General features: G+C 46.0%; 1 protein-coding gene across 1 annotated transcript; it reads left to right on the top strand.

The window, feature by feature from the left end:
* Positions 1–22982: 22982 nt before the first annotated feature.
* On the top strand, positions 22983–89378 carry LOC140723693 (nuclear factor 7, brain-like). Its single transcript, XM_073038252.1, has 5 exons — positions 22983–23041; positions 28777–28993; positions 29673–29768; positions 30185–30418; positions 89268–89378. The coding sequence occupies exons 1-5, from the start codon at positions 22983–22985 to the stop codon at positions 89376–89378; spliced, it is 717 nt and encodes a 238-aa protein (XP_072894353.1).
* Positions 89379–144179: the final 54801 nt, after the last annotated feature.

A 144179-nucleotide genomic window follows, 5' to 3' on the forward strand; every position in this document is an offset into this window, starting at 1 on the left:
TTCAGAGCGTCAGGAGGCATGGGATGCAGGGAGACGAGGCTGTGTGGATGCAGAATTGGCTTGTCTCCCAGAATTGGAGGGTGGATGTAGATAGAGGGTATCCTGCATAGAGGTCAGTGACATGTGGTGTTCTGCAGGGATCTGCACTGGACCATTGTTCTTTGCGATTTTTATAACAGTCAAATGCACACAAAATGCTGAAGGAACTCATCAGATCAGGCACCATCTATGGAGATGAATAATTAGTTAATGGTTCAAGGTCGAGACCCTTCTTGCAGACTGAAAAGGAAGGGGTCAGATGTGAAAATAAGAATGGCGTGGGTATGGAAGGTGCACAAGTGGGCAGGGATTAGGTGAGTTGAAATGTGAGTGGTTGGGTGAAGGGAAATGAAGTAAGAAGTTGGGAGGTGATAGGGAGAAGAGGTAAACAGATGAAGAAGGAATCTGTTCGGGAGAGAAGCGTGGAATAGATGAATGAGAAGGTGGGGGTGGGGGGGTGTACCAGAGGAAGGTGATGGAGATGTGAGGAGAAGACAGGAAGAGACAGGGGAGCCGCAATGGAGAATAGGAGAAGGCGGAGACGGGGAAAATTTCTCAGAAGTTGGGGAAGACAATGTTCATGCTGGAAGGTTGGAGTTTTGGCAGCCGGAGTGTGATGTTACTCTTCCAACTGGGGAGACCATGAACAGGCATGTTTTAATGACAATGGGGAATTACAGCAGATCAGGCAGCATCTATGGAGATGAATGATAAGTCTACGGTTCAGGTCGAGACCCTTCTTGCGGACTGGAAAGGAAGGAGGCAGAAGGGAGATTGAGAATGGTTTGGGAGGGGAGGGAATACAAGCAGACAGGTAATAGATAAGTGGGTGAAGGAAGAGAAATGAACTAAGAAGATGGGAGGTGATAGGGAGAAGAGATTAACATCTGAAGAAGGAATCTGAGAGGAGAGGAGTGCAGACAATTGCAGAAACGTAAGGAGGAGAGGTATCTGAGGAAGGTGCTGGAGATGTGAGGAGAAGACAGGAGGCAAAAGGAAAGCCAAACTGGAGGAGGGGAGAATTTTCTGTAAGTTGGGGAAATCAATATTCATGCTGTAATGTAGGCAGCCGGAGTATGATGTTGCTCCTCCAACCGGGGAGTAGGGTCATCGTGGCAGAAGGGTAGTCCATGGACAGGCATGTTGGAATGGGAATGGGATGTGGAATTACAATGGGTAGCCAACAGGAGATGCTGTCCATCAGACCGCATGACATAGGAGCAGCGTTAGGCCATTCAGTCCATCGAGGCTGCTCCGCCAGTCCTTCATGGCTGATCCCCAATCCCAATCAAATAAAATATGCCTGCTGGCTTGTCATATCCTTCGAGGTCCTGACTAGTCTGGAAATATCAATTTCCACTTGAAATGTACCCATGGACTTGATCTCCACCACATTCCACAGATTCGTTACTTTGACTAAAAGGAAACAAATCTTCCTTCCCTCTGTTCTAAACGGTCTCCTCTCAATTTTGAAGCTCAGCCCTTTAGTTCGGGATACCCCCACCACAGGAAACATCTCTTCGCATCCACCACGTTTCAACATTCGGTACATTTCAGTGAGGTACCCTGAATTCTTCTAAATTCCAGTGGGCACAAGCCCAAAGCTGCCAAACGCTCCTCATATGTATATCCCTTAATCATCCCCGTGAACCCGGAATCATATGCCATGGTGAACATAGCAAAGTTACTGAACAAACTTTTCCCCAGTAGTTATCAGGTCTGGTCACTGCAGAGGAGACTGGAAAGAGTCCCTGTCCCCATCAATCTCACAGGTGAAGGGTCACCTCTCCTGGGGGATACTGTTTCTGACCTTGAATATTGGTGTGTGAGTAGGTGAATAGGCATTTGTAGCACTTGTTGAGATCTGACGTTGATTATAAGCAGAGTTTGGCCAAACATGTTGTTTTCTCTGGAGCTGCGGAGGCTGAAGGGAGATTTAACAAATCTTTGTACGGTCACAGAGTTATAGAATAGACAACTGGCGTAGTTGTCCCAGGACTGAAATATCACAGACTAACAGGCATGCATTTACACTGAGGGGAGTTAATTTGAATGGAAATATGCCGGGCAAGTTTTTGTTCACATATTTTGGTGGGTACATGAAATGCCCTTCCAGGGCTGATACTCGAGGCAAGTATGACAGAGGCGATAAAGTCCCTTTTAAACAGGTGTTTGAATGAGCAGGGAATGGACAAGTGAGGGTATTATATCAGCCGATGGCATAGTTTAGTGGGGCATTAAATGATACTTTAATGATATGTTTCTGGACTGCATTGTTCAGTGTTCGATGTTGATTGGAATGTTGTTCCACCCTGGGACTGGATACAGCAAATCCGGCTGATTATATCAGTTCTTGTGAAATCTTCATCACCATCCACACCCTCATAACAGTAAATCAAACCTACATACTTTCTTGACAGTTCCACGCAAATTCATTATCAAAACCCGCATCCATTACCACATACCTCATGGGCAGATTCCATTTCTTGTAGCTGCTTAGAAGAAAAATAAACACAACAGGATTTAATAAACACAACGCAGGGAGAGTCAAAGATGGAGAAACAACCAACGTACAGGGAAAATAAATTTGCAAATAAAAAAAATATGACGATGAAATTGAGTTGTAAACTCCTTGAATGTGAGTCTGTAGGATGTGGAACGAGTTGAGATTTGTTGGTGATTTAAGTTAGCCACAGTGGTTCAGGAGCCTGATGGTTGTAGGGGAACAACTGGTCCTGAACCTGGTGGCGGCGGACCATAAGGGTCCAGTATCCCTCTCCCAGATGTAGTGACGAGAAGAGGGCATGTCCTGAATAGTGGACTTTTGTCAGTGTTCCATGGGAATGTATAGAATGGTGTGGACGGGTTTGTCTGTGATGGACTGGGCTGTATCCACCCCTTTCTCTACACTTTCTCTTCACTAGATTGCTTTAGTAAACATGACAGGATGCCGTCCAGGAATACAATACCTCACATCTGCGATAGTTTGTCATAAATATTCATTCTGACCTGTCGGGGTATTAAAAGCTGCCTTCCACTCATCCCCTTTATGAATGCGAATTCAGTCAGAAGGGTTCCTCAGGTTCAGTTTTATGACGATCATTGGAATAGTCCTGGGAAATTTCCCGGGATCATCATAGGTCAAAAACTTGGGAATGTCAGAGGCAGACTCGGAAACAGGGATTACAGTCTGGGGAACTCGGTGAGCTTCTGGGAGTCAGCCCAGGATGCTGCCATTGGACCATAACGGGACCATGCTATGAAAACCACGGATACCGTCAGGTGAGATTGCCCTCAGGGGAAGAGATAAGGAGAGGTCTATCGGTAACCTCAGGGTCCATCAAACATGACACACGTTTCCTGGCTCAAGATGTTGCTTGTCAGGAGCAGAGGCTCTCAAAGGGTAGCCGAACTTAAAGGTTGGTACTCCTACTGGTCGGGTCACCCGCAGATCTAAAAAAATACCTGTGGAAACAAAGTCTATAAACGGCCGGAAGGGCCAGTTCCTTGGTTCCCAAGGCCAGGTACCCCAAAGACTGAGGGATGAGGAGGTATCTTCGAAACTGTCACGGAACTCCCTTTACCAACCAGTACACCTTTGGACTGTGGGAGGAGATCGGAGCAACCGGAGGAACCCACAGGGACACAGGGAGAATGTACAAACCCATTCAAGGCAGCGTCCTATCTGAAACCCTGTACTGTATGGACCCGGTACTGTAAAGCATTGTCAACACTACGCTACCGTGCTGTCTCGTAAACTGAAGTACGGCCGAATGACAATTATACTTCAAAATGAACTTGAGGATCATCGACTGCAGCGCTATCACTTGGAAGGGGGTGTGCTTCCACTGTGTGATGCACCCTCAATAACTCTCCGAGATGTGAGGCGACATATTGGTTTTATTGACTGGAAGAAAGAAGAAGCAGTAAATAACCACCATACTACATCCAGGAGACTGAGGGCCGGGATCAGGCCTCAATCGCCTTTATACCGGGGTCTGTGGGAGGAGCCACAGGAGCAGTCAGCAGGGGGGCGTGTCCAGACAGGTATATGTAGTTCACCACACTGTGTCTATTCTGCCCCTGAATCTCTCCGTCTACTCACACTCACGTACCAGTGGGATTTTGCTCGGAAAACATTCTTCTAAACGACCAACGAACCTGGAGCAGATTGTTTTACTTTTTTTTGTTTGTAAAGAATGAATCTCTGTTGGAGCGTGTTTAATGCACTGTTCACTTTCTGACACAGGGGGTCCTGAAACAAAATCAATATTAAGATTCCGCCTCACCAACACCCGATCCAATGGTATTTCTAAACCCGAACCCCTTACCTCGAGCGAAATAAACCAACACACAGGCCGGTATCCCAGCAACAGTAAGGACTTGCAGCCGAAGCAGACAAACAGGTTTGGTAAAACAATGCCGAGGACTGTTGGGGGTTGGGCAGAACACTCCGGGGGGGGGGGCGGTTGGGGGGGACAGAAGCTCATGTTTACACGGAGCCCACCTGAGGGCGAAAAGCAGATTTCCCTGACAGTGTGTAACTGTGGGGGCTCTCCTAGTCCACGAGTAATAACCCCATACTGAGCATACACGTAACTTTAAACGTTAAAATGGGTTTACCGAGTTGGAAGATCCCAATAAAGACATGTGCGGTGCCTGGATAATGAGGACGTGAGCCAATTCAAAGTGGCAGGGTGAAGGGTTACGGTTTATCCACTAGGAGGTCACAAACAAGGGGGATATTTCTCCGCTTCCTTACCATGAAGCTGGTGGTGTGTTTCAGAATGCGTATGGTGTGTTGGCCATCAGTCGTGGCATTTATCTCAAGAACCATGTTGCAGCTCTCCAAAAGTCTTGTTAGACAACACAGAGAATTTTGTGTCGGGTCTCGTCTCCTCCTGATAGGAAAGACGTGGATGTCTTTCGAGAGGCATAGGAATTTTACCAGGGCATGTTTAGTTTTCTCTGTGTGCTGGTGTACGGCTGAATCACGACAAGCTGGAACTTGAACCTGAAGCGGTCGGGGAAAGGCTGCTGGAATGTAAACATCCCTCACTGCAGACCAACCAGCTCTACATTAACCCTCCTCTTCCCGCGGCAGATTCCTACACTTCTGAATGTGAAGACATTTGAGGATTTTGTACAAAACCGGGCCCCAATGGTTACGCTGTGGATAAAATCTTCTGGAATGATGAGCTGGATTGTTGTTACCTGTGAGACTGGCCACACTGAGGGTGGAAGGCTGATCATCCGCAGACATCCTACCATCGTGATGTAGGAGCCACTCAACATGTTTAAAAGATAAAAACACAAAGTAAAAAACAAATAAAAAATAAATCTGAATCGCTGCTGCATGTCGGTTACTGGTTCATATCCGCTTTACCTGGGGAAAATCACCGTGAGAGGGCAGAAATGCGGGATCCACTGTCAGAGAGCCGCTGCTGACCGTGGTGAACATAGAATCATAGAACTGAAACAGACCATTCGGCCCATCTAACTGGTGCCGAACTACCATGCTGCCTAGACCCATCGACCCGGTACCCCTCTTATACATGTACCTATCCAGATTAATCTTAAACGTTGAAATCAAATCCGTTTCCACCACTTGCGCTGGTCACAAACCGAGTGGCCAAGTCCTGCTCCTATATATTATGGTCTATGGTCAGAGATCCCTCAAAGTAGCTGGTGAAGTTGTTAGACAAAAGACCATGTTACAAAGCATTAGGCCGTTTGGCCCATCGAATCTGTCCTGCCGTTCCGTCATGATTGATTTCTTCTCCTGTTGGATCTCTCTTCAATTTCTCATCCCACTGTTCTATAGGGAGTCAGACATAATGTGTGACCTTAATTCAAAGATATTAGCTTGTCTTAGACGACGAGCTCAGAAATACTAAGGAAACCATATACAGAGCTGAGAAACAATGCTATTTCTAAGACCTGTAAGGCAAAGACATAAAAGATGGTGCTTCTTAAGTCTATTATTTTGATAATAAGATAAAAAGACTATTTAAAATATACTAATGAATTAATTAATAAATAGGCTAATGAACTCTTCCCGGGCTGCCAGCCAAGTACAGATATCGATTTTAACCGGTATTCGATGAGAACTCTGCCGGCTTCATCGGGGATGATGCAGGGGCAAATCTGGTCCAATGGACATGCCCAGGCATCATCATCTGGAGTCATTTCAGCTCGCTTGCAGTGGCTGGCGTCTATCCACATACTTTTAACTTCTACCTGAACTGCTGAATGGCTAATCAACCGTACTTGGTAAGGACCTTCCCACCGAGCTTCCAGGGATTCCTTATGCGGTTTCCTGACCAGGACCCAGTCGCCATGAATCAAGGTATGTCCTCCCGCTAATAGACCACTTCAAGCAGCAGAAACCGGCTGAGAATCAGACTGAACAGATCTGTCAGTTTTGCAAAATTGTCTACTAAACTATCTGACATCACATGTCTGTCAGCCTCTCTGAGATCGAGAGCTTCCTGTACTGACAGAGGTCGTCCCGTCACCACTTCTAATTGCCTACATTTCGTTCTCATTGTTGGGGCTGCACTGATGCTCCACTTCCTCAAACGGGGGCCATGGTACGTCTTCCTTGTGAGAGTTGGTCAGCCGTTGTTTGATGATGCCCATTTATTCCATCAACTTGTCTTGATCACTCTGGTGGATGTGGACAGTGAAAAGCCATTCAATATTCATCATTCAACATGATTATTGACAAACATTTCCAGTGAGATGTGTCTCTGGTTTAAAGTGAATGGACCACGGCCATCCCATCGAGGAATATAGTCCTGAATGGGGGTTCTGGCTGTGTGTGTGACTGTAGGTTTTCTTGCTGGGATGGCTTCTACCCATCCTGTAAATGTGTCCACTGCTAATAGATATGAATATCCTTGGCTCGTTGGTGAAGTGACGTCATCCACTTGCAGATGTAAAAATGCATCAGGTGGGCAGCAGAGCTTGGTTGAGGTAGCTTCCCCGGTGATCCAGGCCTGTTTTTTGTTTCATACATCTCTCAACTGTCAGTCGGGCTTGCATCATGAACTATGGATTCCACCTCCATTGGAAAAATCCGTCAATTACCTTCTGCACTCGAGTGTGTCCTCAGGAGTGGATTAGCCGAGCGAGATAAGGAAGCAGTTCAGCTGGCGCTACCAGACTATAAGTATTACCCCAAACCCAAACCCCATCGTCATTTAATAACCCACCATTTCCCATCCAGTACCGCTGTTTTTGAATATCTCACACCTTCCGTCACTTACCGGGTTTTCTTCCATTTCTTCGATTTTCTTTAATCCTTCTCTTGCAGCCCTTTTTGCAGTTTTGTCTGCAAATGCATTTCCACAGCTTTCCTCAGTGGTTATTTTAGAGTGACCTTTACTTTTTAACACTCAGACTTCTGACGATAGTTGTATGACTGATAAGTTATCGTGTTCGTTCACCATTCTTGATTGGAATTCCTACGGCTGGAAGAAATCCTCTTTATCTCCATAAATTACCAAAGTCATGAATCACTCGGGAAGCATATCGAGAATCCGTGTAAATATTTGCTTATTTCCTTCTGCTAGCTTACAGGCTTCAACTAAAGCTTTCAACTCTGCCTGTTGTGCCAAGGTACCAGGAGCCATCTGTCCTGATGGCATTACTTTTCTGTGACAACAGGCCGACCAGCCATTCAAATTCCTACCTAACAAAGCAGCTGCCCAATGGGTGTCAGGCCTGGTCACTGCATAGGAGACTGGAAACAGTCAGTGACCCTGAAACACGCACAGGTGAAGTGTCACTTCTCCTGGGGATGACTGTTCGGGACCTTGAATACTGCTGTGTGAGTACATGAATAACCAGGTGTAGCACCTGTTGAGATCAGACGTAGATTGAAATCAGAGATTGGACAAACCTGTGCTGTTTTCCTTCCAGCTGCGGCACCTGAAGGGAGATCTAACCAATGTTTGCAGGATTACAGAGTCATAGATAGACTAGACACAGGACTGAACAATCACAGACTAGGTGGCATGCAATTACACTGAGTGAGGTTAAGTTGTAAGTAGATATGTGGGGCAAGTTTTTGTTGGCACATTGTGGTGGGTGCATGAAATGCCCTTCCAGGGGTGATACACGAGGTAAATATGACAGAGGGAATCAAATGTCCCTTAAATAAATACATGAATATGCAGGGAATGGACATGTGGGGACATTAGTTTGGCTGATTGTGTTAGTATAGTGGGGCATTAAACGATAAATTAATGGCATGTTTCTGGACTGTGTTCATAAAGTGTTCGATGGTGATAGGAATATTGTTCCACCCTTTGACTAGATACAGTAAATCTGGCTGATCACATCAGTTCTTCTGCAATCTCCATCACTATTCTCACCCTTACAGCAATAAATCAAACCTACAATCCTTGCCTGACAGTTCAATGTAAATTTATTGTCAATATCCACATGTTACCACACACATCAAGTAGATTAAATTTCTTGTTGCTGCTTAGATGAAAACAAGCTCTACAGATTTTATTAAAAACTACACAAGAAGACACAAAGACGGAGAAACAGCCAATGTGTAGGAAAAAGAAAATTTGAAAGAAAAAAATAGACGAAATCATTGAGTTGTAAACTCCTTGAAAGTAAGCCTGTAGGTTGTGGAATCAGCTGAGATTTTTTGGTGATTTAGGTTATCCACAATGATTCAGGAGCATTATGGTGTAGGGAAACAGCCTCTACCAACAGGATTCCTAAATGGTCATTGAATCTTTGGAAACTACCTCACATATTTTAACCCAGGCAATCCATTCATATTCTATATCTTCACAGTATAACCATATAACTATATAACAATTACAACAGCCCATTGGTAACAGACCATCTCGGCACTTCTAGTCCGTGCCGAACGCTTACTCTCACCTAGTCCCACCTATCTGCACTCAGCCCATAACCCTCCATTCCTTTCCTGTCCATATACCTACCCCATCTTCTTTAATGACAAAATCTAACCTGCCTCAACCACTTCTACTGGAAGCTCATTCCACACAGCTACCACTCTCTGAGTAAAGAAGTTCCCCCTCGTGTTACCCCTAAACTTTTGCCCCCTGACTCTCAACCCATGTACTCTTGTTTGAATCTCCCCTACTCTCAATGGAAAAAGCCTATCCACGTCAACACTATATATCCTCCTCATAATTTTAAATACCTCTATCAAGTCCCCCCTCAAACTTCTACGTTCCAAAGAATAAAGATCTAACTTGTTCAACCTTTCTCTGTAACTTAGGTGCTGAAACCCAGGTAACATTCTAGTAAATCTCCTCTGTACTCTCTCTATTTTGTTGACATCTTTCCTATAATTCGGTGACCAGAACTGTACAGAATACTCGAAATTTGGCCTTACCAATGCCTTGTACAATTTTAACATTACATCCCAACAATGCTCTGATTTATAAAGGCCAGCATAACAAAAGCTTACTTCACCAACCCATATACATGAGATTCCACCTTCAGGGAACTATGCACCATTATTCCTAGATCACTCTGTTCTCCTGCATTCCTCAATGCCCTACCTTTTACCATGTATGTCCCATTTTGATTAGTCCTGACAGAATGTAGCACCTGACACTTATCAGCATTAAACTCCATCTGCCATCTTTCAGCCCACTCTTCTAACTGGCCTAAATCTCTCTGTAAGCTTTGAAAACCTACTTCATTATCCACATCGCCACCTACCTTAGTATCATCCTCATACCTGCTAATACAATTTACCACCCTATAATCCAGATCATTAATGTATATGACAAACAACATTGGACCCAGTACAGATACCTGAGACACACCACTAGTCACTGACCTCCAACCTGAAAAACAGTTATCCACCACTTCTCTCTGGCATCTCCCATCCAGCCACTGTTGAATTCATTTTACTACTTCAATATTAATAGCAAACGATTGAACATTCCTAACTAATCTTCCATGTGGAACCTTGTCAAAGGCATTACTGAAGTCCATATAGACAAGATCCACTGCTTTACCCTCGTCAACCTTCCTAGTAACCTTTTCAAAAAATTCAGTAAGCTTTGTCAAACCTGACCTTCCACGCACAAATCCATGTCGACTGTTCCTTATCAGACCCTGTCTATCCAGCTAGTTATATATACCATCTCTAAGAATACTTCCCATTAATTTACCCACCACTGACGATAAACTTACAACTTACTGATAATTGCTAGGTTTACTTTTAGAACCCTTTTTAAACAATGGAACCACAAGAGCAATACACCAATCCTCTGGCACCATCCCTGTTTGATACATTTGAAGTATTTCTGTCAGAGCCCCTGCTATTTCTACACCAACTTCCCTCAAGGTCCTAGGGAATATCCTGTCAGGCACCGTAGACTTATCCACTTTTATATTCTCTAAAAGCGTCAGTACTTCCTCTTCTTTAATCATCACAGTTTCCATAACTACCCTACTTGTTTCCCTTAACTTACACAATTCAATATCCTTCTCCTTAGTGAATGCCAAAGAAAAGACATTGTTCAAAATCTCCCCCATCTCTTTCAGCTCCACACATAACTGTCCACTCTGATTCTCTAAGGGAACAATTTTATCCCTCATTATCCTTTTGCTATTAATATAACTGTATAAACAATTTTGACCCGGCCGAATAATCCCCTCATAACAAGTGTCAATATCAAATTTTGAACCAAAAATCTATTGAGAATGTATGAACAGCCTATCTGACATTAATAAACGGGTGATTAATCCTTAATTAATGTCTCAGAGATCTAAAATCCATTTCAATAGATACGGATCAAATTTGACCCGGTACAGCCTCAATGTACAAAAAAATTGTAGCATGTGTACAAAAGTATAAAATTTAAAGTAGTTTCATTTTGGCTCATTTTCGGTCACTTTAGGAAAAGTCATAAAATTTTGGCTAAAAATGGCATTTAGGGTGTTTTTATCCTGCTGTCAAATGTCAAAACGGGTCAAATTTGATCCGAACAGTATGTAAGGGTTAATATACAGTGTTTCTATTTTTTTAATCTACCCAGTATAAGTATAACATAATTGACTTACTTATCTATTTATTACAATTTTTAAATGTTATTTATAATTATTATTATCTCTGCTAGATTATGTAAAAGAAATGGTTGTTGACTTCAGGAGGGCACGGAGCGACCACTCCCTGCTGAACATCGACGGCTCCACGGTAGAGGTCATTAAGAGCACCAAATTTGTTGGTGTTCACCTGGTGGAGAATCTCACCTCAACACCAGCTCCATAGCAAAGAAAGCCCAGCAGCATCTCAACTTCCTGCGAAGGCTGAGGGAAGTCCACCTCCCACTCTCCCCATCCTCATCACATTCTACAGCGGTTGTATTGAGAGCATCCTGAGCAGCTGCACCACTGCCTGGTTCAAAAATTACACCATTTCAGATCGCAAGACCCTGCAGCGGATAGTGAGATCAGCTGAGAAGTTCACCAGGGTCTCTCTTCCCGCCATCACAGACATTTACACGACACGCTGCATCCGCAAAGCAAACAGCATTATGAATGACCCCATGCACCCCTCATACAATTTCTTCTCCCGCCTGCCATCTGGGAAAAGGCACGAAGCATTCGGGCTCACATGACCAGACTATGTAACGGTTTCTTCCCCCAAGCTATCAGACTCCTCAATACCCAGAGCCTGGACTGACACCTGACTGCCCTATTGTCTTGTTTATTATTTATTGTAATGCCTGCACTGTTTTGTGCACTTTATGCAGTCCTGGGTAGGTCTGTAGTCAAGTGTAGTTTCCTCTGTGTTGTTTTTTACGTCGTTCAGTGTAGTTTTTGTACTGTTTCATGTAGCAGCATGGTCCTGAAAAACGTTGTCTCATTTTTGCTGTGTACTGCACCAGCAGTTATGGTCGAAATGACAATAAAAAGTGACTTGAGTTTTGTTTCAGAAATAAAAGGGTTGACTAAAAGGGAAATTGACAGAAGAAGAGAGCAGTAGTGATAGGGGATTCGACAGTGAGGGAACAGACAGGAGATTCTGTGGACATGGACGGGACACCTGGATGGTATGTTGCCTCCCAGGTGCCAGGGTCAGGGATGTCTCAAATCGCATCCACAACATTTTGGAGAGGGAGGGGTAGTAGCCAGTTGTCTTGGTATATATTGGTACCAATGACATAGGAAGGAAAAGCAATGAGTTCCTGAAAAGAGAATTTCAAGAGCTCGGTAGAAAGTTGAGAAGCAGGAACTCCCAGGTAGTAATTTCTGGATTGCTACCTGTGCCACGCGTCAGTGAGGGCAGAAACAGGATGATTTGGCAGATAAATACATGGCTGAGAAGCTGGTGCAGAAGGCAGGGCTTCAGGTTCTTCGATAACTGGGATCTCTTCTGAGGGGATGACCTGTTCAAAAGTGACGGGTTTCACCTGCAACCGAGGGGGACCAATATTATCACAGGCAGGTTTGTTAGAGCCGTTGGGGAGGGTGTAAACTAACTTGGCAGGGCGGGGTGGGAATCGGAATGAAGGGACTCAGAATAGGATGGATGTAAAAAAGTAAAGATAGCATGCAGTCAGATTGTCAGGAAGGGCAGGCAGGTGATGGGACTTAGTATCAAATCATCAGGGATGCAAAATCAGAAAGGACAGCAAATACAGAGCTCAAGGTGTTGTATCTAAATGTGCGTAATATAAGAAATAAGGTGGATAATCTTGTTGCAATATTACAGATTACCACGTATGATGTTGTGGCCATCACTGAATCGTGGCTGAAGGATCGTTGTAGTTGGGAGTGGAATGTCCAAGTTTACACGTTATATTGGAAGGTAGGCAGAGGGTGTGATGTGGCCCTACCGGTAAAGAATGGCATCAAATCAGTGGAAAGATGTGACATAGAGTCAGAAGGTGTTAAATCACTGTGGGTTGAGTTTAGAAACTGCAAAGGTAACAGAATGTTGATGGCAGTTATACACAGGACTCCTAGCCAGTGAGGCTAGAAATAGGAAGATAACGCAGCTAAATACGTGGCTAAGGAGTTGGTGCAGGAGGGAGGGCTTCATGTGTCTGGACAATTGGGCCTTGTTCCAGGGAATGTGGGACCTTTTCCGACGGGACGGTTTGCACCTGAACTGGAGGGGGACTAACATCCTTGCCGGAAGGTTTGCTAGTGCTGCTCCGGGGGGTGGGGGGGGGGGGGTTTAAACTAGATTTGTGGGGGGAGGGGAACCAGAGTGTTAGAGCAGATAGTGAGGTGGAGGAGGATAAAGGTCATGCGAGAGCTGCAAGTATAGTGCATGGAATAAAGCCAGATCTAACATATAAAGAGGCTTTGAGAAAAGAGAAACAGAATAAAGGGTGTAAAGGTAGTAAGGTTGAAGGGCTAAAGTGTGTGTACTTCAATGCAAGAAGCATCATGAACAAAGGTGATGAGCTGAGAGCTTGGATGCATACATGGAATTATAATATAGTGGCCATTACAGAGACTTGACTGGCACCAGGGCAGGAATGGATTCTCAATATTCCTGGATGTCAGTGCTTTAAAAGGGCTGGGGGGTGGGGAAGAGGAGAAGGGGTGGTGTTACTGGTCAGGGATACTATTACAGCTACAGAAAGGGTAGGTCATGTATCAGGATCCTCTTTTGAGTCAGTATGGGTCGAAGTCAGGAGCAGGAAGAGAGCAGTTACTCTACTGGGGGTATTCTATAGGCCCCCTGGTAGCAGCAGAGATACCGAGGAGCAGATTGGGAAGCAGATTTTGGAAAGGTGCAAAAATAACAGGGTTGCTTTAACTTCCCTAATATTGATTGGCATCTGATTCGTTCCAATGGTTTAGACAGGGCAGAGTTTGTTATGTGTGCCCAGGACGGGTTCCTGTCACAGTATGTTGACAGGCCAACTAGATCTAGTATTAGGTAACGAACCGGGTCAGATAACAGATCTCTCAGTGGGTGAGCATCTGGGGGACAGCGACCATCGCTCCCTGACCTTTAACATTATCATAGAAAAGGATAGAATCAGAGAGGACAGGAAAATTTTTAATTGGGGAAGGGCAAATTATGAGGCTATAAGGCTAAAACATGCGGGTGTGAATTGGGATGATGTTTTTGCAGGGAAATGTACTATGGACATGTGGTCGATGTTTAAGGATCTCTTGCAGGATGTTAGGGTTAAATTTGTCCCGGTGAGGAAGATAAGGATTGGTAGGGTGAAGGAACTTTGGGTGACAAGTGAGGTGGAGAATCTTTCTTTTTCAATCTTTTTATTAGTATTAATAATATTATGAACAAAATACAATTGATATATTAATAAAGGGATTACAAACATACAAATTCCCATTACTCATGAAAGAATACATAAGCAATGAATACAGTATAAATAAGTTTTCCCGAAACATGAACCATATAGTATATATATGAACAAGGTAAATCTAGATATTTCATAATATATAATATAAAAAAAGAGAAAAAAATATATATATGCAAAATTGACTAACCTACTAATGTAATATCTAAGGGGAAAAAAAGGAAGCAAAAAAAGAAAAAAAAAGAAAAACTAAAAAAGAGAAAAAAAGGGCTGTTTATAATATCTCACAAGAATACATAAACATCAATGTCGTCAACTCCGATCCTCTCAGCATAAATACGATTAAAGCTGAAAAAACCAATAAGCTTGGAACAGGGTCGTATTACATCATATGAAAATATTGAATAAATGGTCTCCATATCTTTTCAAATTTAATAGAAGTATCGAATACACCACTTCTAATTTTTTCTAAATTTAGACATAACATAGTTTGAGAAAGCCAATGAAATACCGTGGGAGGATTAATTTCCTTCCAATTCAACAAAATAGATCTTCTAGCCATCAAAGTGAGAAAAGCAATCATTCGACAGGCGGAAGGAGATAAGTGAAGTGAGCCCATCATCGGTAAACCAAAAATTGCGGTAATAGGATGGGTTTGTAAATCGATGTTCAGTACCGCAGAAATAATATCAAAAATATCTTTCCAATATTTTTTCAAAAGCGGACATGACCAAAACATATGAGTTAAAGACGCGATTTCCGATTGACATCTGTCACAAATAGGGTTTATATAAGAATAAAAATGAGCTAATTTATCCTTGGACATATGGGCCCTATGTACAACCTTAAATTGTATTAATGAATGTTTGGCACATATAGATGATGTATTAACTAATTGAAGAATTCTATCCCAATTCTCAATAGGAATAATAAGATTAAGCTCTCTTTCCCAATCATTTTTGGTCTTATCAAGGGGCACTGAACGTATCTTCATAATTATATTATAAAGTTTTGATATAAGCCCTTTTTGAAAAGGGTTTAATTCAAACAAACTCTCCAAAATATCTGAAGACACAAAATTTGGAAACGTAGGAAGTACCGTACTTAAAAAACTCCTAACCTGTAAGTATCTAAAAAAATGAAATCTAGGCAAATTATATTTATTAGATAATTGCTCAAAAGACATAAAACAATTGTCCGAAAATAAATCAGAAAATCTTAATAAACCCTTAGTTGTCCAAGCCAAAGAAGCTTGATCTATAATTGAGGGGTGGAAAAAACAATTAGATACAATAGGAATATTTAAAGCGAATTGAGTCAACCCGAAAAATTTCCGAAATTGAAACCATATACGTAAGGTATATTTAACTATCGGGTTGTCAATTCGTTTCGGCAATTTAGAAAGAGCAAAAGGGAGAGAAGTCCCTAAAATAGAACCCAGAGCATAACCTGGTACCGATTTAATTTCCAAACTCACCCAATGAGGGCCAAAAGGACCACCCAATTCTTTCAACCAACATAACAAATATCTAATATTAACTGCCCAATAATAAAATCTGAAATTGGGTAATGCCAACCCACCTTCCTTCTTTGTCTTCTGTAAGTATGTTTTACCTAACCTGGGATTTTTATTCTGCCATATATATGAAGAAATTTTTGAATCAACATTAGTAAAAAAGGATTTCGGAATAAAAATTGGTACCGCTTGAAAAATATATAAAAACTTAGGTAAAATAACCATCTTAATAGCATTAATCCTACCTATCAGAGATAAAGATAATAGTGACCACTTAGTAAACAAGCCTTTAATCTGATCAATTAAGGGTAGAAAATTAAACCTAAATAATTCTTTATGGTTTTTTGTGATTTTAATCCCTAAGTAAATAAAAGAGTCATTAACTAATTTAAAAGGTAAATTACCTGTCTATTGAAAGGAAACAATTCACTCTTATTAAGATTTAACTTATACCCAGAAAACTCACTAAATTGAGCCAACAATGATAAAACTGCTGGAATAGATTTCTCAGGGTTAGAAATGAATAATAATAAATCATCTGCGTACAAAGATACCTTATGAATATCTGTTCCACGATTAATTCCCAAAATATCCTGTGATTCTCTGATGGCAATTGCCAAAGGTTCTAAAGCAATGTTAAATAGTAATGGGCTAAGATGACAACCTTGTCTAGTGCCCCGAAATAAACGAAAGAAGGGAGATCTTTGATTATTAGTAAACACCGAGGCTACTGGAGTGTGATAAATCAGTTTAATCCAAGAAATAAAGCTCGGACTAAAATTAAACTTCTCCAGCACATAAAATAAGTAAGGCCATTCAACTCTATCAAATGCTTTCTCCGCATCTAATGAAATAACACATTCTGAAGTGCTATGTGAAGGAATATAAACAATATTCAGTAATCTCCTAACATTGAAAAAAGAATAGCGATTTTTAATAAAACCGGTTTGATCTTCCGAAATAATTTGGGGTAATACCTTCTGCAGCCTGGAAGCCAGTAACTTGGAAAAGATCTTGGAGTCCACATTCAATAAAGATATTGGTCTATAAGATGTACAGTCAGTAGGGTCTTTATCTTTCTTCAGTATTAAGGAAATGGAAGCTCTATGAAAAGATTGTGGCAAATTCCCCAATCTAACTGCTTCTTCAAAAACCTTGCATAACCAAGGAGAAAGAGTAGCAGAAAAGCATTTTAAAAATTCTACTGTATACTCATCTGGACCTGGTGCTTTCCCAGAATTCATTGAGGAAATAACCCCTTTAATTTCCGCATCCGTGATCGGAGTATCTAATACTGAAAGATCATCGGATGATAATTTTGGAAAATTCAATTTCCCAAGAAAATCACACATGGTATTATGATCCTGAGGGAATTCAGATTGATACAGGGAGGTATAAAAGTCTTGAAAAGACTTATTTATCTCATCATGGTTAACTGTCAAATCCCCATTCTGCTGACGAATCTTAGTGATTTGACGTTTAACCCAAACATTCTTCAGCTGACTAGCTAACAGTTTTCCCGATTTATCACTATGTATATAAAAATCAGATCTGTTTTTCATTAATTGATTTTTAATCGGAGATGTAAGTAATAAACTATGCTCCATTTGAAGTTCAACCCTTTGTTTGTAAAGCTCCCTACTAGGAGTGGTCGAATATTTCTTGTCAATCTCTTTAATTTTATCAATCAATAAAAGAGTTTCCTTGTTAATGCGTTTTCTCAGACCAACAGAGTAAGAGATAATCTGTCCACGTATATACGCTTTAAAAGTGTCCCAAAGTGTTCCGCAAGAGATATCTTCCGTGGAATTAGTTGAAAAGAAAAAATCGATCTGCTCCTTCATAAATTTAATAAAGTCCGGATCTTGCAATAAGGTAGAGTCAAATCGCCATTGTCTAGCACTTGAAGCTGTATCCGTAAAATTAATAGAAAGTTTTAATGGAGCATGGTCAGAAATAGCTATAATATCATAATTACAACCAATGACCGATGGAATAAAACAAGAGTCAATAAAAAAATAATCAATTCTCGAATAGGAATGATAAACATGTGAGAAAAAAGAAAACTCTTTGTCATTAGGATGGCGAAATCTCCAAATATCAAAAACTCCATTATCAGTCAAAAAGGAGTTAGTACAAGTGGACGACTTATTGGGTAAAGTCTGAATAGATATAGATTTGTCCATCAAAGGATTTAATAACAATTAAAGTCACCACCCATTATTAACTTATATTCATTTAAATTGGGTAAAGAAGTAAATAAGGACTTAAAAATTCAGGACAATCCACATTTGGAGCATAAACATTAACCATAGCAACCTTTTTATTACAGAGTAAACCCGTAATTAACAAAAATCTACCATTCGGATCCGAAAGGATATCATGTTGAACAAATGCAATAGAGGAGTCAATAAAAATTGAAACTCCCTTAACTTTGGCATTCGAATTCGAATGATACTGTTGACCCCGCCAAGACCTAAAAAAGCGATATTTGTCCTCCTTCCTCACATGAGTTTCTTGTACAAAAATGATATGAGCATTAAGTCTTTGGAATACTTTGGAAATCTTCTTTCGTTTAATCGGATGGTTTAAACCATTAGTGTTCCAAGACACAAAGTTAATGGTTTGAGCCATGCTTCTAAAGTCAACCCTTTGGTATAGAAAGGGTTAACCAAATTATAAACTCATGCACCCGGAAGAGGAACAAAAATAAAGAGCGGACCCGGAAGTGACGACATCGTAGACATATTTGTAGTTCAAAAACAGCCCGAATGAAAAAACTGAAACAAACTGGTAAAATAAAAATAAAAAAGGAAAACAGACCAACCCCCACCCCCACAAGAAAAAGAAAAAAAGCCAAAATATGGCTAGAAAAAGGAAAAAATGAGACTAATTCTACCCCCATATCAGCGGCAGACCACTCCGTATTTAAAGGATATATTAAAAATAACCACCCCAACTTTAAAAATTATGATCACAATACTAAAATCTATGCTTCTTAATATGCTTGGTTGTAAAAAAAAAGAATATAATCACTAAAAGTTTATAAATCGGGTTATAACCCAAACAAATCAAGAAGTATTTAAACTATGATAAGCGATGCATTATAGGAAGAAAACGAAAAAAGAAACAATAACGCCATCTTAAACAAAACCAAGAATATTTTTGCAAAAAACCACCATCTTGGTAATAAAAAAAAATTCCCTTCGAAAGGTTAAAAATATACCTTCAAGGGAACAAAAATAATAGTCAAAAATATAGTATAGTGGTTAAAGTGTATAAAACAGAACGATTAATATAACGAAAACACACTTTAACTTAAATATGAAGTATAGGATAAACCTACACCAATAACCAGAGACTAACTCTGGTTTGAGGAATCGAAAACCATCTTACACGACCAGAATCACTCATTTATTAGGGATTAGTGTCTATAGCAGTAGGGAAGTTCTCCTCCAGATACTTTCTCGCTTCAGATGTAGAAAGGAAAACCTGGCGTGGGGCATTCGACGGAGAGATTCGAAGCTTCGCAGGGTATAAGAGCGCAGGTTTTAGATTTTTCTCATAACATTCAGACATCAGAGGTTTAAAAAGAAGCCTTTTTTCATAACTTCAGGACTAAAATCTTCAACCAAATGGAAGTAGTAATTTTGAAATTTAATCATCCCAGCCCTCCGAGCCTCACGAATAAGTTGTTCTTTGTCGTGTACATAGTGAAACCGGACAATTACCACCGGGGGTTTTGCTGAAGCACTCGATGAACGACTCCAAATTCTATGTGCTCGATCAAGTAACGGGGGGTTCTCTGGAAAAACCGACGGAAACGCATCTTTTAAAAGTTGAGCAAAATATTTCGAAGGATCGCCTTTTTCTATGCCGTCTGGGAGACCAAGTATACGTAAGTTCTGTCTTCTGGACCGATTCTCCAAGTCGACACTCTTGGCTTTAAGTGTTTCCACCAATTTAATGGTCGAAATTAAATCCTGTTGCAATTTTTCAATTGTCAAATCTCGTTTCCGAGCTTCTTCTTGCAGAGACGCGATAAGAGCTTGCTGTTGATTAATTACTGAATCCGTCTTAACCATATAATCTTGAAAAGCCTTTATATCTTGTTTAACAACTTGTTGTAGTTCATCGAATTTTTTATCCAAAACCTCCATAAACAGTTCATAAGTTAACTCAGTGCGTTGCGGTTGAGCTGGCTTCTTTCCATTACCGTTCGGGTTCCGCCCCGGTTCTCGTCCTTTAGATCTAAGAGCCATTTCTGTTTGCATATCTTCAAAAGTTCACAATAAACTCTTAACGATAAGCCCGAGAAAATAGCAAGAATCTTTTGGTGTAGGTAAAAATAAGTTGAATAAGGGTGATCAAAGGTTAAAAAAAGTAAAGATTATGGAGCGGATCTAAAACAGTTCTCACTCCATGAGCGTCTCCCGCTGACCTGAGGTGGAGAATCTAGTCAGATGGAAGAAGGCAGCATACGTGAGGTTTAGGAAGCAAGGATCAGATGGGTCTATTGAGGAATATAGGGTAGCAAGAAAGGAGCTTAAGAAGGGGCTGAGTAGAGCAAGAAGGGGGCATGAGAAGGCCTTGGTGAGTAGGATAAAGGAAAACCCCAAGGCATTCTTCAATTATGTGAAGAACAAAAGGCTGACAGGACTGAAGGTAGGACTGATTAGAGATAAAGGTGGGAAGATGTGCCTGGAGGCTGTGGAAGTGAGCGAGGTCCTCAATGAATACTTCTCTTCGGTATTCATCAATGACAGGAAACTTGAAGATGGTGAGGACAATATCAGTGAGGTTGATGTTCTGGAGCATGTTGATATTAAGGGTGAAGAGGTGTTGGAGTTGTTAAAATGCATTAGGACGGATAAGTCACCGGGGCCTGATGGAATATTCCCCAGGCTGCTGGGGAATAGGGTAGTTACAAAACCTTATGGGGTTTTAGCTTTCATAAGTTGAGGGAAAGAATTTAAGAGTCGCGATGTAATGATGCAGCTCTATAAAACTCTGGTTGGGCCACACTTGGAGTACTGTGTCCAGTTCTGGTCGCCTCACTATAAGAAGGATGTGGAAGCATTGGAAAGGTACAGAGGAGATTTACCAGAATGCTGCCTGGTTTAGAGAGTATGGATTATGATCAGAGATTAAGGGAGCTAGGGCTTTACCCTTTGGAGAGAAGGAGGATGAGAGGAGACATGATAGAGGTGTACAAGATATTAAGAGGAATAGGTAAACTGGATAGCCAGCGCCTCTCCCCCAGTGCACCACTGCTCAGTACAAGAGGACATGGCTTTAAGGGAAGGGGAGGGAAGTTCAAGGGGGATATTAGAGGAAGGTTTTTAACTCAGAGAGTGGTTGGTGCGTGGAATGCACTGCCCGAGTCAGTAGTGGAGGCAGATACACTGGTGAAGTTTAAGAGACTACTAGACAAGTATATGGAGGAATTTAAATTGGGGGGTTATATGTAAGGCAGGGTTTGAGGGTCGGTGCAAAGTTGTGGGCCGAAGGGCCTGTAATGTGCTGTACTATTATATGTTCTATGTTCTGCTCCACGAGGTGAGGTAAGAGATTGCTGAACCTCTGGATAGGGTCTTTATGTCTTCATTGTCCACGGGAATGGTACCAGAGGATTGGAGGGAGGAGAATGTTGTCTCCTTGTTCAAAAAAGGTAGTAGGGATAGTCCGGGTAATTATAGACCAGTGAGCCTTACGTCAGTGGTGGGAAAGCTGTTGGAAAAGACTTTTAGAGATAGAATCTATGGGTATTTAGAAATCATGGTCTGATCAGGGACAGACAGCATGGCTTTGTGAAGGGCAGATTGTGTCTAACAAGCCTGATAGAGTTCTCTGAGGAGGTGACCAGGCATATAGTTCAGGGTAGTTCAGTGTATTGATCTACGTGAATATTGGTAAGGCATTTGATAAGGTTCCACACGGGAGGCTTATTCAGAAAGTCAGAAGGCATGGGATCCAGGGACATTTGGCCAGGTGGATTCAGAATTGGCTTGCCTGCAGAAAGCAAAGGATCGTGGTGGAGGGAGTACATTCGGAAAGAAGGGTTGTGTCCCACTAAGATCGGTTCTGGGACCTTTAACTTTCGTGATTTTTATTAACGACCTGGATGTGGGGGTAGAAGGGTGGGTTGGCAGTTTGCAGACGACACAAAGTTGGTGGTGTTGTGGATAGTGCAGAGGATTGCCGAAGATTGCAGAGAGACATTGATAGGATGCAGAAGTGGGCTGAGAAGTGGCAGATGGAGTTCAACCCAGGGAAATGTGAGGTGGTACACTTTGGAAAGGACAATCTCCAAGGCAGAGTACAAAGTAAATGGCAGGATACTTGGGAGTGTGGAGGAGCAGAGGGATCTGGGAGTACATGAACACAGATCCCTGAAAGTTGTTTCACAGGTAGATAGGGTAGTTAAGAAAGCTTATGGACTGTTACCTTTCATAAGTCGAGGGATAGAGTTTAAGAGTCGTGGGGTAATGATGCAGCTCTATAAAACTCTGGTTAGGCCACACTTGGAGTACTCTGTCCAGTTCTGGTCACCTCACTATAGCACGGATGTGGAAGCATTGGAAAGGGTACAGAGGAGATTTACCAGGATGCTGCCTGGTTTAGAGAGTATGGATTATGATCAGAGATTGAGGGAGCGAGGGCTTTACTCTCTGGAGAGAAGGAGGATGAGAGGAGACACGATAGAGATTTACAAGATATTAAGAGGAATAGAAGAGTGGACAGCCAGCGCCTCTTCCCCAGGGCACCACTGCTCAATACAAGAGGACATGGCTTTAAGGTAAGGGGTGGAATGTTCAAGGGGGATATTAGAGGAAGGTGTTTTGACTCAGAGAGTGGTTGGTGCGTGGAATGCACTGCCCGAGTCAGTGGTGGAGGCAGATACACTAGTGAAATTTAAGAGACTACCAGACAGGTATATGGAGAAATTTAAGTTGCGGGTTTTCTGACAGGCAGGGTTTAAGGGTCGGCACAACATTGTGGGCTGAAGGGCCTGTACTGTGCTGTATTGTTCTATGTTCTATGTTCAAAGCAAAGATTAGTGGGAAGATGGACGATTGGAACATTTTTAACAACCTAGAGAGAGCAACTAAAAAAGGCAAAAGATGAAATCTGAAACCAAACTAGAAAATGATATCGACGTGGATAGTAACAGTTTTCTCAAGTATGTTAAAAATGAGAGAGAAATGACAGTGGATATAGGACCGCGAGAAAATGAGGCAGGAAAAATAATAACAGGGGACATGGAGATGGCTGATGAACTAAATGAGTACTTTGTGTCAGTTTTCACTGTGGAAGACACTAGCAGTATGCCTGATGGTGTAATGTGTGAAGGAAGATAAGTGGGTGCAGTTACTGTTTCAAAAGAAAAGGTGCTCAAAAAGATGAAAGACCTGAAGGTACACAAGTCACCCGGACCAGAGGAACTGCACCCTAGGGTTCTGAAAGAGGAGGCATCAGAGATTGTTGTAGAATTAGAAATGATGTTTCAAAAATCAATGGACTATGCCAGATGACTGGAAAATTGCAAATGACAATCCACTCTTTAAGAAAGGAGGAAAGCAGCAGAAAGGAAATTATAGACCAGTTAGCCTGACCTCAGGGGTTGGGAAGATGTTAGAGTCAATTGTTAAGGATGAGGTGATGGAGTACTTGGTGACATAGGACAAGATAGTACAAAGTCAGAATTGTTTCCTTTAGGTAAATCTTACCTGACGAATCTGTTGGAATTCTTTGAGGAGATTACAAGCAGGATAGATAAAAGGGATTCTGTGGATGTTGTGTACTTGGACTTTCAGAAGGCTTTTGATAAGGTGCCACACATGAGGCTGCTTACCAAGTTAAGAGCATATGGTATTACAGGAAAATTACTAACCTGGTTGCAACATTGGCTGATTGGTAAGAGGCAGTCAGTGGGAATAAAAGGATTGTTTTCTGGTTGGCTGCCAGTGACTAGTGGTGTTCCACGGGGGTCGGGATTGGGACCGGTTCTTTTTATGGTCTATATTAATGATTTAGATGATGGAATAGATGGCTTTGTTTCCAAGTTTGCAGATGATACGAAATTGGTGGAGGGGATGGTACTGTTGAGGAATCAGGTAGGATGCAGAAGGATTTAGACAGATTAGGAGAATGGGCAAGAGAGTGGCAAATTAAATACAATATTGGAAAATACCTGGTCAGTCACTTTGGTGGTAGAAATAAATGTGTGGAATATTTTCGAAACGGGGAGAAAATCCAGGGATCTGAGATGGAGAGGGACTTGGGGGTCCTTGTGCAGAACACCCTGAAGGTTAACTTGCAGGTTGAGTCAGTTTGTTGGTGAGGAAGGTAAATGCATGTTAGCATTCATTTCAAGAGGTCTAGAACACAACAGCAAGTAGGTGATGCTGAGCATTGATAAGGCATTGGTGAGGCCTCACCTTGAGTATTGTGAGCAGTATTGGCCCCCTCATCTGAGAAAAGATGTGCTGGCATTGGAAAGGGTCCAGAGGAGGTTCACAAGGATGGCTCCAGGAATGAAAGGGTTATCATACGAGGAACATTTGATGGCTCTGTGTCTGTACTCGCTGGAATTCCGAAGGATGAGGGAGGATCCCATTGAAACCTTGTGAATGTTGAAAGGCCGAACAGTGTAGATCCAGAAAGGATGTTTCCCATGGTAGGAGAGTCTAGGACAAGAGGGCACAGCCTCAGAATAGAGGGGCGTCCTTTCAAAACAGAGATGCAAGGAAATTTCTTCAGCAAAAGGGTGGTGAATTTGTGGAATTTGTTGCCCCATGAAGCTGTGGAGGCCAGGTCGTTGGGTGTATTTAATGCAGAGATTGACAGCTTCTTGTTTGAACATGACATCAAAGGTTACGGGGACAAGGCCGGGATCTGGGGTTGAGGAGGAGATTTAAAACAAAGGATCAGCCATGATTGATGGTGGAGCAGACTCGATGGGACAGATGGCCTCATTCTGCTCTTATGTCTTACAGTTATTATGGTCTTATGGACTATTTTCTAAATGGAGAGAAATTTCAAAAATTGACATGCAGAGGGATTTGGGAGTGCTTGAGCAGGATTCCCTGAAGGTTAATTTGCAGGAGTCTGTGGTGAGGAAGGCATATGCGATGTCACCATTCATTTGAAGAGGGCAAGACTATAAATGCAAAGATGTAATGTTGAGTCTTTATAAAGCACTGGTGAGGCCTCACTTGGAGTATTGAGAGCAGTTTTGTGCCCCTTATCTTGGAAAGGGTGTGCTGAAACTGGAAAGGATTCAAATATGGTTCATGAAAATGATTCCAGGATTAAATGGCTTGTTATATGAAAATCATTCGATGGCTCAGGGTCTGAATTCACTGGAATTCAGAAGAATGAGGGGTGACCTAATTGAAACCTATAGAATACTGAGAGAGCTTGATGGAGTGAACGTGGAGAAGGTGTTTCCTCTGGTGGGCATGTCTAAGGACACAGCCTCAAAATAGAAGGGTGTCCTTTTGGAACGGAGATGAGAAGAATTTCTGTAGCACAGAGAACTGAATCTGTGGAAATCTTTGCCTCAGGCAGCTTGGGAGGCCAATTCATTATGTATTTTTAAGTAGAGGTTTATTGATTCTTGATTGGTCAGGGCATGACGGGGACGGGGGAGGTTGGGAAGACAGGCGATTGCTGCAGAGAGGAAAAATGGATCGGCCATGATGAAATGGCTGAGCAGACGATAGGGAAAATGGTCTTATGGCCTAATACAAGAATAAAAAGCTCCTCTGAAGGTATATGGGGTCCTGTGGAGAGCCTGCATGCAACACTGTGCACAGGTCTGGTCCCCGTCCCAGAGGCAGTCTATCGGATAAAGGGAATGAAGAAGTTTCCCAGATTGATTTTGGGTTGTGGTAGTGTCCTCAGAGAGATTACAATGATTGGGCCTGTCCTAAAACTACCGAAATACGAGGTCACCTCAGCAGGGCTGAGATCGGGAGAAATTTCCTCACTCAGATTGTGGTGAATATTTGGAAGTTTTCTAAATTTAAAGTCAAATTTTGGGGCTCAGCGATGATGGGAACGTTGCAGGAAAGTGGCGCTGATGTCGAAGATCAGGACTATTGTGAGGAAAGGGTAGAATAGGTGCAACGGGCTTCCTATATTCTAAAGCACGAGTTTACCTTTGCGCCTTGTTCTCCCTTGGTTTTCAGCCGTTCGGATTGCACAGGGGACCGGTGAGAGCTCCGGAGATCCATCGGCAGCCGCTGCGGGGCAGCTCCTGTCTCCCAGCAGGAAGGGACGGGTCTGGGAAACAACTCCAGACAACAGGCCCCGATCCTCGGCGGAGAAAGGCCGAGCGCCCTCCGTGTAGCTGAAACATCTCACGGAATCTCCGCCAGTCTCTTCAGCTCTGCCTTCGAAAGGATTCACGACCCGCTGGTGGTGCAGCCGAAACCCGAGGCGCAGCTCCCGGTCTCCGGCCTCACTCGGTCCCGGGTCCAAACCCCGGCCCGGCCGGGCGCTCAGCGTCCCGCCCACTGACACCCCTCAGCCAATGCGAGCAACCTTCTCCCAGCATTGGTCGCTAATTGGCTGTGACTGTCTGAGGACGGGCTGCAGCTGGGAGCTGGAGATGTCAGTCACAGTTTGTTCTCAGGATCAAAGGAAGTTCCCCGAAACTCATATTTCAAAATAAATTTTATTACCAGAGTACAGTTAAGTCACCACATACAACCCCGAGAAGCATTTTCCTGTGGACATACTGAGAAAAAGTATAGAATATTAACCATAACAGAAGTAGGAAGTGAAAGATCAGCCAGAGCGCTGAAGGTAACAAACTGTGCAAATGCAAATACGGAGAAACAGGATAAATAACAAGAGCATGAAATAACCGCAGCGGCTGCTGATGGATCTCCGGAGCTCTCACCGCTCCCCTGTGCAATCCGACAGGCTGAAGGCCAAGGGAGAACAAGGCGCAAAGGTAACCTCGTGATTTAGGAAATAAGAAACAGGTGCAGGCGTTGTCATTCGGCCCGTTGCGCTGTTCTGTCCCTCACTCAGAACATGGCTGATCTTTGACCTCAGCGCCACTTTCCTGCAACGTTCCCAACATCGCCAAGACCCTAAATATGACAGTTTAATTTAGGAAACTTGTGGAGAAAACTCCAAATATTCACCGCAATGTGTTGGGGAAATTTACCCTCATCTCAGTCCTGCTGAGGTGATCTCGGATTTTGAGTCTGTGATCACTGGTTCCACTGCCCAGCCAGGAGAAACATCATTCCTGCCCCTACCCTGTAAATACCCTGTGAGACTGTGTCTGTCTCAATCAGGAAGCTTCTCCATGTGAACCTTGTGTTCATGAAATTGGTGACAGTTCTTTCAGACCAGCAGCTTTGACCACAAGAACACCAGACAGTGGTCAGCACGGAATGTCCTGCAGTTACTGCAATGTGAAGGACTGGATGGACACAGTGGAGTGGTTCCCTGAGCAGACAGTCCAGACCATCTGGCAGAATGCCTCATCACCAGATCTCACCGACAGGCACCAAGACCTCACCTGTCTTTCGGCGAGAGGGCCCCTCCCAGTCTGATCCTTGCTGCATGCCCGGAGATCACTCCCACAGCGCGCTGCCCCGAGATTACTGCAGTGGAGGCGAGAGGGCCCCTCCCAGTCTGATCCTTGCTGCATGCCCGGAGATCACTCCCACAGCGCGCTGCCCCGAGATTACTGCAGTGGAGACGAGAGGGCCCCTCCCAGTCTGATCCTTGCTGCTTGCCCGGAGATCACTCCCACAGCGCGCTGCCCCGAGATTACTGCAGTGGAGACGAGAGGGCCCCTCCCAGTCTGATCCTTGCTGCATGCCCGGAGATCACTCCCACAGCGCGCTGTCCCGAGATTACTGCAGTGGAGACGAGACGGTCACTCGCCTCTTTGCAGACAGTGGGTTGGCGAAGATCTGTGTAGAAAGATGCAAGGGCCTGTGCCACAGCAGCTGCGTGACAGAAGGCTCACTGATCCTCGGGCTGTTCCCAGGACGCGCAGGAAAACGGACAGCGAGTGCTGCTGGAAGATCAGCAACTCGGGGAAAGACGCCCGAAACTTGTTGGCCTGCCATCACATCGAGATGTCCGGAGAGCAGGGATTCCCAACCTGGGGTCCACGGTTAGTGGTATTGGTCTTTGGCATTAAAAAAAATGTTTGGGAACCCCTGCTGTACAGGAATGCTGCCGACTGGCACATTCCAGACTACAGGGACACCATTGGTACTACAGGGATCCTCTACACCGGACAGGGGGAGGCCGGGTTGGCTGAGGAAGCCTTACAGTTATTGTAGGAGTGAACCACCCCAGGGGGGGACATGGCTTCTCCTTTCAGCGCAGGACTTCAATCGTCTTCCAGGGGAAGGTCCTTCCGACCGCAGGGATGAGGCCTTTGGAGATTCAGCTGACGTTTTTGTCGCACTGGGTTTTTAAGAGATGGGGTTGCTGGCCATATGGCCAACCCTCCTCCGCTCGTAGCCGGGCTTAGACAGTCCATGGCCGCGTTTTCTTATCTGTTGCCCGTTTAATGTGTTTTTGATCCCACACTGACCAAAATTTCAACTGAACACATTCAGCAGCAGAATGTTCATTCCCCGAGTCTGCAGCGCGCGTAGTGGACAATCGCGGTACTGCAGAGGATCAGCAGCTCCCCGAAAGTGAAAGCATTCTGAATCAGGAAGTGCAGGGAGTTAACATGGCTTCGAAAGGACCGGTCGAGAGTTTGAGCGAGGAGGCAATTTGTCCCGTCTGCCTGGATTTCTTCACCGATCCGGTATCACTGGAGTGCGGACACAACTTCTGTCGCTCTTGTATCACACGGTATTGGGAAAGGGAGGAGAGAAACTCCTGCCCGGAATGTAGAGAGGTGTTTGCTGACCGCACCCTCAGGGTGAATCGGGCCTTAGCAAATCTGGCTGACAAATTTCGAAATCTAAACCTGAATCCGAAAGGGAAGGAAAGTAAACGTCACTGCGAGGAACATGAGGAAGAACTGAAGCTGTTTTGTGAAACGGACAAGACACTGATCTGTCTGGTCTGTAGAGACGCGCAGGAACACAGAGAGCACCGCTTCATGCCGATTAAAGAAGCTGTTAAAATCTACAAGGTAAAAACTAACGTTAATTTAATACTTAACACATTTCCTTTGTCCTGCGAGCCTCCATAACCAACACTTCATTCTTTGCAACTTGCGCCATCTTCAACGGGATTCTAGCATCTATCCGTCCCACAGCCCATCCCCGCACCCCGCAACTCTCCACTCTCTATACGCATCGCGCCCCACGTCCTGTATTACCCTGATCCACTCGCTCCTCCCCACTGATCTCCCTCCTGGCACTGACACCTGCAAGCGGGACAAGTGCTAAACCTGACTCCTAACTCCTCCCTCGTCACCATTCAGGACCGCAAACAGCCCAGTTCCTCCCGTTTCTTCCATGGTCGATTGTCCTCTCGTATTAGATTCCTTCTTCTCCAACTCTTTACCTCTTCCACCTGTCCCCTCTCAGCTTCTCACTTCATCACCCTCCCTCACGTTCCCCCTCACATTGTCTCACCCGTCACCTGTCAGCTGGTTCTCATTCCCAACCTTTTTATTCTGGCTTCTGTCCCGTTCTTTCTCAGTCCTAATGAAGGGTCTCATCCCGAAACACCGACTGTTTATTTCCCCTGAATAGATGCTGCCTGACTCACTGAGTTCCTCCGGCATTTTGTGTGATAATCGGGTTTGATCACCTGTTTCTTTTGATGCATCTTTATTTCTATTTCCTTCACTCTCTGACTTCCAGGATCAGCTAAAATCTTCCTTAGACTCTCTCACAAAAAAGAAATCAGACTTCCAGGAAAAGGAGCAGCAGCAGAAAGAGAAGATTTCCGGAGTTCGGGTGAGGCTTCCTGAGCGTAATTTCTGATATTACTGTCGAGTTCTGCTCCATTTAATGCAGAATAGCCGAGTATCGCAGCTCCAGTGACCTGGGTCCGATCCTGACCTCTGCTGCTGTCTGTGTGGAGTTTGCATGCTCTCCCTGTGGCCATGACAGTTTCAGACACATTCCAAGGACATACTGGATGAATGGTTAATTACAATTAACCCTGTGAAGGTGGAGGAGAGTGATGTGAATCTGCTGGGAGTTAATGGGTCACTGAGGGAGAATAAGTTTCAGGAAAATGTGAGGGAAAGGGGTTGACGGGAAAATCTCAGAAGTAGTATGGACCCCACTGGACTGAATGGTCACTTTTATGTCATAAGGAAATACAACACAGCAATGCAGGAAACTAATCTTCTCCTTTCATTCGACAGAAACAGTCACACAGCGTTCAGTCCCACGTCACATCCCAGTTTGCTGAACTGCGCCAGATTATCACCGAGAAAGAGCAGAGCTTACTCAGGGATCTCAGGGAAGAAGAGGAGAGGATTCTCAACCCAATGGAGAAAAATCTTCTTAAGATTCAAGAGAATATAAGGATTATTCAGGAGGAAATCACTAAGTTAAAGGAACAGATGGATCAAAAAGACAGTGTGATGTTTCTCAAGGTGAGGGATTACATTTCAATTTATTTCTGTCAAATTGAACTAAATGAACAGTGGTATATTTGAAATAAAGACAGCACAGCGGCCAATTCAACCAAAGCAATTACCGCTGCTGGTGTCCTCACACAGATTGTTCTCCTTGCATGACAAACCTCCAATCACTCCACTAATGACATTCTAAATATCGGAGATTGATATTCGATCCTTTATCGGCAACATACAATATTTAAGCGATGAAATTTCAGCATAATTAATTGTAAATTAAACTGCAATTAATCGGTCAACAAAAGATATGGCATCTGCCTGTTCCAGGATCAAAACAGCCCAGAACAAAATACGAATACGTAACTTATTCCCTTCACTTTTACCACGTCCCCACTCACGTGACTGGTTATCGTAATGAACACATAACACAGAATACAATGCAGACAAAAAACAGACGTGTTGCTCCTCCACACAGCATTTACAAATGGCAGTAAACTGGTTTTCACCAGACAATTGATGCAACTATCCAGGATTGTTGTTGTCCCAAAACTGGACATCCACAACTTCTGTACATCCCAGGACAGAATGTAATCTTTTCTGAAATGATTTACTCTGATCATAACAAAGAGCTGCTGATTGTGTCCTTAACTACCGCATTAAATATCCTCTAAAACTCCCATTAACACCCAGTTCCAGTCACAGGCTGTGAGTGTGTGGTGCGGTGGGTGTGAGGGTCTCTCTGTCAATCAGTGAGAACAAAGAATGTGACCCACACATCAGACTTATCTTCCATGTCCGGTTTCCATCAGATTACAGAAACTTTCACTGACTCTACTTTTTCGAATTAGTTTTACATGGGATTGTGTCCCATTCTCCGTCACGAGCAGGTCATTTGGTCCATGTTCTATGAATTTCCCCTCGGCCACAAGCCTCCTGCCACCTACTCACCGCACTCAGCAACAATGTCCCAACTCCCTGGTCCCTCACGTGTTTATCCAGCCTCCCCATTACATTCAATCTCTGATGTTCCATTTCAACCACTCCTGTGGCACGGAGTTCCACATCCTCTTCACTAAATTTCTTGTGGGATTTATTAAAACCTCCTGGCATATTATCTTTGACTGAAGGTCTCCCCATAAATAGAAACATAGAAACAAAGAAAACCTACAGCACAATACAGTCTCTTTGGCCCACAATGCTGTGCCAAACAATTCTGTACTTACTTTGGAAATTACCTCGAGTTCGCCATAGGTCTCTATTTTTCTAAGCTCCATGTACCTGTGTGGGAATCTCTTGAAAGAGCCTATCGGATCCGCCTCCACCTTCGTTGCTGGCAGCTCATTCCACCCATTCCAAAACACTTACCCGACATCTCCTCCGTACTACTTCCAAGCACCTGTGTCCTCTCGTGTTCGCCATAATGAGGTACTTTTTCCACCTTCGCGCAAGCAAATCCATCACTAATCTTAAATTGTTCCATTTTATCATTCTGACGTCATATCCAGATGAAAATGCACAGACTATCCTGTCTTTCCTGTCAGTTTCATCCTCTCAGTAATGGTCTAAATTTCAGCAACTTTCCCTGTAATTTACCCTGTGGTTCTGTATTGCTGGTGTGTGTGTGTGTGTGTGACTGTGGGACTGGGAATTTTCAACACCTTGTAATGATTTGGATGAAATTCAGGATGTGGACATTAAGTCCAAGTCTAATCAGATTTGTGCTTTTATTTATTTCAGGAGGAAGCTCATCGGAACAGGAGGTAGGACATGCTCTTTACTGAAACCCTGTATGGATTTGTAAAATACTTCAAAATTCCAGTTTATCACCAGCAGTTTAACATTTACAGAATCAGTGATGATGTCCAGGAATTGTCAGTGACAGATGAGGCCCTACCGGTTGAAAAATTCGATCACCTCTATTTGTTGAACACAGTGCTGAGAGAAACACTTGATGCCATTAACCGAGGTAAAACTTACAAAGATTCATTTTTCCTTGTTCATGAAACACAATTAATTTATAAGCTGAAGCAAGGATTGGCTGTGATAATGGACTGAAGGGGAACTGAAGTTTATTCCACATCAGCCCCACTAACTGGGAGACATCACTGTCACATGGTCAGCTGGAGATGTCAGACCCCTGGACACACCAGCACAGGGTCACAATACAACCAATACACGGGACTGGCAGATGAACCACTGTGTCCTGATCCCAGGCACACTGCACTAACACACCAGGACATGAGTTTGAATCTACCACAGGAGCTGGGAAGTTAATACTGTTTTGATGATATTGTAGGGAATAAAAGCGGGTATCAGTGTGGTGACCGAGATTGTCAGGAAAATACACAAGTCCTCTGTGCCCTGTGAGTGCAGACTCTGACTGACACAGGTCTTCCCCCTTCTGGAACCACAACTCTCACTGTTGTTAGAGGGAGAAGAGGGGAGCAGTAGTGACAGGGGACTCAATTGTCAGGAGACAGACAGACAGGAGATGGTATGGACGTGAATGGGACACCCGAATGGTATGTTGCCTCCTAGGTGCCAGGGTCAGGGATGTCTCTGATCGTGTCTGCAGCATTTAGAGAGGGAGGGAAAACAGCCAGATAACTTGTTGCATTTTGGGACCAATTACATAGGAAGTAAAAACAAAGATGTCCTGAAAAGAATCTGACTAGCTTGGTAGAAAGCTCAGAAGCAGTACCCCCAGGGTTGTAATTTCTGGATTGCTGCCTGTGCCACGTGCTGGTGAGGGTAGAAACAGGATAATTTGACAGATAAACATGGCTGAGAAGATGGTGCTGGGGACAAGGATTCAGGTTCTTGGATCATCGGGATCTCTTCTGGTGGAGGAATGACCTGCTCAGAAGGGATGGGTTGAGAACAATATTCTCGGTGAGAGAGGTTTCATAGAGCTGTTGGGTAGGATTTAAACTAATTTGGTGGTGGTGGGGGGCGGGCGGTTGGAACTGGAGTGAAGGGAGAGGACTGATAGTAAAAATGCAAAGATTGCGTGCAGTCAGACTGTCAGATAGGGCGGACAGATGTGAGGAGAAAATTGCAGCCAGCAGGGTGAGTATCAGTGCATTAGGGATGCAGAATTAAAAAGGGTAGCAGATACTCAATGCATGGAGTATGAGAAATAAGGTGGATGATCTTGTTGCACGATTACCGATTGTCAGGTATGATGTTGAGGCCATCACGGAATCGTGGCTGAAGGATGGTTGTAGTTGGGAGCTGAATGTTCAAGGTTACACAATGTATCGGAGGAAGGAAGGAAGGCTGATGGGGTGGTGTGGCTCTGCTGGTAAATCAGCAGCAAGATGTGATATAGGATTGGAAGATGTTGAATCCTTGTGGGTTGAGGTAAGGAACTGCAAAAGTAAAAATGACACTGACAGCAGTCATACACAGGCCTCCCAACAGTCAATGGGTTGAGGCCCACAAATTACAACTGGAAATAGAAAAGGCTGATGAAAAGGACAATGTTATGATAATCATGGGAGATTTCAATATGCAGGGCAATTGGGAAAATCAGATTGGTAAAGGATCTCAAGAGAGTGAGTTTGTTGAATGCAATGTGATGGCTTTCTAGAGCAGTTTGTCGTTGAGCCTACTCGGGGAACAGCTCTACTGGATTGGGTGTTATGTATTGAACCAGAGGTGAGTAGTTAAAAGAAACCTTAGGAGGCAGTGCTCACAACATGACTGAGTTCAACTTGAAATTTGATGAGGAGAAAGTAAAGTCTTACATTGTAGTATTTCAGAGAAGTAAAATAAATTACAGTGGTCTGAGAGAGAAGTTGGCCAAAGCAAATTGGAAGGAGATGCTGGTAGGGATGAGAGCAGAGCAGAAATGGTGTCAGTTTCTAGGAAAATGAGGAAGGTGAAGGATAGATGTATTCCAAAAATAAATACTCAAATGGCAAAATAGTAAAACCGTGGCTGACAAGGGAAGACAAGTTAATGTAAAGTCAAAAGAGAGGGCATACAACTAAACAAAAATTAGCAGGAAGACGGAGGATTGGGAAGCTTTTAAATATCTACAGAGAGGAACTGAAAGAATGATTAGGATGTATAAAATAAACAAGAAATTGATTTGAATTCAATTGACTTTATTACTTACATCCTTCATATACATGAGGATTAAAAATCTTTATGGTACATCTCCGCCTAAATGTGCAATGTGCAATTTATAGTAATTTATGATGAATAATATGTACAACAGGCTGGTCAATATAACATAGAAATTCAGTTGTGTCAACACGAGTTAATCAGTCTGATGGCCTGGTTGAAGAAGCTGTCCCGGAGTCTGTTGCTCCTGGCTGTTAATCTGTGGTTCAGAATAGCATTCAATTCAAGAGCAGGGATGTGATGCTGAGGCTTTATAAGGCACTGGTGAAGCCTCACCTTGAGTATTGTGCACAATTTTTCTAAGAAAAGATGTGCTGGCATTGCAGAAGGTTCATTTCATAAGGATGTTTCCAGGAATGAAAGGGTTATCATACGAGGAACGTTTGATAGTTCTGTGTCTGTACTAGCTGCAATTTAGAAAGATGAGGGGGGATCTCATTGAAACCTTTCGAATGTTGAAAGGCCTAGACAGAGTAGATGTGGAAACGATGTTTCCCATGGCGGTGGAGTTTAGGACAAGAGGGCACAGCCTCAAGATAGAGGGGGGTCGATTTAAAACAGATGCGGAGAAATTTGAGCCAGCGGCTGGTGAATTTGTGGAACTTGTTGTGTGTATTTAAGGCAGAGCTTGCTAGGTTCTAGATTGGACACAGCATCAAAGGTTACGGGGAGAAGACCAGGTAGTGGGGCTGAGGAGGGAAAAAAAGGATCAGCCATGATTGAATGGCGGAGCAGACTCGATGGGCAAATGGCCTAATTCTGCTCCTATGTCTTATGGTTATCAGACCACTACATTGAAGCATTGTGAGAATGAGCTCGGACACACCAACAAGCATTGACATGGGTCAAGATTTCATCTCGGGAGAAGCACACACAGCATAACCGGCCTGGCAAAGCTCCCTCAGACACATACACAGGAAGGATTGGCAGATTGTAGTCAGAGCCTCAGCAATGTACGTTGTTATTTCCCTCAGTAACCTGGAAACCAATCTCTTCAGAGACAGTCATTTATTCATTTAAACAACTCAGCACACCAGACATGTGATGACCCACTGTAACATACAAATTCTTCAATGTGCACACTCTGCTTCAATATGCACACCCACCACACGGATATTTACCGCAATCAACACACACACACACACACACACACACACACACACACACACACACACACACACACACACACACACACACACACACACACACACACACACACACACACACACACACACACACAGACAATATACTATCAGAGAGTGACACACGGCCACAGAAATAGGCACAAATTCCCATTTAGGATTGAAATCTGCCGTCCTTACCCAGTCTGTCTGTTCTGTGGCACTGAGCTGCCCTCTGACGTGACGTCACATCAACACTTCACAGACAGACTCCGGGGTGAGATTCCTCAGGAGGGTGATCTGGGAGGGTTTGACGGATGTTGAAACCACGGCCCACTTCATCAATCTGCAAGACTAAGATGTCTTCTTGAGCATGGCCCATTTGTGTGTGTTTGCCCTCCCCCCATCCCTCTAACCATTTCCCATCTGTGTACCTGCCCAAATTTATTTTAAAATATTTTATTTTTACTTGTTTCTACAGCGTCTGAGGGCAAATTCCATTTACCAACCTCCCTCTCTATGAGAATGTTACCCGATAGACCACTCAGAAAAATTTCCCGTCTCACTTTCAATCTGAGGCCTCTGGTTCTGTACTCCCATTTCTTGGAAAAAAAACCTTTATTTAAGCTCCTTATCAATTATTTACCTCAATAAGGGGTCATACCTGAACATCCTACACTACAACTGAATAGCCGAAGCTTATCCACTCTCTGCTTTTAACCCAAGCCCCCAGTCCTGGTAACATCCTCCTGAAGCCTCCTGTCCAGTGTAATGACATCCTCCCCATATTCGGGAACCGGAAATGCAGACAATGCTCCAAGTGTGGTCTATCATCGACATCAAAGGCCTTGCTGAATTTCATGTGGACAGTCTGGAATAGGCTGATGAATACAGGACTGAAGGTGTTTTGTTAGATTGGGACAAGAAGGGCGGCGTGGGAGCTAAATTCTGAAGGAAGGCAGTTTTTAAAAAAAACTTCGGGTACAAGAACGGCGAGACTGCGCAGGACAGCGCGGAGAGTTTAAAAAGATGACCACCCTATACAGCGGGCAGCGGAGTGGGTGGCAGCAGAGTGTAGGGCTTTGGCTCAACGGGCTTAGGCGGTAACGGGAAGAGGCGAGAGCGAGGCACCGACTCTTTTTCTCCCCTTGGCAAATCGGCCCGGACGGACGGGGGAACAGCAGGGCACATTAGCTAACGGTTTAAAAAGTTCGTGTGTTTGGCGAAGTAAGTGGGTGAGTAGACCTATCTTTCTTTGTTTCATTCCTGTAGAATTAGGTAGCATGTCTGCAGGGTTAGTGCTTTGTTCAGGGTGTCAGATGTGGGAATCCTGGGAGACCTCCAGCCTCCCTGATAGCCACATCTGCACCAGGTGAACCGAGATTCAGCTCCTCGGAGACCGTGTTAGGGATCTGGAGCTGCAGCTTGATGACCTACTGCTTATTAGAGAAAATGAAGAGGTGATAGACTGGAGCTACCGGGAGGTAGTCATCCCTAGGCTACAGGGGTCAGAAAACTGGGTGACTGTCAGGAGAGGGAAGGGAAATGTCCGGATAGTGAAGAGCACCCCTGTGGCTGCCCCCCTCAGCAACAAGTATATCGTTTCGGATGCTGTTGAGGGGGATGACCTGACAGGGGACGGGTATGGTGACCGGGTCTCTGGCACTGAGCCTGGCGCTGTTGTGCAGGAGGGAAGGAGGGAGAAGAGGAATGCGGTAGTCATAGGGGATTCCATAGTCAGGGGAACAAAGAGGAGATTCTGTGAGCCTGGTAGAGATACCCGCATGGTGTGTTGCCTTCCATGTGCCAGAGTACGGGTTACACCTGAACCCGAAGGGGATCAATATCATAGCGGGAATGTTTAATAGAGCTGTTCGGGAGGGTTTAAACTAATTTGGCAGGGGGATCGGAAACTGGAATGATAGAGCGGAGGAGGGGGAAACAGAAATAAATCTCAGATAGTGAGCAGTCAAGATGTCAGGAAGGACAGGCAGGTGATGGAGCAAATTTGTAGCCAATGGGATGAGTTGCAGTGCAATCAAAACAAAAAGTATCAAATACTGGACTTAAGGTGTTATACTTAAATACACACTGCATAGGGAATAAGGTGGATGATCTTGTCGTACAGCTACATATTGGCAGGTATAATATTGTGGCCATCACTGAGACGTGGCTAAAGGATGCATGTCTCTGAGAGCTGAACGTCCAAGGATACACCGTGTATCGGAAGGATAGGCAGGTAGGCAGAGGGGGTGGCGTGGCTTTATTGGTAAGAAATTATATTAAATCATTAGAAAGAGGTGACATAGGATCAGAAGGTGCAGAATCTTTATGGGTTGAGCTAAGAAATCACAGGGGTAAAAGGACCCTGATGGCAGTTATATACAGGCCTCCTAACAGCTGCAGTGAGGTGGACTACAAATTACAACAGGAAATAGAAAAGGCTTGCCAAAAGGGCAGTGTTATGATAATTGTGGGGAATTTTAACATGCGAGTGGATTGGGAAAATCAGGTCGACACTGGATCTCAAGAGAGAGAATTTGTAGAATGTCTACGAGATGGCTTTTCAGAACAGCTTGTTGTTGAGCCCACTAGGGGATCAGAGGTACTGGATTGGATATTGTGTAATGACCCAGAGGTGATTAGAGAGATAGAGGTCAAGGAACCGCTAGGAGGCAGTGATCGTAACATGATTGAGTTCACTGTGAAATTTGAGAAAGAGAAGCTGAAATCCGATGTGTCAGTATTTCAGTGGAGTAAAGGAAATTACAGTGGCACGAGAGAGGAACTGGCCAAATTTGACTGGAAAGGGACACTAGCGGGAGGACGGCAGAGCAGCAGTGGCTGGAGTTTATGCGAGAAGTGAGGAAGGTGCAAGACAGATATATTCCAAAAAAGAAGAAATTTTCGAATGGAAAAAGGATGCGACCGTGGCTGACAAGAGAAGTGAAAGCCAAAGTAAAAGCAAAGGAGAGGGCATTCAAGGAAACAAAAATTAGTGGGAAGACAGAGGATTGGGAAGTTTTTAAAAGGTTACAAAAGGAAACTAAGAAGGCCATTAAGAGGGAAAAGATGAACTATGAAAGAAAGCTAGCAAATAATATCAAAGAAGATACTAAAAGCTTTTTCAAGTATATAAAGAGTAAAAAACAGGTGAGAGTGGAGAAAGGACCAATAGAAAATGATGCTGGAGAAATTGTAATGGGAGATAAGGAGATGGCTGAGGAACTGAACGAGTACTTGCATCAGTCCTCACTGAGGAAGATATCAGCAGTATACTGGACACTCAAGGGTGTCAGGGAAGAGAAGTGTACGCAGTCACAATTACGACAGAGAAAGTACTGAGGAAGCTGAATAGTCTAAGGGTAGATAAATCTCCAGGACCAGATGGAATGCACCCTTGTGTTTTGAAGGAAGTAGCTGTGGAGATCGCGGAGGCATTAGCAATGATCTTTCAAAAGTCAATAGATTCTGGCATGGTTCCGGAGGAGTGGAAGATTGTAAATGCCACTCTGGTATTTAAGAAAGGGGCAAGGAAGCAAAATGTAAATTATAGACCTGTTAGCTTGAGAAATGGTTGGGAGGTTTCTGGAGTCAATTGTCAAGGATGAGGTTATGGAGTCATATGACAAGATAGGCCAAACTCAGCATGGTTTCCTTAAAGGAAAATCCTGCCTGACAAACAAGATAAGAGCCCATGGAATTACGGGAAATTTACATATGTGGATAGATCGTTGGCGGATTGGCAGGAAACAGAGAGTGGGAATAAAGGATCCCATTCTGGTTGTCTGCCGGTTACCAGTGGTGTTCCACAGGGGTCCTTGTTGGGGCCGTTTCTTTTTACGTTGTATATCAACGATTTGGATTATGGAATAGATGGCTTTGTGGCTAAGTTTGCTGATGATACAAAGATAGGTGGAGGGGACGGTAGTGCTGAGGAAACAGAGAGTCTGCAGAGAGACTTGGATAGATTAGGAGAATGGTCAAAGAAGTGGCAAATGAAATACAATGTTGAAAAGTGTATGGTCATGCACGTTGGTAGAAGAAATAAACGGGCTGACTATTATTAAATGGAGAGAGAATCCAAAATTCTGAGATGTGTTACGAACCCCGTAACTGGGTCACTTACCAGCAAAGATAGAGAGGTCGGTTGAAGTCTGATGGTACTATTTTTAACAGTATTTATTGGTAAAAATACACAAAAATAATATCAATGCAAACATACAGATAATATACGTCGTCAATACTAAATCTAAAAGTGCGGGTATAATAATAATCAATAAGAAATAACTATCGTTGTCTAGGGCATAATGTATTGTCCGATGGAAATATAAAAGTCACTCAGTTCATGCAGGCTTCAGCATTTGGTTGGAGTCAAGAGAGAGTTTTTAGAAACTTGCCAGCTTTTCCTTTTTATGATGCCGATTCTTCGAAATTTCGTTGGTGGCCTCTTCTTTAGCGAAGCCGTTCTTCCGTGGTAAGGCCCCAATCCCAGGCAACGGGAAAGGACGCACGCGAGCCCTCCACCGGCTGTCGCTATTAAACGCTGTCACGGGATTTCTAACATTTCTCCTGGAGCGTCTCAAGGGGTTGTTTCCCAGATCCGCTTTTATCCTTACTCAGATGTCAGTCAGGTTGGGATGATGCAATCCCTCAATCAGCCCACTCCGGTCATTCCCTGAGGTCTTCAATGAATAGTACAGTACTCAATACACAATTCCGTCTCCAAGAGACAATGGCCGTTATTCATGGCTTTGTCTTGCTGAGGGGCCAGGACACATTGCAAAAACCTGAGGATTCTCTCTCATTTCCTGGGTCTCAGACCCGAATTAAAAGCCATCTTGCGATTCTCAAGAAGGAGGGGACGAATTTGTACCCTTCGGCCCGTGAGAGTTGTTGCACATTCGGAACAGATGCAATGGGACTTGGGACTGCTCATGCAGGATACCCTTAAGGTTAACCTCCAGGTTGAGTCGGTGGTGAAGAAGGCGAATGCAATGTTGGCATTCATTTCTAGAGGAATAGAGTACAGGAGCAGGATGTGATGTTGAGGCTCTATAAGGCACTCGTAAGACCTCACTTGGAATACTGTGTGCAGTTTTGGGCTCCTTATTTAAGAAAGGATGTTCTGACATTGGAGAGGGTTCAGAGAAGATTTACTAGAATGATTCCGGGAATGAGAGGGTTAACATATGAAAAACATTTGACCGCTCTTGGACTGTACTCCTTGGAGTTTAGAAGAATGAGGGGGAACCTCACAAAACATTTTGAATGTTAAAATGCATGGACAGAGTGGTTGTGGCAAAGTTGTTTCCCATGGTGGGGGAGTCTAGTACGAGAGGACATGAATTAAGGATTGAAGGGCGCCCATTCAGAACGGAGATGTGAAGAATTTTTTTTAGCCTGAGGGTGGTGAATCTGTGAATTTCTTGCGGCAGTGGAGGCCAGGTCATTGGGTGTATTTAAGGCAGAGATTGATAGGTATGTGAGTAGCCAGGGCATCAAAGGTCATGGTGAGACAGTGGGGGAGTGGGACTGAATGGGAGAATGGATCAGCTGATGATAAAATGTCGGAGCGGATTTGAAGGGCCGAATAGCCGGCTTCTGCTGCTTTGTCTTATGGTCTTATTTGAATGCACCAGTATACAGAATGAGGATCTTGTAGCACAGGTAGAGTTTGGCAGGTACAAACTTAGGCAGGTACGACTTTGGTCGAAGGAATAAAAGCAGAGACAATTCTGTAAACAGGGCGAAATTCAGAAATCAGAGGTGCAAAGGGACATGGGTGTCCTTGTGCAGGATTCCCTGAAGGTTAACTTGCAGTTTGTGTCAGTGGTAAGATTGGCAAACTCAATGTTTGCTTTCACTTCGAGAGGATTAGAATACAAGAACAAAGATGTAAATCTGAGGTTTTATAAGGCATTGGTCAGACCACACTTGGAGTATCGTGAGCAGTTTTGGGTCCCTTCTATTGGAAAACGTACTGGCATTGGAGAGGGTCCAGAAGATTCACAAGAATGATTCCGGGAATGAAAGAATTAACATATGAGGACTGTCTGATGGTTCTGGGCCTGTACTCATGGGAGTTTAGAGGAATGTCTGATTTATTATCTCCATCAACCCTATTCTCCCACCTCCTCCCCATAACATTGGAGACACTGACCAATCAAGAAGTTTACTTATTAACTTCTGCTTTAAAAATCAAACATGAGAAACTCTGCAGATGCTGGTAATCCAAGCTAAACAGGTCCTGATGAATGGTCTCGCCAGATCTCTCTGACACCTGTCGGGAGAGAGTTGATGTTGGGAGGATGTGGGTGGGTCGAGAACGGTAAGGACAGCCTCCGACTATAGGGATGTCCATTTAGGACAGAGATGAGGAGGAATTCCTTTATCCACAGGATAGTGAATCTGCCACAGGCAGCTGTGGAGGCCAAATAATTGAGTATATTTAAAGCAGAGTAACACACACAAATTGTTGGGGGAACAGCAGGCCGGGAAGTTTCTATGGAAAAGAGTAAACAGTCCACGGTTCAGACTGAAACACTTCATCAGGACCTGTGTTGCTTAAGGGTTCCTGCAAATTCATCCCCTGTCCTAATGAGGGGCTGCGGGGGATGGGGTTGTGGGAAAGGGGACAAAGTCATCCTCATCTGCCATCTTTGCCCCCTCTAGCTTCTCATTACGTCTACACACACAGTTCACCCACGGGGTTTCCACCCCTCCCCCTCCTGGTTCAATCTGCCATTCATTTCTCCCCTACTGGTTCCCATTATCACCTCCTTTACTGTCTCAAACCATCACACTGCCCCACTTCACACTCACAAATGAATGTGAACATTGAATGAAGGGCCTGTTCCTGTGCTGTACTGCTCTATGTTCTCTGTTCCCAGTTTCGAAGAATGAGAGGAGATCTCATGGAAACACAAAATTCTTTCAGGGGTCAACAGGCAGGAGTGAGGGAGGATGTTTCCCCTGTCTGAGGAGACAAGGGCCAGGGGTCTCTCTGCTCTCCGTCCAGCGGAAATCCTCCCCGATCCCCGGGGCCGCGCTGTCCGAGTCTCCCCCCCGATCCCCGGGGCCCCGCTGTCCGAGTCTCCCCCCGATCCCCGGGGCCGCGCCGCCCGAGTCTCCCCCCGATCCCCGGGGCCGCGCCGCCCGAGTCTCCCCCCGATCCCTGCGGCCGCGCTGCCCGAGTCTCCACCCGATCCCCGGGGCCGCGCTGCCCGAGTCTCCCCCCGATCCCCGGGGCCGCGCTGTCCGAGTCTCCCCCCGATCCCCGGGGCCGCGCTGCCCGAGTCTCCCCCCGATCCCCGGGGCCGCGCTGTCCGAGTCTCCCCCCGATCCCCGGGGCCGCGCTGCCCGAGTCTCCCCCCGATCCCCGGGGCCGCGCTGCCCGAGTCTCCCCCCGATCCCCGGGGCCGCGCTGTCCGAGTCTCCCCCCGATCCCCGGGGCCGCGCTGTCCGAGTCTCCCCCCGATCCCCGGGGCCGCGCTGCCCGAGTCTCCCCCCGATCCCCGGGGACTCTCTAATTCTCTGCTTCTCCCCCCAGTCTCTGTCACCCTGGATGTGGAAACGGCGAATCCGCGGCTCGAGGTGACTGAGGATCGGAAGAGTGTGAGATGTACCGGGAGCCGGAGGAATCTCCCTGACACCGGGAAGAGATTCACACACTGTGCTTGTGTGCTGGGATCGGAGGGATTCACATCGGGGAGACATTACTGGGAGGTGGAGGTGACGGGGAATCGGTTCTGGTTTCTGGGAGTCGCCGCAGAGTCTGTGGAGAGGAAGGGACGGGTCAGTCTGAGTCCGGAGACCGGATTCTGGATCATCGGGCGGGATGGTGACGTGTTACATCGGGATTATGACGTGTCCCGTGGTCCCACCTCCCCCGAGTCCCGTCTCGCTGCCGGTCCCATCCCCGGGAGGGTGGGAGTTTATCTCAATTACGAGTCCGGGACAGTTTCATTTTACAACGCGGAGACCAAGTCCCATCTCCACACCTTCACTGGGAATAAATTCACCGGGAAACTTTATCCTTTCTTCGCGACCTGGGTTGTGAACCAGTGGCTGAGAATCTGCTCCGGTTCCGCTCCGGGTCTGTAAACGGGTCGGGTCCCGGGACCGGCGTCAGGAGTAAAGTCCCTGGAAATATAAATGTGCGGAGAGAGCAGCTAAATACGTGGCTAAGGAGATGGTGCAGGAGGGAGGGCTTCATGTTTCTGGACAATTGGGCTTTGTTCCCGGGAAGGTGGGGCCTGTTCCGACGGGACGGTTTGCCCCTGAACTGGAGGGGGACTAACATTCTTGCGGGTAGATTTGCAGTGCTGCTGGGGGGCGGGTGGAGGGGGTTAAACTAGATTTGCAGAGGGAGGGGAACCAGAGTGTTAGAGCAGATAGTGAGTTGGAGGAGGATAAAGGTCATGCGAGGACTGCATGTATAGACAGAAATCAAAGGTTTGTACATTAGGTTGTAAATTAATTTTCAGAGCTTTAGAAATTGTAGAAAATAAAGATTTCCAAAAAGATTTTGATGAAGAACATGACCAGAACATATGTGAAAAATTGGCTACTTCAGTTTTACACCTATCGCAATAATTGTCTATGTTAGGAAATATTTTGGATAGTCTCTCCTTTGTTAAATAGTAACAGTGAACAATTTTAAATTGAATTAAACACTGATTGGTTCATATTAAAGAAGAATTGACCATCTTCATTAACAAAGGTCATATAAAGTTCTCTTTCCCAAACTTGTTTAATCTTTAGTGAATCTGTTTTTTTTGCAGATTTATTTATTTTTATTTTCATTTATTTTGTGATGGTCCATTGATGACATTTGAAGAGTTAATTAGTAAATATTCTCTCTCTCATACACACTTACTGCAATATCTTCAGGTTAGACATTTTTACAAAAATAATTATCTCAGTTTCCATATATGCAAGAATCTGATTTGTTGGATAATATTTTGAATATGAATCCTTCAGTAAGAGAATTTGTAATTCTCATTGGTAGAATTTATAATTTATTTTTAATACATTATTACAAAAAGATAACCTCCCACCTAAGGTTTATACATGATAGAAATATTCGTTGTTTCAGACGTGATAGAGGGGGAGGGATGAAAGGGGGAGGAGTGGCATTACTAGTCAGGGAAAACATCACAGCTGTGCATAGACAGGACAGACCGGAGGGCTTGTCTACAGAGGTCATATGGGTGGAGCTGAGGAACGGGAAAGGTGTGACCACACTAATAGGGGTGTATTATAGACCGCCCAATAGTCAGTGAGAATTGGAGGAGCAAATCTGTATAAAGACAGTAGACCTACTTTCATACCCTTCCTCTTAACTAAGGTTTTTTTTTCGGTCCCTTGCTTTCAGCTCTTTTTTTTTGGTAGTCGGCATTATTATTTTCTGTTTTTAAGTGTATTTACAGTTTTGGGGGTTTGAATGTCCTGATTTATGGACTGGAGTTGTGGTTGGACTGCAGTTTTTTTTGTTACGGGGCTTGGGGAGGAAGTAATTTTACATGTCTTCAATTTGGCTGCTTTCTCAATTATCTTTTTTGTATTATATTATTATTGTATGTTTATTTTTGCACTGTATTTATTTTCTTCATTTTGATTTGGGTTTTTTTTTTCTATCTGTAGCGATGTAGAAAATGCATAAAAAACTAATTTAAAAAAAAATAGTAGACCGATGTAAGAAACAGGAAGTTGTAATAGTAGGGGATTTTAACTTTCCTCATATTGACTGGGACTCCAAAACTGTAATAGGGCTCGATGGCTTGGAGTTTGTGAAATGTTTTCAGGAAAGTTTTCTAAATCAATATATAGAGGTACCTACGAGAGAGGATGCAATACTTGATCTCCTATTAGGAAACCAGACAGGTCAGGTGACAGAAGTATGTGTAGGCGAACATTTTGGGTCCAGTGACCACAATGTCATTAGTTTCAAGTTAATTACGGATAAGGATGGGTCTGGTCCTCGAGTTGAGGTTCCAAATAGCAGAAGAGCTAATTGTGTGGAAATGAAAAAAGACCTCGGAAGAGTGGATTGGGATAAGTTTTTTTTTCCTGACAAGGATGTGTTCAGGAAGTGGAATGCCTCCAAATGTGAAATTTTGAGGGTGCAGAGTTTGCATTTTCCTGCCAGGATTAAAGACAAAGTTAGCAGGCATAAGGAACCTTGGTTTTCAAGGGACATTGGCGATCTGGTTAAGAAAAAGAGAAGTGTATAGCAGGTAGAGGCAACAAAGAGCAAATGAGTTACTTAAAGAGTATCAAAAACATAAGAAAATACTAAAGAAGGAAATCAGGAAGGCAAAAAGACATGAGGTGGCTTTGGCAGATAATGTGAAGGAAAACCTGAAGGGTTTCTACAAGTATATTAAGAGTAAAAGGATAGTAAGGGACAAAATTGGTCTCCTAGAAGATCAGAGTGGTCGTCCATGTGTGGAGCCTCACGAGATGGGGGAGATCTGAAACAGTTTTTTTGCATCAGTATTTACTCAGGAAACTGGCATAGAGTATAGGGAAGGAAGGGAAACAAGCAGTAGTGTCATGGAACATTCGTAGATTAAAGAAGAGGAGGTGCTTGCTGCCTTACAGCGCATAAAGGTAGATAAATTCCCCGGGCCTGACTTGATATTTCCTCGGACCTTGAGAGAGACTAGAGTAGAAATTGCAGGGGCCCTGACAGAAATATTTAAAATGTCTTCAGCCACGGGTGCAGTGCCAGAGGATTGGAGGGTAGCTCATGTTATTCCGTTGTTTAAAAAAGGCTCCAATAGTAAACCAGGTAACTACAGGCCAGTGAGCCTGACATCAGTAGTAGGTAAGTTATTGGAGGATGTTCTGAGAGATCGGATTTACAAGTATTTGGACAGCCAAGGGCTGATTAAGGATAGTCAGTACGGCTTTGTGCATGGTAGATCGTGTTTAATGAATCTCGAAGAGTTTCTCGAGGTGGTTACCAACTAAGTAGGTGAAGGAAAGGCTGTGGATGTTGTCCACATGAACTTTAGTAAGGCCTTTGACAAGGTCCCACATGGGAGGTTAGTTCAGAAAGTTCAGACGTGAGGTATCCATGGAGAGGTTGGAGAGATTGAAAGAGTGCAGAGATTTACTAGGATGTTGCCAGGTCTTCAGGAGTTGAGGTACAGGGAAAGATTGAACAGGTTAGGACTTTATTCCTTGAAGCGTAGAAGAATGAGGGGAGATTTGATAGAGGTTTACAAAATTATGTGGGGTAAAGACAGTAAATGCGAGTAGGTTCTTTCCATTTAGATTAGGAAAGATAAATATGAGAGGACATGGTTTTAGGGTGAAAGGGGAAAGGTTTAGGGGGAACATTAGGAGGATCTTCTTCACTCAGAGAGTGGTGGGAGTGTGGAATGAGCTGCCATCTGACGTGGTAAATGCAGGCTCACTCTTAAGTTTTAAGAATAAATTGGATAGATACATGGATGGGAGAGGTCTGGAGGGTTATGGACTGGGTGCAGGTCAATGGGACGAGCGGAATAAAGTTTCCGCACAGACTAGAAGCACCAAATGGCCTGTTATCTGTGCTGTAGTGTTCTATGGTTCTATGGAGTAAAATAAACACGACATGAGAATTGTCGATCGATTAATTTTAACTTGTTCACCGCATCCGTCAACCGAACAGAAACACCGGGGATTCAGCAGCAGTTGCGGGCGGCGGGTCCTGAGCTCCCCCGGGTCCTAAAGTCCACCCGTAATGAGACAGGTTAAATGGAACAATTGGGGGCGGTGCTGACCGGAAAAGACAGTGAAGATTGTTCATTAAGTTCATCTGCCATTTCTTTGTCCCCCATTACTACTTCACCAGCATCATTTTCCAGTGGTCCAGTATCAACTCTCATCTCCCTTTCACTCTTCATGTAACTGAAAACTAAACTTTTAGTATCCTGATTTATATTATTGGCCAGTTTGCCCTCATATTTCGTCTTGACCATTCTTATGGCTTTTTTCATTGCCTTTTGTTGGATTTTAAGAGCATCCCAATAATCCAACATCCCACTCACCTTTGCTACCCTATATGTCATTTCCTTAGGTTTAACACAATTATTACATGCCTTTTCCAGCTCAAACTGTGAATTCATTTAAAGTCAGTCCCATAATTTAATAGTTTTTATTTGAAAACTATCTACCCTCGCAAAGATTGTACTGAAGACTGCATTTGATTTTTCTTCAGCCTTATACGCTTCACATTGAAATAGTATGTGTTTCGACAGTTTCATAATGACAAAATGTACACAACACAGAATGAAGTTTTCCAATTAGTTACAAGGCATAATTAAGCATAGTGTGGACATTTCTATGTCATGTCAATATCATTCCTTCCCTTGTTTTAAGCCCTTCTTCTATAAACCCAACAGGATTATGTATTCTGTAAAGGTGTCTGTCCTTATGTCCATTATCCTACGTCTTGCCATAAGCCCCTAATTCTTAACACTACCAACCCTTTAGCTTCTGATTTGCTAAGTGGAAGGTCTATATCAACAGCTTAACATTTAACATCTTTTGTGCTAAACAATCAACTCCATCATTTCCCTCAACAGTGTGATGTGCAGGGCCCATAATGTGCAGACATATAAATCAAACTTTATATATGAAATACCATCTGAGGAGTTTCCAACAGTCAATCTGACCTACTGCCAGAATGACCTGTTTAAGACTTATCAAAACTGAAATGTATTCTGAGCAAATTATAAGGACCAATTTCCTCCACCCACTGTAAGCCTAAACTGTTGGCAAAGAATTCTGCTTCCTATGCTGATAAATGACTATAAGTCATTTCTTTATCACCTGCAATTCAGGCACACAAAAACAGCCACACCAACATCCCCAGTTAACTTATCTTTGGATTCATCTGTAAAAATGGTTACTGTATGATAATAACTTTCATTAATATACTGATGAACCAACAGACTCTCAGGCAGAACCGAATCCGATCGTGTAACCTAAAATCAACTGAATTCATTGGAAAAAACAAGTTGTGGTTACAGAGAAAGCTACAGTGGTACATATTGTATCATCAAATACACCCGTATTCCCAGCGTGGTAAGAACCCAGCCACTCAGAACAAAAAACACTCTTCTTGTGATGTCCCCAACCGTCCTCCAGCACACCTTTAACAGGATGATCATTTCCTTGCCCCCGCAAATTAATCCAGTATGTTGACATCAACTTGAACCTCTGTTACTTTGAGGGCAATTGTCTCATTGCAATCAGTAAAGCCAAAGCAGGAGCCAACATTACTGCACTAGAAAACAATCTTAAAGTCTGTAATTGTATCACATACAAACATTTTTAATTTGAAGATGAAGCTGATCCATAAGCCACACAGACATAATCAAGATCAGATCAAATTAAACAAATATAATTGGTCAACAAAGATTTTCATGTTGCACCCAAGAATACCCACATAGATGTCTGAGGAGATTTAAAGCTCCTTTACATTCATCAATTATTTTACTGATAGGTGCTTCCATGTCAGCTTATTATCCATCCACATACTGAGAAATCTTACCACTGACACTTCCTCAAGACATTAATCATATTATTTAAAATCAAGTGCAAGTCTATTAATGCTGTTTGTAAACCACATAATGTATTTTAATGACTGAAAGCTGAAAATCCTCATCAATCTGCCCACTGTTTGACCTATTAATTGTAAATTGCAATTAATACCTCTAATCTATAAAGCTACGTCATCTGTATATTGTGATTTACTCAGGGTATCCCATTTTCCCATCTGCGAAAATATCAATAATCATAATATTAAATAATGAAGGGCTACAAATACTGCCTTGTGGGATCCAATTCTCCATCTCATAGAAACACCAACATAACATGCCGACCGATACTTGGACAGTCCATCCAAAAAACAACTCAGAAAAATTATACAATGTCCCCCTCACTCCTAATTTAATCAAAAGTCCTTTCTTCCATATCATTTCCTTTTTCAGTATCAAGAAATACTGCTATTACAACATCTTTAATTGTGTTTTCCGAATATCATCTTCCAAATCTAAAACTGAATCTCATGTCATTTCACCCTTCCAAAATCCACTCTAATAAAACACTTTATCATCACTCTTTCCAAAATATAACTCAAGCGCTTGATTACCATACATTCCATAAGTTTACATAAATGAGACATTCACGATATAGGCCCTTTACTAGAAGGATCAAATGGGGATCTGCCAGGTTTTAGAATAGGCACTACAATTTCAATTTTCCATGAGGAAAGCGGATGCACAATTCAAACATTTAATATTTTCACAAAAGCGAATTAGAAACAATTACAATTTCAAATATCACTCTTTCCTGGGAACACCTGACCTGCATTATTAATAGACTTCTTAAATTCATACAAAGAAATCTCTCCATCAGTGATACTATCATTGCTACAGCTGACTTCCAGCACATCATTCCAGCACTGAAAAACATATCCCTACATTGTTTAACTTCTTCACTTAAATTATCCTGATTATGAATCTCAACAAATGACCCAGCCAGTAACACAACCTTCCCTGTTTCAGTAACAATCATTTTGCCCTCATTAATCAACACTGGAATATTATGATCCCCACAAATCCCCCCATTTTCTAAATCATATCCTAAACAATTCCAAGTTTGATATCCCTTCCAATATTATCTCCATATAACCTCCAGTAAATCACCTACTTCCTCACCACGGCCTTTGCCCTTTTATTGTTAATAATGTAATTCGGAGACTGATGCACCATCACATAAAAACTCACATTTCTCCCAATTTGTTTCCTGTCCCGTTATAAATCCAAATCCAAACTCATAAAGACAGGAAGGCTGACTGACGTTCACATAAACTAATCACCCTCTGAGTTCCCATTTGAGCGACAGGCACTACACCCAATAACAGCAGGGGTCAGTGTTACGTCTGAGATACGATAGGCTGGAGGAAATCGGCCCATGGTCAGCCCCTCCTCTTCCGTTGCATCGTCATGGCGGAGATCAGCGATTCGCTTCTGTCGGTATCGCCGGCCTCGGCGCCCACAAGGACGGGTGTGATTCCCCTTCGCGCCTCGGTGGGTCTGTTTCGGTGACGTCTGTGGTGGCTGACGAAACATGCTTCGACAGGGAGCGAGAGAGGACCAATGACTACAACTCCCAGAAGGCCCCACTGATGACGTTGTGGTGGTATTGACGGGTAAGGTATAAAAGCAAAATGGAGGAAAATGTAATGCATTACGTTTTCTGTACTGTGTCGTGCCTTGAATGAAAAATTAAATTAAAAGAGAGATTCCAGCGAGAAATAGATAGAACATAGAACAATACAGCACAGTACAGGCCCTTCGGCCCACAATGTTGTGCCGACCCTTAAACTCTGCCTCCCTAAGCTTAAATTCCTCCATATACCTGTCTGGTAGACTCTTAAACTTCACTAGTGTATCTGCCTCCACCATTGACTCGGGCAGTGAATTCCACGCACCAACCACTCTCTGAGTATAAAATCTTCCTCTCATATCCCCCTTGAACTTCCCTCCCCTTACCTTAAAGCCATGTCCTCTTGTATTGAGCAGTGGTGCCCTGGGGAAGAGGCGCTGGCCGTCCACTCTATCCATTCCCCTTAATATCAACTATACCTCTATCATTTCTCCTCTCATCCTCCTTCTCTCCAGAGAGTAAAGCCCTGGCTCCCTTAATCTCTGATCATAATCCATACTCTCTAAACCAGGCAGCATTCTGGTAAATCTCCTCTGTACCCTTTCCAATGCTTCCACATCCTTCTTTTTGTGAGGTGACCAGAACTGGACAGAGTACTCCAAGTGTGGCCCAACCAGAGTTTTATAAAGCTGCATCATTACATCGCGACTCTTAAACTCTGTCCCTCGACTTATGGAGGATAACACCCCATAAGCTTTCTTAACTACTCTGTCTACCTGTGAGGCAACTTTCAGGGATCTGTGGACATGAGCCCCAGATCCCTCTTCTCCTCCACACTTCCAAGCATCCTGCCATTTACTTTGTACTCTGCCTTGGAGTTTGTCCTTCCAAAGTGTACCACCTCACCCTTCTCCAGGTTGAACTCTATCTGCCTCTTCTCAGCCCACTCCTGCATCCTATCAATGTCTCTCTGCAATCTTTGACAATCCTCTGCAATATCCACAACACCACCAACCTTTGTGTCTTCTACAAACTTGCCAACCCATCCTTCTACCCCCACATCCAGGTCATTAATAAAAATCACGATAGGTAGGGGTCTCGGAACTGATCCTTGTGGGACACCACTAGTCACAACCTTCCAATCCGAATGTACTCCCTCCACCACAACCCTCTGCTTTCTGCAGGCAAGCGAATTCTGAATCCACCTGGTCAAACATCCCTGGATCCCATGCCTTCTGACATTCTGAATAAGCCTACCATGTGGAACCTTATCAAATGCATCACTAAAATCCATGTAGATCACATCCACTGCATTACCCTCATCTATATGCCTGCTCACCTCTTAAAAGAGGCTTGTTAGACACGATTTGCCCTTCAGAAAGCCATGCTGACTGTCACTGATCAGACCATGATTCTCTAAATGCCAATAAATCCTATCTTTGTGAATCTTTTCCAACAGCTTTCCCACCACAGATGTAAGGATCAATGGTCTATAATTATCCAGACTATCCCTACGACCCTTTTTGAACAAGGGGACAACATTCGCCTCCCTCCAATCCTCCGGGACCATTCCCGTGGACAATGAGGACATAATGATCCTAGCCAGAGGCTCAGCAATCTATTTCCTCGCCTCGGATGCAGAACTGGGAAGTGGCAGATGGAGTTCAACACAGATGAAGAGGTTCATTTCTGCAGGTCAAATTTGAACACAGAATATAATATTAATGGTAAGACTCTTGGTAGTGTGGAGGGTCAGACAGATCTTCGGGTCCATGTCCATACGAAACTCAAAGCTGCTGTGGAAGTTGACAGTGTTGTTAGGAAGACGTCTGGTGTGATGGCCTTCATCAACCATGGGATTGAGTTCAAGGGCTGTGAGGTGATGTTGAAGCTATATTTCTCCTAACCTGTACATAAGTAACTGTACCCCAACACGGCAGGGCTGTGGGCTTAGTTGGACCCCACTTGGGAGTCCTGTGTTCAGTTCTGGTGGCCTCACTACAGGAAGGATGTGGATACTATAGAGAGTGTAGAGTAGATTTACAAGGATGTTGCTCTTGGATTGGAGAGCATGCCTTATGAGAATAGATTGAGTGCAGGCCTTTCCTTCTTGGAGCGACGGAGGATGAGAGGTGACCTGATAGAGGTGTATAAGATGATGAGAGGCTTTGACCACGTGGATAGCCAGAGGCATTTTTCCAGGCTTGAAGTGACTAACACGAGGGGACGTAGTTTTAAGCTGCTTGGAAGTCGGTACCGAGGGAATGTCAGGGGTAAGTTTCTTACACAGAGAGTGGTGGGTGCATGGAATGCACTGCCTGCAGTGATGGTGGAGGTGGATACAATAGGATATTTTAAGAGACTCTTAGATAGGTTCATGGAGCTTAGAAACATAGAGGGATATACGATTAGGAAATCCTAGGCAGTCTCTAGAGTAGGTTACATGGTCGGTACAACATTGTGGGCTGAAGAGCCTGTAATGTGCTGTAGATTTCTGTGTTCTGTGTCAAAGGCAGGCAGAGGGATTAGTTTAAATGGACAGGAGGACAGCATGGAAAGGTTGGGCCGAAGGGCCTGTTTTAGTGCCGTAAGGGAGGGGTTCTGTCCCAACCATCGACTCTATTCCCCTCAACAGATGCTGCCTGACTTGACAACGTTCTTGAAAAGTTGCATTCAGTTCCGCTTAGAATTCTGTACAAAGGATGTTTTGTGCTGGAAGAGTGCAGAGGAGATTCATCATGATTGTGGGGGCTTGTGTTCATAAGTCCATAAGGCATAGGAACAGAATTAGGCCATTCAGCCCATTGAGTCAGCCACCCTTCCATCATGGCTGATCCCAGATATCTGACCTCCCGCCATATCCTTTGATGCCCTGACCAATCAGGAAACGGTCAACTGCCGTCTTGAATATACCCACACACTCGGCCTCCACCGCAGTCTGTGGCAGAGCATTCCACAGATCCAATACACCTTGGCTAATAAAAAAAAAATCCTGCTTACCTCTGTTTGAAAACGTGGCCCCTCAACTTTGTGGCTGTGCCCCACCACAGTAAATACCTTCTCCACATCCACCTTATCCAGTCCTTTCAACATTCGGTAGGTTTCAATGAGATGCCCCCGCATTTTTCTGAGTTCCAGTGAGCACAGGGTCAAAGCTGCCAAGTGCTGCTCATATTTTAACCCCTTTGTTACCAAAATCATCTTTCTGAACTTCCTCTGGACTCTCTCCAATGACAACACATCCTGTCTGAGATGTGGGGCCCAACACTGTTGACAATACTCCAAGTGTGGCCTGACTAGTGTCTTATAAAGCCTCAGCATTATCTCTTTGCTGTTATATTCATGGGGCGAGATTGGACTGTGTTGATCTACAGGGGGATCTTGGAATCCGAGTTCATAACTCCCAGATAGTGGTTCCATTATCAGGCAGTTATGTTGCAGTTGTATAAATCTCTAGTTTAACCACATCTGGAGAATTGCATTCGAATACAGAAATAATGCGGAGGTTTCGGATGGTGAGTGGAAGAGGCTTAACAGGATGCTGCCTGGATAAAGTGAGACCGGACAATCTCGGGGAATTTTCTCCGGAGTGGCAGAGGCTGAGGGAGGTCTGACAGACGTTTACAGGAATGTGAGAGACACAGACAGAGTAGACCGCCGGGATTTTTTCTCTGAGGAGGAAATGTCCAATGCCAGTGGGCATGCACTTCAGGAGAAAGGGGAAACACATCCTCATTGGACCTTTTTGCACTATTGAAGTATTTTGTAATTTAGTGCATTTTGTATCTTTTCTCTGGATAGCTGCTGTTGGGGAAAAAACAATTAGAAAAGACAATGACGTTAAAAACCTGACTCAGGATGTTTAAAGGAGATTTGCGTTTCAAGTTTTGTTTTTCATTCCCATAGTGGTTGGTGTCTGGAGTGAATATCGGGTGGTGGTGGAGGCAGATGTGATAGAGGCTATTAGATACCACGTGAATGTGAGGAGAATGGAGGGATGTGTTCCTTGTGTAGGCAGAAGGGATTGGTTTAGTAAGGCATGAAGTGTCCAGTTCAATTGGTTCAGAACAACACAGTGAGCAGAAGGGCCTGTTCAAGGACAAGTACAGCAAGCAGAGCAGGTAAACTGGATAAAGTGATCCCACTCAGAGAACAGACTGTGACGTCAGTGGATATATGCCGGCATCACAGTTCTCTCACCAAAGATACTTCACTGCTGGATAACATGAAGTTTGTGATGTTTATAACCGATGTGGTGAATTGTACTGATCAGACATCTCATCCTACTGAGGAAATTAAAATTATTGTGAAAGCTGCAGAAAGGTATCTTGGTGTAACTGGTGTTATGTGGGAAGCTGTAAATGAAGCTCTGATTTGTGGGGGTTTCTGCATCCCAGTCTACTTGTGAAGATATGTAATGGGATTGAAATATTGAAGTGAAATGCAAGAAGCCTGATTTTACATGGTCAACACTTTTAGCAGTTTATTTCCGATTTGTCAGATTCTGCCGATGTTATATCTGTTCAGGAAACCTGCACGTTTTAAATTTTATTCCTGTGCAGGATTATATTGTCATTTGGCTTGTCAGGTTAGTTGGTAGAGGGGTGGTGTTGTCAGTTTTATAAGGAAAGGGGCAGAGTATAGCGTTGTGAATGGGAATAAAATGTATCATGAACTTGTAGAAAATCTTGATTCAACAGGTATGTGTAATTTTCTTTTGTGAAAATATTAACTTTCTGAATCGTATTTGGAGGTTTGGCCATCTACTTTTCTCATGGAAAATGGTTGTAGTAGTTCCCATTCTAAAACCTGGATCTCCCCGTCTGATCCTCCTTCTTGTAGGCCAATATCATTAAGGTCTCATTTATGTAAACTTGTGGAATGTATGGTAATTGGGTGTTTGAATTATATTTTTGATAAAAGAGGTAATTTCACGTTTTATCAGAGGGGAATTTGGAACGGTAGAATAAGACCATAAGACAAAGGAGCAGAAGTCGGTCATTCGGCCCATCGAGTCTGCTCTGCCATTTTATCATGAGCTGATCCATTTTCCCATTTAGTCCCACTCCGCCGCCTTCTCACCATAACCTTTGATATCCTGGCTACTCAAATACCCAGCAATCTCTGCCTTAAATAACATTGGAATCAGTTTGGGTTTGGAAGATCATATTAGGAACGTACAGTTAAATAAAGATGTTGTAATAGCAATATTTTTGATATTGAAAAGGCAAATAATATTTATTGACGGATGGACTTTTGATTAATTTTTGGAACTGCAATTGAGAGGGCTATTGTACAATTTTTTTCTGATTGTTTCTATTTGTACGTCTTGTAAAGGTATGGGTGGACAAGTATGACATTGAATTCATTTTTATATTTGGAAGATGGTATTAGTAAAGCCAGTTAAATATAGATGTTGTAACAGCAGTATTTTTACTATTCAAAAGGCAGATGGTATTTATGGAAGGAAAGAATTTTTATGAAATTGTGGAAATGAGGATGGAGGGGCTATTATCTAACTTTGAGTTGTTTTAATTGAACGTTTTGTGTCAGGTATGGGTGGGAAAGTTATATTCAGGTTGTTATGAGATAGAGACTGGAATCCCACAGGCAGTATTTATTATTTTATATTATAATTAATAATATTTTTCTTTGAGACAGGTTTTGGAGTGTATAAATCCCTATATGCAGATGATGGAGGTTTATGGATCAGAGGTAGAAATTTCAATTTTTCTGTATATAGGATGCATTCGCAATTAATGAGGTCGAAAAGTTGGCAAATAGATGGGACAAGTTATGTGTTTTACAGACAGGATTAACGAACCTGCACTTGCTTGGAAATGATAGGAACTAATATGGTCAAACTCCTTAAAAGGTGTCAGTGGTAAGATTTCCAGGCATGTGGATGGATAATAAGCTGACATGGAAGCACTGGATCAGAAAATAATTGATAAATATAAAGAAACATTAAATATTCTCAGTTATCCCTGCGGGTATTCTAGAGTGTTACATGAAAGTATTTGTTGAGCAATCTCATTTGTTTAATTGGATCTGTTCTTGATTATAGTTGTGGTTTATTGATCAGCTTCAGCTTCAACTTTATTATGTTTGGGTGTGATACAAGCACAGGCTTTGAGATTGTGTTGTGGTGCAGTCAGGTCGTCCCCTGTTTCGGCTTTACTGGTTGAAATTATGGAGTTTGAATTTAATGTTAACATACTGGATTAATTTAAGGGGGAAGAAATGATCATGCTGTTAAAGTTGTGTTGGAGGACTGTTGGGAACTTCACAGGAAGAGTGTTTTTAGTTTTGGGTGCCTGGGTTCTTATCACATTTGAAGTAAGTGTTTGTTGGGTTATGCAAAACGTCCCACAGTCGTGTTCTTGGTAACCCCACCTTGTTTCTTTCAATGCCTTTTTTGATTACAGGATACATGATTTAATGAAGTCTAACAATTCTGTTCTGCCTGAGAATTTGTTGGTTCAGTGTATATTAAGGAAATTATTGAGAAAGTTTAACCATTTTCCAGAGGATCAAAATATAATTTAACTGGGATTGTTGATGTTGCTGTGTTATGCGTGAATTATTGGTGATGATAAAGAAACGACCTACCAGCTATTTATCAGCATTTACAACAGAATCGCTTGTCATCATTTCGTGCTTACAGTGGGTGGAGGAATTTGTTTCCCTGCAAAGTTGTAATTCGCTCAGATTCCCTTTCGGTTTTCAACAGTCTTAAAACAGGTCATTCTCACAGTAGGTCAGATTTACTGCTGGAAACTCATCAAACATTGTTTCATATTCAAAGGATTGGATTCGGGATGTGCACTGATTTGGGGTGCATGAAGACACGGTGAGCAGTCGGGTCCTGAGGAGTCGGTAGACCAGAGGGATCTGTGAACACAGATTCATAATTACTTGAAAGTGGCGTCACTGGCATCAAAATGAGAGCTTTTGGCACATTGGACTTCATAAATCAAAGTATTGAGTACAGGAGATGGGATGTTATGTTGAAGTTGTATAAGACGTTGGTGAGGCCTAATCTGGAGTATTGTGTGTAGTTTTTGTTACCTGCCTGAAGGAAAATTATCAACAAAATAGAAAGAGTGCAGAGAAAATTTACAATACGTTTGCTGGGACTTGAGGACTCGAGCTTTAGGAAAAGGTAAGGACTTTATTGCCTTTAGTGTTGGAAAATGCAGGGAGGATTTTTCCTCTGAGGTTGGGTGAGATGGGAACTGGAGGTCGCAGTTTAAGGGTGAAAGGTGAAATATTTATGAGGAACCTGAGTGGGATTTCCTTCACTCAGAGGGTGGTGAGGGTGTGGGAAGAGCTGTCAGTGGAAGTTATGGATTTCACTGCAGAGAAGTTTGGATCGGTACATGGGCGGGAGGGGTATTGAGGGCCATGGTCCAGCTGCGGTTATGGGACTCGGCAGAATAACAATTCGGTACGGACCAAATGGGAAAAAGGGTTTGTATGTTTGTTATAGTGCTCTCTTACTCCAAATAAAGTGTCGATGAAGGGGAATTGGTTGGGGCTGTTGTCGGGAAGCAAACGATGTGCTTTCAGGATTTCCTGCTGGGGATAGAAGTGAATTGATACTGGATATCCATGGTCAAAGTGTGGCGATCAGAGCCGGGGACTGTAAAGTTGTTGAAAACAAACAAACACACACACACACACACACACACACACACACACACACACACACACACACACACACACACACACACACTCACACACACACACTCTCTCTCTCTCACACACACACACACACCCTCACACACTCTCTCTCTCACACACACACACACCCACACGCACACACACACACAGACTCACACACTCTCTCTCTCTCTCTCTCTCTCTCTCTCTCTCTCTCTCTCTCTCTCTCTCCCTCTCTCTCCCTCTCTCCCTCTCTCTCCCTCTCTCTCCCTCTCCCCCCCCCCCCATTGCCCTTCACCTCGCTTCCAAAAAATTGTTTGTTCCTCCTCTTTGGCTCAAACTCTCCTGCCCCCATTTTCACCCCTTCCCATTTTTGCCACCTCTGCTTCCCCGTTCCCTCACCGTCTCTTTCACTCCATCTCTTGTCTCCCACTCCCTCATCCTTTCTCTTTCTCCTCTCCCTCACCTATTTTCCTCTCTTTCACACACTCTCTCTCCTCTCTTCATCCGTTCCCTTCCCCACTGACACACCCTTGTTCTCCGCACATTCCTCACTACCCTACCCACTCAGTCCCTCCTCCTTTACCTTGTTGTCTCTTACTCCCTTTCTACCCAAAGCTTCCCCTGCCTCTCACACTCTCCCCTGTTCCTCCTTTACTGCAGCTCGTTTCTCCCGCCACCCTCCCGTCCCCACATCCCCCACCCCGCACTGTGATGACGGTTGACTCGCACAGTGAATTGTCTGATGGTGTACAATTCTTCGTTTTTTGGACAGTGACAATGTTTTCTCGGAATATGAAGGCTTGTGGTTTCCGGGAGAGGCCAGTTTGTTCCCTTTTTTATGTGCTACAGAATAGGCGGGGGAGGGGAGTGTGGAGGAGAGAGGAGAGAGAGAGACTAAATATATGTAGCCTCAATCTCTTTCTCCCTGTCCTCCTCTCTTCATCCGTTCTCATCCAAACTGCCCCACTCTTTCCTCCACACATTCCTCCCTAATCTTCCCCCTTTTCTGTCGCCTGTTTCCCGGCCACCCTCCCGTCCCCACATCCCCCACCCCGCACTGTGATGACGGTTGACTTGCACAGTGAATTATAGATGTTGTGTAATTCTTCATTGTTTGGAAAGCAGCAATGTTCACTCAGAAGATAAAGGCTTGTGGTTTCCGGGAGAGGCCAATTTGTTCCCTTTCTGTGCGCTACAGAATAGGCGGGGGAGGGGATGTGGAGTAGCCGGGATAGCCGTGTACAGTAGCTACGCCGTCACGACAAAGACCGAGCGCCGTCTGCGAGCTGGTCTCTGACACAAACACACACACACACATGAAAAGACGGACAAACACATACATATACAGGGATGCATATAAACTGAGATGCACACACACACACAAATACTTTTTAAAATGAATGCAGTTTGCATTTTCAATGTTTCAAGATGGAGACAGCTATTTTGTGAACTGTTGGAAATGATTCTTTCTCTGGGATAATCTAGTGTGCTTGTGAGGATGTCAGCGGGTTTGGGGGTTCACGGAAATGGGTCTGCACATTGATTTGCGGATGTGCGAAAGTTTCAGGGTATGTTGGTGAATATGGATTTTAGAGTGTCGGTGAATTTGGGGGTGCATACTGTTTTGGAGTGCGCACAAATCTCGGTATGTGGGTGGATTTGGGAATGTCGGTAGGTTTGGGGTGCGCACGGATCTGGGTATGTAGGTGGATTTGGGAATGTCGGTAGGTTTGGGCTGCGCACGGATTTGGTGATGCACACTGATTTGGGGGTGAACACTGAGTTGGGGTTTGCGGATGTGCACAGATTTGGGTATGTGGGTGGATTTGGGGTATCGATTGTTTTGGGTTGCGCACAGATCTGGATATGTGGATGGATATCGGGGTGTCGGTAGGTTTGCAATGCACATGGATTTGTCAATGCACACTGATTTGGGGGTGAACACTGATTTGGGGGTAAACACTGAGTTGGGGTTTCTGGACGTGCACAGATTTGGGAGGGCACACAGATTTGCAGATATGGGAATCCCGTTGGATTTTGAAGTGTTTTGAATCCCGATGTTGCTTCATTGGTATATTGTTTAATAATAAATGCAACCTGAACTTCGACCTCTGTTCTTGCTATTTTTTTAAGTTGAAGGCAGATATTTTGAGAACCGGTTGAAATGAACGATTCTTGCTCTGGGATCATCTAATGTGCATGTGGGAGAGTCTGTTGATTTGGAGCTGTGACGAGTCTCAAGGCAGATTTAGAGTGCCAGCATATTCAATTGATCAGTCACCTTTGTTGGGACAGACTAGCTCCCACATAAGGTCTAAATATTAACTCATTAATGTAATCACAATCTGTCACAGTGGGCATTGTGGTCAGACGTTATCAGGTGATGAGCCGGTGAAATATCCGGTCACCTCGGGGCTTCAGTTCATTAATAAAGCCGCGTCCTGAGCACACGGCAGAGGCGGCCGCTGTGTCTCCAGTCCGGGCTCCAGCTCCTCACATTCACCGCCTGATCTCCCTGGTGTTATTCCCGGGCGGATTGTCCCATCGACCAGCAGCGCCGGGATATTAGGATAGTGTGTGTGAGGGGAGGGGGCGTGGGGGTCGGAGTGTAAATGCACCATCCTGGAGAGTTGATATCTCAATGGACCCGTCGGATGTCAGTCAAACAACTACTCCTCATGCCCTCCTCCGCAGAGCCTTGGTTGAGGAAGAGACAGGAACGCAGTGCCTTGGTCGAGGGAGAGACAGGAACGCAGAGCCTTGGTCGAGGGACAGACAGGAATGCAGAGCCTTGGTCGAGGGAGAGACAGGAACGCAGAGCCTTGGTCGAGGGAGAGACAGTAATGCAGAGCCTTGGTCGAGGGAGAGATTGGAATGCAGAGCCTTGGTCAAGGGAGAGACTGGAATGCAGAGCCGAGGTCGAGGGAGAGACAGGAACGCAGAGCTTTGGTCGAGGGAGAGACAGGAACGCAGAGCCTGGATCGAGGGAGAGACAGGAACGCAGAGCCTTGGTCGAGGGAGAGACAGGAATGCAGAGCCTTGGTCGAGGGAGAGACAGGAACGCAGAACACTGAGCCTGTGTCGTGAGAGGTCAGGAACGTAGAACACCGACCCAACGGAGAGACAGGAACATGAAACACCGAGCCAGACCCCTCCTTGGGTACAGAACGTAGGGCCGGGACTCATAACACAGAACGCAGAACACGACGAGACAGTTCACAACACTAGGTAGCGGCAAAACGGCTGGAACTACCTCGCGAAGGCGTAGACACAGTCACTTCTAAACAGGGCGAGACTCCAGAACGAGGCAAACGCGCGGCGAGCCGAAGCGAGGCTCCAGGCAGAGGCCGGGCAAGACGAGGCTCCAGGCAGAGGCCGGGCAAGATGAGGCTCCAGGCAGAGGCCGGGCGAGGAGAGGCTCCAGGCAGAGGCCGGGCGAGGCGAGGCTCCAGGCAGAGGCCGGGCGAGGAGAGGCTCCAGGCAGAGGCCGGGCGAGGCGAGGCTCCAGGCAGAGGCCGGGCGAGGCGAGGCTCCAGGCAGAGGCCAGGCGAGGAGAGGCTCCAGGCAGAGGCCGGGCAAGACGAGGCTCCAGGCAGAGGCCGGGCAAGACGAGGCTCGATGCAGAGGCCGGGCGAGGAGATACTCCAGGCAGAGGCCGGGCAAGACGAGGCTCCAGGCAGAGGCCGGGCGAGACGAGGCTCCAGGCAGAGGCCGGGCGAGGAGAGGCTCCAGGCAGAGGCCGGGCGAGGCGAGGCTCCAGGCAGAGGCCGGGCGAGGCGAGGCTCCAGGCAGAGGCCAGGCGAGGAGAGGCTCCAGGCAGAGGCCGGGCAAGACGAGGCTCCAGGCAGAGGCCGGGCAAGACGAGGCTCGATGCAGAGGCCGGGCGAGGAGATACTCCAGGCAGAGGCCGGGCAAGACGAGGCTCCAGGCAGAGGCCGGGCGAGACGAGGCTCCAGGCAGAGGCCGGGCGAGGAGAGGCTCCAGGCAGAGGCCGGACGAGGCGAGGTTCCATGCAGAGGCCGGGGGAGGCGAGTCTCCAGGCAGAGGCCGGGCGAGGCGAGGCTCCTGTTGACAGGGTAAATGCAGGCAGGATTTTCCTCTGAGGTTGGGTGAGATGGGAACTGGAGGTCGCAGTTTAAGGGTGAAAGGTGAAATATTTAAGAGGAACCTGAGTGTGAATTCCTTCACTCAGAGGGTGGTGAGGGTGTGGGAATTGTTGTCAGTGGAGGTTATTGATTTCATTGCAGAGAGGTATGGATCAGTACATGGACGGGAGGGGTATTGAGGGCCATGGTCCAGCTGCTGTTATTGGACTCGGCAGAATAACAATTCGGTACGGACTAAATGGGCAAAAGGGTTTGTTTGTTTGTTATAGTGCCCTCTGACCCCCAATAAAGTGTCGATGAAGGGGAATTGGTTGGGCCTGTTGTCGGGAAGAAAGCGATGTGTTTTAAGGATTTCCTGCTGGGGATAGAAGTGAATTGATACTGGATATCCATGGTCAAAGTGTGGCGATCAGAGCCAGGGATTGTAAAGTTGTTGAAAACAAACCAACACAGACACCAACATGCAAACTGATAGGTACACACACACACACACACACACACACACACACACACACACACACACACACACACACACACACACACACACACACACACACACACACACACACACACACACACACACACACACACACACTCCATATTCCAGTTGCTCTTCACCCCGCTTCCCAAATATTGCTCTTTTCTTCTCTTTGCCTCAAACTAACTCCACTCTCCTGCCCCGATTTTCACCCTTTCCCACTCTCTCCACCTCCTCTTCCCTGATCCCTCACCGTCTCTTTCTCTCCATCTCTTGTCTCCCACTCCCTCATCCTTTCTCTTCCACACTCTCTCTTTCTCGCTATCCTCTCTTCATCCGTTCCCTTCCCCAGTGCCACACTCTTTCCTCCACACATTCTACCCTACCCTATCCACTCACTCCCCCGCTTCTTTCCCGTATTGTCTCTTTCTCCCTTTCTACCCAATGCTTCACCTGCCTCTCGCCTTCTCCCCAATTCCTCCATTACTGCAGCTCGTTTTCCCCGCCACCCTCCCGTCCCCACATCCCCCACCCCGCACTGTGATGACAGTTGACTCGCACAGTGAATTGTCTGATGTTGTACAATTCTTCGGTTGTTTTGACAGTGACAATGTTCTCTCAGAAGATGAAGGCTTGTAGTTTCCGGGAGAGGCCAGTTTGTTCCCTTTTTATGTGCTACAGAATAGGCGGGGACGCGGAGTGTGGAGGAGGCAGGAGAGAGACTAAATATATATAGCCTCAATCTCTTTCTCTCTGTCCTCCTCTCTTCACTCGTTCTCATCCCCACTGCCCCACTCTTTCCGCCACACATTCCTCCCTAACCTTCCCCCTTTTCTGTCGCCCGCTTTCCCGGCCACCCTCCCGTCCCCACATCCCCCACCCCGCACTGTGATGACGGTTGACTTGCACAGTGAATTATAGATGTTGTGTAATTCTTCATAGTTTGGAAAGCAGCAATGTTCTCTCATAAGATGAAGGCTTGTGGTTTCCGGGAGAGGCCAGTTTGTTCCCTTTCTGTGCGCTACTGAATAGGCGGGGTAGGGGAGTATGGAGTCGACGGGATAGCCATGTGTTCTCAGTAGTTACGCCGTCACGACAAAGACCGAGCGCCGTCGGCGATCTGGTCTCTAACACAAACACACACAGACACATACTAGGTCACATAGGAACACACAGAGATTCAGACATACAGAAATAATTTAAAAGTGAATGCAGTTTGCATTTTCAACGTTTTAAGATGGAGGCAGCTATTTTGTGAACTGTTGGAAATGATTCTTGCTCTGGAATAATCTAGTGTGCTTGTGGGGATGTCAGCGGGTTTGTGGATTCACATGGAAATTTGTCTGCACATTGATTTGCGGATGTGCGAAGGTTTCTGGGTTTGTTGGTGAATATGGATTTTGGAGTGTCGGTGAATTTGGGGGTGCACACTGCTTTAGGCATTTGAGGGTACACAGGGATTTGGGAGTATTCAGGGCTGCGCACAGATTTGGATGTCTCAGCGGATTTGGGGTGACACACGGATTTGTGGAGTCCTTCGATTTAGGGTTGTAATGAATCTCAAGGCTGTTTCATTTATAGATACTTCAAGAACAAATGCACTTTGAAATTTGAACTTTGTTCTTGCTATTTGATTTGAGTTGGAGGCGGCTATTCTGTGAAGTGTTTGAAAACTTTCTTGCTCTGTGATAATCTCATGTGCATGTGGGATGTCAGCGGGTTTGGGTTGCGCACAGATCTCGGTATGTCGGTGTATTCCGGGGTGTCGGAAGGTTTGTGGGTGCGCATGGATTTGGTGATGCACACTTATTTGGGGATAAACACTGAATTGGGGTTTGCAGACGTGCACAGATTTGGGAGTGCACACAGATTTGCAGATATGGGAATCCCGTTGAATTATGAAGTGTTTTGAATATCGAGGTTGTTTATAGTAAATATGTTTATACAGTTTAATAATAAATGCAACCTTAATATTAAATGCAACCTGAACTTCGACCTCTGTTCTTGCTATTTTTTTAAAAGTTGGAGGCAGATATTTTGAGAACTGGTTGAAATGAATGATTTTTGCTCTGGGATCATCTAATGTGCATGTGGGAGAGTCTGTTGATTTAGAGCTGTGACGAGTCTCCAGGCAGATTTACAGTGGCAGCATATTCAATTGATCAGTCTCCTTTGCTGGGTCAGACTAACTCCCACATATGGTCTAAATAATAAGACCAAACACGAGGAAATCTGCAGATGCTGGAAATTCAAACAACAACACACACAAAATGCTGATGGAACACAGCAGGCCGGCCAGCATCTATAAGGAGATACTATCTTTCTATCTCTTACTATCTTTCCTTTCGGTTAGTCCTGATGAAGCGTCTCAGCCTGAAACGTCGACAGTGCTTCTCCCTGTTGATGCTGCCTGGCCTGCTGTGTTCCACCATCATTTTGTGTGTGTGTTGTGTTCTAAATATTAACTCATTAATGTAATCACATTCTGTCACCGTGGGGATTGCGCCGGTCAGACGTTATCAGGTGATGAGCCGGTGAAATATCCGGTCACCTCGAGGCTTCAGTTCATTAATAAAGCCGCGTCCTGAGCACACGGCAGAGGCGGCTGCACCGAGCTTACTTCGCGACATTCTCACAAAATGGCGATGGTCTAGCTGGATGTTGTCCGGCTAATCCTCTGTCAATCATACCAGTCTTCGCCTTCCACTTGAATGATTGGGTAACGTGAAGTACAAGGGTGGGGTTTGTATAAACGGCGGTGCACACTCCAACTTGAAGCTTCATCCCGGCCCCCAACTGTAGTGTAGTGTTGTGTAGAGATTTGGGACGTAAAACCCTCACTGCTTCCTTTTTCAAATGAAACCTAAATTAACACCCCCCCCCCAAAGTCCTATAGATTGTACGTAACAAAATACAATTCCGTGAATTAAATTAGTTACTGCTATTACTTAAGAAAGCTTTTAAATGAAAACTACACAACCCAGAGCAATGTTTTCCAACACGAACGAAGGAATAATAAAGCACAGTGTGCCAAATTCTAAACCGTGTCAATGTAATTCTTGATCTTCTTGTTTCACCCCCAAATATCCCATAAACCCAACAGGTATGTATTCTGTACAGGGCTCTCCTTTGATGCCCTTTATCCCACCAGTCTCGATGTAATTATTAACCAACCAACCCCTAAACTTCTGATTTGCTAGTTGAAATTTTAACAGATTTTGTAACTGAACCGCTATGTGCAGGGACCCATAAGAAGTCGAATTATAAACCACTAATCTGCGTATGAAAAAATGTTTGATGAGTTTCCAACAGTAAATCTGTCCTGCTGCGAGAACTACCTGTTTTAAGACTCATCAAAACCGAACAGGCATCTGAACAAATGACAACTTTACATGAACAAATTTCCAAGACCCACTGTAAGCCTCAAATAATGGAAACAAATTCTACTATATATACTGATAAATGGTTGGTAAATTGTTTCTTTATCGTTACCTGTAATTCGGACACGAAAAACAGCCACACCGTCATCCCGGTTAAGTTATCTTTTGATTCTTCTGCAGCAATCTGTCATAAGAGGGGGCGTTGGGAGTGGACACAAATGCAAGACACAGACACTGAACTACCAGGAACAGGACGAGGCGTGAGGAGGAAGCAGGGGAAGTGAGGAAGAAAGGACGCTGGACACAACACAGGCCCCGGACGAGACAAGGATTCCGGCCCTGGGCTAGGACCTGACAAGGATAGCGGAACCAGGTCTTGGAACTGGGAACTAGGAGCCTGGGCTTGGACTCCGAGCCAGAGACTGGACAAGGACCCAGAACCTGAGACTTGACTCTGCCTCGGACTCCAGACCCAGGCGAGGATAAGACGTGGCTACAGGACGAGGAGAGGCAATAGGACTGGTCGTGAGACTTATGGACAGGACAAAGGAACCCCAGCACAAGACGAGGGCAAAGTACTCCTGGGCTGGGCGAGGCACATGACAAGACGAGAACACAAAACCGTGGCTAAGACAGGATGTGACTAGGACAGGACGAGACCCAGAAGCCTTGACTAGGTCGAGGGAGAGACAGGAACGCAGAGCCTTGGTCGAGGGAGAGACAGGACCGCGGAGCCTTGGTCGAGGGAGAGACAGGAACGCAGAGCCTTGGTCGTGGGAGAGACAGGAACGCAGAGCCTTGGTCGAGGGAGAGACAGGAATGCAGAGCCTTGGTCGAGGGAGAGACAGGAACGCAGAGCCTGGATCGAGGGAGAGACAGGAACGCAGAGCCTTGGTCGAGGGAGAGACAGGAACGCAGAGCCTTGGTTGAGGGAGAGACAGGAATGCAGAGGCTTGGTTGAGGGAGAGACGGGAACGCAGAGCCTTGGTCGAGGGAGAGACAGGAATGCAGAGCCTTGGTCGATGGAGAGACAGGAACACAGAGCCTTGGTCGAGGGAGAGACACGAATGCAGAACCTGGATCGAGGGAGAACAGGAACGCAGAACACTGAGCCTGGGTCGAGAGAGGTCAGGAACGTAGAACACCGAGCCGACTGAGAGACAGGAACATGAAACACCGAGCCAGACCGCTCCTTGGGTACAGAACGTAGGGCTGGGATTCAGAACACAGAACGCAGAACACGACGAGATAGTTCACAACGCCAGGTAGCGGCAAAACGGCTGGACCTACCTCGCGAAGGCGTAGACTCAGTCACTTCTAAACAGGGCGAGACTCCAGAACGAGGCAAAGGCGCGACGAGCCGAGGCGACGCTCCAGGCTGAGGCGAGGCGAGACGAGGCTCCAGGCAGAGGCAGGCCTAGGCGAGACAAGGCAGCTCTCCAGGCCGAGGCGAGGCAAGGCAAGTCGAGGCATGGCTCCAGGCAGAGGCGAGCCGAGGTGAGTCTCCAGGCAGAGGCGGGTGAGGCGAAGCTCCAGGCTGAGGCCGGACGAGGCGAGACTCCTGTTGACAGAGTAAATGCAGGCAGGATTTTCCTCAGAGGTTGGGTGAGATGGGAACTGGAGGTCGCAGTTTAAGGGTGAAAGGTGGAATATTTATGAGGAATCCTAGTTGGAATTCCTTCACTCAGAGGGTGGTGAGGGTGGGGGATGAGCTGTCAGTGAAAGTTATAGATTTCATTGCAGAGAAGTTTGGATCAGTACATTGACGGGAGTGGTATTGGGGGCCATGGTCCAGCTGCCTTTATGTGACTCGGCAGAATATCAATTCGGTACGGACTAAATGGACGAAAGTGTTTGTTTGTTTGTTATAGTGCCCTCTGACTCCCAATAAGGTGTCGATGTAGGGGAGTTGGTTGGGTCTGTTGTCGTGAAGAAAGCGATGTGCTTTAGGGATTTCCTGCTGGGGACAGAAGTGAATTGATACTGGATATCCATGGTCAAAGTGTGGCGATCAGAGCCGGGACTGTAAAGTTGTTGAATTTTCACCCCTTCCCACTCTCATCACCTCCTCTTCCCTGATCCCTCGCCGTCTCTTTCTCTCCATCTCTTGTTTCCCACTCCCTCATCCTTTCTCTTCCACACTCTCTCTTTATCTCCCTCCTCTCTTCATCGGTTCCCTTCCCCAGTGCCACACTCTTTCCTCCACACATTCTACCCTACCCTATCCACTCACTCCCCCGCTTCTTTCCCGTATTGTCTCTTTCTCCCTTTCTACCCAACGCTTTTCCAGCCTCTCACCCTCACCCCAATTCCTCCTTTACTGCAGCTCCTTTTCCCGGCCACCCTCCCGTCCCCACTTCCCCCTCCCCGCACTGTGATGACGGTTGACACGCACAGTGAATTATAGATGTTGTGTAATTCGTCATTGTTTGGACAGTGACATTGTTCTCTCAGAAAATGAAGGCTTGTAGTTTCCGGGAGAGGCCAGTTTGTTCCCTTTTTATGTGCTACAGAATAGGTGGGGGCGCGGAGTGTGGAGGAGGCAGGAGAGAGACTAAATATATATAGCCTCAATCTCTTTCTCTCTGTCCTCCTGTCTTCATCCGTTCTCATCCCCACTGCCCCACTCTTTCCTCCACACATTCCTCCCTAACCTTCCCCCTTTTCTGTCGCCCGCTTTCCCGGCCACCCTCCCGTCCCCACATCCCCCACCCCGCACTGTGATGACGGTTGACATTCACAGTGAATTATAGATGTTGTGTCATTCTTCATAGTTTGGAAAGCAGCAATGTTCTCTCATAAGATGAAGGCTTGTGGTTTCCAGGAGAGGCCAGTTTGTTCCCTTTCTGTGCGTTACTGAATAGGCGGGGTAGGGGAGTGTGGAGTCGACGGGATAGTCATGTGTTCTCAGTAGTTACGCCGTCACGACAAAGACCGGGCGCCGTCGGCGATCTGGTCTCTAACACAAACACACACAGACACATACGAGGACACATAGGAACACACAGAGATTCAGACATACAGAAATAATTTAAAAATGAATGCAGTTTGCATTTTCAACGTTTTAAGATGGAGGCAGCTATTTTGTGAACTGTTTGAAATGATTCTTGCTCTGGGATAATCTAGTGTGCTTGTGGGGATGTTAGCGGGTTTGGGGATTCACATGGAAATGGGTCTGCACATTGATTTGCGGATGTGCGAAGGTTTCAGGGTATGTTGGTGAATATGGATTTTGGAGTGTCGGTGAATTTGGGGGTGCACACTGCTTTGGGCATTTGAGGGTACACAGGGATTTGGGAGTATTCAGGGCTGCGCACAGATTTGGATGTCTCAGCGGATTTGGGGTGACACACGGATTTGGGGAGTCCTTCGATTTAGGGTTGTAATAAATCTCAAGGCTGTTTCATTTATAGATACTTCAAGAACAAATGCACTTTGAAATTTGAACTTTGTTCTTGCTATTTGATTTGAGTTGGAGGCGGCTATTCTGTGAAGTGTTTAAAATCGTTCTTGCTCTGTGATAATCTCATGTGCATGTGGGATGTCAGCGGGTTTGGGTTGCGCACAGATCTCGGTATGTCGGTGTATTCCGGGGTGTCGGAAGGTTTGTGGGTGCGCATGGATTTGGTGATGCACACTTATTTGGGGATAAACACTGAATTGGGGTTTGCAGACTTGCACAGATTTGGGAGTGCACACAGATTTGCAGATATGGGAATCCCGTTGAATTATGAAGTGTTTTGAATATCGAGGTTGTTTATAGTAAATATGTTTATACAGTTTAATAATAAATGCAACCTTAATATTAAATGCAACCTGAACTTCGACCTCTGTTCTTGCTATTTTTTTTAAAAGTTGGAGGCAGATATTTTGAGAACTGGTTGAAATGAATGATTTTTGCACTGGGATCATCTAATGTGCATGTGGGAGAGTCTGTTGATGTAGAGCTGTGACGAGTCTCAAGGCAGATTTACAGTGGCAGCATATTAAATTGATCAGTCTCCTTTGCTGGGTCAGACTAACTCCCACATATGGTCTAAATAATAAGACCAAACACGAGGAAATCTGCAGATGCTGGAGATTCAAACAACAACACACACAAAATGCTGATGGAACACAGCAGGCCGGCCAGCATCTATAAGGAGATATTATCTTTCTATCTCTTACTATCTTTCCTTTCGGTTAGTCCTGACGAAGCGTCTCAGCCTGAAACGTCGACAGTGCTTCTCCCTGTTGATGCTGCCTGGCCTGCTGTGTTCCACCATCATTTTGTGTGTGTGTTGTGTTCTAAATATTAACTCATTAATGTAATCACAATCTGTCACCTTGGGGATTGCGCCGGTCAGACGTTATCAGGTGATGAGCGCGGTGAAATATCCGGTCACCTCGGGGCTTCAGTTCATTAATAAAGCCGCGTCCTGAGCACACGGCAGAGGCGGCTGCACCGAGCTTACTTCTCGACATTCTCACAAAATGGCGATGGTCTAGCTGGATGTTGTCCGGCTAATCCTCTGTCAATCATACCAGTCTTCGCCTTCCACTTGAATGATTGGGTAACGTGAAGTACAAGGGTGGGGTTTGTATAAACGGCGGTGCACACTCCAACTTGAAGCTTCATCCCGGCCCCCAACTGTAGTGTAGTGTTGTGTAGAGATTTGGGACGTAAAACCCTCACTGCTTCCTTTTTCAAATGAAACCTAAATTAACACCCCCCCCCCAAAGTCCTATAGATTGTACGTAACAAAATACAATTCCGTGAATTAAATTAGTTACTGCTATTACTTAAGAAAGCTTTTAAATGAAAACTACACAACCCACAGCAATGTTTTCCAACACGAACGAAGGAATAATAAAGCACAGTGTGCCAAATTCTAAACCGTGTCAATGTAATTCTTGATCTTCTTGTTTCACCCCCAAATATCCCATAAACCCAACAGGTATGTATTCTGTACAGGGCTCTCCTTTGATGCCCTTTATCCCACCAGTCTCGATGTAATTATTAACCAACCAACCCCTAAACTTCTGATGTGCTAGTTGAAATTTTAACAGATTTTGTAACTGAACCGCTGTGTGCAGGGACCCATAAGAAGTGGAATTATAAACCACTAATCTGCGTATGAAATAATGTTTGATGAGTTTCCAACAGTAAATCTGTCCTGCTGCAAGAACTACTGTTTTAAGACTCATCAAAACCGAACAGGCATCTGAACAAATGACAGCTTTACATGAACAAATTTCCAACACCCACTGTAAGCCTCAAATAATGGAAACAAATTCTACTAGATATACTGATAAATGGTTGGTAAATTGTTTCTTTATCGTTACCTGTAATTCGGACACGAAAAACAGCCACACCGTTATCCCGGTTAAGTTATCTTTTGATTCTTCTGCAGCAATCTGTCATAAGAGGGGGCATTGGGAGTGGACACAAATGCAAGACACAGACACTGAACTACCAGGAACAGGACGAGGCGTGAGGAGGAAGCAGGGGAAGTGAGGAAGAAAGGACGCTGGACACAACACAGGCCCCGGACGAGACAAGGATTCCGGCCCTGGGCTAGGAACTGACAAGGATAGCGGAACCAGGTCTTGGAACTGGGAACTAGGAGCCTGGGCTTGGACTCCGAGCCAGAGACTGGACAAGGACCCAGAACCTGGGTCTTGACTCTGCCTCGGACTCCAGACCCAGGCGAGGATAAGCCGTGGCTACAGGACGAGGAGAGGCAATAGGACTGGTCGTGAGACTTATGGACGGGACAAAGGAACCCCAGCACAAGACGAGGGCAAAGTACTCCTGGGCTGGGCGAGGCACATGACAAGACGAGAACACAAAACCGTGGCTAAGACAGGACAAGGACCTTGGATGTGACTAGGACAGGACGAGACCCCGAAGACTTGACTTGATCAAGGAAGAGACAGGAACGCAGAGCCTTGGTCCAGGGAGAGACTGGAACGCAGTGCCTTGGTTGAGGAAGAGACAGGAACGCAGAGCCTTGGTCGAGGGAGATACAGGAATGCAGAGCCTTGGTCGAGGGAGAGACAGGAACGCAGAGCCTTGGTCGAGGGAGAGACAGTAATGCAGAGCCTGGATCGAGGGAGAGACAGTAATGCAGAGCCTGGATCGAGGGAGAGACAGGAACGCAGAGCCTTGGTCGAGGGAGAGACAGTAATGCAGAGCCTGGATCGAGGGAGAGACAGGAATGCAGAGCCTGGATCGAGGGAGAGACAGGAACGCAGAGCCTTGGTCGAGGGATAGACAGTAATGCAGAGCCTGGATCGAGGGAGAACAGGATCGCAGAGCATTGGTCGAGGGTGAACTGGAACGCAGAGCCTTTGTCGAGGGAGATACAGTAATGCAGAGCCTGGATCGAGGGAGAGACAGGAACGCAGAGCCTGGATCGAGGGAGAGACAGGAATGCAGAGCCTGGATCGAAGGAGAGACAGGAACGCAGAGCCTTGGTCGCGGGAGAGACAGTAATGCAGAGCCTGGATCGAGGGAGAACAGGAACGCAAAGCCTTGGTCGAGGGAGAGACTGGAATGCAGAGCCTGGATCGAGGGAGAGACAGGAACGCAGAGCCTTGGTCGAGGGAGAGACAGTAATGCAGAGCCTGGATCGAGGGAGAACAGGAACGCAGAACACTGAGCCTGGGTTGAGAGAGGTCAGGAACGTAGAACACCGAGCCGACGGAGAGACAGGAACATGAAACACAGAGCCAGGCCCCTCCTTGGGTACAGAACGTAGGGTTGGGATTCAGAACACAGACGCAGAACACGACGAGACAGTTCACAACACTAGGTAGCGGCAAAACGGCTGGACCTACCTCGCGAAGGCGTAGACACGGTCACTTCTAAACAGGGCGAGACTCCAGAACGAGGCAAACGCGCGGCGAGTCAAAGCGAGGCTCCAGGCAGTGGCCGGGCGAGGCGAGGCTCCAGGCAGAGGCCGGGCGAGGAGAGTCTCCAGGGAGAGGCCGGGAAAGACGAGGCTCCAGGCAGAGGCCGGACGAGGCGAGGTTCCATGCAGAGGTCGGGGTAGTCCAGTCTCCAGGCAGAGGCGAGGCCAGTCTCCAGGCAGAGGCGATGCGAGACAAGGCTTCAGGCAGAGGCCGGGCGAGGCGAGGCCCTTGTTGACAGAGTAAATGCAGGCAGGATTTTCCTCTGAGGTTGGGTGAGATGGGAACTGGAGGGCGCAGTTTAAGGGTGAAAGGTGAAATATTTAAGAGGAACCTGAGTGTGAATTCCTTCACTCAGAGGGTGGTGAGGGTGTGGGAATTGTTGTCAGTGGAGGTTATTGATTTCATTGCAGAGAGGTATGGATCAGTACATGGACGGGAGGGGTATTGAGGGCAATGGTCCAGCTGCGGTTATTGGACTCGGCAGAATAACAATTCGGTACGGACTAAATGGGCAAAAGGGTTTGTTTGTTTGTTATAGTGCCCTCTGACCCCCAATAAAGTGTCGATGAAGGGAAATTGGTTGGGCCTGTTGTCGGGAAGAAAGCGATGTGTTTTAAGGATTTCCTGCTGGGGATAGAAGTGAATTGATACTGGACATCCATGGTCAAAGTGTGGCGATCAGAGCCAGGGATTGTAAAGTTGTTGAAAACAAACAAACACAGACACCAACATGCAAACTGATAGGTACACACACACACACACACACACACACACACACACACACACACACACACACACACACACACACACACACACACACACACACACACACCCACACACACGCACACACACACTCCATATTCCCGTTGCTCTTCACCCCGCTTCCCAAATATTGCTCTTTTCTTCTCTTTGCCTCAAATAAACTCCACTCTCCTGCCCCGATTTTCACCCCTTCCCACTCTCTCCACCTCCTCTTCCCTGATCCCTCACCGTCTCTTTCTCTCCATCTCTTGTCTCCCACTCCCTCATCCTTTCTCTTCCACACTCTCTCTTTCTCGCTCTCCTCTCTTCATCCGTTCCCTTCCCCAGTGCCACACTCTTTCCTCCACACATTCTACCCTACCCTATCCACTCACTCCCCCGCTTCTTTCCCGTATTGTCACTTTCTCCCTTTCTACCCAACGCTTTTTCTGCCTCTCACCTTCACCCCAATTCCTCCATTACTGCAGCTCGTTTTCCCCGCCACCCTCCCGTCCCCACATCCCCTACACCGCACTGTGATGACAGTTGACACGCACAGTGAATTATAGATGTTGTATAATTCGTCATTGTTTGGACAGTGACATTGTTCTCTCAGAAAATGAAGGCTTGTAGTTTCCGGGAGAGGCCAGTTTGTTCCCTTTTTATTTGCTACAGAATAGGCGGGGGCGCGGAGTGTGGAGGAGGCAGGAGAGAGACTAAATATATATAGCCTCAATTTCTTTCTCTCTGTCCTCCTGTCTTCATCCGTTCTCATCCCCACTGCCCCACTCTTTCCTCCACACATTCCTCCCTAATCTTCCCCCTTTTCTGTCGCCCGCTTTCCCGGCCACCCTCCCGTCCCCACATCCCCCACCCCGCACTGTGATGACGGTTGACTTGCACAGTGAATTATAGATGTTGTGTCATTCTTCATAGTTTGGAAAGCAGCAATGTTCTCTCATAAGTTGAAGGCTTGTGGTTTCCGGGAGAGGCCAGTTTGTTCCCTTTCTGTGCGCTACTGAATAGGCGGGGGAGGGGATGTGGAGTAGCCGGGATAGCCGTGTACAGTAGCTACGCCGTCACGACAAAGACTGAGCGCCGTCTGCGAGCTGGTCTCTGACACAAACACACACAGACACATGAAAAGACGGACAAACAAATACATATACAGGGATGCATATAAACTGAGATGCACACACACACAAAAATACTTTTAAAATGAGTGCAGTTTGCATTTTCAACGTTTTAAGATGGAGGCAGCTATTTTGTGAACTGTTTGAAATGATTCTTGCTCTGGGATAATCTAGTGTGCTTGTGGGGATGTCAGCGGGTTTGGAGTGCGCACAGATCTGGGTATGGGGGTGGATTTGGGAATGTCGGTAGGTTTGGGGTGCGCACAAATCTCGGTATGTGGGTGGATTTGGGAATGTCGGTAGGTTTGGGCTGCGCACGGATTTGGTGATGCACACTGATTTGGGGGTGAACACTGAGTTGGGGTTTGTGGACGTGCACAGATTTGGGTATGTGGGTGGATTTGGGGTATCGATTGTTTTGGGTTGCGCACAGATCTGGATATGTGGATGGATATCGGGGTGTCGGTAGGTTTGCAATGCACATGGATTTGTCAATGCACACTGATTTGGGGGTGAACACTGATTTGGGGGTAAACACTGAGTTGGGGTTTCTGGACGTGCACAGATTTGGGAGGGCACACAGATTTGCAGATATGGGAATCCCGGTGGATTTTGAAGTGTTTTGAATCTCGAGGTTGTTTCATTGGTATATTGTTTAATAATAAATGCAACCTGAACTTCGACCTCTGTTCTTGCTATTTTTTTAAGTTGAAGGCAGATATTTTGAGAACCGGTTGAAATGAACGATTCTTGCTCTGGGATCATCAAATGTGCATGTGGGAGAGTCTGTTGATTTGGAGCTGTGACGAGTCTCAAGGCAGATTTAGAGTGCCAGCATATTCAATTGATCAGTCACCTTTGTTGGGACAGACTAGCTCCCACATAAGGTCTAAATATTAACTCATTAATGTAATCACAATCTGTCACAGTGGGCATTGTGGTCAGACGTTATCAGGTGATGAGCGCGGTGAAATATCCGGTCACTTCGGGGCTTCAGTTCATTAATAAAGCCGCGTCCTGAGCACACGGCAGAGACGGCCGCAGTGTCTCCGGTCCGGGCTCCAGCTCCTCACATTCACCGCCTCATCTCCCAGGTGTTATTCCCGGGCGGATTGTCCCATCGACCAGCAGCGCCGGGATATTAGGATAGTGTGTGTGAGGGGAGGGGGCGTGGGGGTCGGAGTGTAAATGCACCATCCTGGAGAGTTGATGGAGATCCATTGAGAGTTGATCTCAATGGACCCGTCGGATGTCAGTCAAACAATTACTCATCATGCCCCCCTCCCATTGGTCGGTAGATATGTCCATTATTTTCCTCCCCCCCTCCATTCCCGCCCACCGAACTCACTACCCGACCTTCCCGCAAAATGGCAACGGTCTAGTTGGATGTTGGTTGGCTGATGCATTGTCAATCACACCAGTCTCCGCCTTCCACTTGAATAACTAGCTAACGTGAAGAACGAGGGCGGGGTTCGGATAAACAACGGTGGATACTCCAAATTGAAGCCACATTCCGGACACGAACTGGCCTGGAGTGTGGTGCAGAGAATCGGGACATAAAACCCTCACTGCTTCCTTTTTCAAATGAAACCTAAATTACCCCCCAAAAGTCCTATAGATTGTACGTAACAAAATACAATACCATGAATTAAATTAAAGTTACTGTTATTACTTAAGAAAGATTTTAAATGAAAACTACACGACACAGAGTAATGTTTCCCAACACGAACGAAGGGATAATGAAGCACAGTGTGCCAGATTCTAAACCGTGTCAATGTGATTCCTTATCTTCCTATTTTACTCCCAATCTCCCATAAACCCAACAGGTATGTATTCTGTACAGGTGTCTCCTTTGATGCCCTTTATCCCACCAGTCTCGATATAATTCTTAACCCACCAACCCCTTAGCTTCTGATGTGCTAGTTGAAATTTTAACAGATTTTGTAACTGAACCGCTGTGTGCAGGGACCCATAAGAAGTGGAGATATAAACCAATACTGTGCGTATGAAATAATGTTTGATGAGTTTCCAACAGTAAATCTGTCCTACTGCAAAAACTACCTGTTTTAAGACTCATCAAAACCGAACAGGCATCTGAACAAATGACAAATTTACAGGAAAAAATTTCCATCACCCACTGTAAGCCTCAAATAATGGAAACAAATTCTACTATATATACTGATAAATGGTTGGTAAATTGTTTCTTTATCGTTACCTGTAATTCAGGCACAAACAACAGCCACACCGTCATCCCGGTTAAGTTATCTTTTGATTCTTCTGCAGCAATCTGTCATAACACAAATGCAAGACACAGACACTGAACTACCAGGAACAGGACGAGGCGTGAGAAGGAAGCAGGATAAGTGAGGAAGCAAGGCCGCTGGACATGACAGATGCCCCGGACGAGACAAGGATTCCGGCCCTGGGCTAGGACCTGACAAGGATAGCGGAACCAGGACATGGAACTGGGAACTAGAAGCCTGGGCTTGGACTCCGAGCCAGAGACTGGACAAGGACTCTTGTCGAGGATAAGACGTGGCTACAGGACGAGGAGAGGCAACAGGACTGGTCTTGAGACCTATGGACGCGACAAAGGAACCCCAGCACAAGACGAGGGCAAAGTACTCCTGGGCTGGGCGAGGCACATGACAAGACGAGAACACAAAACCGTGGCTAAGACAGGACAAGGACCTTGGATGTGACTAGGACAGGACGAGACCCCGAAGCCTTGACTTGATCAAGGAAGAGACAGGAACGCAGAGCCTTGGTCCAGGGAGAGACTGGAACGCAGAGCCTTGGTTGAGGAAGAGACAGGAACGCAGTGCCTTGGTCGAGGGAGAGACAGGAACGCCGAGCCTTGGTCGAGGGAGAGACAGGAATGCAGAGCCTTGGTCGAGGGAGAGACAGGAACGCAGAGCCTTGGTCGAGGGAGAGACAGTAATGCAGAGCCTTGGTCGAGGGAGAGATTGGAATGCAGAGCCTTGGTCGAGGGAGAGACTGGAATGCAGAGCCGTGGTCGAGGGAGAGACAGGAACGCAGAGCTTTGGTCGAGGGAGAGACAGGAACGCAGAGCCTGGATCGAGGGAGAGACAGGAACGCAGAGCCTGGATCGGGGGAGAGACAGGAACGCAGAGCTTTGGTCGAGGGAGAGACAGGAATGCAGAGCCTTGGTCGAGGGAGAGACAGGAACGCAGAACACTGAGCCTGTGTCGTGAGAGGTCAGGAACGTAGAACACCGACCCAACGGAGAGACAGGAACATGAAACACCGAGCCAGACCCCTCCTTGGGTACAGAACGTAGGGCCGGGACTCATAACACAGAACGCAGAACACGACGAGACAGTTCACAACACTAGGTAGCGGCAAAACGGCTGGAACTACCTCGCGAAGGCGTAGACACAGTCACGTCTAAACAGGGCGAGACTCCAGAACGAGGGAAACGCGCGGCGAGCCGAAGCGAGGCTCCAGGCAGAGGCCGAGCGAGGCGAGGCTCCAGGCAGAGGCCGGGCAAGATGAGGCTCCAAGCAGAGGCCGGGCGAGGAGAGACTCCAGGCAGAGGCCGGGCGAGGCGAGGCTCCAGGCAGAGGCCGGGCGAGGAGAGGCTCCAGGCAGAGGCCGGGCAAGACGAGGCTCCAGGCAGAGGCCGGGCAAGACGAGGCTCCAGGCAGAGGCCGGGCGAGGCGAGGCTCCAGGCAGAGGCCGGTCGAGACGAGGCTCCAGGCAGAGGCCGGGCGAGGCGAGGCTCCAGGCAGAGGCCGGGCGAGGAGAGGCTCCAGGCAGAGGCCGGGCGAGGCGAGGCTCCAGGCAGAGGCCGGGCAAGACGAGGCTCGATGCAGAGGCCGGGCGAGGAGATGCTCCAGGCAGAGGCCGGGCGAGGCGAGGTTCCAGGCAGAGGCCGGGTGAGGAGAGGCTCCAGGCAGAGGCCGGACGAGGCGAGGTTCCATGCAGAGGCCGGGCGAGGCCAGTCTCCAGGCAGAGGCCGGGCGAGGCGAGGCTCCTGTTGACAGGGTAAATGCAGGCAGGATTTTCCTCTGAGGTTGGGTGAGATGGGAACTGGAGGTCGCAGTTTAAGGGTGAAAGGTGAAATATTTAAGAGGAACCTGAGTGTGAATTCCTTCACTCAGAGGGTGTTGAGGGTGTGGGAATTGTTGTCAGTGGAGGTTATTGATTTCATTGCAGAGAGGTATGGATCAGTACATGGACGGGAGGGGTATTGAGGGCCATGGTCCAGCTGCGGTTATTGGACTCGGCAGAATAACAATTCGGTACGGACGAAATGGGCAAAAGGGTTTGTTTGTTTGTTATAGTGTCCTCTGACCCCCAATAAAGTGTCGATGAAGGGGAATTGGTTGGGCCTGTTGTCGGGAAGAAAGCGATGTGTTTTAAGGATTTCCTGCTGGGGATAGAAGTGAATTGATACTGGACATCCATGGTCAAAGTGTGGCGATCAGAGCCAGTGATTGTAAAGTTGTTGAAAACAAACAAACACAGACACCAACATGCAAACTGATAGGTATACACACACACACACACACACACACACACACACACACGCACACACACACACACACACACACACACACACACACACACACACGCACACACACACACACACACACACACACACACACTCCATATTCCCGTTGCTCTTCACCCCGCTTCCCAAATATTGCTCTTTTCTTCTCTTTGCCTCAGACTAACTCCAATCTCCTGCCCCGATTTTCACCCTTTCCCACTCTCTCCACCTCCTCTTCCCTGATCCCTCACCGTCTCTTTCTCTCCATCTCTTGTCTCCCACTCCCTCATCCTTTCTCTTCCACACTCTCTTTTTCTCGCTCTCCTCTCTTCATCCGTTCCCTTCACCAGTGCCACACTCTTTCCTCCACACATTCTACCCTACCCTATCCACTCACTCCCCCGCTTCTTTCCCGTATTGTCTCTTTCTCCCTTTCTACCCAATGCTTCACCTGCCTCTCGCCTTCTCCCCAATTCCTCCATTACTGCAGCTCGTTTTCCCGGCCACCCTCCCGTCCCCACATCCCCCACCCCGCACTGTGATGACGGTTGACTCGCACAGTGAATTGTCTGATGTTGTACAATTCTTCGGTTGTTTTGACAGTGACAATGTTCTCTCAGAAGATGAAGGCTTGTAGTTTCCGGGAGAGGCCAGTTTGTTCCCTTTTTATGTGCTACAGAATAGGCGGGGACGAGGAGTGTGGAGGAGGCAGGAGAGAGACTAAATATATATAGCCTCAATCTCTTTCTCTCTGTCCTCCTCTCTTCACTCGTTCTCATCCCCACTGCCCCACTCTTTCCTCCACACATTCCTCCCTAACCTTCCCCCTTTTCTGTCGCCCGCTTTCCCGGCCACCCTCCCGTCCCCACATCCCCCACCCCGCACTGTGATGACGGTTGACTTGCACAGTGAATTATAGATGTTGTGTCATTCTTCATAGTTTGGAAAGCAGCAATGTTCTCTCATAAGTTGAAGGCTTGTGGTTTCCGGGAGAGGCCAGTTTGTTCCCTTTCTGTGCGCTACTGAATAGGCGGGGTAGGGGAGTATGGAGTCGACGGGATAGCCATGTGTTCTCAGTAGTTACGCCGTCTCGACAAAGACCGAGCGCCGTCGGCGATCTGGTCTCTAACACAAACACACACAGACACATACGAGGACACATAGGAACACACAGAGATTCAGACATACAGAAATAATTTAAAAATGAATGCAGTTTGCATTTTGAACGTTTTAAGATGGAGGCAGCTATTTTGTGAACTGTTGGAAATGATTCTTGCTCTGGGATAATCTAGTGTGCTTGTGGGGATGTCAGCGGGTTTGGGGATTCACATGGAAATTTGTCTGCACATTGATTTGCGGATGTGCGAAGGTTTCAGGGTATGTTGGTGAATATGGATTTTGGAGTGTCGGTGAATTTGGGGGTGCACACTGCTTTGGGCATTTGAGGGTACACAGGGATTTGGGAGTATTCAGGGCTGCGCACAGATTTGGATGTCTCAGCGGATTTGGGGTGACACACGGATTTGGGGAGTCCTTCGATTTAGGGTTGCAATGAATCTCAAGGCTGTTTCATTTATAGATACTTCAAGAACAAATGCACTTTGAAATTTGAACTTTGTTCTTGCTATTTGATTTGAGTTGGAGGCGGCTATTCTGTGAAGTGTTTGAAATCTTTCTTGCTCTGTGATAATCTCATGTGCATGTGGGATGTCAGCGGGTTTGGGTTGCGCACAGATCTCGGTATGTCGGTGTATTCCGGGGTGTCGGAAGGTTTGTGGGTGCGCATGGATTTGGTGATGCACACTTATTTGGGGATAAACACTGAATTTGGGTTTGCAGACGTGCACAGATTTGGGAGTGCACACAGATTTGCAGATATGGGAATCCCGTTGAATTATGAAGTGTTTTGAATATCGAGGTTGTTTATAGTAAATATGTTTATACAGTTTAATAATAAATGCAAACTTAATATTAAATGCAACCTGAACTTCGACCTCTGTTCTTGCTATTTTTTTAAAAGTTGGAGGCAGATATTTTGAGAACTGGTTGAAATGAATGATTTTTGCACTGGGATCATCTAATGTGCATGTGGAAGAGTCTGTTGATTTAGAGCTGTGACGAGTCTCAAGGCAGATTTACAGTGGCAGCATATTCAATTGATCAGTCTCCTTTGCTGGGTCAGACTAACTCCCACATATGGTCTAAATAATAAGACCAAACACGAGGAAATCTTCAGATGCTGGAGATTCAAACAACAACACACACAAAATGCTGATGGAACACAGCAGGCCGGCCAGCATCTATAAGGAGATATTATCTTTCTATCTCTTACTATCTTTCCTTTCGGTTAGTCCTGACGAAGCGTCTCAGCCTGAAACGTCGACAGTGCTTCTCCCTGTTGATGCTGCCTGGCCTGCTGTGTTCCACCATCATTTTGTGTGTGTGTTGTGTTCTAAATATTAACTCATTAATGTAATCACAATCTGTCACCTTGGGGATTGCGCCGGTCAGACGTTATCAGGTGATGAGCGCGGTGAAATATCCGGTCAACTTGAGGCTTCAGTTCATTAATAAAGCCGCGTCCTGAGCACACGGCAGAGGCGGCTGCACCGAGCTTACTTCGCGACATTCTCACAAAATGGCGATGGTCTAGCTGGATGTTGTCCGGCTAATCCTCTGTCAATCATACCAGTCTTCGCCTTCCACTTGAATGATTGGGTAACGTGAAGTACAAGGGTGGGGTTTGTATAAACGGCGGTGCACACTCCAACTTGAAGCTTCATCCCGGCCCCCAACTGTAGTGTAGTGTTGTGTAGAGATTTGGGACGTAAAACCCTCACTGCTTCCTTTTTCAAATGAAACCTAAATTAACACCCCCCCCCCCAAAGTCCTATAGATTGTACGTAACAAAATACAATTCCGTGAATTAAATTAGTTACTGCTATTACTTAAGAAAGCTTTTAAATGAAAACTACACAACCCAGAGCAATGTTTTCCAACACGAACGAAGGAATAATAAAGCACAGTGTGCCAAATTCTAAACCGTGTCAATGTAATTCTTGATCTTCATGTTTCACCCCCAATCTCCCATAAACCCAACAGGTATGTATTCTGTACAGGTGTCTCCTTTGATGCCCTTTATCCCACCAGTCTCGATGTAATTATTAACCAACCAACCCCTAAACTTCTGATGTGCTAGTTGAAATTTTAACAGATTTTGTAACTGAACCGCTGTGTGCAGGGACCCATAAGAAGTGGAATTATAAACCACTAATCTGCGTATGAAAAAATGTTTGATGAATTTCCAACAGTAAATCTGTCCTGCTGCGAGAACTACCTGTTTTAAGACTCATCAAAACCGAACAGGCATCTGAACAAATGACAACTTTACATGAACAAATTTCCAAGACCCACTGTAAGCCTCAAATAATGCAAACAAATTCTACTATATATACTGATAAATGGTTGGTAAATTGTTTCTTTATCGTTACCTGTAATTCGGACACGAAAAACAGCTACACCGTCATCCCGGTTAAGTTATCTTTTGATTCTTCTGCAGCAATCTGTCATAAGAGGGGGCGTTGGGAGTGGACACAAATGCAAGACACAGACACTGAACTACCAGGACCAGGACGAGGCGTGAGGAGGAAGCAGGGGAAGTGAGGAAGAAAGGACGCTGGACACAACACAGGCCCCGGACGAGACAAGGATTCCGGCCCTGGGCTAGGACCTGACAAGGATAGCGGAACCAGGTCTTGGAACTGGGAACTAGGAGCCTGGGCTTGGACTCCGAGCCAGAGACTGGACAAGGACCCAGAACCTGGGTTTTGACTCTGCCTCGGACTCCAGACCCAGGCGAGGATACGACGTGGCTACAGGACGAGGAGAGGCAATAGGACTGGTCGTGAGACTTATGGACAGGACAAAGGAACCCCAGCACAAGACGAGGGCAAAGTACTCCTGGGCTGGGCGAGGCACATGACAAGACGAGAACACAAAACCGTGGCTAAGACAGGACAAGGACCTTGGATGTGACTAGGACAGGACGAGACCCAGAAGCCTTGACTAGGTCGAGGGAGAGACAGGAACGCAGAGCCTTGGTTGAGGGAGAGACAGGAACGCAGAGCCTTGGTCGAGGGAGAGACAGGACCGCTGAGCCTTGGTCGAGGGAGAGACAGGAACGCAGAGCCTTGGTCGCGGGAGAGACAGGAACGCAGAGCCTTGGTCGAGGGAGAGACAGGAATGCAGAGCCTTGGTCGAGGGAGAGACAGGAACGCAGAGCCTTGGTTGAGGGAGAGACAGGAATGCAGAGGCTCGGTTGAGGGAGAGACGGGAACGCAGAGCCTTGGTCGAGGGAGAGACAGGAATGCAGAGCCTTGGTCGAGGGAGAGACAGGAACACAGAGCCTTGGTCGAGGGAGAGACACGAATGCAGAACCTGGATCGAGGGAGAACAGGAACGCAGAACACTGAGCCTGGGTCGAGAGAGGTCAGGAACGTAGAACACCGAGCCGACTGAGAGACAGGAACATGAAACACCGAGCCAGACCCCTCCATGGGTACAGAACGTAGGGCCGAGACTCATAACACAGAACGCAGAACACGACGAGATAGTTCACAACGCCAGGTAGCGGCAAAACGGCTGGACCTACCTCGCGAAGGCGTAGACTCAGTCACTTCTAAACAGGGCGAGACTCCAGAACGAGGCAAAGGCGCGACGAGCCGAGGCGACGCTCCAGGCAGAGGCGAGGCGAGACGAGGCTCCAGGCAGAGGCAGGCCTAGGCGAGGCAAGGCAGGTCTCCAGGCCGAGGCGAGGCAAGGCAAGTCTCCAGGCAGAGGCCGGGCGAGGCGAAGCTCCTGTTGACTGGGTAAATGCAGGCAGGATTTTCCTCAGAGGTTGGGTGAGATGGGAACTGGAGGTTGCAGTTTAAGGGTGAAAGGTGGAATATTTATGAGGAATCTGAGTTGGAATTCCTTCACTCAGAGAGTGGTGAGGGTGGGGGATGAGCTGTCAGTGAAAGTTATTGATTTCATTGCAGAGAAGTATGGATCAGTACATTGACGGGAGTGGTATTGGGGGCCATGGTCCAGCTGCCTTTATGTGACTCGGCAGAATAACAATTCGGTACGGACTAAATGGACGAAAGTGTTTGTTTGTTTGTTATAGTGCCCTCTGACTCCCAATAAGGTGTCGATGTAGGGGAGTTGGTTGGGTCTGTTGTCGTGAAGAAAGCGATGTGCTTTAGGGATTTCCTGCTGGGGATAGAAGTGAATTGATACTGGACATCCATGGTCAAAGTGTGGCGATCAGAGCCGGGGACTGTAAAGTTGTTGAATTTTAACCCCTTCCCACTCTCATCACCTCCTCTTCCCTGATCCCTCGCCGTCTCTTTCTCTCCATCTCTTGCTTCCCACTCCCTCATCCTTTCTCTTCCACACTCTCTCTTTATCTCCCTCCTCTCTTCATCGGTTCCCTTCCCCAGTGCCACACTCTTTCCTCCACACATTCTACCCTACCCTATCCACTCACTCCCCCGCTTCTTTCCCGTATTGTCTCTTTCTCCCTTTCTACCCAACGCTTTTCCAGCCTCTCACCCTCACCCCAATTCCTCCTTTACTGCAGCTCGTTTTCCCGGCCACCCTCCCGTCCCCACATCCCCCTCCCCGCACTGTGATGACGGTTGACACGCACAGTGAATTATAGATGTTGTATAATTCGTCATTATTTGGACAGTGACATTGTTCTCTCAGAAAATGAAGGCTTGTAGTTTCCGGGAGAGGCCAGTTTGTTCCCTTTTTATGTGCTACAGAATAGGCGGGGGCGCGGAGTGTGGAGGAGGCAGGAGAGAGACTAAATATATATAGCCTCAATCTCTTTCTCTCTGTCCTCCTGTCTTCATCCGTTCTCATCCCCACTGCCCCACTCTTTCCTCCACACATTCCTCCCTAATCTTCCCCCTTTTCTGTCGCCCGCTTTCCCCGCCACCCTCCCGTCTCCACACCCCCACCCCGCACAGTGATGACCGTTGACTTGCACAGTAAATTATAGATGTTGTGTCATTCTTCATTGTTTGGAAAGCAGCAATGTTCTCTCAGAAGTTGAAGGCTTGTGGCTTCCGGGAGAGGCCAGTTTGTTCCCTTTTTGTGCGCTACAGAATAGGCGGGGTAGGGGATGTGGAGTCGACGGGATAGCCGTGTGTTCTCAGTAGCTACACCGTCACGACAAAGACCGAGCGCCATGTACGAGCTGGTCTCTAACACAAACACACACAGACACATGAAAAGACGGACAGACACATACGAGGACGCATAGGAACACACAGAGATGCAGACAGACAGAAATAATTTAAAAATGAATGCAGTTTGCATTTTCAACGTTTTAAGATGGAGACAGCTATTTTGTGAACTGTTTGAAATGATTCTTGCTCTGGGATAATCTAGTGTGCTTGTGGGGATGTCAGCGGGTTTGGGGGTTCACATGGAAATGGGTTTGCACATTGATTTGCGGATGTGCGAAGGTTTCAGGGTATGTTGGTGAATATGGATTTTGGAGTATCTGTGAATTTGGGGGTGTGCATTGCTTTGGGCATTTGAGGGTGCACGGGGATTTGGGAGTATTTAGGGCTGCGCACAGATTTGGGTGTCTCGGCGGATTTGGGGTTGCACACGGATTTGGGGAATACTTTGATTTAGGGGTGTAATGAATCTTAAGTCCTTTGCATTTATAGATACTTCAGGAACAAATGCACTTTGAAATTTGAACTTTGCTCTTGCCATTAGGTTTGAGGTGGAGACAGCTGTTTTGTGAAGTGTTTGAAATCATTCTTGCTCTGTGATAATCTAATGTGCATGTGGGATGTCAGCGGGTTTGGGGTCCGCACAGATCTGGGTATGAGGGTGGATTTGGGAATGTCGGTAGGTTTGGAGTGCGCACAGATCTGGGTATGTGGGTGGATTTGGGAATGTCGGCAGGTTTGGGGTGCGCACAGATCTGGGTATGAGGGTGGATTTGGGAATGTCGGCAGGTTTGGGGTGCGCACAGATCTGGGTATGTTGGTGGATTTGGGAATGTCGGCAGGTTTGGGTGCGCATGGATTTGTCGATGCACACTGATTTGGGGGAAAACACTGATTTGGGGTTTGCAGACGTGCACAGATTTGGGAGTGCACACAGATTTGCAGATATGGGAATCCCGGTGGATTTTGAAGTGTTTTGTATCTCGAGGTTGTTTCTTTGGTATATTGTTTAATAATAAATGCAACCTGAACTTCGACCTCTGTTCTTGCTATTTTTTTTAAGTTGGAGGCAGATATTTTGAGAACCGATTGAAATGAATGATTCTTGCTCTGGGATCATCTAATGTGCATGTGGGAGAGTCTGTTGATTTGGAGCTGTGACGAGTCTCAAGGCAGATTTACAGAGGCAGCATATTCCATTGATCAGACACCTTTGTTGGGATAGACTAACTCCCACATATGGTCTAAATATTAACTCATTAATGTAATCACATTCTGTCACCGTGGGGATTGCGCGGGTCAGACGTTATCAGGTGATGAGCCGGTGAAATATCCGGTCACCTCGGAGCTTCAGTTCATTAATAAAGCCGCGTCCTGAGCACACGGCAGAGGCGGCCGCAGTGTCTCCGGTCCGGGCTCCAGATCCTCACATTCACAGCCTCATCTCCCAGGTGTTTCTAAGGTGAGGACATGTTCGGCACAGCAACTTCCTGTTTTGTGCCGGAGGTTTCTATGTTTATTCCCGGGCAGATTGTCCCATCGACCGGCAGCTCCGGGAGGTTACCAGAGTGTGTGTGTGGGACGGGGCAAAGCACCGGCCTGGAAACTCGGTACCTCATTGGATCCTTCAGATGGCAGTCAAAGAATTACTCCTGAATACCGCTCGACCATTGGTCTGCAAATATGCCCATCAGTTCCCATTCCCGCCCACCGAACGCGCAGCCCGACGTTGCCAGAAAGTGGCGGGGATCTAGCCGACACGTACAAACAAGCTGGAGGAACTCAGCAAGTCGGAAAGCAACATTTCAGTCCGAGACCCTTCGTCAGGACCACTTTAATAGCGACGGTCTAGCTGGTTGGCTAATCCATTGTCAATCACACCAGTCTCCGCCTTTCCTTGAATAATTGGCTGACGTGAGAACGAGGGCGGGGTTTGTATAAACAGCGGCGGACACTCCAATTTAAAGCCGCATTCCGGACACGAACTGGACTGGAGTGTGGTGTAGAGAATTGGGACATAAAACCCTCACTGCTTCCTTTTTCAAATGAAACCTAAATTACCCCCCTAAAGTCCTATAGATTGTACGTTACAAAACACAACAGCGTGAGTTAAATAAAAATTATTGCCATTTTTAAAATGAAAACTACATACCCAGAATGATGCTTCCCAACACGAACAAAGGAATACAGTAATTAGGCATAGTGTGTCAAATTCCAAGTCGTGTCAATATAATTCCTTACCTTCTTGTGTCATCCACAATCTTCCATAAACACAACAGGTATGTATTCTGTAAAGGTGTCTCCATTGATGTCCTTTATCCCTACAATCTTGATTTAATTATTAATCCAACAACCCGTTAGCTTCTGATGTGCTAGTTGAAATTTTAACAGATTTTTTAACTGATCCGCTGTGTGCAGGAACCCATAAAAAGTGGAAATATAAACCAATTCTCTGCGTATGAAATAATGTTTGATGAGTTTCCGACAGTAAATCTGTCCTACTGCGAGAATTACCTGTTTTAAGACTCATCAAAACCGAAAAGGTATCTGAACAAATGACAACTTTACATGAACATATTTCCACCTCCCACTGTAAGCCTAAAATGATGGAAACAAATTCTACTATATATACTGATAAATGGTTGGTAAATTGTTTCTTTATCGTCACTTGTAATTCATGAACAAAAAACAGCCACACCGTCATCCCGGTTAAGTTATCTTTTGATTCTTCTGCAGCAATGTTTAACACATCATAATAATTTTCCACAATATACAGACGAATCAAGATTGTCCAGCAGAACAGAATCCTGAGACCTCAATCGTGTATCCTAAAATCAACTAAAGTCATTGAGAAAAACAATGTGGGGTTACCAAGAACGCGACAGTGGGATATATTGCATAATCCAACAAAGCCACATTCCCAGCGTGATTAGAACCCAGTCCCTGGACAACAAGCTGTGTGAACTGACAGCCAGATTCTCTCACCAGCGGGAAAGAAAATAATGTAAGGTTTTGTGCTTTGCGGAGACCTGGTTGACGGAGGAGACACCGGACCACGCCATCGAACCCTCTGGGTTCTCCCTGTTCCCTGGGGACAGATGGAAACCCCTCACTGGGAAGAGTAAAGGAGGTGGGGTATGTTTCATGGTCAACAATGCTTGGTGCAACCCCCAGAATATACATGTGCTCCAATCCTTTGTTGCCCAGATGTGGCGCAGCTGTTTAGACCCTACTGGCTGCCCAGGGAGTTCACGGTGTTATCATCACAGCAGTGTACATTCCGCCCCAGACTGATACTGACCCGGCTCTCAAGGAACTGTACGAAACCCTCAACACGCTGAAGACTGCCCACCCAGAGGCTGCCTTCATTGTCGCCGTGACTTTAATCCAGCATCGCTGACTGAAGTCCCTCCGAAGTGTTGTCAGCACATCCAGGTGAGCTTCGGGGAGCTGGCACACGCGACCTTTCCATAACGCTTACAAAGTGCTCCTCCGACCACACTTCAACAATCAGATCACTCTCTGATCCGGCTTCTGCCGATGTACAGGCAAAAGCTGAAACAAGAGGCGGCCATAGGTGATCCGTCCACTGTTGGTCCGACCAATCGGTCTTCATGCTACAGGACTGCTTGGATGACATCAATTGGATTGTCTTCCATGATGAGGATGTGACCAAGCTCACGATGGGGTCACGTGCTTCACCTGAAAGTGCATCGAGAATGTTGTTCTCCAGAAATCGGTGAATGTTGTTTCGTTATCGTTACCTATAATCTGGGCACAAAAACAGCCACACCAAATATCCCAGTGAAATTATATTTTGGTCCTTCTGTAAAATGGTTAACATATCACAATAAATTTTCTTAATATACCAATGAACTAACAGATTCTCAGGCATAACAAAATCCTGAGACTTTATTAAATCGTGTACCCCAAGATCAATAAAGGCATTGAAAAAACAAGTTGGGGTTACCGAGAATGCCACAGTGGAACATATTGCATAATTCAACGAACCCGCATTCCCAGCGTAATAAGAACCCAAGCACCCAAAACTATAACACTCTTCTTGTGATGTTCCCAACAGTCCTCCGACACACCTCTAACAGGATGATCATTTCTTTGCTCCTTCAAATTAATCCAGTACGTTAACATTAAATTCAATCTCCGCAAAATCAATCAGTAAACCTGAAACAGGAGACGACCTTACTGCACCACAACAGAATCTTAAAGCCTGTGCTTGTATCACAGCCAAACATTTGAAAGTTAGAGATGAAGCTGATCCATGAGCCACAGAATCAAGACAAGATCTAATGAAACAAATGTAAATGGTCAGCAGAGATTTTCATGTCGCTCCCGAAGAATATCCACAGAGACACCGAGAATATTTGTTGCTCCTTTATATTTATCAATTATTTTACTGATCCGGTGCCTCCATGTCAGCTCATTGTGCATCCACCTGCCTGGAAATCTCACCTCTGACACGTCTTCAAGAGTTTGATCGGATGATTTCAAATCAAGCGCAGGTCTATTAATCCTGTTTATAAAACACTTGACGTGTTTTTTGCCGCTGAAAGCTCAAGTCCCATCGATTTGCCAACGGATTAATTGCTAATGGCATCCCATATACAGTTAAATTGACATTTCTACCTCTAATCCATAAACCTCCATCATCTGCAAATAGTGATTTACCCACCCCTGTACCTATCTCAGAGAAAATATTATTAATTATAATAAGAAATAATAAATACTGCCTTGTGGGATCCCAATCTCTATTTCAGAAACCCGTGTATAACTTGCCCACCGGCACCTGCACAAGGCGAATAAATAAAAAAATCTCATAAAACTTTACAGTCTTTAACTATGATCAAAAGGCCTGTGTAAAAGCTAAGGAACCGGCATATAAGTAGTGAAACAGGGATTTCAGCTCATCATTATATCCCAGTTATCTGCCTTCTCCAATTCAGCGTTTGGTCTATTGCCTTCTCTGCCTTGGTGATTCAAATGTTCAAAGAGATGGTCTTTAAATACCTGCCTGCAACATGTCCTCCGTCATTATGTTCCAGATGGTAACCTTCAGAGGCAATTATTCCTCAGATCCCCTCGAAACCTCACACTCTTCTTCTTAAAACACTCCTTGTTATTCAAACCTCTGTCTGAAATCACAGAGTACCAATGAACAGCAAGTGTGGTTCCTTCCAAATGGTCCATGCCCACTTGAATTCACCCCATTTGCCTGCGTTTAGCCCATAACCCTGTGATCAGGTACTATCCATTAGCCTGTAAAGATATCCTTTAAACCCACTTGCTGAACTCAACCCTACCACTTTCTATAGTCGCTCCTTCCACATCCCCATCATTGTCTGTGGATAAAATGCTCCCTTTTGGTCTTTCTCCTCTTACGTAAAATCTATGCCGTTGAGTTTTACAACAACCCCCTCGTGCTTGAACAGGCGATCTCCATTTATATTATCGATGCACCTCATGTTCCTTGTCTTCTTTAAGAATACCTCTCAACTTTAGATGTTCCAGGAGAACATTGTTCCCACCAATGCGGTCTCTCCTTCTACCTCAGTCCATACCACATATTCTGGTGAATCTCCAGTGTAATTAAACATCTTCTGTCGTGTCGCACCAGAAGTATACATTTTTCAAGCTTTTGAAACAATTCATGTTTTAAGAAGTCCTTCCAAGAGTTCTGTTCAGTACTTTCCTAATAACGACAGGTATCCCACTGGATGCCTTCATTCTATTTACCTGTCTCAACACCTTTAGGTCCCGCTGTACCTCTGCGTCAATGCTACGCCTTCTGCAAGAAATTCAGAAGGCGCAGGATAGATATATCCCGAAGAAGAAGTATTTTAAAGGGAGGATGAGGCTAAGCAAAAGAAGGGGCATAGAATATAGCAACTATTTGTAGAAAGCTAGAGGAATGGAAAGCTTTTATAACTCAACAGTATCGACGTTCAGAAGTTCAAAGTACATTTATTATCAATGTATATATACTGCATACAAACTTGAGACTCGTCTCCATACCGGCAGCCACAAAACAAAGAAATCTCATAGAACTTATTAAAGAAAGAAGACCGCCAAACACCCGATGTACAGAAAAAAGAAACCGATCCTGCAGACAACAAAAGTCAGCACATAACATATTGAACTGAAGTGCTCGATAGTGAGTCTAAAGCCACAGAACCAGTCATCACTGCAGCCGATTCAGGAGCCCGTTTATTGCAGACCAGCGCAGAGACAAGGAAACCCCGCAGTGCTGTGATCTGAACTTACCTGTCCTGTCCTCCAGCCCCAACACCCTGACATTTTCAGCCTGTCCTAGTACTTCAACCTCCTGAATCTCAGGTCATTCCACGCCTCTGCTTCTGGCCCTGCCGCGTCATAACGCTCTCAGCCATCTCATTGCGGAATGCAAAGAAAACAAAGCAGTGAGGACAGAAACGATGAATGTCAGGGTAATCTAGGCAGTAACATAAAAGAGGAAACCAGAAATCCCCTTTTTCAGATATTCCTCACAAAGCGTACAAGAGAGGTAAAGTGGATATCAGACAACTGTAAAATGATGCTGGAGAGGGGGCAAAGCAAAACAAAAAATAGCAGATCAAGTCAATGTTATTTTGCGTCAGTCTCCACCATGGTAGACAGCAGCAGAACGCCTGAACATCGGAATATCAGACAATAGAAATGTGTGAGCTGCCTTTACTAATAAGAAGGTATTTTGGAAGCTGAAAGGTTTGAAGGTAGATAGGTCACCTGGCAGCAGAAGAGATTGTTGAGTTAATATCAATGACTGATCCAGAGTCACCAAATTCTGGAATTGCTGTGGAAGACTGGAAAATGGCGAATGTCCCTCCACTCTTTAAGGGGGAAGGAGGCAAAAGAAAGAAAATTATAGGTGAGTTAGCGTCAGTCAGGTCAGTTAGGTTGGTAAGTGTTGGAGTCCATGATTAAAGATGTGATTTCAGGGTACTTGGAGGCACATGACAAAGTAGGCCGTTTAGCACAGCTTGTTTAAGGGAAATCGTGCCTGTAAGATCTGATCTGTTGGAATTCTTGCCTGGAAAATCAGTTGAATTCTTTGAGGAAATAACAGGTAGGATAGAGAAAAAGAAATCACTAACATGGATAGAAGATTGGCTGATAGCTGCAGTTAAGGAGTAGTAATGAAGGTGGCCTTTTGAGCTTCACTGTACGTGACGTGTTCGGTTTATAAAAAAAAATAATACATCCAATATGATCTTTGAGCTCTGTCCTGTTTTTTTTTAATGCAGACAGCCATTTTGTGAACTGTATGAAACGATTGCGATGGGATCATCGAATTTGCATGCGGCAGGGTCAGGTACGGATTGGGGGTGCAGACGGATTTGAGAATATGCGCTGAATTAGGGGTGTTTTAGAGAATATAGGATGTACAGGGATTTGGGGATGTGCTGTGCACAGAAATGGCTTTTTACCAGCGAATGTTGGGGTGCAGGCGGATTCGGAGAGTTGGAAGATGTGCGGCACACACTGATTTAGGTGTGCACACGAGTTTTGGGGCACAAACGAATTTGGGTGTGCAGAGATTTGGCGAAGTCTGCGGATTTGAGGGTGCACGCGGATTTTGGAGAATCAGTAGTTTGGGAGCGATGTCATTGATTTGGGGGTGCGCACGTATTTCGGGGTTGTCAGGATATGGAGGTGTGACAACTCTCGAACTTGTATTAGTCATTGATACTTCAGTAATAAATGCAGTTTGGACTGAAATTGCTTCTTGCTATTTACTCAGGCGGACGCAGCCGTTCTGTGAACTATTTGAAATGATACTTGCTCTGCGATAATCCAATGTGCATGTGGGGGTGTCTGCTGAGTCGGAGACGTGACAAAACTCAAGATTGTCTCACAAAGTACACTGCAGATGCTGTGGTCAGATCAAGACGTACAGAAAAGCTGGATGAGCTCAGCAGGTCGGACAGCATCCGATGAAAGGAGCAGTCAACGTTTTGGATCGAGACCCTTCGTCATGACCCTTCGTCCTGACCCTTCGTTGACTGCTCCTTTCAACGGATGCTGCCCGACCAGCTGAGTTCATCCAGCTTTTCTGTACGTCAAGATTGTCTCATTTGCTCATACATTAATCATGAAGCTATTTTGAATTTTGACCTCTATTCTTATATTTTTTATGGTTCAGGCAGCCATTTTCCACATCCTTCCTGTAGTGAGGCGACCAGATCTGAGCACAGTACTCCAAGTGGGGTCTGATCAGGGTCCTATATAACTGCAACATCACCTCACGGTTCCTAAACTCAATCTCACGGATGATTAAGGTCAATGCACCACTTGCCTTCTTGACCAGAGAGTCAAACTGCGGAGCAGCTTTGAGTGTCCTATGAACTCGGACACCAAGATCCCGCTAATCCTCCACACTGTCAACAGTCTTACAATTAATATTATATCCACCATCATATTTGATCTAATAAAATGAACCACCTCACACCTAACTGGTTTGAACTCCATCTGCCACTTCTCAGCCCAGTTTCGCATCCTATCAATGTCCCGCTGTAACCTCTGACAGCCCTCCACACTATCCACAGCTCTTTGACACATACGGGGTGAGATGATAAGAACACACTCACCCCTACCACTAGACTGCTGAGTTTGATGGCCATGCATTAGGGTTAGGGGTGGACCCGGACGAGCCCCCTGATGTTCTGCCTGTGACAGTCACTGAGGAAACTGGAGGGTTTCTTCAATATGAAAGTGTTTATTCATCACCACAGACAGACAGTTTCTTGGGGACCCTCTCATTAGAATGCGCCAAGCACAAACTACATGGAGAGCTTATATTCTTGAGGAGAATGGTAACAGTAGGTGATTCAATATAATTTCACAAGCTACAATGTCATAATTTACTTCAATATTCAGTGTCTGACAAATGCTTCTGTCACAACCACGGATTCAGCAGCGCGGCAGATTCGGCAATTGCGCTCGCGAATATGCACGTGGCAGCCAATTATTATTTCATTGTGATCGCATTTAACTACATTCGTCCCGTCGTAGTTTTTGTCCGGACTTGAACCTAGGACACAGCAACACTTCCCTTTCCGCCTTGCCTGTGAAATTGGACTGTTGAGTCACCTGAATCTGAAGACTAGCGGTCTTCGTTTAATTCTCACTTGTTCTTTTCAGCCGCGGTGTCGGCTTCGTTTTCCATTTGAGAGTTTTAGTTCACGGCCTGTTTGGCCGAGCGTTTTTGTTTGCTTTTCCCTTTGACGTTGTTCGCGTTAAAGTCTGTGTACTGTCGAACTGCTTCAGTGTCTCTCGCTGCGCACTCTGGCCATGTCCGCACCACTGTGACAGGTTCCTTTGAAGTTCATATTTACAGTGGAAGCACAATTAATTGATAAGATACCTGTCAGGTTCAGTCACCTTTGTTGGGACAAACTGTCTCCTACCAATGGTCTAAATATTAAATCTTTAATTTAATCACATTCTGTCACCGCGGGGATTTCACGAGTCTGGCGTAAATGATTTGTAAATAAGTAAAAAATCTTTATTTTTAAATCTGTTGAAACCTGTCCCTGTGGAGTCGCTAAATGGTTTTAAAAACCCAAGGCAAGTGCTGCCTCGACATGTCATTCCGAGAGATCACCTGTGGCACAGACGGGTCATTGGACAGAGACAATGTCCTCAATTGTCCACAGGTACTTGAGTGTGCAAAAAATATTGTTCGTGTGGATTGCCGTCGTTGGAGTTCCTGGTGAGTGAGCAGAGCAATTCATGTTCGGCATTTCTGAGTGTTTACTGGTGTGAAGCTGTTTATGATCATTTAACAAGCTTTAAACTTGATGATCACTGTGTACATCTCCGTCAGATCCTGTCAGTTCCATATTCTGATATTTCATATTTAACGACAAGCGGAACTAAACCTCTGCCTCTCCTCTAACTCACGGGACCGACTCGAACGTTGTTCTTGCCTTTAACGGGACGTTGTACAGAGTTGCTCCGGTGCTGGGGGCAAGCAGCTCTCCGGGAGGGTGTGACGGGGAGGATTTCAGTGGAGCCTTTTCCAGAGCAGTCCCATTGCTGGGCACAGACAGCTCCATAGAAAGGTGTGACAGGGTGGGTTTAAATGGGATTTTTCCCAGTGCTGGGGGCAGCACCTTCCAGGGAAGTTGTACCTCGGAGGGTTTTACATCGTGAAGTTCCCAGTTCCTGAGTTATTGATCAGAAAGAACCCCTGGTCCTGTGTTTTACGTCTCGTTACGAAGTCTGTCACAGTCCGATTCTACTGTCTAGTGGTCAGTAATTGGGTCTGATCGCCTGAACCAGTGTTGACGGATCTGCTAACGTGTGATATCGAACTGAACTGCGCTGTAGAATTAATCCATTAACTCAGCCTCAGGTTACTAGCTTGTCTCTGCTTTCCCTCTGAGACCCGTCGGGAATCGGAGCCCCGCTTCGTCCAGACGAGGGATCTCGGACCGAAACTAGAGTTTGTTCAATTCCATGGAAGCTGCCTGACCTGCTGAGTTCCTCCAGTATTTTATGAGCGTTGTTCCCTTCTGTATCGCTTCTCGGCCCCGTCAGATGCTGAGTTTCCAGAGACCTGGTCAGTCACGGTTAAATCAGTGAAACTGGCTCCATCAGCGACTGGAATCGGGATCAGCACCGATTGTGTAGTCCGTGCAGTTCGTTTTTATCGCCGACGTTTGGCCACACAGCGCTTTAACTCCACATTGAAGAGGGCAAGTTAGAGACAGTGTGACCCCTGTCTGCTGTTGAATTAACAACGGTTCACAGACTCTAGCACTCCTGATCTTCAGATGAAAACCGATCCGTTGTAAATTTCCGCAGAATGTGTTCAGTAATGTCAAGTGTCTGTTCTTTCTCTCACTCTCTCTCCAGTGAATTTACTGGCGATTGTGATCCTGTCCCGGGGAAAGTGCGGCCTCTCTACCTGCACCACTCGCTACCTGGTGGCCATGGCAGCGGCGGATCTGCTGACCGTTGTTACCGAGATCATTTTTTTTGAAATCAGTTGGTATTATTTCCGGTGGAGTTTTCTGGACATCACCCCTGTGTGTAGAATTAATCCATTAACTGAGCAAATCAGCCACAGGTCACTAAGTGGTTCGTTCTTTCCCTCTGAAACCCGTCATAAATCGGGGCAGCGCTTCGACCTGAAGGAGGGTCTCGAACCGAAACGAAAGATGATTCAATTCCATGGATGCTATCTGATCTGCTGAGTTCCTCCAGTTTTGTGTGTGTTGCTCCTCTCTGTATCCCTTCTCGGCCTCATCAGATGCTGATTTTCCAGAGTCCTCATCAGTCACAGTTAATTCAGTGAAACCGGCCCCATCAGCGACTGGAATGGGGATCAGAACCGATCGTTGTTGTTCATGCAGATCGTTTTTATCGCCAACGATTCCCCACACATCGTCTTATCTCCACACTGAAGAAGACAGGTCAGAGACAGTGCAACCCATTTCTGGTGTTAGATTAGCAGCCGTTTACAGACTCTAGCACTCCCGAGTTTTAGCTAAAGCCGTGTTAATTCCCGGAGAATGTTTTCAGTAATGCCCAGTGTCTGTTCTCTCTCTAGTGAATTTACTGGCGATTGTGATCCTGTCCCGGGGAAAGTGCGGCCTCTCTACCTGCACCACTCGCTACCTGGTGGCCATGGCATCGGCGGATCTACTGACCATTGTCACCGAGGTCATTTTGATTCGAATTAGATTCTATTACTTCCCGTGGAGTTTTCTGAGCATCACCCCTGTGTGCAGTGTTATCGATGTCCTGATGTACACAGCCACACACAGTTCTGTCTGGTTCACCGTCACTTTCACCTTTGACCGGTTTGTTGCTATTTGCTGCCAGAAACTGAAAACAAAATATTGCACCGGGAAAACTGCGGCTGTGGTTCTAACAACAACCGGCGTACTGTTCTGTCTGAAAAATGTTCCTAGATACTTCACTCTGGAACCCGGAATAATCATCAAAAATGTAGCTTGGTTTTGTATTACCAAAGACAGTTATTTCACTGACCCCTGGTGGGTAGGATATGACTGGATCGATACGGTTTTAACTCCGTTGCTCCCTTTCGCTGGGATCCTGCTGCTCAACGCTCTGACAGTCCGGCACATTTTAGTGGCCAGTCGGGTCCGTAAGAGGCTGAAAGGTCAGAGCAAGGGGGAGAACCGCAGTGACCCGGAGATAGAGAGCAGGAGGAGGTCTGTGGTTTTACTCTTCACCCTCTCCGGCAGCTTTATCCTCCTCTGGATGACAATGGTTGCAAATGTCATATATTATCAGGTCTCAGGAAAAGGAATCGATTTGACTGATTCTGAATGGATCTTTCACAACGTCGGGTTTTTCCTGATGAATTTCAGCTGCTGCACGAACACATTTATTTACATGGTGACTCAGTCGAAATTCAGGGAGCAGGCGATCAGCGCGATGAAATATCCCGTCACATCAATGCTTCAGTTGATTAACGGCGCCGCATCCTGAGTAGTCGCCAGAGTCTCCAGTCCGTGCTCCAGATCCTCAGATTCACCGCCTGATCTCCCAACTGTTGTTCCCGGGCGGATTGTCCCATCGACCGGCAGTCCGGGACGTTAAGATAGTGTGTGTGTGGGGAGGGACAAAGCACCGTCCAAAAGAGTCAGAACCTCATTCTTCCCGCCAGATGCCAGACAAAGAACTGCTCCGGAATGCCGCCCGCACATTCGTCTGCGGATATGTCCATCTATTCCCATTCCGCTCACCAATTTCACTGTCAGACATTCCCACAAGACTGAGCGGGGCGAGTCAGATGCTCATTTACTAACCCAATGTGAATCACACCAGTCCCCGCCATCTCCTTGAATGATTGGCTAAATTAAGGAGTCGGTCAGGCTTTGGAATTACGATGGTTGACACTCCAACTTAATGGCGCATTCCCGTTATCAAATAAGCGGGACGGAGGTGTAGAGAACTGGGAAATAAAATCCTTATTGCTTCTGTCTTCTAACGAAAGCTAAATTACTCCCAACAAATCCTATCGATTATAGGTAATGAAACATAATACGGCGAATTTAATTAAATACACATCCATGACTTAAGAACGCGGTTAAATGAAATCAATCAAGCCCGCCAAATGATTTATTTACTGATATGCTTCACCTGTGTTCAACCGTTTCTTAATGAAAAAACCTACACGATCCGGAAGCTTGTTTTGTAACATGACAAAAAGAATAATTAAGCATAGTAAGTCATGACGATGTAATTCCTTCCCTCCTTTTTTCTCGCATAAACCCAGCACTTTTATGTTCCCAGTCTAGTTCATGTCAATATAATTCCGTCCGTTCTTGTTTTACCCCTTTCTCCCCATACACCCAACACGTTTATGTATTCTGTAAAGGTGTACCCATTTTCCCATCAATCTTTCCATAAGCTCCTAATTCTCAACATACATAAGTCTGAACTTCTGATTTGTTAAGTGAAGGGTCTTTATCCACAGTTGAGCTTTTGTAACTTACAGTCAACCCACTCATTCCCCTCAATACCTCTGTGTGCAGGGACCTATAAGGAGAAAATATATAAACAAGTACTATAAGAAGGTACAAGCCCTTGAATATGAATTAATGCCTGGCGAATTTCCAACAGAAAATCTGACCGACTGCTTGAAGAACGTGTTTAAGTGTCATCAAAACATAAAAGTAATCTGAACAATTATAACGTTACGTGTGAAGAAATTTCTGCACCAATCTTAAGCCTAAAATGATGGAAACTAATTCTGCTGTATAAACTGATAAATGGTTGCAAAGTAATTTCTCTATCATTGTCTATACTTCAGGCACAAAAATGGGCTTCTCCAACATTCCCAGTTAAATTATCTTTCGTTTAGGGCTATCGGCTTGTATTTGTCTCGGGGAAAATCCGTCCTCCCGCCAAACCGTGTCTCCCGTTTGCGTGGATGTTATGTAATGCATACTGGTAGAAACTCGAACATGCAATGTCAGACAGCACACAAAGATGACTGTTTATACAGCTGACTGGAACGAGGTAATTAATAGCGATACAATATAAAAAGAAAGAAAATTGAGCCAAAACTTATTGGAGTTCAATTGGTTCGTGCACAACCGTTGGAGCTCAATTATCGAAGCCTTCTGTTCACCATTCGACCATCTCCGACCTTTTCGAACCGCCGCTTGGGACCAACCTGCGTCCCTACTCTACCCGCGCACTGACTCCAGGTTCCCACACATACAGATAGAACAACATTGCTTCCAGTGGTTAGTTCCTCCGTTATCAATAATTATAACCCAAATATTTCTACTAAACAGGGCATTACCAAATCAGTTACCTACAAAGAAGCCATTTCATTATAACGTTACAGAGAAGCCATTTTATATATGCAGTTAACAGTTAACATTAGAGTTAATAATCTGAGAACCGCTCATTCTCCCCCCACCGAATTAAGTCATGCCCTCATGACGTTCAGATAATTCGTCAGCCCCTCCTGCAGAACACACCGCCCAATCCAAGTGCAGAAAGCAGTGGCATAACTCCCCAAAACAGTGGAGATCACACCCTGTTCCCCAGGTGCCACAAAGCCCAACCTATCTGGGGGGTGCCTACTTCTCTGAGACCTGCGCACTCCCTCTTCTAACTCCTCCACCTCGAACAATACGGGAGATTGATGGGATCTACGAGGCGAATCCTCCCGCGAGCGGTCTCCCAAACCCCTCTGCAGCTCGGAACCCTCTACCTCTTGCTTGGCCCCTACATCCTTTATTCCAACGTCCTTTGATACCCCCGACTGCGCATCACTAGCCTCCTTACCCTGTCTAACCCAGTGGGGGAAGAGCCATGAGCCTCCCCCTCATCACGGTGGCGTCAGCTAACGGCAGCATGTACCAATCATTCGAGTCATCATCCTCCGAGTCAGAATCCCTCACAGGGACCGGGCCCGGGCCAGACTCTCTCGGTGTGGGTTCTTCCTCCACCCTGCCTGGACGCAGAGTCCTGGTACAAGGCGCAGCCGGCACCTCGGGCTCCAGCTCTACCTGTACATCTCGCCCCAGAGGCAACAGGTGATTCCGATGGAGAATCTTGACGGGCCCCCTCACATCATTGGGCCTCACCCGAAAATCCGGTAGATTTGGCATCTGACTCTCTACTACAAAGGGAGTGCCCGACCGCCGATCAGCCAGCCTCTGTTTCCCGGGAAGACCCAAATTCCTTATGAGGAATCGATCTTCCGGTAGCAGTTGGGAGAACTTCACCTTCTTGTCATACCTCCTTTTCATTCCCCGATTATGCTCGGCGGCCGCCTCCTTAGCCAGCTCATAAACTCTTTGTAGTGTTTTCTTCATATCAGACACATACTTCAAGTAGGGTTTCGGCGATACTTTACCTGCATCCGTCCCAAAACAGAGCTCAATGGGCAACCTTGCCTCGCGCCCAAACATCAAATAGTAGGGCGAGTATCCAGTAGCTTCATTTCGGGTACAGTTGTAACAGTGAACCAGATGCCCAATATGTTGACCCATCGGCTCTTTTTGCTAATCTCCAGAGTTCCCAGCATGTCCAACAGCGTCTGATTAAACCTCTCCGGCAGGGGATTGCCCTGCGGATGACAGGGTGTAGGCCTCAATTTCCCAATCCCCAGCATACCCAGAAGCTCGGAGATGAGCTTACTCTTAAAGTCTCGTCCCTGGTCACTATGTATCCGCCGGGGAAGGCCATGATAAACAAAATACTTCTCCCGTAGCACTTTCGCCAGCGCAGTCGCCCTTTGCTCCTTGGTAGGGAACGCCTGACCGTACCTGGTGTAGAGGTCTGTGATGTCTAAGACATTCGCCGTATTGTTGGCATCGTGTTCAATGGCCAAGAAATCCAGACACACCAGGTCCATCGGCCCCTCACTTTGCAAACGTGACAACGGAGCAGCCTGCACAGGCAGCGTCTTCCGGCGGATGCAGCGAATGCACGACTTGCAATACTCTTCCACCTCCGCCCTCATTCGGGGCCAGTACAACCTGTCTTTGAGCGATCCATAGATCTGCTCCACCTCCAAATGTCCAGAATCATCGTGCAGGGCCTTCAACACAATATTCCGTTACTTCTCAGGCGTAACTAACTGCCAACACCGAGGTCGGTCCGGGGCTGACGTTACCCAATATAAAACTTGTTCCCTCAACTTCAACCGAGGCCATTTCCTTAATAAAGGAGGCACTGAAGCGTATTTCATCTTCTCCGCCGACGCCAGATCACCCTTTTCCACCGCGCACCAAACAGCGCCAATGCCTGGGTCATCTCGCTGAGCAGCTGCCACTTTCCCCGGACTGAATTCCGGCAACTGTTTAGTCTTCCGTGCAGTCAGGTCACAGTAGACTGGGGGTAGGGCGTCATCAGAAGTCACCAATGGGTTCCCAGTTCGCTCCGGCCTTTCCTTTCCCTTGGCTTTCACGTTGATAGCAATCTGACACATGGCTTTCACCCCAGGAGCAGGAATGCTCTCCCACTCCTCGTCCGTCTCCTGTTCCTCATGCTCCCGTCGTGACAAAGCATCCGCATCGACATTCCTGCTCTCCGGCCGGTACTTCAGGCTGAGATCATATACCGACAAGGCCGCCATCACCGATGGCCTGTAGCATCCAATTTCGCTGAAATCAGGATATAGGTAAGTGTGTTGTTGCCCGTTCTCACCTCAAACCTGGCTCTGTAGAGACAGTCAGTAAGCTTATCCATCACTGCCCACTTTAACGCCAGGAACTCCAACTTATGTGTGGCATAGTTTCTCTCGGATGGGCGCCAAACTCCTGCTGACAAACGCGACAGATCTCAACCCGGTGCCCTGGCCCTAATACAAGATGGCACCTAATCCCTCTCGGTTGGCGTCGTATGTAGTACATAGAGTAATCGTGGGTCAGCAAAAGCCAGCACCGGTGCGTGGGTCAGCAACTCTTTCAGCGATTTGGAAGCCTCCTCACATTTCGTATCCCACCTCTGTCCGGAGGGCTCCGACGGTTCCAGATATTCTCCAACCTCCCGTCCCTCTTTTCCATTCTTCCCCATGGGAGGGTAACCACGCAGAAGTTGGTTCAAGGGGTGACTCACTTTGCCGTAGCCCTTCACGAATCTCCGATAATAACCACAGAACCCCAAGAACGAGCGCAGAGCGCTCACAGTCCGGGGCCTTGCCCACGTGGTCACCGCTTCTATTTTATCCGGGTCTGTAGCTACTCCATCCCGCGATGGAGTCCGGACTGTGTCCAACATAGTTAACAGTCGTCTTGCAGAACTGGCACTTGTCCAGGGAGAGTTTTAACCCTTCCTCCCTCAGCCGACTTAGCACCTTCTGTAGCCTCGCTTCATATTCATCCAAGGTGGCTCCAAACACAACCAAATCATCCAAATACACCAACACTTCAAGCAAATTCATATCCCCCACCGTCTTCTTCATGACCCTCCGGAAGGTGGCAGGGTCTCCCGATATGCCCTGGGACATCCTTTCGAACTGGAAAATACCTCAGAGGGCATATAAATACCGTCTTCTATTTGTCGGCCTCACTCATCGGGATCTGGTAATGTCCGCTCCTCAAGTCCGTTCTTCTTCCGGGCCACTACTGTTGGGGATTGCATTGAACTGCTGCTGCTGCTAAGGTAACAAATTTCACGTCACATGCCGGTGATAATAAACCTGATTCTGATTCTGAGAATAAGAATAATGACACAATTGTAGTGGGGAACATCAATATGCAAGGGGATTAGGAGAATCAGTTTGATTTTGAACCGGAAGAGAATAAACTTGTTGAATTGCTACGAGATGGCTTTTTAGAGCAGCTTGTGCTTGTGCCTGCTCGGAAAAAGGCTATCTTTAGATTGGGTGTTATATAATAGTCTTAATCTCATTAAGGGAGCTTTATGTAAAGGAACCCTGAGGAGGCTGTGATCATACTACGATTGAATTCATATTGCAGTTTGAGAGGGTGAAACACAACTCAGATATATCCTCGTCCTAATGGAATAAATGGATTTACAGAGGCATTGAAAATGACCTTGCCCAGGAGGATTGGAGGAGGATACCAGCAGGGATTACAGCGGAGCAGAAATGGCTGAAGTTTCCGGGAACAGTTCACAAGGTGCTGGATACCTAGGCTGCACAGAGGAAGACGTTCTCAAATTGACAGGCATGCCAATAAAGCAGGATACGGAAAGATTTATTTGATTCTATAAAGAGTAAAAGAGAGTTGAGAGTTGATATTGAACCACTGCCAAATGATGCTAGCGAGGTAGCATTGTGGGACAAAAAAATAGCAGATAAATGCAATAGTTACTTTGCATCTACCCTCACTGTAGAAGATACTAGAAACTTTCCAGAGGTCAGGGAGCAGGAGTGACTGTCATTACTAATAAAAAGGAAAAGGTGCTCGGAAAACTCAGAGGTCCTGAGGTGGGTATGTCACGGGGACCAGAGGGACGACATCTCAGATTCCTGAGGGAGGTTGCTGAAGAGATACCGGATGCATTGGTCATGATCATTGATTCTGTTCATGGTCCGAGGGGACTGGAGGATTGCAAATGTCACTCCACTCATTAAGAACGGAGAAAGTCAAAAGAACGGACAGGAGAGGCCAGTGATCCTGACCTCAATGGTTGGGGAAGTGTTGGAGTCTTATTAAGGATGAGGTTTCGAGGTACTTGGAAAGTAATGACAAAATAAGTCACAATCAGCCTGATTTCTATGGAGGGAAATGTTCCTTGACAAATCTGTTAGAACTCTTTCAGGAAGTAACAAGCAGAGTTTACAAAGGAGAGTCAGAGGATGTCATTTACTTGGATTTTCAGAAGGCCTTTCATAAAGTGCCACATATTAGGCTGCTTAATAAGATAAAATCCTATAGAGGTACAGGAAAGATTCTGGCATGCTTAGCGGATTGGCCGATAGGTAGGAGGCAGCGAGTGAGAATTAAAGGGGTCTTTTCTGATTGGCTGTCAGTGACTAGTGCTATTCCTCCGGGGTATCTTTTGGGACCACTATTTTTGACATTGTTTATCAAGGGTTTAGATTATCGAATTGAAAGGTTTGTGGCGAAGGTTACAGATGACGTGAAGATAGGTGAAGGGTTAGGTAGTGCTGAGGGAGCCGTGGGTTTGCAGCAGGACGTAGGGAAGTTGGAAGAATAGGCAAAAAATGTGGCAGATGGAATACAGTGTCTGATAATGCATTTCGGTAAAAGGAACAATAGTGCGGACTATTATCTAATTACCTTTCTTAGATGCTCTTAAAATGCACCATTGTATCCGATTCCACCACCACCGCCGGCAGTGCATTCCCCACACCCAGCACCCTCTGTGTGAAAAACTTACCTCTGACATCCCCTCGGTACCTATGTCCAAGCACCTTAAAATACCCCATTGTATCCGCTTCCACCACCACCGCCGGCAGTGCATTCCCCACACCCAGCACCTTCTGTGTGGAAAAACTTACCTCTGACATCCCCTCGGTACCTATGTCCAAGAACCTTAAAACTATGCCCCTTCTTGTCGACCTTTTCAGCCCTGGGAAAAAGCCTCTGGCTATCCACACGATCATTGCCCCTCATCATCTTACTCACCGCTATCAGTTCACCTCTCATCCTCCGTCGCTCCAAGGAAAAAAGGCTAAGTTCACTGAAGCTACTATCATAAGGTACACACTCCAAGCCAGTCAACATCATTGTAAATCTCCTCTGTACTCTCTGTATCGTATCTACATCCTTCCTGTAGTGAGGTGATCAGAACTGAACACTGTACTGCAAGTGGGGTCGGACCAAGGACTGATATAGCTGTGACATGACCTCCCGACTCTTGAACTCAATCCCGCGGTTAATGATGCCAACACAACATACGCCTTCTTAACAAGACTCTCAATCTACGCTGCACCTTTGAGTGCCTTATCGGAACGGACCCCAAGTTCTCTCAGATCATCTACACTGCCTAGAATCCTACTATTTATATTATATTCTCCCCTCAAACTGGACAGGCCAAATTAACTACTTTACTATTATCTGGGTTAAAGTCCATCTTCCACTTTACAGCCCAGTTCCGCACCCTATAAATGTCCGGTTTAAACACAGACAGCCGTCCAGACTATCCACAACAGCCCCAACCTGGGCATCTTCAGCAAACTTACTAACCCACACTTCTACTTCTTCATCCAGGTCATTTATAAAAATCGCAAAGAGGATGGGTCCCGGAATCGATCCCGATGGAAAACCACAGGTCACAGACCACCATGCAGAAAATGAAACAACGAAAACCACAATTTGCCTTCTGTGGCAAAAGCCTATTCTGGATCCACAAAGCAGAGTCTCCTTGGATTCCATGCCTCCTTACATGAGGGAACCTTATCAAATGCCTTAACAAATATAACATGGTAAAGAGAGGTTTGAGCTTCTACAAAGTGAATAGGGGGTATTAGGAGAGAACTTAAAAAGCACAACTTTCAGAACAGTAATCTCCAGATTACACGCTGTGCCCCATATCGCTGAGGATAAAAATGGAACGATGATTCAGATCAATATGTGACTGAGGGTCTGAGGCAGGGGAAAGATTGAAGTTCTTGCATCACTGCAATTTCGTCTGTGGTAGGGAGACTTGTACACAAGAGATGGATTTCACCTGAACTGGAGGGGGGGGGGGCAATATCCTGTAGATTTGCGAGAGACGCTCAGAATAGTGTACAGGGATTGGCAGTCCGAGTGGCCCTGATCAGAAGATAATACTGTCGCCAATTAGAACAAATATAGTGAACCGGATAGACGGGAGCACAGACAAAAGAGTGAAAAGACAGTTCGTTTAAACTGCATTTACTTCGATGCAAGCGGCTTGACATGTCAGGTGGATGAACTCGGGTGTGACTGGTGCTTTGGACAGCTGGATCGCTTCTTTTCATGACGCAGGTCAGTGATTTGGGTGACAGAATGAATGGCTTTGCATCCAGGTTTGCAGACAATTCGAAGATAGGTGGGGGTAGGTAGTGTTGAGGAAGCAGGGAATCTGCAGCAGGGCAGACAGATTGTGAGAATGGACCAAGAAGTGGCAGATAGAATGGGGAACTGTATGGTCATGCACATAAGCAGTAATGGTGTGGGACATTTTCTAAACTGGTTAAGCTTTCAACAAACAGAGGTGCAAAGAGACTTGGGAGTCCTCCTGAAGGATTTCTAAAGGATACCTTGCAGTCTGAGTTAGTGGTAAGAAGAAAATATCAAACGTCAGCATTAATTTCAAGAGGACAAGTATAGAAAAGCAAAATGTAATTCTGAGGTTCAACAGGCATTTGTCAGACCACACCGAGTGTTGTGAGCAGTTATGGGCACGTTATCTCAGAAAAGAAAGGGTCCAAAGAAATTCACGTGATTGATTGGTGAAAATAAAGGTTAATGCTTGAGGAGTGCTTGGTGGTTCTAGGCCTGGACTCGCAGGAGTTCACCTACTGACACAACCGATCGCCAGACGATGCAATAGGCACTGCTCTGCAACCCGACCGTACACATCTGGAGAAGAAGGATGCTTTTGTGAGAATGCTGTTCTTGGACTACAGTTCAACATTCAAGAGCATAATTCCATCCAGGCCCGACAAGAATCTCAGAGACCTCGGCCTGACACCTTGCCCTATTGTCCTGTTTATTATTTATTGTAATGCCTGCACTGTTTTTGAGCACTTTATGTAGTCCTGTGCAGGTATGTATCCCAGTGTAGCTTTCTCTGTTGCTGTTTTTTTACGTAGTTCAGTTTAGTTTTTGTACTGGCTCATGTAACACCATGGTCCTGAAAAACGTTGTCTCATTTTTACTACGTACTGTACCAGTACGTACCAGTACTGTACCAGGGCGCCGTCATGACCTAAAAACTTTCTACAGGGGCACAACTGAGAGCACCCTGTCTGGCTGCATCACTGCCTGGTATGGCAACTGTACCTCCCTTAATCGCAGGCTCTGCAGAGAGTGTTGCGAACAGCCTAGTGCATCTGTATTGTGAAGCTCCCAGGATACAGGACATTTACAAGGACAGGCGTGCAAAAAGGACCCGTAGGGCCATTGGGACCCGAGTTACCTCGACCATAATCTATTCCAGCTGATACCATCTTCGAAATGGTACCGCAGCATAAAAGCCAAGACCAACAGGCTACGGGACACATTTTTCCACCAGGCCAGCAGACTGTTTAATTCATCTTTTCCATTTCTATTTCATGCTGTCTATTTGCCTTGATTACTAGACCGTAAATACCTAGAATAGTGAATTCCATGAAAAGGTTATTATGAAGCACAAGTCTGGAGATCGATGCCAGAAAATTTCCAAGCCACTGAATATTCCTTGAAGTACAGTTAAGTCAAACATCAAAAAAAAAGAAAGAATATGATACAGAAGTAAATCTGTCAATAGCAAGGTGTCCCCAAGTACTGAGAGATTGTGTAAGAAGAGGACTAGTGATGGAGGCCATCAAGCGACCCGTGATAACTCGGGAGGAGTTACAGGCTTCAGTGGCTGAGAGACAATTTTCTTGCTTTTAATAACTATTCATGCAGTTTCTGGGGGTCTTCAGCCTTCATGGTGTGGTTCATGCCAGGACAAATGGAAATTGGGCGTGCCAGATCCAAGTGCATTTTTACTACAGTCAGTTGAAACCTCCTGACTGCACACGGTGATCTCAATTTAACTAATTATGTGTCTTCTAAACAAAATTCACTGGACCAGTAATAATTTGACGTGTCAAGTTAAAGGGGTTAAATACTTATGCAATCAATTATTGCGTTTCATCACGTTGTAGATATCTGTTTTCACTTTGACACATAAGACTCTTTTTCTGTTGATCAGTGTCAAATAAGCCAAATTATATCCACTGCGCTTAAAGGTTGTAAAACAATAAGGCATGAAAACTTCCGAGGGCCGATGAATACTATATTAGGCACTGTAACACTGGGACAAATGTTGTCCATGATCCTGGTGTTGTGTGTTCTTACTCCTTTTTATCTGCCGCCCAATAGAAGGTGTGAGAAGGGAGAATGACAGGGCTGGGAAGGGTCTTTGATGATGTTAACTGCTTTCCCGGGGCAGCAGCGAATGCAGATGGTCAATGGAAGGGAGGCACGTTTTTGTGACAGACTGAGCTGTGTTCACAATGTCCTCCTCCGTTATGACTTCACATATTGCCACTCCTCGCTCATCAGGACTGAACACCATTTACCATTCCTCAGCTTACTCCCCAGGCTGTTCAAGACCCCCTTTTATCAGAATCAAAATCAGAATCAGGTGTATTATCACCGGCATGTGTCGTGAGATCTGTTGAATTAACAACAGCAATTCAATGCTACACTTGATAATATTGAAAAGAAAACAAAAACAAGTAAATCAATAACAGTAAGCATTTATGCATATCGAATCAGTGATAAATAAAGAAATAATAGACTAAAAAGGTGAGGTAGTGTTCGTAGATTCAATGTCCATCTAGAAATCATTTGGCAGAGGGGAAGAAGCTGATCAAGAATCACTGAGTGTGTGCGTTCAGGCTCCTGTACCTCCTTCGTAACAATGACTATGAGAGGAAGGCATATCCGATATGATGCGGGTCCTTCATTACAGACGTCACCTTTCTGAGGCACCGCTAATTGAAGATGTCATGGGTACTGACTTTATCAATTTCAGTACCATCTTTTGGTCCCCCACCCACCCCACCGACAGTGATGCAGCCTGTCAGAATGGTGACCATGGTACCTTTATAGAGGTTTCTGAGTGTTTCAGTTGAGAAACGAAATCATTTCAAACTCTTAATGAAATAGAACCACTGCCATGTCTTCTTTACAGCTGCATTGTTATTTTGGAACGAGGTTAGATCCTGAGACAGCTTGACTCCCAGCAACTTGAAATTGCTCGCTCTCTCCACGCCTGACCCCTGCATGAGGATTGGTTTGTGTTGCCACGTCTTACCGTTGTAATTGCTAATGCCTTTTCATACTTTCTATTAGTTTGAAGATAGTGTTGGGAATGTATATCAAGTCCACAGTTTAGGGATCTATTCTGCACAAAAGGTGAATTTTTCTGGAGGAGTGAGAGTGCAGGAAGGAACATGAACAAAGGACAAGTGGGAGTATTGTATGAGTGTGATATCAAGTTTCCAGGAGACGCACTTTCCTATTAGTCTGAAGGGTAACCTGGCAAGTTCAGTGAAGCTTGGCCAATGAGAGATATAAAGGCTCTGGTCGAGAAATAGAGGAATCATATACAGGGTGTAGGAGGTCAGGATCGGACAAATCACTGCATAAAAATAAAAATGATTAATGATACCCTTAAGAGGGAAACCAGGAGGACAAAACAATTTAAAGATGTGGATCTGGCATGTCAGGGAAATACAAAGAGGGTCTATAACTGTATTAAGAGTAACAGTGTGGATCAGGAGTGGGACCCTCCTCCCATATTGATCAGCAGGGTCCCCGTGTCTTGAGCCACAGGGAACGGGTGGGATCATGAATCAGTAAATGAATATTTTGATTTGGTGTTTACCGAATACAATGTCATGTTTTCTCAATGGATAATGGAAGTTAGTGGAGCTGCTTTGGAGGACATTCATATTACCAGAGAGCAGCTATTTGCAGGCTTACAGTGCATTAAGGTGGGTGAATCATCCGGGCCTGACCAACTGCTTTGTGGAAGCCTGGAGAAAGTTGTGGAGGTCCTTCCGAAGATGTTTGCTTCGTAGTTGACCACAGCAATGTTTTTGCATTGTTTAAAAGTGCTGTCAAGGACGAGTCAGTGAACTACAGGCCAGTCAGTCTAACATTAGTTGTGGGAAAGTTACTGGAGGGTTTTCTGCTGGACAGGACCAACCAGTATTTTGATGGACAGAGTCTGATTAGCAGGTGAATGGAATGTTGGTTTATTAATCTTTCACAGATTCTTGGAGGTTAATAAAACTGTTTCTCAGAACGGAGGCTGGTAATTAGTGATGTGCTACAGGGGAGAGAGCTGGGAGACTTGTTGTTCACTATTTCAATAGATTATTTGCATGCAAATGCACAAGACTTGATCAGTAAGTTCAGACATGCTGCTGACGGTGAAGAAGGTTATCTGGGTCACAGGAAGATCCTGATCATTTGGGGAAGAGGGCCACAGAGGGACAAATGAATTAGAAAACAGATCAATATGACTTTCTGTGGAGGCTGAAGACAGCTGGACTATGCACATCTATACTCACATCATTCTACAGCTACACAGTCGGGTACAGATCATTAACAAATGATACAAGAATAAACCATAAAAAGCCATTTCATTCTTCCCATTCAAGGTCAATGCTGTGAGTAGTGTTCTATTACATTACTACCCGTCAATCAGTAGAACTGCTGCCACTCATGTCACACTCTATGCCGGTTTACAACTGAAATAACTGAGAGGCTTTCTCACCCAACCCGGCCCCTCCCTCTCCAGTAGCAGAACACCCCCGCCGTGGCTGAACCAAGCTTCAGTGTGTCCCTCAGCATGTACTCCTGCGGCCTGCAATGTGCCAGTAGGGCCAAGTGGCAGATGGTTGCTTAGCGATACCCTCGGTGTTGTCACAGAGCACTTTATGGGGCCTGGCTCCACCCTTGCCCAGTCCCTTGCCTCCTTGCCCTCTACCTGTTTCAGGTCGCTGCTCTGTGACAAACTGACTGCTGCCGTCGGCTTTTACCTCGAACTGCCCGATTAAGGAGCAGAGAGAACGACTTGGGAAGAGGATGAGACAGAGTCAGAGTGACAGACTGCAGACAGTGGCCCCTCATCTTCCAGCTCCCCTTACATTCTAACAGAGTCACTAATTTCCACCGGTATATGTACAACAGAACTGAAGCTCAGCACTCTAGACAAACTCTCTCACACACAACAGCTGGTGGGCAAGGGTACAGTTGGTCAGTGTAAAACAGTGAAGAGAAAATGAAAATACAGTCACGGGGAGGAGCCGAATATACAAACAGATCTGTGCATCTGGAGCCTTCTACATCACAATTAAAGGGGTTCAGGAATCTAAAATCGGACTGGATCCTCTCTGAATAGCAGAAAATTGCTCAAACAGGTGATTAGAAAATCCAAAAAGGGCGAACCTGAAATCTCCTTGCTGAGCAAGATCAAAGATGATCTCAATTCATTTAACCCTTATTGCCTGGATTTTATTCCGTGGAGCGTATGGGAATGACGGGGATTTGACAGCGGTATACAGAATTATGAAGAGCATACATAGACTGAATGAATGCAAGATCCGCACTATGAGAAATGTGTTTGATTGTACAACTGTTGCAGGGAGATGATTGCAGGCTGACCGGAAGAGGGATCTCAGTGTTTCCACATATTCCGTGTTCCAGCACTGTCCATGGACGGTTCGAATCCCGGCTGGAAATGGAGGAGCGTTGGACAAACCATCCTCAGCAAACCAATCCCACAAAAACCCAGAACTACAGAAGCTCCTGAGACCTCACCCCTGGGAGAGGATGGATCCACCATGAAGACAGGCTGCACCTGGGGACGGTTTGAAATTCAGGCGCAGCAAAGAGGTCTCTGGTGATCTACTGTCGGTGGCCTGAGCTCCAGTGGGAGTGATGGGCTTAACTAACTAACCAACAATGATCCATACCAATATGCGAAAGTGAAAGGAGGAGGGCGACCGTGTTCATCATGGGATGATGAGGGGCGACAAGCATGTAGAGACAATGACAGCGGGAAAATACAACATGGATCCGAGTGGTCTGTACACCCTTATCCATTGCCACCTCATGAGACAGAGGACGAGAGGGTAGATAATCAAAGGGAGTTAAGAACGGAACTGTGTGATTATCATTGTTGAATTTGAGAACTGTATTGATAAAACTAGTCAAACTAGAGAGATGCCGCGGAAGAGCAATATGTAGTGTCGTCAGGGACTGTTTCAGACAGAATTATGTTACAGTATCTACCCAGGAACAGGCCCTTTTAGATGTAATTGAATGGGGTAAATAGTTCAGGGACAGGTCAGTAGATAAGCAGTGGCCGATATTTAACCGCTCAGCAGACATTAATGTCAATTAGATAGAAGGATTCAGAGAAAGATGAAGCATCTCCGATCAAAAATGAGATTAAGGGAAATATTAAAGACTAGAACACAGAAAATGCGAAGGGCTAGAGGTAGACCAGTGGACTGAGAATACTTCAGCAAACAATAATAAGCGACTCAAGGTCAGAAGCTGAAATGGAAATTGCAGTGTTAAACTCAACACTGTGAACATTGTTCACTTTTCAGCTGAGTGCAATACTTTACAATCACAATCATGAGACAAAAACTAATGGAACTGACAGTAAACATCACCTGGTGTCAACGACGTGCACTAAATGGTTTTAAAGGAATTTGTTGGACAGAAAGTGAGGAACTAAGCTGATGATTTTCACAGCTCACTGTGCACAAGGAAGGTCTCAATGAAGTGGAAAATCTCAAATGTGTGTCAATTGTTCAAGAATGGAAGTACCCCGCTGTAACTGCGAATGGCTCATCTATTTTTGGCAAGATGCTGGATTCTGCGATCTGTAAATAAGTAGTAAGCCATTGAGAGAAGTCATCAACCAGAGTCCACATGGTTTCGCTTTGTTGCATCACACTGCATGGTAATGGATCTTTCAGTCAATCGGATCCAGGACAACCTAAGCTCCCATTCAATTTGCATCTCTACCTGTCTAAAGTAAACCTTTCCGAACTTCATCCAGGTCTAATTGTTTTTGAATCTTGTTAATGTACCTGCCTCAACCACTTCCTGCGGCAGGTGGCTCCATATACTGACCGCCGTCTGGCTGTAAGAAATTGCCTGTCAGATTCCCATTTGATCTCTGTTCTCTCACGATCTAGAGCTGTCTAATTCCCGATTCCGCATCCCTGTTAAAATATCTCTGTGCATTCCCCTATCTGTGACCCTAATTATTTAGATAGATAGATAGATAGATAGATAGATAGATAGATACTTTATTCATCCCCATGGGGAAATTCAACTTTTTTTCCAATGTCCCATACACTTCCCGTAGCAAAACTAATTACATACAATACTTAACTCAGTAAAAAAATATGATATGCATCTAAATCACCGTCTCAAAAAGCATTAATAGCTTTTACAAAGTTCTTAAGTCCTGGAGGTAGAATTGTAAAGCCTAATGGCATTGGGGAGTATTGACCTCTTCATCCTGTCTGAGGAGCATTGCATTGATAGTAACCTGTCACTGAAACTGCTTCTCTGTCTCTGGATGGTGCTAGGTAGAGGATGTTCAGAGTTATCCATAATTGACCGTAGCCTACTCAGCGCCCTTCGCTCAGCTACCGATGTTAAACTCTCCAGTACTTTGCCCACGACAGAGCCCGCCTTCCTTACCAGCTTATTAAGACGTGAGGCGTCCCTCTTCTTAATGCTTCCTCCCCAGCATGCCACCACAAAGAAGAGGGCGCTCTCCACAACTGACCTATAGAACATCTTCAGCATCTCACTGCAGACATTGAATGACGCCAACCTTCTTAGGAAGTACATTTGACTCTGTGCCTTCCTGCACAAGGCATCTGTGTTGGCAGTCCAGTCAAGCTTCTCGTCTAACTGTACTCCCAGATACTTGCAGGTCTTAACCTGCTCCACACGTTCTCCATTAATGATCACTGGCTCCATATGGGGCCTAGATCTCCTAAAGTCCACCACCATCTCTTTGGTCTTGGTGATATTGAGACGCAGGTAGTTTGAGTTGCACCATATCACAAAGTCCTGTATCAGTTTCCTATACTCCTCCTCCTGTCCATTCCTGACACACCCCACTATGGCCGTGTCATCAGCGAACTTCTGCACATGGCAGGACTCTGAGTTATATTGGAAGTCTGATGTGTACAGGGTGAACAGGACCGGAGAGAGTACGGTTCCCTGCGGCGCCCCTGTGCTGCTGACCACCGTGTCAGACCTACAGTCTCCCAACCGGACATACTGAGCTCTATCTGTCAAGTAGTCCACTATCCAATCCACCATCTGAGAGTCTACTCTCATCTCCGTTAGTTTGTGCCTTAAGATCTTGGACTGGATGGTGTTAAAGGCACTAGAGAAGTCAAGGAATGTAATCCTCACAGCACAACTGACACCCTCTAGGTGAGAGAGTGATTTGTGCAGCAAATACGTGATAGCATCCTCCACTCCCACCTTCTCCTTATATGCAAACTGAAGAGGATCCTGGGCGTGCCTTGTTTGTGGCCTCAGATTCTGTATTATCAGCCGCTCCATGGTCTTCATCACGTGCGACGTCAAGGCAACAGGTCTGAAGTCATTCAACTCCTTTGGTTGTGGTTTCTTCGGTACCGGGACAATACAGGATGTCTTCCACTGTCTGGGTACTCTTCTCTGCTCCAGGCTCATGTTGAAGATACGCTGTAGTGGTTCTCCCAGCTCAGTCGCACAGGCCCTCAGTAATCGTGGGGAAACTCCATCCGGTCCAGCCGTCTTTGCTGGTACAGATCTTCCTCAGTTGACCTACCACCTGTGCAGCCGTAATCCTGGGCGTGGGCAAGGTGTCCTGTGATTGGCTATTTTCCTGTGAGGGAAGTAAGCCTGGTGTGGATTTCTGCGGTGAGGATGAGATTGAGCTGTCGAACCTATTGAAGAAGTTGTTCAGCTGGTTCGCTTTCTCCACATCTCCACTTATGTTCGCCCTCCGCTTTGCACCGCATCCGGTGATGAGCTTCATCCCATCCCACACCTCCTTCATGCTTTTATTCTGCAGCTTTAGTTCTAGCTTCCTCCTATACTGCTCCTTTGCCCCCCTCATCTGTACTCTGAGTTCCTTCTGAACTCTTTTAAGCTCCAACCGATCACCATCTTTAAAGGCCCTCTTCTTCTGGTTTAGGAGGCCTTTGATGTGACTAGTGATCCAGGGCTTATTATTGGGATAGCAGCGAACAGTTCTAACAGGGTCAACTGCATCCACACAAAAGTTCATACATGCACATAATCATACCCTTCATTGTCCCGCATTCTGAGGAAAACAGCAACACTGCTCAACTTCTCTTCATAGCTCAGTCGTTTGTGTACCAACATTGACCTTGTAAACTTCCCTGGCCTTATTTCAGCTGAATTGCATTTTTCCCGTAACAGGGTGACCAAAACTAAATAGGATATTCCAATGTCATCTCAGATCCTGTACAACTGCAACAAAACATCCCAACCACCAGACTCAGTGCACTGATTGAAGAAGGCCAGCGTGGCAAAAGGTTTTATCACCATATGTCTATCTGTCACCCGGTTTGAGACTCTGTCAGCTCATTGGGTGAAGGGTGACCTATGTTTGACCAACATGAAGAGAGTCTTTCTAGATGTTGGAAGGGAACCTGTAGAGGTGGGAGTGTTAGATTTTCAGGAAGCATTGCAAAGATGCCTCATGAAATGCTGATGCAGGGCACCAGAAATCACAGGACACAAGGATAAGAAGCTGTTTTTATTTCATAAAAGTCAGAAACTCAATTAACAGATCTGCTTCAGGATTGGAGAATATTGCTGTAGCGATAATCCAAGTTTATGTATTGTTCTTCCTACAGGAGTATCCTCGTGATCAGTCCTGGACCTCACTTATTTACTATTAATAATAAATTATGGCGACCTGGGCTGAGGTGCTAATGGGTTCTCTAAGGGTGTAGTGGTAAATTTGGGTCTATCAAGTATTTATGAATGATATTCATCACCTGGTGAAATAGCTTTTGGTTAAAGGCAGGGAATATGGTGGGGGTAATGTTGTGATAGTATATTCGGTCTCTACAGGATATAGAGAGGCTGGGTGAACGACAGAATACTTGGAAATGGAGTATAATGTGTTAAACACTGATAGTGGGCACAGTGGTAGGAAGAATCAAAAGGCAAACTGCGCATGAGCGAGAAACAGAGGATCCAGGTGTTGTCTTGTAAAAGTTCCACACAAACAGCGGACAGGTGCAGTGAGTGGTGAAAGGTTCATTGATATTTCTTTTTGCTTGGTCGTTGATGCAGAGAAACAGAGAGGTGTTGTCAGACAAGTGCAAAGTGATGGACTTTGGAAGTTAAAGCAAGCCAGAACATATAGAGTAAATAACAGTGTTAATGGGGAGTGATAGTGAAGAAGGAGAACTTGGGATACGAGTACAAAGTTCTCTTAAAGACGTAACACAGGCAGACAATTTTGTTGAGAAGATGAATGGCATGGTTGCCTTCATTGGCAAAGGCTCTGAGAGGAGTTGGGACATCGTACAGTTGTACAAATCTTTAATAAGGTCACACCAGAAGTACGCTGTGCTCTTCTGGTCACCACACAAGAGGAAGGATGTGATTAAGCTGGAAAGGTAAAGGAAGTTTTCACAAGACTGTTGACTTGTCTGAGGGCTTGACTTACAAGGAAATATCGGAAATGCTGGGACTGTTTCCCCTGGAGTGATGGAGGCTGAGGGGATACTGACAGAATTTCATGCAACGTTGTGAGGTGTAGATTAGGTGAACAGTCAGAATTATTTTCCGAGGGTGGACATGTCAAATTCGAGAATGCATGTCTTTAAAGTGACTGGGTGATAATTTAAAGGGTGTCGAGGCCGAGGACAAGATTTCTTGGAGTCTCCGGCAGTCATATAAGGCGCGCCCTCCTTCGACGTTCGTTCAACTGATCAGAGATTTGAGGGGGTAGGGGTTGAGCGCGCGTTGAGGCCGCAGGAGAACTCTGTCAGCATGGTGAGATCCTCAGTTGTAGCCCCCGGTGGGGATGGGAGAGGAGCCGGTTTGCTGATAAAGAAAGTGGTGGCCGAGATGAAGGCTGAGGGGTTGGTAGGGAGGGTTTTGTCCCCCAGAGAAAGAACAGTGCAGGATGCTGCGAGTGGCGGGAGGTCTGCCAGAAGAGGGGCGTGTAGCTGGTAGCGTGTGCTATAACTGTGGGAACAAGGAGCACTTCCGGAGAGACTGTGAGAGGCAGAGGCTGTGCTGTAACTGTGGGAACGAGGAGCACTTCCGGAGAGACTGTGAGAGGCAGAGGGTGTGCTGTAACTGTGGGAACGAGGAACACTTCCGGAGAGACTGTGAGAGGCAGAGGCTGTGCTGTAACTGTGGGAACGAGGAGCACTTCCGGAGAGACTGGGAGAGGCAGAGGGTGTGCTGTAACTGTGGGAACGAGGAGCACTTCCGGAGAGACTGTGAGAGGCAGAGGCTGTGCTGTAACTGTGGGAACGAGGAGCACTTCCGGAGAGACTGTGAGAGGCAGAGGGTGTGCTGTAACTGTGGGAACGAGGAGCACTTCCGGAGAGACTTTGAGAGGCAGAGGGTGTGCTGTAACTGTGGGAACGAGGAGCACTTCCGGAGAGACTGTGAGAGGCAGAGGCTGTGCTGTAACTGTGGGAACGAGGAGCACTTCCGGAGAGACTGTGAGAGGCAGAGGGTGTGCTGTAACTGTGGGAACGAGGAGCACTTCCGGAGAGAGTGTGAGAGGCACAGGGTGTGTTGTAACGGCGGGGAGGAGGGCCACTTCCAGCGGGAATGTGAGCGGCCGGAAACTTCTAGGAGGGCGAGTCCCCGGGTATCCAAGAAGTGAGAGGTGTCGGGACAATTAGAGGGGTCACAGTGTGGGAACGGCCTGGTGTCTCTGACGGAACACGTTCCCAGCAATGTACCAAGGAACCCCCGAAATCAAAAGACTCGATTCCGGAAGGATTAGTGGAACCCCGCTCCAGCGTCTCGCTACAGATTAAGGGAATCAATACTCGACGAAAGGCATACTCGACACCGGGTCGCAGATCACGCTACTATACCGTTCGTTTTACAACCAGCAATTAAAGCATTTGCCATTGGCCCCATTCCGTACACTGGAGATCTGGGACGTCAGTGCTGGGGACTATCCGTATGACGGGTATTTGCCGGTGAAACTGAAGTTTTCAGAAGCCGATGTGAGAGTGCCTGAAGTTTTGGAGACGTTATCGCTGGTTTGCCAGGACCCGGTTGAGACGGGGGAAGCTTCAATACTGGTGGGGACCGACACCCCTGTGGTGCGGAGGCTCATGGGGGCTTGCCTGGAGAGGGCGAGTGAGAACTGTTCGGGGACCCGAGCTGTGCACCCAGCGTTTCATGTTGCTTTTGAGCAAGTGCGGCACCGCCCTGGGCCGGAGACTACATTTAAACGAGGGACTGTGTGGTGCATCCAGTCGAAGCCTGTGATAATAAGGCCCGGGGAAGTAGCAAGAGTGAACCTCCAGATTTCCCGGAATGCCTGATTGCGAGGCCCTATTAGTGGACGCCCCTGAAAACCTTGAGGGGGAGTCACGATTTCCGGCTAGGGTGCTGGTGAGGCCCGACGTGCAGAGGCCCTCGATAGTACAGGCGAGGCGGATGACTGTCAGGAACACTACAAAGTGCGAAATCACCTTTAAGAGATGGATGCCGCAGGGGCATTTGTTCCCGGTGACGGTAATGTCTAGCGCCCCTGTGAGGCCCACTAGGGGGTGGGGAGGATAGGAAAATAGAGGAAAGCTGAACGCTGAGGCCTTTAACTATGGGGGCTCTCCTGTGCCGCCGGAGTGGAAACACAGGCTGGTGGAGATGTTGAAGCTGGAAGATTTGTTTTTCTCTTGCCCAGTTTGAGTCGGTTGTTCCAAGAACTCTCGCCATACCATCCGAGTGACTGAGGACACTCCGTTCAGAGAGAGGTCGCGGCGACTGGCCCCTGCAGATGTGTAAGACGTGCGGCAGCACTTGTGCAAGTTGAAGAAAGCTGGAATCATCACTGAGTCCCGAAGCCCCTATGCGTCCCCATTAGTGGTGGCCTGGAAGAAGAATGGAAAAGTACGCATGTGTGTGGACTATAGGACTTGGACTTCGAGGGTCTGAGTGGAGTGAAGTGGTTTAGTTTGCTGGCCTTGCGGAGCGGATATTACCAGATCCCGATGAGTGAGGCTGACAAAGAGAGGACGGCATTCATATGCCCTCTGGTGCTTTACCAGCCCGCTGCCACATTCCAGAGGGTCATGGAAAAGATGGTGGGGGAGATGAATTTGCTTGAAGTGTTGGTGTATTTGGATGATTTGGTAGTGTTTGAGGCCACTTTGGAAGAACATGAAGCGAGGCTACTGAAGGTGCTATATCGGCTGAAGAAGGAAGAGATAAAACTCTCCCTGGACAAATGTCTGTTCTGCAAGACGACTGTTAGCTACGTTGGACACATAATCTTGCAAATTGGAGTAGCTACAGACCTGGATAAGATAGAAGCGGTGACCACGTAGCCGAGGCTTCGGACTCTGAGTGCTCTGCGCTCGTTGTTGGGATTCTGTGGATATTATCGGAGATCCGTGAAGGGCTACGCCAAAGTGAGTCACCCCTTGAATCAGCTTCTGCGTGGTTACCTTCCCTTGGGGAAGAAAGGAAAAGGGGGGCGGGAGGTTGGAGAATATCTCCAACGGTCGGATCCCTTCGAACAGAGATGGGATACAAAATGTTAGGAGGCTTCTAAATCGCTGAAAGATTTGCTGACCCAGGCACCGGTGCAGGCTTTTGTGGACACCCGATTACCTTATGTACTACACAAGACGTCAGCCGAGAGGGATCAGAGGCCGTCTTGTATCAAGATCAAGGCATCGGGTTGAGACCTGTTATTTTTGTCAGCCGGAGTTTGCCGCCCTCCGAGAGAAACTGTCCCACCCATCAGTTGGAGTTCCTGGCGTTGAAGTGGGCAGAGGTGGATCAGCTGACTGACTATCTCTCCGGAGCCAGGTTTGTGGTGAGAACGGACAACAACCGACTTCCTTATATCCTGACTTCAGCGAAACTGGATGCTGCAGGCACTTCGGTGATTGGCGGCTTTGTCGGCATATGATTTCAGTCTGAAGTACCGGCCGGGGAGCAAGAATGTCGATGCGGATGCTTTGCCACGACGGGAGCACGGGGAACAGGAGACGGACGAGGAGTGGGAGAGCGTTCTTGCCCTTGGGGTGAAATCCATGTGTCAGTTTGCTATCACCGTGAAGGCCGAGGAAAAGGAGAGGCCGGAGCGAGCAGTGGACCTACTGGGGGCTTCTGATGACGACCTACTGTGATCTGTGTACTGTTTACGTGATCTGATTACACCGAAGACTAAAGAGTGGCCCTAATTCAGTCCACGGTAAGTGGCAGCTGCTCAGCGAGATGACCCGGGCATTGGCGCTGTTTGGTGCGCGGTGGAGAAGGGGGATGTGGCGTCGGCGGAGAAGATGAGACACGCTTCAATGCCTCCGTTATTGAGGGAATGGCCTCGGCTGAAGTTGAGGAAACAGGTTTTATATCGGGTAACGTCACCCCCAGACCAATCCTCCTGCCTGAGAAGTATCGGGTAACGTCACCCCCGGACCGACCCTCCTGCCTGAGAAGTATCGGGTAACGTCACCCCCGGACCGACCCTCCTGCCTGAGAAGTATCGGGTAACGTCACCCCCGGACCGAACCTCCTGCCTGAGAAGTATCGGTAACGTCACCCGCGGACCGACCCGCCTGCCTGAGAAGTATCGGGTAACGTCACCCCCGGACCAACCCTCCTACCTGAGAAGTATCGGATAACGTCACCCCCGGACCAACCCTCCTGCCTGAGACGTATCCGGTAACGTCACCCCCGGACCGTACCTTCCTGCCTGAGAAGTATCGGGTAACGTCACCCCCGGACCGACCCTCCTGCCGAGAAGTATCGGGTAACGTCACCCCCGGACCGACCCTCCTGCCTGAGAAGTATCGGGTAACGTCACCCCCGGACCGAACCTCCTGCCTGAGAAGTATCGGTAACGTCACCCGCGGACCAACCCTCCTGCCTGAGAAGTATCGGGTAAGGTCACCCCCAGACCAACCCTCCTGCCTGAGAAGTATCGGGTAACGTCACCCCCGGACCGACCCTCCTGCCTGAGAAGTATCGGGTAACGTCACCCCCGGACCGACCCTCCTGCCTGAGAAGTATCGGAAGATTGTGTTGAAGTCCCTGCACGATGATTCTGGACTTTTGGGGGTGGAGTTGATCTATGGATCGCTCAAAGACAGATTTTACTGGCCCCAAATGAGGGCGGAGGTGGAATAGTATTGCAAGTCGTGCATTCGCTGTATACGCCGGAAGATGCTGCCTGCGCAGGCTGCTCCGTTGTCACACTTGCAAAGTGAGGAGCCGCTGGACCTGGTGTGTGTGGATTTCTCAGCCATGGAACCCGATGCCAGCAATACGGCGAATGTCTTAGTCATCACAGACCACTACACCAGGTATGCTCAGGCGTTTCCTACCAAGCAGCAAAGGGCGACTGCGCTGGCGAAAGTGCTGTTTGAGATGCATTTTGTGCATTGTGGCCTTCTCCGGCGGATGCACAGTGACCAGGGAGAAGACTTTGCTCTGAGAGTAAGCTCATCTACGAGCTACTAGGTATGTTGCGGGTTGAGAAATCGACGACTACGCCCTGTCATCCGCAGGGCGATCCCCAGCCGGACAGATTTAACCGGACGCTGCTAGACATGCTGGGAACTCTGGAGATTAGCAAACAGAGACGATGGAGTCAACATATTGGGCATCTGTTTCACTGTTACAACTGTACCCGAAAATAGGGGAAATAAGAGGAGGTATGACAAGAAGGTGAAGTTCTCCCAACTAGTTCCGGGAGATCGATTCCTCATAAGGAATTTGGGATTGCCTGGGAAACACAAGCTGGCTGATCGCTGGGCGGGCACGCCCTATGTAGTAGAGAGTCAGATGCCAAATCTACTGGTTTTCCGGCTGAGGCCCAAGGATGGGAGGGGACCAGACAAGATTCTCCATCGGAATCAACTTTTGCCCCTGGGTCGAGATGTACAGGTAGAGCGGGAGCCCGAGGAAAGTCAGGCCCGGGCCCAGACCCTGTGAGGGATACTGACTCGGAGGATGATGACTCGGACGATCGGTACATGCTGCCATTCGCTGACGCCCCCGTGATGGAGGGGGAGGCTCCTGACCCTTCCCCCACTGGGTTAGACGGTATGGGGGGCTAGTAATGAGCTGCCAGAGGTACCACAGGGCGTTGGAATAAAGGATGTGGGGCCCAAGCAAGAGATAGAGAGTTCCGAGATGCAGAGGGGTTTGGGTGACCACTCGCGGGAGGGTTCCCCTCGTAGTTCCCATCAGTCACCCGTATTGTCCGAGGTGGAGGAGTTAGAAAAGGGAGTGGGCAGGCCTCAGAGAAGTAGGCACCCCCCAGACAGGTTGGCCTACGTGGCACCTGGGGAACAGGGTGTGATCTCCACTGTTTTGGGGAGTTATGCCACCGCTTTCTGCAATTGGATTGGGCTGTGTGTTCTGCAGGAGGGGTTGGCTAATTACCAGAACGTCCTGAGAGCATAACTTAATTCGGTGGGGGGAGAATGCATGGCTCTCCGACTATTAGCTGTAATGTTAACTGTAAACTGCATACATAAAATGGCTCCTCTGTAACGTTATAATGACGTAGCTTCTTTGTAGGTAACTGATTTGGTAATGCTCTGTTTAGTGGAAATGTTTTGGGTTATAATTATTGATAACGGTGGAACTGACTAATGCAAGCGATGCTGTTCTGTCTGTATGTGTGGTGACCTGGAGTCAGTGCGCGGGTTTTTCGGGAGGAGAACTGAAGAGGAAGGACATGCTGGACCCTTTGGTCCCAGGTTGGTCCCAGGCGACGGGTCGAGGAGGTCGGAGAAGATCGAACGGTGGACAGAATGCTTCGATAATTGAGCTCCAACGGTTGTGCAGGAACCGATTGAACTCCAATAAGTTTTGGCTCCTTTTTCTTTCTTTTTATATTGTATTGCTATTAATTAACTAGTTTCAGTAAGATTTGTAAAGAGTAATCTGTAAAACGTACACTGTGTGCTGTCTGATGTTGTACGTGCGAGTTTGTCCCAGTGTGCATTACACAGCATCAACGCAAACGGGAGACACGGTTTGGCGGGAGGACGGATTTTCTCCGAGACATACACAAGCCGATAGCCCTAAGGGTTACACTAATCATGTCAAGTTTTTAACATTTTTACACATGGAACAAAAGATAATTTAACTGGGAATGTTGGAGAAGCTCATTTTTGTGCTTGAAGTATAGACAATGACAGAGAAATTACCATTTATCAGAATACCATTTATCAGTGTATACAGCAGAATTGGTTGTCATCATTTTAGGCTGAAGGTTGGTAGGGAAATTTCTTCCCACGTAACGTTATATTTGTTCAGATTACTTTTCGACTTCGATTACTCTTAACCAGGTTATTCTAGCTGTCGGTCAGAATTACCGTTGGAAACTCAGCAGGCATTAATTCAGATGCAAGTACTTGTTTATATATTTTCTTCTTATAGGTCCCTGAACACAGAGGTATTGAGGGGAATGAGTGGTTGACTGTAAGTTACAAAAGTTCAACTGTGGATAAAGACCCTTCACTTAACAATTCAGAAGTTCAGAATTATGTATGATGAGAATTAGGAGCTTATGGGAAGGCTGATGGGAAAATGGGTACACCTTTACAGAATACATAAACGTGTTGGGTGTATGGGGAGAAAGGGGTAAAACAAGAACGGACGGAATTATATTGACATGAACTTGAGTGGGAACATAAAAGTGCTGGGTTTTTGGGAGAAGGAATTATAGTCAAATTCAGATTCAGCTTATTGTCATTTAGAAACCAGAAATGCAATGCAGTTAAAAAATAAGTCAACGTTCCGCAATGACTTACAGAGCGTAATTTGTTGCAAAACATGATTCCAGATCGTGTACGTTTTTTTCATTCTGAAACGGGAAGAATGAGGTTCTGACTCTCTTGGACGTTGCTTTGCCCCTCCCCACACACACACTATCTTAACCACCGGGACTGCCGGTCGATGGGACAATCCGCCCGGGAATAACACCTGGGAGATCAGGCGGTGAATCTGAGGAGCTGGAGCCCGGACCGGAGACTCTGCCGCCGCCTCTGGCGACTACTCAGGATGCGGCGCCGTTCATCAACTGAAGCATCGAGGTGACGGGATATTTCACAGCGCTGATCGCCTGCTCCCTGAATTTCGACTGAGTCACCGCGTAAATAAATGTGTTTGTGCAGCAGCTGCAGTTCATCAGGAAAAACCCGACGTAGTGAAAAATCAATTCAGAATCATCGAAAGCGAATCCTTTTGCTGAGACCTGATAATATATGAAATTTACAACCAGTGTCATCCACAGGAGGATGAAGCTGCCGGAGATGGTGAAGAGTAAAACCACAGACCTCCTCCTGCTCTCCATCTCCGGGTCACTGCGGTTCTCCCTCTTGCTCTGACCCTTCAGCCCCTTACGGACCCGACTGGCCACTAAAATTTGTCTGACTGTCAGAGCGTTGAGGAGCAGGATCCCAGCGAAAGGGAGGAATGGAGTTAAAACCGTATCAAGCCAGTCATAACACGCCCACCAGGGGTCAGTGAAATAATTCTTCTTGGTAATACAGAACCACGGTACATTGTCGATGATCACGTCGGGTTCCCATGTGAAGAATCGGGGAACATTTCTCAGACAGGACAGTACGCCGGTTGTTGTCAGAACCACAGCGGCAGTTTTCCCGGTGCAATATTTTGTTTTCAGTTTCTGGCAGCAAATGGCGACAAACCGATCAAAGGTGAAAGTGACGGTGAACCAGACAGAACAGTGTGTGGCTGTGTAGCTCAGTACATCGATAACAGTGCACACAGGGGTGATGCCCAGAAAACTCCTCGGGAAGTAATAGAATCTAATTCGAACCAAAATGACCTCGGTGACAATGGTCAGTAGATCCGCCGCTGCCATGGCCACCAGGTAGCGAGTGGTGCAGGTAGAAAGGCCGCACCTTCCCCGGGACAGGATCACAATCGCCACTACATTCACTGGAGAGAGAGAGAACATGCACTGGGCATTACTGAAAACATTATCCGGGAATTAACATGGAATCGGCTTTGGCTAAAACTCGAAAGTGCTAGAGTCTGTAAACGGCTGCTAATCTCACAGCAGAAATGGGTCCCACTGTCTCTGACCTGTCTTCTTCAGTGTGGAGATAAGACGATGTGTGGGGAATCGTTGGCGATAAAAGCGATCTGAATGAACAGCAACGATCGGTGCTGATCCACATTCCAGTCGCTGATGGGGTCGGTTTCACTGAATTAACTGTGACTGACCAGGACTCTGGAAAATCAGCATCTCGGCTGATGAGGCCGAGAAGGGATACAGAGAGGAGCAACACACACAAAACTGGAGGAACTCAACAGGTCAGGCAGCATCCATGGAATTGAATAATCTTTCATTTCGGGTCGAGATCCTCCTTCAGAACGAAACGCTGCCCCGATTTATGTCGGGTTTCAGAGGGAAAGAAGGAACCACGTAGTGACCTGTGGCTGAGTTGCTCCGTAAATGGATTAATTCTGCAGCGCAGTTTAATTCGATAACACACGGCAGCAGATCCGTAAACATTGGCTCAGGTGATTAGCCCCAGTAAAGGACCAACAGACAGTGGGATCCGACTGTGACAGACTCCACAGGGAGACGTGAAGCGCAGAACTAGGGTTTCCCTCTGATCTATAACTTAGGAAAAGTGTACATGAGAATGCAAACATCTCCTAGTCACAACTTCCCGGAGAGATCCCTGGCCCCAGCAGTTATTAAATATGAAAATTCAGAATGTGAAATTGGCAGGATCGAAATATCCGATGGATATTTGTGCAGCGATTGTAAGCTTGTAACATTATGTTAAACAGGTTCACACCAGTTAACACATAGAAATACCGAACATGATGTGCTCTGCTTACTCACCAGGAACTCCAATGACGGCAATGAAAATGTAGAGAATTTTCTCCACACTGATATACTTGTCTATCATTGCAGACATTTTCTCTGGCCAGTGTTTGTCTCTTTGTGCGACAGGCGATCTCTCGGAATGAAATGTTAAAGCAGCACATGCCTGGGGTTTTTAAAGCCATTTAGCAATTCCACAGAGACCGATTTCAACAGATTTAAAATAAATGTTTTAAAATTATTTACAAACCAATTACGTCAGACATGTGGAATCCCCACGATGACACATTGTGATTAAATTAATGAGTAATATTTAGATCAATTGTGGGAGCTAGTTTGTTACAACAAAGGTGACTGAACCGTCCGAGGTGTCTTATCAATTAAATGTGCTTCCACTGTAAATATGTACTTCAAAGGAACCATTTGTCTGACAGAGAATATTGAATTAAATTATGTCACTGTGCCTGTGAAATTGTACTGAATCACCTCCGGTTAACATTCTCTTCAAGAGTATAAACTCTTGATGTAGTTTGTGCTTGTGGGACTCCACTGAGAGGTCCCTGAAGATAATGTCTGTTTGTGTTGATGAATAAACACAATTTCATATCCACTAAACCCTCCAACTGCTTCAGTGACTTAGACACACGCAAATTATCTCATTTCAAATGCTTCACAAAATGGCTGCCAAATTTCAAAAAGCATTTATTATTAATGTATGTTGAAATAAAACAACCTTGAGACTCGTCACAGCTCCATTTCAGCAGACACCCCCACATGCGCTTTAGATGATCCCAGAGCAGGAATCATTTCGAACAGTTCACAGAATAGCTATCTCCATAAACTGCATTATAAACGGAACAACCCTGAGTTCTGACACACCTCCAAATCCGCCGGCTCCCGGAAGCCAGTGCTCAGCCCCGAATCCGCCAACACCCCCAACTCTGTGCAAATCAGTGTGCACCCACAACCTGTGATCACTGGTAAAACCTCATTGAACACTCAAATCAGTGTGCACCCCAAATGGAACCGGCACCCGAAAATTCCAGTTCACTCACACATTCTCTGAGATACCCCTAAATCTGTGGACATCCGGAAAGCAACATTCGCCACCAAATCCGTATCGTTACACTCTCACAGATCAGGATTCACTTCAACCACTTTACAAAATATCTGTTTCCACCTTAAAAATAGCAAGAACAAAGTTTAAATAGCAAACACTCGCCCACATGCATATTCCTCGTATAATCATTGACATCCCCTTAATTCTGCGTACCTCACCAAACCCATCTTTATCCCCTCATCAGTGGGTGTCCCAAATCCACCGACCCCCATATTCGCTGACAAAACCCGGTCTGCTCACATCCACAAATCCCTGTGCACCCCCATATTCACCAAAACATCCCTAAGTTAGCGCTATCCTCTAATCTGTGTGCACCCCCCAAATCCGTTCCCACTCCGAACCCGTACACACACACATATCGACCGACATACCCAGACCTTTGTGCACCCCCAAACTTGCTGACGCCCCCACATGCAAGTTACATTACATCAGAGCAAGGACCATTTCAAGCAGTTCTCAAAATATCCTCCTCCACCCTAAAAAATAGGAAGAACAGAAGTCAAGGTTCAATTTGCATTTATGTTTAAAGTTTGTATCAATGAAACAGACTTGAGATTCGACAACATCCAAATCCAACAGGATTCCCAAATCTGCGCTAATCTGCAAATCTGTGTATTCTCCCAAAACTGTGCACACCCGCAAAGCCGCATGCAAACCACAACTCAGTGTTCGCTCCCAAATCAGTGTGTATCCCCAAATCCATGCGCACCCCAAACCTACCGACACTCCCAAATCCACCTACATACCCAGATCCGTGCGCACCCCAAACCTGCCGACACTCCCAAATCCACCTACATACCCAGATCCGTGCGCACCCTAAACCTGCCGACACTTCCAAATCCACCTACATACCCAGATCCGTGCGCACCCCAAACCTGCCGACACTCCACATGCACAATGGATTATTCCAGGGCAAGAATCATTTCAAATAATCACAAAAAAGCGGCCTCCATCTTAAATCAAATAGCAAGAACAAAGTTCAAAGTTCAAATTGCATTTGTTATTAAAGTATCTATAAATGAAACATTCTTGAGATTTATCACACCCCTAAATCCAAGGTCACCCCAATCTGTGTGTATCCTCAAATCCGCCGACACACACAATTCTCTGCGGTAATCTCAAATCGATATGCATTCCCAAACCCTGTGCACCCACACACGCTCAAAGCTGTGTTCACCCCGAAATTCCCTGACACTCCGAAATCAGTGTGCACACCCGTATTCGCCAACATACCCTGAAATGTCCGTTCATCAGCAAATCAGTGTGCAGCCCCACTTCCATGTGTACCCTCAAATCCGCTGAGAGTAGCTAGCAGACAACGCTGGCGCTTTGTCGTGACGGCTTGGCTGCTGAGAACACTTAGCGAGTACAACAGAGGGATGTGTGTACACTGGTTCAGAGAACTATACAGCATTGCATTGCATTGTTTGTAAGGGATACAGTCATATCATGGGCTTAACTCTGAGGAGGTTGAAGAGAGAATGAAAGAGTGAACCTTTGAAGAGCGTTTGATGGTTCTGGGCAAAGTTGAGAGAGAAACCAGTTTGAAACCTATGGAATATTGAATGCACTGGGAACGGGACACAGTGGACACCTGGGGAGGCAGGAGTGATTCGGCGGCTGATCCTGCTTTACGGATGTGCTAAGATTTAGGGGTATGGGAGCGAATGGGTGGATGCACTGATTGTGAGGTGTCCATTGCCATCGGGTTGCACACAGCGTTGAATGCGCGTTTACCAGTGAGCACAGATTGGTGAGCTCGCACTGATTTGCACAGAGTTGGGTGTGTTGGCGGATTCGGGGGTGCACACTGACTTGTGGGAGCCGTTGGAGTTTGCGGAGTATCGAATCTCAAGGTTGGTCCGTTTATACAGACTTCAATAATAAATGCAATTTGAATTTTGCCCTCTGTTCTTGATTATTGGGCCGAATGGCCTACTTCTGCTCCTAAATCTTTTGGTTTTTTGGTGTTTCTTGAGGCACGGCACTGTTCGCCGGCGTCCATGCAGAATGTGACCCGTCTACAACCACTCTTCGCGTACTGTGGGCAAGCCACTTCTGGATCCACAAAGCAATGTACCCTTGGATCCCATGCCTCCTTACTCTCTCAATAAGTCTTGCATGGGGCACCTTATCAAATGGCTAGGGAAATGAAATTAAGGGCATGAACCAAGGGGGATAAACTGAATTGAGGAAAGACACGCGAAAAGTCATGCGGGGTCAGGCAGAGACAATGGGTCTTCTCACACACACACTCACACACACACACACACACACACACACACACACACACACACACACACACACACACACACACACACACACGCGCGCGCGCGCACAGAAACACACAGGCACATGCATGCTCAGACGTACCGACAGACACAAAGACAGACAGACAGACACACACACAGAAAAACACTGACACACACTAAGACGTATAGACATACATAAATACAGACAAACACAGACACACAGACAGACACACACTTACACACACTCACACACGCACAGACTTTCTTACCGCCTCTTCGGCTCTGAGTCGTATTCTTTGACACATACAGGGTGCTATGTTTGAAACATTATCCCCCACACTAGACTGGTGAGTTTGATTAGCGATATGTCAGGGTTAGGAGCGGGTGCTGGACGAGACCCCAAATGTTCTGAGAATGACTGAGTCGCTGAAGTCGTTGAACGTTTCATGGATAGGAAAGTATTCATCACCACAGACAGACATTACTTTGGAAACCCCCTCGGTAGAGTCCCCTAAACATAACCTTCATCAAGAGTTTATGTTCTTGAGAAGTTTGGTAATAGTCGGTGATTCAATACAGTTTTACAAGCTACTATGACATAATTTACTTCCATATTCTGTGTCTGACAAATGGTGTATATGTACAGTGGAAGTACCTAGAGCTGATAAGACACCTCGGAAGGTTCAGACACCATTGTTGGGACAAACTAACTCCCACAAATGGTCTAAATATAAATTCATCAGTTTATCCTGAATCTGTCACAGCGAGGATTGTACCTGCTTGACATAATTGGTTTGTAAGTAAATTTAAAACCTTTTCTTTTAAATCTGTTGAAATCTGTCTCTGAGCAGTCGCTAAATGATATTAGAAACCTTAGGCATGTGTAATCTCGACATCTAATTCCGGGAGATCGTCTGTAGCACAGGAGGACAAACCACTGGACAGAGAAAATGTCTGCAATGTTGGATAGGTACTTGAGTGTGGGGAAAATATTGTACGTGTTCATTGTGGTCATTGGAGTTCCTGGTGAGTGAGCAGAGCAATTCATGTTTGCTATTTCTGTCAAGGCTCTGGAGCAGGGATCCAATCGCAGACCCAGTACAGCGCACACAGTGATATATACTGAGTCACAAATTCCGAGGTGCAAACAAAGTCAGCGTCAAAATTCAGGTCGAGATCAAAACATCCAGAGAAATCCAAACACCAGAACCGGGAAACATGCAGAGTCGATATTCAGACGGACAGGGTACAGATACGAATGCTGGAAACGCTCAGGAAAACTCCCGACGAGCCGAGGGTCTGGGCCATTCGACCACCGCCTTGTCCTTCTGTTGGTCCATCTGAGTGGAACCGGCTGAAACGATATACTCCAGGAAAGAGACGGTATTGCGATGAAACTCACATTTCTCAACCTTCAAAACGATTTGGCTCTCCAGAAAGCGCTGGAGAACTCTGCGGACGTGACCTGCGTGTTCAGCAAGGGGCTTAGAAAAAACTCAAAACGTCGTCGAGATACACAAAAAGTAATTGGTTCAGCATGTCCCTGAGAATATCATTCACCAGGGCTTGGAAGACGGCCAGACAGAGCGGCATGCTCAGCTACTCGAAACGGCCTGAGCTGGTGTTGAAGGCCGTCTTCCACTCGTCGCCTTCACGGATGCGGAGAAGATGGTAGGTGTTACGGAGATCAAGACTGGTGAAAACTGAGGCTCCTTGTGGTAGTTCAGATGCCGAGGTCATGAGCGGAAGAGGGTAACGGTTCTAAGCAGTGAGTTCATTCAGTCCCCGGTAATCAATGCATGGACGCGAGGAGCCGTCCTTCTTGTCAACAAGACAAAATCCGGCACCAGCCGGGGAGGAAGACGGCCGGATGAGGCCTCCAGCCAGAGACTCTTGAATGTACTTATTCATGGCTTTAGGTGAAAACACCGGACCCAAATGCACTGAGCAATAAACAGAGCGGCAGTTGATAGGTGGAGCACAATGAGACACAGGTGGCAGCAATACAGGTAACAATGAGAAACAGATGAGAGACGGAGTACTCAGTAATGCAGGGGCCCGATTAGAGCAGGAGCACATGGCAATACAAAACAACAGACTGACAGCTAGGGGGAAACACACAAAAAGACAGAGTTCAACTGGAGGTGCTGACATGTATATAAATGACCTGGATGAAGATGCATATAGGTGGGTTAGTAACTTAGCCAAGATTTGTGGAGCTTTGGATTAGTGTAGAGGATTAGCAAAGAATGCAACATGTTGTAGATCAGTTGCAGATAAGGGTTAAGAAATGGCAGATGGAGGTTAACTACGATAAATACGAGGAGACTATACACCTTTAAAGACAAGATCCTTTTCAGTACTACTAAGCATAGAGATCTTGGGATGGAAAGCCATTACTTTTTGCAAGTGGCTATGCAGATCTATGAGGTAGTTAAGAAGGCTCATGGAATGCTTGTTTTCACCATATGAGGCATTGAGGTCAAAAGTCAGGAGATTAAGCTGCAACATTTTAAAACTCTGGCTTGGCCACATCTGGTGTATTTCACACAGTTCTGGTCATCCCACTATAGGAAGGATGCTGATATTTGGGAAAGGGTGCAGAGGAGATTTACCAGGACGCTGCCTGGTTTAGAGGACATGTGCTGTCATTAAAGTCTGGATAAACTTTTGTTTCTTCCAGAGAGTTGCAGGCTGATGGAAGATCCGTTAGACGTCTATAAGATTACGAGAGGCCCAGATACAGTGGACAGAGTGAACCTGTTTCCCAAGGTTCAAATGGTTAATGCAATAGGGCAGGCATTGACGGTGAGAGCGGGTAGGCTCAAGGGGCACGTGAAGGCAGTTATTCTACTCAGTGAGTCATAGATGCCTGGAATGCGCTGCCTGGGTTTAGTGGTGGAGGAAAATATAATAGAGGTTTTGAACAGACAATTTTGGGTGGGTACAGTGTAGGTAGGAAGGAGTAATATTTGTGTGCTTTTGATTTGATTTTTAGCTGGCATGTCACAACACTGAGGACTGAATAACCTATTCCATGTTTCCAGTAATGCAAAATAAAAGTTTGTCTTTTCCTACCTCCTCACCATAAAGTAATAATTATGTTGTGATTATACGGGCAGTGGGAAATCATGCCTCTTGCGCTTCTTGATTTCGTCACAGAGATTCAGTGTCAATCAAACCCTGACCCTTTCCTCTGGTAGACATCTTCATTAACTCGGTTCAATATTTGCCTTTACTGGGGTCTTCCTCCTGTTGGGCTTGAAATTCTGCCCTGTGTTCGTTTAGGAAGAGAGACAACCAACACCGGAATATTACAAAACTTGGGTTTATTGCAGAATCCGTAACTGGCACAGCGAATCGACGGAGTCGCTGGAGAAGGCGCGTTCCGACTTCCCCTTACAATCTGCTCTTATTTATATCCCTTTTCCCCCCAGCACACCCCCCCGCTACATATTAGGTAATATCGGGCACTTGTGTCCACCTTATTGGCCCGACGCCATACACTCACGAGTTACCTGTTTCTTTTGTTTACTGAATCGCGTGACTCTAGTAGTTTCGGTGTAGCGGAATCCCCAGTTTCGCTCCCCCCTCCCTCGCATTCCGGTCCCCTAATATTACGTGAGCCACTCCTGACCTGTAATGGCAGTCTCGAATTAACCCTAACATTAACCCTAACACTCCTCCTAACACAAATGTTAAGGTCTATGGTTGTTAATATGCTACACTGATGGGGTTGCTACTTGTGATTGATGTGGGGGTGATGTTGGATTGTAGTGAATGACAGCTGGGTTAGTGTCTATAGGTATCTATAGGAGGGGGGGCGTCGGTGATGTTAAGGGGAGGGATGGTAAATGGAAATGCATCCCTCCCCATGGTGAGACAGGGGTTTGGAACGGTCCTGGTGTTAACTAAACTTGTTCGTGGGGCTGTGGCCAGGCATAGTCGGGGTGCGGTCCGCGTTCGTTGTGTTGTGGACCCTTAGCCTTCAGGATTAGTTTTAAGGGTAAGTTTGTGGATGTCTATATGGGGCTGGAGGAAAGAGCGTGTTGGAGTTTAGTGCCAGGAGATATGTGTGGCTGGGGCAGATAGGGTTGTGTAGCCACTTTAATCTGGCCCGTGCCTTTCACTAACCTTGTAGAATATCACTTGGCTTAATTAACTGGTGTGCACTGTACTGTCTAGCTTTTATGGGATTTGTAGGATGGGGTGTAGGCTGTGATTACTCGGGAGTGGGAAGATCATCTCTCTTGTGTTTCTTGATCACGTCACTCGAAATTCACTATCATGCAACACTGTCATTTTGCTCTGGCCCACGCCTTCTTTAAATTGGACCAATACTTGCCTTTATTGGGATATCCTTCCACCTTAACACAAATTTTATAAATTATAGTCATGAATGTGCTAATGTGATGAGACTACGACTTATGATTGATATGGGTTGATATTGGATTGTAGAGAATGAGCCCTTATGTGTGGGTTAGTGTTGATAGGATTTGCAGGAGGCGAGAAGGCGTTAGGGTTGTGAGATGGAGATGCAGGCCTCCCCATTGGCAGAGAGAGGGGAAAATGGGACATGGTGTAAAATATGTTTGTTTGTGATGCCAAGGTTATCAGGGAGCAGTAGGTGTAATGGGATGTTAGGATTACGTTTAAGGGTAGGGTTGGGTGATCTATATGTGTGTCTGTGGTAGATCGGGTTGTGGAGCTACATTAATCTTCCCCTTTCATTCACCTGGTCCAGCACCACTTGGGTTCTATAACCGGAAGTTCATGGGGACACACCATCAGTAATGTAACCTGGGGTCTTTGTGTCTTTCGGGTTTTTAATCACTAAACACCCTTGGGCAGGCGACCCGGCCAGAACTGATCGACCGGCTTGTGTTACTCCCGTGGACCAAGGTAATAAAGACAATGTCTGTTCGAGGTTTCACATATCTTAGACCTCTTTATGAGTTTTTTTTTTCCATATGGGGAGTGGAATGTTTTGAGGCCTAGTTATTAGGCTTAATTTTTAAGTGAGATGTAACTTCCCTAGTTTAAATTTACACTGGTTTTTATTTTTCACCAGGATGGGTGGGTTCGCAGTGGTTAAATTAACAGAGTTTACTGGTGATTCAGTGCCTTTCCACCCTGTCACTTTGAGCTTAGTGGTGAATAGTTTTGTGAGCTCCCAAATTGGGTTTAACTATCTGGTTTCCTATCGTTTCCTGGTATCACGTCTTTTTGATTGGTATTTCGTGAGCCGGGCGATGAAAAGTGTGCCTCTGTTTGTCTCGGTTGTGATTATACAGGCAGTGGGAAAGCATCCCCATTGTCCTTCTTGATCTCTTCTCTCGAGATTCCGTGTCACACAACCCTGTAACTTAAAGTTCAGGGAGACTGATGAGGGGATTTAGAGTTCAAGTCAGGATTTTGGGAGAGAGATTTTGGGATTTAGTGATCATATTAGGGTAAGGGGCAGTGATGCGAAGTTGTGAGAATCCATATTTACGTTTGGAATCTGGGATGTGGTGAGCATAGGCCAGCTTGCGCTTCAGAGACAAGGATGTGGAGAGTTAGATCAAATTATTGTTAAGGGATGGAGGGTGTTAATGATCAAATTAGATTACAATTAGGGACTGGGTTGTGGCAAACTACAGTGGAGATTACGATTCAGAGGCTGGAATGCGATGTTGTAAATGGTCAGATTTAGTTTTAGGGCAGGGGTACGGGGGTTAACAGTCAGGTTAGGATGAGGGACAGGTTTGTTAAGGGGTTAGATATCCGAATGGGTTTAGTGACAAGGATGTGTGTGAGTTGTTCAGATTGGGGTAGAGAGACAGAGATGTGTGGAGAGAGAGGTCAGAATGTGGTTCAGGGACAGATGCCTTGGTGGAGTTAGACATCACTTTAGGGTTTGGGGACCGGGATATGGGAAGTTAAAGTTCAGATTATGATTTACGGTCAGGGATGCGTGGTGCTACAAGTCCAGTTAAGATTTAGGGACCGTGTTGTGGGAAGTTGGAGGTCAGATCAGAGTTTACGGGCTGAGGATGTGTCGAAGTTTTACCATTTTGCATAGATGACATTTACCGAAATGTCCAAGTTTTACCATTTTCCATAGATGATGCCTGACCTGCTGAGTTCCTCCAACATCTTGTGCATCGCCTATCTGACGGCTGATGATTTTAATCGTTTCCATCTGGTTGCCTCTCATTCTCATAAATTTCAGGCCTGGCCAACCTCTCCCAATAACACAGACCAGCTTGTCCTGGCAACATCTGCGTGAGTTCTCTCTCTCTCTCTCTCCTCCTCTCTCTCTCCTCTCTCTCTCTCTCTCCTCTCTCTCTCTCTCTCTCTCTCTCTCTCTCTCTCTCTCTCTCTCTCTCTCTCTCTCTCTCTCCTCTCTCTCTCTCCTCTCTCTCTCTCTCTCTCTCTCTCTCTCTCACCACACACACAATTTTCTCGTTCTCCCCATTCTCCCCTTTCACAGCTCCCAAGCATGCACCTCACTCACCCAATCTCTTGCGTATGCCTGCACTTTCCTATCTTTCCTATTTCCCTCCCACCTCTTAAGGTCCACACCCCGGCTGCTCCCAATGCCCCTGTTAATAGGACAATTGCCTAGTAATAACAGCTTGAAGACTAGACGGTGAATGTGAAGATCTGGAGCCCGGACTGGATACAATGACCTGCATCTGGGTTGCGGTCTTTAATTAGCTTCATTAATCAACTGGTGCACCGAGGTGATCGGGTATTTCACCGCGCTGATCACCTGCTCCCTGAATTTCGACTGAGTCACCGCGTAAATAAATGTGTTTGTGTACAAGCTGAAATTCCTCATCAAAACGCCGACCTCATGAAATATCCATTCGGAATCATTGAAATTGAAACCAAGAGCTTTGACCTGATAATATATGAAATTTATAACCAGGAGTCATCCACAGGAGGATGAAGCTCCCGGAGAGGGTGAAGAGTAAAACCACAGACCTCCTCCTGCTCTCCATCTCCGGGTCACTGCGGTTCTCCCCCTTGCTCTGACCCTTCAGCCCCTTACGGACCCGACTGGCCACTAAAATGTGTCTGACTGTCAGAGCGTTGAGCAGGCAGTATCCCAGCGAAAGGGAGGAACGGAGTTTAAAACTGTATCGAGCCAGTCATATCCCACCCACCAGGGGTCAGTGAAATAATTGTCCTTGTGTTTACAGAGCCACGGTTCATTGTTGATGATTACTCTGAGTTTCCAGATGAAGTACCGAGGGACGTTGTTCAGACAGGACAGCGCACCGGTTGTTGTTAGAACGACAGACGCGCTTCTTCCCGTGCAAAATTTTGTTTTCAGCTTCTGGTATCAAATGGCGACAAAGCGGTCAAACGTGAAAGTGACGGTGAACCAGACAGAACAGTGTATGACTAACGAACCTCAGTGCCTCGATAACACTGACACGATACCCGATATTTATTCGTAGATCCGCCGCCGCCATGGCCATCAGGTAGCGAGTGTTGCAGGAAGAGAGGACGCCACTTTTCCCGGGACAGGAACAGAATCGCACGAAGTTCACTGAAGAGGGAGGGGAAGGGGGAGGGAGAGAGAGAGAGGGAGAGAGAGAGAGAGAGAGAGAGGAGAGAGAGAGAGAGAGAGAGAGAGAGAGAGAGAGAGAGAGAGAGAGAGAGAGAGAGAGAGAGAGAGGAGAGAGAGAGAGAGAGAGAGAGAGAGAGAGAGAGAGAGAGAAACAGGACAATGGACATCACTGAACAAATACTCTAGTAATTAATCCAGCATCAGTTTCAGCTGAAGATCGAGAGTGGGAAAACGGCGGCTGAACCTCCTTCCTCAGTGTGGAGATAAGACGATGTGTGGCTAATCACAGGGGTTAAAAAGAGCTGCATGACTGCCAAGCCTCGGTGCGAATCACGATTGCGGCCACTGACGGTGCCGGTTTCGCTGATTTAACTGTGCCCGACCAGACCTCTGGAAATTCTGCATTTGAGGGGGCTGAGGTAGGATCCGGAGGAACGCTACACACACTGATCACTGGAGGGACTCATCAGTCCAAGAAGCATTTCTGGATTTCCACGGATACGGAAAGTTTCAGGGCAAGACTCTTCTTCATCAACTTAGTAACCAGAGGCTGCGGGGCTCAAATAATAATAAATTGCACAGGGCAGTTCAGTTCGGTATCTCCCGATATCAGGTCCGTGGACACTGGTTCAGACCCAATTATTGCCCAGCAGGCAGTAGAATCCAACTGGGAGAGACACCGCAGGGAGTCGGGAAACACAGGACCAGGTGTTCAATCTGATCAATAACTCAGAAAAAGTGAACTTCACTGTATAAAAACTTTCCAATCTCATCTTCGGGGGAAGCTGCCTTTCAGCAGCACCGGTCCAAATCAGGATAACGTCCCATCAAAACCCTTCCAGTCTCACCTTCCCGGGGAGCTGCCAGTCCGGAGCACTGGGACTACTCCAGAAAAAGGTACAAGAAAACAGTCAAGTCAATCCTGTGAGTTAAAGGGGACATAGGCTGAGTTTCGTTTCTCATTAAATATGAAAAATCAGAATGTTCAAGTAATAGGATCAATATCACTGACGGATATTTCTGAAGTAATCATCCATTTGGAAGTTTGTAAAATAATCATAAATAGGTTCCCATCTGTTAATACACAGAAATACTAAATATGAATTGCTCCACGAACTCACCAGGAACTGCAATGACAGTAATGGACACGTACAAAATTTCCTCCACACTCAAGTACTGATACAACATTGCAGACATTTTCTCTGCCCAGTGATCTCTCCTCCTGTGTTACTGGCGATGTCTGGGAATGGAATGTTGGGGTAGATAAGCGTCGGGTATTTAATACCATGTAGCAACACCACAGGGACTAATTTCAAGAAGGTTTAGTAATAAAGATTTTAAAAATTATTTACAAAACCAGTTACGTCGGCAAGTGCAATCGGCGTTGTGACAGATTGTTATTAATTTAGTGAATTAATTTTGCACCATTTGTGGGAGTTGGCTTGCCCCAACAAATGTGTTTTAAACATTCCGAGGCCTTATCAATTAAATGTACTTCCACTGTAAATATGTACTTTAAAGGTACAATTTGACAGGCACAGAATATTGAAGCAAATTATGTCGTTGTAGCATGTGAAATTGTAATGAATCACCTATTGTTACCATTATCCTCAAGTGTATAAACTCATGATTCAGTTTCTGTTTGGGGGGCGCTGACGAGAGAGCCTCCAAAAACATTTCTGTTTGTAATGATGAATAAACACTTTCATATCCACTGAACTCTCCAGTTCTTCACTGACCAACTCCCATTTGGGTGCTCGTCCAGAACGTACCCCGAACCCAACGGCACGGCCTTCAAACTCAGCCGTCTGCTGGGTGATGAGTATGTTTTCATCATATCACCCGAATGTGTCAAAGAACACGGCGGAGAGCTGCAGAGCCGGATAAGAAAGTGCAGGGGTGTGTGTGTGTGTGTGTGTGTGTGTGTGTGTGTGTGTGTGTGTGTGTGTGTGTGTGTGTGTGTGTGTGTGTGTGTGTGTGTGTGTGTGTGTGTGTGTGTGTGTGTGTGTGTGTGTGTGTGTGTGTGTGTGTGTATTTCTGTTTCCTTTCAAATATTAAAATAAATTTATAGGCTTAATAGGCTTCGGCGTGAACAGGCAGAGGCGAGGGTAGGTTCCAGCAAGCTTTGTTTTGTTTATTTGAAGTAAAGAGAATGCCAGGCAGGATGTTGCAATGTTCCTCTTGCAGGATGTGGGAAATCAGGGAGACCTCCGGTGTCCCTGACAACGACACCAGCAGGAAGTGCATCCAGCTGCAGCTCTTAACAAAACTGCGTTAGGGAACTGGAGCAGGAGCTGGATGATATCCGGATCATTCGGGAGAATGAGGAGTTTATAGATAGTAGCTGCAGGGAGGCAGTTACGCCAAAGCAGCAGCGCACAGGTAATTGGGTTACGTCAGGCGACTGAAGGGGAGAGGGCAGGCAGAGCAGGGCTCCCTTGTGGCCATTCCCCTGAACAACAAGTATACCGAAATTGTTACTGTTGGGGGAGGGGGCGTTAATGAATTACCTGGGATAAGCTGCGGAAGCCGAATCTCTGGTACTGAATCTAGTTCTGCAGTGCAGAAGAGAGAGAGGAAGAAGAGGAGAGCGGTAGTGATAGGGGACTCGATAGTTAGACGTCCATACAGGAGGTTCTGTGGTCGTGACAGAGACGCCTTTGATGTCTCCTGGGTGCCAGGGTCAGGGATGTCTCTGATCGCGTGCACAGCATTCTGAAATGGGAGGGTGAGCAGCCAGATGTCACGGTACACATCGGTACCAATGACGTAGTAAGAAAGAGTGAGTAGGTCCTGAAGAGTGAGTATAGAGAGCTTGGTAGGATGATAAAAAGCAGGACCTCGAGGGTAGTAATCTCAGGTATGCTACCTGTGCCACGTGCCAGTGAGGGTAAGAATAGGTTGCTCTGGAGTATGAACATGTGGCTGAGGAACTGGTGCAAGGGGCAGGGTTTCAGATTTCAGGATCATTGGACCTCTTCTGGGGCAGGTGGGACCTGTATAAAACAGACGGGTTGCACCTGAACAACAGGGAGACCAATGCCCTTGCAGGGAGGTTGGTTAGTGCTATTGGGGGTGGGGGGGGTGGGGGTTAAACTAGATTTGCAGGGGGATGGGAACCAGAGTGCCACAGTTGATAGTGGAGCGAGGGTGAAAATAAATGATGTTAAAGGTTCATGCAAAGTCACAAATAGAAGGCTTGGGTGTGGTGGTAATAATCATCTGAGGTGTGTCTGTTTCAATGAGAGGAGTAATGTGGGGAATGCTGGCGAGCTGAGGGCGTGGATTGACACGTGGAATTATAGCATTGTAGCCATTAGAGAAACTGGCTACAGGAGGGGTAGGACTGACAGCTTAATATTCCAGGGTTCCGATGTTTCAGACGTGATAGAAGGAGAGGGATGAAGGGTGGGTGGGGGTAGGTGGCATTGCTAGTCAGGGAAATTGTTACAGCAGTGCTCAGGCAGGACAGATTAGAGGGTTTGTCTACTGAGGCCATATGGATGGAGCTGAGAAGCAGGAAAGGTATGACCACATTACTGGGGTTGTATTACAGATCATCCAATAGTCAGAATTGGAGGAGCAAATCTGCAGAGAGATAGCAGACAACTGCAGGAAACATGAAGTTGTGATAGTAGGGGATTTTAATTTTCCACATATTGATTGGGACTCCCATACTGTTAAAGGTCTAGACGGGTTAGAGTTTGTAAGATGTGTTCAGGAAAGTTTTCTAGGGCAATAAAAAGAGGTACCGACTAGAGAGAACGCAATAGTAGATCTCCTATTAGGAAACGAGTTAGGACAGGTAACGGAAGTGTGTGTAGGGGTACACATTGGTTCCAGTGATCATAACACCATTAGTTTCAATTTGATCATGGATAAAGTTAGAGCTGGTCCTTGGGTTGAGGTTCTAAACTGGAAAAAGGCCAAATTTGAAGAAATGAAAAAGGATCTTAAAAACGTGGATTGGGGCAGGTTCTTCTCTGGCAAGGATGACGCTGGTAAGTGGGAGGCCTTCAAAGGAGAAATTTTGAGAGTGCAGAGTTTGTATGTTCCGGTCAGGATGAAAGGCAAAGTGATTAAAAATAAACAACCTTGGTTTCTCGAGGGATATTGGAACTCTGATAAAGAAGAAGAGAGAGATGTATGACATGCTAAGGAAACAGGGAGCAAATAAGGTACTTGAGGAGTATAAAAAGTGCAAAAAATACTTAAGAAAGAAATCAGGAGGGCTAAAAGAAGACATGAGGTTGCTTTGGCAGTCAAGGTAATTCAAAGAGCTTCTACAGATATATTAATAGCAAAAGGACAGTAAGGGATAAAATTGGTCCTCTTGAGTATCAGAGTGGTCGGCTATGTATGGAACCAAAATAAATGGGGGAGATCTTAAATGTTTTTTTTTTTCGCGTCTGTATTTACTAATGAAACTGGCATGGAGTCAATGGAAATAAGGCAAACAAGGTCATGAAACCGATACAGATTGAAGAGGAGGAGGTGCTTGCTATCTTGAGGCACATCAGAGTAGATAAATCCCCAGGACCTGACAGGGTATTCACTCGGACCTTGAAGGAGACTAGTGTTAAAATTGCAGGGGCCCTAGCAGATATATTTAATATGATGGTATCTACGGGTGAGGTTCCAGAGAATTAGAGGATAGCTGATGTTGTTCTGTTGTTTAAAAAAGGCTGTTAAAGTAATCCAGGAAATTATGTTTGATGTCGGTATTAGGTAAATTATTGGAAGGAGTACTAGGAGATAGGTTCTACAAGTATTTATATACGCGGGGACTTATTAGGGAGAGTCAACGCGGCTTTGTGCGTGCTAGGTCATGTTTAACAAATCTACTAGAGCTTTTCGAGGAGGTTACAAGGAAAGTGGTGAAGGGAAGGCAGTGGATGTTGTCTACATGGACTTCAGTAAGGCCATTGACAAGGTCCCGCATGGGAGGTTAGTTAGGAAGATTCAGTCGCTAGGTATACATGGTGAGGTAGTAAATTGGATTAGACATTGGCTCAATGGAAGAAGCCAGAGAGTGGTAGTGGAGGATTGCTTCTCTGAGTGGAGGCTTGTGACTAGTGGTGTGCCACAGGGATCAGTGCTGGGTCCATTGTTATTTGTCATCTATATCAATGATCTGGATGATAATGTGGTAAACTGGATCAGCAAATTTGCTGATGATACAAAGATTGGAGGTGTAGTGGACAGTGAGGAAGGTTTTCAAAGCTTGCAGATGGATTTGGACCAGCTGGAAAAATGGGCTGAAAAAAGGCAGATGGAGTTTAATACGGACAAGTGTGAGGTATTGCACTTTGGAGGGGAAAAAAAAACAAGGTAGAACATACAAGGTAAATGGTAGGGCACTGAGGAGTGCAGTAGAACAGAGGGATCTGGGAATACAGATACAAAAATCCCTAAAAGTGACGTCACAGGTAGATAGGGTAGTAAAGAGAGCTTTTGGTACATTGTCCTTTATAAGTCAAAGTATTGAGTATAAGAGTTGGAATGTTATGGTGAGGTTGTATAAGGCATTGGTGAGGCCGAGTTTGGAGTATTGTATGCAGTTTTGGTCACCGAATTACAGGAAGGATATTAATAAGGTTGAAAGAGTGCAGAGAAGGCTTACAAGGATGTTGCCGGGACTTGAGAAACTGAGTTACAGAGAAAGGTTGAATAGGCTAGGACATTCTTCCCTGGAGCGTAGAAGAATGAGGGGAGACTTTATAGAGGTATATAAAATTATGATGGATATAGATAGAGTGAATGCAAGTAAGCTTTTTTTCCACTGAGGCTGCGGAAGAAGGAAAAAACAGAGGACATGAGTTAAGGGTGAAGGGGGAAAAGATTAAAGGGAACATTAGGGTGGGCTTCTTCACACAGAGAGTGGTGGGAGTGTGGAACGAGCTGCCAGATGGAGTGGTAAGTGCGGGCTCACTTTTAACATTTAAGAAAAATTTGGACAGGTACATGGATGAGAGATGTACGGAGGGATATGGGCCAGGTGTAGGTCAGTGGGCTAGGCAGAAAAATGGTTCGGCAGAGCCAGGAAGGGACAAAAGGCCTGTTTCTGTGCTGTGATGTTTTATGTTTCTATGGTTTAACACGAAGCCCTATGACTGATCTGAAGCACCGAAGCGACCAGATATTTCAACGCGCTGATCAGCTGCTCCCTGAATTTCGACTGAGTCACCGCGTAAATAAATGTGTTCGTGCAGCAGCTAAAATTCTTCAGCAAAACACCGACGTAGTAAAAGATCCATTCAGAATCATTGAAATCGATTCCTAAGATCTGATAATATATGACATTTACAACGTTCGTCATCCACAGCAGGATGAAGCTGCCGGAGAGGGTGAAGAGTAAAATCACAGACCTCCTCCTGCTCTCCATCTCCGGGTCACTGCGGTTCTCCCCCTTGCTCTGACCCTTCAGCTCCTTACGGACCCGACTGGCCACTAAAATGTGCCTGACTGTCAGAGCGTTGAGCAGCAGGATCCCAGCGAAAGGGAGGGACGGAGTTA

This window comes from Hemitrygon akajei, unplaced genomic scaffold (assembly GCF_048418815.1).
Source record: "Hemitrygon akajei unplaced genomic scaffold, sHemAka1.3 Scf000126, whole genome shotgun sequence".
Lineage (NCBI taxonomy): Eukaryota > Metazoa > Chordata > Chondrichthyes > Myliobatiformes > Dasyatidae > Hemitrygon > Hemitrygon akajei.

Excerpts from the sequence above, each read along its gene's own strand:
- LOC140723693 (XM_073038252.1), top strand. The coding sequence starts at position 22,983 with ATGAAATCTGAAACCAAACTAGAAAATGATATCGACGTGGATAGTAAC. Across the intron at positions 23,042-28,776 it reads GATAGTAACAGTTTTCTCAA|GGTGAATCGGGCCTTAGCAA; the intron begins GTATGTTAAAAA and ends CCGCACCCTCAG. Across the intron at positions 29,769-30,184 it reads AGAAGATTTCCGGAGTTCGG|AAACAGTCACACAGCGTTCA; the intron begins GTGAGGCTTCCT and ends TTCATTCGACAG.